We start from the raw sequence: 118,628 nt of genomic DNA, 5'->3' as shown, positions 1-118,628 counted from the left end.
CAAAATCAATTTAGTCTCTATAACAGTACAATCAGTAGTTATACCTAGCAAGAATAACTGAGGGGTAAACTTTATCCTCTTTTTAAAAATATTTTGCATAATCCACCATATTTTTATCCAAAATGCTTTAACCTTTTTGCAAGTCCACCATATATGGTAATATGTAGCATCAACACAATCATATCTCCAGCATTTAGGTTGTAAATTCGGATACATGCAAGCCAATTTTTTAGGATCTAAGTGCCATCTATAAAACATCTTGTAGAAGTTCTCTCTCAGGTTTTGGGCTTGTGTGAATTTTACATTTCTTACCCATATCTTTTCCCATGTACCCAGCATTATTGGTTCTTCAAAATTTTGTGTCCACTTTATCATACAGTCTTTAACTAATTCTGTTTCAGAATCCATTTCTATTAATACATTATATAACCTTTTTATATGCATTTGACTTTGATCCCTAATTTGTTTTAATAGATTGTCCTCATCTTGCGTAATACCAATTTTCTGATCTTTTTTCCATCTGGCCTGTAACTGTCGATACTGAAACCATGTTTGGATTACCTTTTCCTCTTTTAGTACATTCAAGGGTTTTAGCTGTAATACACCTCTTTCTATAGTAAGAAGCTGTCTATATGTGGTTATGTCCTGTTTTTGTGCTATTCTTATGTTCTCTATTGCATGTCGGGGAATTGCCCACATAGGTATCTTATCATTTAATTTATGTTGGTATTTCTTCCAGACACGCAATAAAGCATTCCTTAATATATAGCTATCTTGACCCATTCCAGTCCGGCTTCAGACCTGGCTACAGCACAGAAACCGCTTTGGTCGCATTGACCGATGACCTCTGGAGAGCCAGGGATCGAGGCCATGCCTCCATTCTGGTTCTCCTTGACCTCTCAGCGGCTTTTGATACCATCGACCATGGTATCCTTCTGCGACGACTGCGAGAGGTGGGGGTGGGAGGCACTGTTTTGCAGTGGTTCTCCTCTTACCTCTCGGACAGGTCGCAGTCGGTGTTAGTTGGGGGGCAGAGATCGAACCCTAGGCCCCTAACATATGGGGTGCCGCAGGGTTCGGTCTTGTCTCCCCTACTTTTCAACATCTACATGAAACCGCTGGGCGAGATCATTCGGCGGCACGGGATAAACTACCATCAGTATGCGGACGATACCCAGCTGTATCTGTCCGCCCCGTGCCAACTCAATGAAGCGGTAGACGTGATGAACCAGGGACTCGAAGCCGTTAGGGACTGGATGAGGGCCAACAAACTCGTGCTCAACCCGGATAAGACCGAGTGGCTGTTGTGTTTCCCTCCCACTAATTTGGCAAATATTCCATCTCTCAGGCTGGGGGGTCAAATATTATACCCCTCAGACAGGGTCCGCAACTTGGGAGTCCTCCTGGATCCACAGCTGACTTTCGAACACCATTTATCAGCTGTGACCAGGGGGGCATTTGCCCAGGTTCGCCTGGTGCACCAGTTGCGCCACTACCTGAACCGGGAGGCTCTCACAACAGTCACTCGTGCCCTTGTGACCTCTAGGCTGGAGTACTGCAATGTGCTCTACATGGGGCTGCCCTTGAGGAGTATTCGGCGACTTCAGCTAGTCCAAAATGCAGCCGCGCGAGCGATTGTGGGTGCACCTCGCTTCACCCACATAATACCTATCCTCCGCGAGCTGCACTGGCTACCTGTCGATCTCCGGATACGCTTCAAGGTGCTACTCGCCACCTATAAAGCCCTCCATGGTAGTGGGTCTGGGTACTTGAGAGACCGCCTACTGCCGATCACCTCCACACGACCCATCAGATCTCATTGTTTAGGCCTCCTCCGAGTTCCATCCGCTGGCCAATGCCAACTGGCCACCATACGGAGGAGAGCCTTCTCAGTGGTAGCCCCGACCCAATGGAACGATCTCCCCGTGGAGATTCGTACCCTCACCACCCTCCAGACCTTCCACACAGCCCTTAGAATCTGGCTATCCCGTCAGGCCTGGGGCTAAAGATTGTAACCCGCCCAAATGGTATGAATGTTGTGTTTTAATCATGTATTGTCTTATATGTAAAAGTTTGTCTTCCCCCCCTTGGATTGTGAGCCGCCCTGAGTCCCCCCAGGGAAAAGGGCAGCATGCAAATAAACAAATACCAAATACCAAATATGACTTTTTAAAGTCTTATCCACCTTCTTGTCGTATATCAAATAAGCATGCCAACCGTATATCAAATCATGCCCCTCGATATTCAGTAATCTATCCTCTGTTGAATTAATCCAATCACTAATTAGTGATAAAACTACTGCTTCATAGAATAGTTTTAAATTTGGTATTTTCAAGCCTCCTCTCTCATGTACATCTTGCATTATTTTAAGTTTTATTCTCAGTTTTTTTCCTGCCCAAACGAATTTGTTAATACCCTTCTGCCATTCAAGCAAGTTTGCATCTTTTTAAAGTATTGGTATCATTTGAAAAAGAAATAAAAACTTAGGCAAGACATTCATTTTCACTGCTGCTATCCTTCCCAACAAAGACAATTGTAGTTTTTCCCAATTTTTCATTTCTACCTGTATTCTATGCCATAATGGTTCATAACTATACTTATATAGTTTCCATTTGAAGTTGTAACATAAACTCCTAAATATTTAATTTTTTTAACTATCTCACATCCTGTTATTCTTTCTAATTCTTCCCTTTGATTAGTGTTCATATTTTTAACTAACATCTTTGTTTTCCCTAGATTTATTTTAAATCCAGATACTTGGCCATATTGATTAATTATATTTATTAAGACCTTAGTAGATTTCCCTTGGGTTAAAGTTATAACCAAGTCGTCCGCAAATGCTCGTAATCTATATTCGTGATGCCTAATCTTAATTCCCTGTAAATCATCTGACCCCCATTTTTTATTCAGCAATAACTCCAGGGTTATAATAAACAATAATGCCGATAGGGGGCAACCCTGTCTTGTACCTTTCTCGATTTTAAAAGATTCTGTTAAACTTCCATTGACTATAATTTGTGCTGTTTGTTCCTGATATATTGCATTGATTGATTGTAGAAAACATTTGCATCTTTTGCATTGTTTTCATTAAAAATTGCCAATTCACTCGATCAAATGCTTTCTCTGCATCTAGAAATATAAGTGCTGCGGGGACTTGGTTATTCTTTCCCAAATACTCCAATATATTAACAATTTGTCTTACATTACTTCTCATTTGTCTCCCTTGTATAAAACCAGTTTGATCATTGTGAATCAGTTGCTGAGTAACCAACATCAACCTATTCGCTAGTATTTTGGCAAAAATTTTATAATCTGTATTGAGTAATGATATAGGCCTATAATTTTTTGGCTGACTAAGATCTTGATCTTCTTTGGGTATCAAGGATATAAAAACTGTTCTCCGAGATGGAGGTACCTTTCCTTCCATTTGGATTCTGTTAAATAATTTCTTAAGAGGTTCTACCATTTCTAATTGTAAATTTTTATAGTAAACCGCTGTCAAGCCATCTGTGCCCAGTGCATTCCCAGCCTTTAACTGTTTAATTACCTGGAAGATTTTCCCCGAAGTTATTGGTTCATTCAATCTCTCCCTTTGCTCATCCTTAACTATAGGTATTTTTTCTTTGTCCAAGTATCTATCTATATCTAAGCCTTGTATTTTATCACCATGTACAATCCTGTAAAAAATTCAAGGAAGGCCTTTTGGATCATATCCTGTTGATAAACTTCTTTACCTTTATATTTTTTGTATATTACGAGATTTTTGTTTCTTCTTGGTCATATATGCTAACCATCTACCTGGTTTATTTGCATTGCAAAAAGTATTATGTTTAGCATATAACAAATTAGTAGCCACCTGATCTGACATCAGCATATTAAATTGCGCTCATAATAGGGTAATTGCCTCTTTTATCTTCTTCTCTCCTGGGTTTGATATTAACTACTGTTCTTTCTTCTTAATCTCTTCCTCTAGTTCCTTTCTTTTTTCCCTCTGTCTACGTCTATGTAACTTATTTAAATTTATTAGGACTCCTCTCATATACGCTTTGCTTGCATCCCAAACCATTTCCATAGATGTACCCTTGTTCATATTAAAAACAAAATATTCTCTCAACAATTTTTTACATTCATTGACATTTTTCTCATATCTAAATAAATTTTCATTTAACCCCCAACACCTTCTAGATTCCTTCCCATATTCCAATTCCATCCAAACCGGTTAAGGCTCTGGAACATATCTTCGTCTTCTTTACCTTAGAAAGCAAATCATTTGTAGTTAGTATAAAGTCAATCCTAGAAAAAGATTGATGTCTATCAGAAAAGAATGTAAAGCTCTGTTCTTTAGCATTTCTTTCTCACCAGATATCTCTTAGCTCCAAATCATCCATCATATCGAAGAAAGACAGGTAATTTCACACATGTTTGGATATTTTGCAAAAGACCCTTGTCTTTCTTGGTATCCAAAACTCCATTCCAATCACCCATTAATATGCAGGATCTACAGTTCCATTGTATTAACTTGGTATGGAGCATCTTGTAGAATTTGTCTTGTTGTTGATTGGGGGCGTATGCTCCCATTAAGAGTAGCTTTTTCCCTTCTAATAATAGTTCTATTGCAATATATCTTCCTTGAGAGTCTGCTTCAATTAGTTCAGCTTTCATATCCTTTCTTAGGTATATAACTATACCATTTTTCTTCTCTGAGACAGGGGCTACAAAATGTTGTCCAAGTCTTGCATTCATCAAATATTTCTGGTCATTTGTTCTAATATGTGTTTCTTGCAGGCAAATTATATCATTCTTGAACTGTTTCAAATAATGGTTTATTATTTTCCTTTTCTGTGGTGAATTTAAGCCATTGACGCTCCAACTTAAGAATTTAATTATCATCTTTAGCTCCCTGAAGCTTTTAAAGAGCCATCTGGAAATCCTGTAGTTTCTTTTTCGGCCTGGCTCTTCCCACCGCTTCTGAGCTAGTATCTGTGGCTTCTTGAGCTGTTGTCTGAGCTTGTTGCTTCTTTAGTTCTTGTTCCATACGTCTGGTAACCACTCGGGTTTGTCTTTGCTCCTTGGATCCTTCTAATTCCGCCAGAGGGGTCCAAACTTGGGCCACTTCCAATGATCCTTGAGTATCTTGCTGTCTGGTCTGTCCTTCTTGCTCCCTTTCTCTGGATTCTGGAGGCGGGGGGTGTCCAGCCTTTACTACATTGCTGTAAAAATCTCTGGCCTTCCAAACTGAGTTGAGACGATATCTTTGTCCCAGGTAGTTGACCACTAATCCAGTTGGAGCTTCCCATCTGAACTGTAACTGACAGTTTTTGAGTTCATCCACTAGGAATGCATAGTCTTTTCTAGATCTCAGCATTTTGGGTGGGATTTCCTTCAAAACTATCACCTCCTGGCCCGCAATCTGCAACTTGGTTTTATAAGACTCTTGTAATATCAAATTCCTCATGTCCCTTGTGGCACAATACACTACAATGTCTCTTGGGAGTTGTTTCTGTCTGGCAATCCATAAATTAACACAATATATCTTGTCTATTTGCCAGTCAAAGTCCCCTCTTGACCGGCCCAACAATTGATCAAAGGCTTCTGAAAGAATCTCCTTCAGGTTTTCTTGATTTTTCTCTTTAAGGCCCCTTATTCTCAGAGCAAATTCCATCTGTCTGTACTGCAGCATTGTGATTTCATTTTCTGCATCATAAACCTTGCCTTGGACCACGTCCATTTTAGTTACCAAATTAATATTGGACTCATTAACTTCTTCCACTTTTTCTTCCAAAACAGATACATAGCCAGATAAGCATTTAAAAGCATCTAAAATATCTTCTCTAATTTCTTGGTTGTGAATCTGAACTAACCCCCTAACCACTTCCGAGATCTCCTTAAAAGCAGCAGAAACCTTCTCCTGTATTTTAAGTTCTAACGTGGCTGCATGGTCTTTTAAAGCATCATTTAAAACTCTTTCTAGTACTTCTTGATTTAAAGGTTCTCCAGCAGGAGGAGGGGGGGGTAGCAATGACTGTAATTTACTTGTCAGGGCGGGGAAACTCCCAGCACTTTTGGAAGGCCTAGTTGTTTTGGTTTGCTTTGAAGCCATTTCTGTAGCTTGCTAATAAATCACTGCTGTTTTAAATGATTTTAAGCTCTGTGGTAGTTTGTAACATTACAGAACAACCCCGCCTTCAGGACTCTTCGGCGCCATTTTATCTTCTGTCTCATTAGTTTTAGTACATACAGTTGTAAGTTCTCCTGTATTGCTCTGCCTGTTTTGGATTCAGGTGTAAATCAAACATTGAGCAGGGGTGAACATGTGCCTTGGTTTCTGCAGAAAAGCAGAATGAATCCCGGGCGCGGAGTTCGCTGAGTTGCAGGGGGGCTCACACCTTCCACACCCCAGAATTATCTCCTTGGGGGGTTAATGGAGCTCTTCCCAAACTCAGCTACTGTCCCCCTTCTTCTTTGCCCGAAGAAGAGGTAATCAATCTGTCAGACAACTGATGAATGCTGTCCAGACAGCGTAATGCGATCTCGGGACTGGAGCTGCTAAAGAAAATAAGCTTCTTCAGGCGACATGGGCACCAGAAGCCCTGACTTAATTTTTTATTATAAGCTTTCATTCAGCAGCAGATGTGGAAATTGACCTAACCAGGAATAAATTCCGAGGAGGCAGCGACAAAGTCAAGAATCCCCCTCCCACCCACCCCAAAGGAGCTCTGAGGGGAGGAAAGGAATGGTCTGCAAACAAGCCCCGGTTTACTGCTTGTTTCCAATGCAGGAAGGAGGGGCACCGAGCGGCAAGCTGCTATGCAAAACTTGGCCTGAAGCCCGCCACTGCTGGAGAGAAGAAGCCAGACCACCTGCCAGGAAAACGCAAAGAAACCGCCTTGAAAGGGGTGGAAACTGTTGAGGATTTCCCTCCCACTCAGGAGGGAGAAGAGTCCTGCTTTCTTTCCGGAGAAAGTGAAACTGACTCTGATGACAACTATTTGGTAAGTCCCCGATCAGACCCCATGACCATTCCAGTAGAACCTAAAGTGCCCTCTATTGGAGCCCAAGGGAAAATGCTTGCCCTCTTAGACTCTGGATGCACCCGTTGCGTAAATAGCCCGGAAGTGGTGGAGAAAATGGGTTTAAGACTGAAGACTATGAAAGTGCCCATTGCCTTTTGCCAATTAGATGGCTCAGAAGCTGGGGGTGCCCCTGCCCATTTTGTAACTGAACCAATAAAAATGTGGATGGGGGATCACCAAGAAACCTTGAGTTTCATCGTGGCACCTGGGATGGATTGGCTCCTCATGCTAGGATTACCATGGCTACAGAAATAGAACCCTTACGTGAACTGGAGGAAAGGGTGATTACGCATTCTGCTAAACCCCCTGAGGGTAAGTGGAGTACTGTTGGAGCCTCAGATAGGCAGCTCCCTTCAGAAAACACCTTACTGTCGGATATTGTGACAGAGGCTGCCCCCCCCAGGTAAGTATGGTGCTGAGAGTGGCCTCCTGAGAGTGTTGAGAGACAACCCTTTCTCGAGCCCCTCCTGGAGGAATTACAGGACCTGAGGGTCAGAGGACTCACATGGAACAATGTGTTTGGGCAGGCACCAAGTGCAGAAGATTTTCCAGGTTGCATTGTAAATGCAAACCGTTGAGGCCTGGATGGTATCTATGGCTCTGGCTGAAAGGTCACCCCCCCCAAGAGTGAGCCGTTCAATCGGCAGGCAGTCAGCTGCCTGTTCACATGGGCCTTGGCCGTAATGTTATCTGTGAGAATCAGCACGTGCTGACCCTCGACAAAGCACTGGAAACTCAATAACATCAACCTGATAGCCCTTAGTTCCAACCAGTTATTGCTCATCTCCGCCTTCTCCTGGGACCACTGACCCTGTGCTACCTCTGACCCAATGTGTGCTCCCCAGCCATATAGACTAGTGTCCATGGTGATGATAACCCTATTGAATACTCTGAAATGGCACCCTCTCTCTATGGCCAGGGACTCCCACTAGCGGAGAGAATTACGGACTTCCCTGGGCAGGGACACCCTAGCCAGTGAGGTACTGGTCCTTTTCCTCTGGAATGGGAGTAGGAACCACTGTAGGTCCCTTGTGTGGAGTCAAGCCCAGGGTACAATGGCGATGACTTGAGACTATTTTCCCTAGCAGTTTTGATAAGTTGGTGAGGGAGGTAGAGGATCCTGGTGGCAGGCGTGAATTGGCTCTTGGCCTCATTAATGGCAAAACCATGGGCCTGAAATACGTGCAATGTAGTGGCGAGGTCCGCTCTGGCTGCCTCCTGGGAGCTCGACTGGTGGCCACACTCTTTTTTCACCCTCTTTTGTGCTCTCAGGCCATTTGCAATGACCAGGCCCTTGTTAGTGACCAGCTGTGAGCGCTGCGCACCCGCTGATATCCAGGGGCTAGGCGCAGCCCAGGTGCCCTGCTGTGCTCTCCTCCGCATCAAAAGGGGTGTCAGGCAACCTCGCTGAGCTGTCCTGGCTCACATTTTAGCGTGGAAAGACTCGCAGCCAGACCTGCTGAATTCACACTCCTTTCAAGTTCTGGTGTCATTGCAGTGGACAATTGCTGAGGGTGAGATGCTCGTCCGCCCCCAAGGCAAAGGTAAGGGCCTGTGGGGCAAAGGCCAGCGGCCAGTGGGTGATAGTCTTATAGCCCACTAATTCGAAGTCTCCAGCCAGTGTACTCACTCAAATAGGAGTCCCAGTTAAATACCAGGATAACATCAGAACATCGGGAAATTGGATAATATCTGCTATCAATTAATGAAGGAAGAAATGGATAACACAACCATCCCAGAGTGGACTGAGTCGAAAGCTGGGTGGGAATACTCACAAGGGCGGGTTATATAGGGCAATAACTAATTAATAATCAGACTCAGTCCAATCAGAGCACAGACCATGTTAACCCATTCATGGATGCTATCTCCACCCTTATTGAGAACCAAGAGAATCAATACTCTTCACTGCTGAAGGAAGATCAGGACAGCCAAGGAAATTTCAGTGAGAAATTCAAAATGGATTTACATGCTAAGAAAGTCTACTTAGGCATGTCTCTAATTGAGGAGATGCTAGCAATTGTTATGAACAACTAAGCTTTTCTTTAAGGCACATATCTTCAGGAGCATAGAACAAGTGAAAGAAACAGTTTCAGAAAATGTGGAGAGTGCTGGTCCTTACAATTGCCAAAAACTGAACGCAATTGAAGGCATGGCTTCTCCATCATTACCATCACCATCACTGAACTTTAGAAACTATCATTCACAAAGCATTAAAAATGTGGTTTTGCCATTAAGCTCAGGCCCTGGTAGGTCCAATTTTTCGTCATGGTTTATTAAGCATGGGATATCATGAGTGTTTTTGGCTGCTGGGTTATTTTATGTTATTTCTGTTGTTTTGATTTTGATTGTTTTAGTTGTGTTTTTATTTGGTTTTTAACTTTTAATCACCCAGAATCATGCATGCTAGATGGGCAGCTGTATAAATTATTATATAAATTAATCAACTATACTATCCCCTGTTATAAAGAAGCTAGGTCACTTTCTTTCTGAGAAGTATTGGTTATTTCCCAAATCCAGTTACACAAGTCCTCCCATTTCAATGTAACAAACCACAAAAGTTAAAAAGCATATTCCCAGATTACAATTATATAACCACCAAATCTTAACATTCAAAACGTGTCAATCAATACCAAAGTAAAAACCTCTAAAGGTTTAGAGGTGGACGCCTCCTTCCAGCACCTTCAGGACAACCGGAGGTCCCTTTGCCAGCAGCAGAAGGCGATGGGCCGGCTGCTGGCTCAGAGCAAGGCCCAGGTGCAGCAGTGGGGCCAGAAGCAGCAGGCCATGACCCGGGAGCTGGACGCGGCCCTGGACGCGGCCAACCTGGTCCGGGAGTCAGTGCAGGCTGAGGCTGCCTCCAAAATCCGGACGCTGGAGCAGACCACTGAGTCCCGGCAATGCTTGTGGGCCCTGCTGCAGGAGGCGAAGGAGCTTAAGGTGGATCTGTTGGCTGGATACGGCTGCCACGTGGCCAAAGGAGACAAGCTCGCGGCAGCCCTGAAAGCCAACTGGGCTCGGATGCGGCTGGACTACCAGGAGTACCGCAGCGTCATCAGCAAGTGCCTCGTGGCCCACCGGAAGATGGCAGAGGAGGTGGAGGCCGCCCGGACCGAAGGCGCCCAGCACCGAGAGGTGTGCCAGAAGCTGGAGGAGACGATGGTGGAACTGGTGGAAGCGCTGGGCCGGGTGAATGAGCTGGTGGAGAGCAACATGTGGCTGGATCGAGAACTGCAGGCCGCTCTGGACAAAGTGGCCTCCTTGGAAGAGCAGCTGGAGCAGCTGCAGGAGGAACAGCTGGCGCTGACCCAGAGGCTGGAGGAGAAGACAGCAGCCATCCAGAAGCTGCAGGACGAAGCTGTCAAGCTGGCCCAGGAGAAGGAGCGGGTGCAGCAGGAACGGGACAGTGTCCAGCGGGAATTCCGGGAGGCCTCGGATTGCCGCGAGTTTCTCGAGCAGGAGAACCAGGTTGCCCACCGTCAGCTGAGCGAGACGGAGGAAGAGCTGAAGGCCAGCCTCACCACTCTGCGGGAACGTGGCAGCCAGCTGGAGGACCTCAAGGAAGCCCACCAGAAGCTCCAGCAGGAGCAGGAGTCACTGCGCACTGAGCTGGATGGCGCCAGGGCCGAGATCCAGGAGACCAAAAGGGGCCTGGAGAGGCTTTCCGGGGCTGTGCTGGAGTTGGGAGGTCTTCACACCCAGTTCCTGGAGGTGACCAACATTCTGCAGATGGTCCAGCCAGGCGAGGCAGCCCAAGTGGCCCCCCAGAGCAGCACCTGCATCCTAGCCCGGCCCACCCCCCACTGCCTGAGGGTCTCCTTGGTGGACAGCGTCTTTTGAACTGCGTCCCAGGGAGCCCAAAAGACCCCCCCGGCCTCTGGAGTGAGACCACCGCATTTGTACATGCAGCCCCGGCACCCCCTCCCCAGCTCTCAGAGATTCAAGCCTCTCTGGCCAGTTGCACCCAGGACCTGCACCGGGCAATGGAGCAACTGCACCCCCTGGCCAGGCATTGCCAGGAAGACGCCGGAGGGCTGCGGGCACAGATTTTACAGCTGAAGCAACAGCTGGAAACATCCCAGACGCAGCACCAGGCCGAGATGGACGCCTGCCACTCAGCCCAGAGGAAGCTCAGCAAGGTTCTCCAGCTGAAGATCCAGAGTGAGAAGGAGCTGCAGGAGCTTTTGCGCCAGCAGGAAGAGAAGCAATGTCGGCAGAGTGACCAGAAGAGGGAAGTGGCGACCTTGCAAGAGGAGGTGGCCCAGCTGAAGCTGGAGCTCCAGAAGTCAAAGACAGAAGTCACCACTCTGTGGGATGAGATGAGCGGGGCCCATCGGCCGGATGTCCAGGAGAAGATCTGGCTGAGGCAGGAGGTTGGGAAGTTGAAGGAGCTGCTGCTGCAGAAGGACACCGAGCACACCAAGGCCCTGACCAGCCACCTCATGCAGGTGAGGTGCCTGGAGGAGTGGCTGTGCCAGGCCCAGCAGCTGCTGAGGCGCCAGGAAAAGGTGGAGGCGGACCTGAAGCAGGGATAGGAAAGGGATGGATAGATGACCTCTACAGCCCCTTCCAACTCACACCTTCCGAGAGTCACATGCTCCCTTCGACCTGCCGGCTAAGGGAACGGCTGCCATGGCATCCAGCTGCATTCGCAGCATCTGTGCCCCAAATGAGCCGAGGTGGTGCAGTGGTTAGGGTGCAGTACTACAGGCCACTTTAGCTGATTGTGATCTGCAGTTCAGCGGTTCAAATCTCATCGGCTCAAGGTTGACTCAGCCTTCCATCCTTCCGAGGTGGGTGAAATGAGGACCCAGACTGTGGGGGCAAGTTGCTGACTCAATTTGCTAAAAAAATTGTAAACCGCTTAGAGAGGGCTGAAAGCCCTATGAAGTGGTATATAAGTCTAATAAATAAATAAATAAAATAAAAAATAGACAGCAAAAAGGGTTCTAAGTTAAAATGGAGGTGAATAATTTTGTGTTTGCTAATCATGAATTTAAGCTGCTAGAGATATAGACTGATATAGAAAGCTGATGCAGCAACTGGAAAGCCTCTATTAGTTACCTACTGTAAGGATGTGAAATAGTAGAAAATGGTTTAGGTTTAGGTTTTAGGTTTTATTAGTATTTGTAGGCCGCCCTTTTCCCTGAGGGGACTCAGGGCGGCTCACACAAAAACCAGGGAGGGGGGGGGATACAACATTGAGATAACAACATATAATAAAATAATAAGCACCATACATTCATCATTCGGGCGGGGTAATAATTCTTATCCCCAGGCCTGACGGGCGAGCCAGTTCTTCAAGGCTGTGCGGAAGGCTTGGACGGTGGAGAGGGTACGAATCTCCACGGGGAGCTCGTTCCAAAGGGTCGGGGCTACTGCTGAGAAGGCCCTCCTCCTTGTAGTTGCCAGCCGACACTGGCTGGCCGATGGAATGCGGAGGAGGCCTAATCTATGTGATCTTATAGGTCGGAGGGAAGTAATTGGCAGAAGGCGGTCTCTCAAGTATCCCGATCCACTGCCATGTAGGGCTTTATGGGTGATTAATAGCACCTTGAAGCGCATCCGGAGATCGACAGGTAGCCAGCGCAGCTCGCGGAGGATAGGTGTTATGCGGGTGAATCGAGGTGCACCCGCGATCACTCGCGCGGCTGCGTTCTGCACTAGCTGAAGTCGCCGGATGACAAAATGGTGTCTTTATTGCTAAAACTATGAGAATGGTAATATTTCCCTAAGAATCAATCAGATACAGAGCAATGTTTATATTAGTCCTGTTCCAAATTCATTGTTTACAGATATCCAAGTTTCCAAAGGACAATGCTATTGGAAGAAATATCCATCTGGTTGAGTTCCAACATGGAGGAGAGGCACTGGAGACAAAATGGAGGCTGGAGGCTGATTGGAGAGAGGGTTTAATGATGAACAGAACCACCGAGCACAGGATTCTGGGCAGCTGACCACATGGAATTGAGAGTGACAGTTTTTATACCTTCTCTGAGCTTTGCACTTGACCTTCCTGTTCCTATGCAAGAATATGTATTCTATTGACTGTTGTAGGGGTTATGTAGTAGTCATAGCTGGCTATATAGGTTGTCTGAGTCCCAGGTTTGCTTGAAGTTTGGACTGCTGATGCAATGAAGGGGCATTGGGCAATTTCTATTGTGGTTGAGGGCTAATCCTACCTTTGTTGGATCTTGGGTGAGAATATTTGCTTATGAATAGAGCTATCTATCTCTTTATCTCTTAAGTGCTGAAATCTGCTGTGGGCTATTAAGGAAGGTGAGGGCTGCTTCCTTCTTCTAAAACATGTTTCCATTTCTCCGTTTGGGAAATATAACATTCTGCCTTTTTAATATTTCAAACTATTTCATTTTTCTAGGAGAGGGGTAGATGCTAACTTTCTACAAAGCTCAAAAAATGATTTATAAAATGCATAGCTAATAAATTTAAGTGCCTCATTGGATTAAACTATTAATAGGGATATTACTCCTGATAGGAACCTGAAATACCTTATGGTTCTGATAACAAGCTGGTGACACATGAAAAATAAACTCATCAAACAGGATTTAACTTTACTGTTTCCTATTAGTGTACATTCATTAAGCCAAGACTATGGCAGCAACATTTGAAGGCATTGGTTTTCCACTCCTTACTTTCACCAATTGACATGGGGAGAGCTAATTAGTTTTTTAGGCATTTCTAGGTTTTTTGACAAAATGTTCATTTTGAATTATGATCAACAATTAAAACCACACTGCAAAAAGTGGACTACCTACAAAAAGTAGCCTTGTTCTCATAATATAAAAGACATTGCAATTCTGGATCAATGGTGTCAAACACAATTTCGTTGAGGGCTGCATCAGTATTGTGTTTGACCTTGGGGGATTGAGGGGTGTTGCCAGCTTGACGCCACTTGTGTCAGGGGTGCTTGTGGTGGCCTGAGTGCTCTGCCAGAGAAAATGGGCTCCTGAGCTTCAATTTTGGCTGTGACAGTCTCCTGCAACTCTCTGCCAGCAAAAACAGAGTTCAGGAATGCCGCATGCAGCCCTCCTGAGGTCCTTTTTCATTGATAAGAGGCACCATGGGCAAGTCTTTCACTGTTACCAGAACTGCCCCCTGGACCAAATCTAGCCACCCTGCAGGCCAAATCCGACCCCCAGGCCTTGAGTTTGACCCCCTTGACCTAGATCCTGACTGGAATGTGACATAATAGACAGGGAACTTACTCAGGACTGAAGAGAGTCAGGTATTAGATCATTGTCAACCATCAAATTCATTGGGTAATTTTGATGAGTCATCCTCTCATAACTCAAGCTTTTAAATCTTATAGGTCAGAGTCAAAAATTCAATAACTAAATTAAAAATAAATCTATCAATAAAATAGCTTAATTCTGAAGCATCAATTTGGCACTATTTTGAGACAGGGATGATAAAATATTTTTCATAATTTCTAATGGAAGGTACTTTATGGTTCAAAGCAGCCTGTACTACATATTCAGCAAGAATCCTTGTAAGAATATAAAGCTGAAATACAAAACACATCCATCTCCAATCATTTTCCTAAATACAAAAGACTGTGACAGAGGGCTCCATCATAGATCCAATGGTTTTGATTGCAACAAACCAGGTAGTAAATACAATTTAGTCTGGCAGAGCAACTGCCACAAATTACAAAATTCCTTCTATGTTCTAAGCTGCTGTTCTGCTACTTTAAGTAATCAACTTTATTTACATGTTCTACAAAATCCACAGCTCTCCTTATTTATAAGCTTTTCATTCATGATCCCCCTACGGATGGCTAAATAATCCACAAAAGGGCCATCTATCTTGCTTGCAAACATTATCTTACTTTATACTTTTAGATTACCTAAAAGGCTTTGGAATATTTTCTGTTTCCAAATCAGGACAGACAGAAAGACACAGCTAGCCAGATGGTTGTAAATGGCCATGGTTCTCACTTATGTACGTGGTTTCATATAATGATGGAGAAGAATCTGGGTAGGATCACAACAGTAATAGCCAAAAGCAGACCCCAAATTTAAGCCCCAATATCTCCAGTTAAAAAGTATAAATAGATAAAAGAAAAAAATGCCTAAAACCTGGGGCCAGTCAGAGGAGATCACTTTATAATATACTATTATTGTATTTGTATTTAATTGTATTGTATTTAATAGATTTATAAGCCGCCCAATCCCGGAGGACTCCGGGCGGCTATATTTATTATATTTATTATTATAAATAATATTAGGCAACTTCTTATCCAGAGATATGTGGATAAGGCATGGAGACAGAGATCTGGATGTGATAATGTTTATACTAACAGATTTTGAAAAAAAAACGTCTTCAATACAAATACAACAACATTGGAAATTATACAGGATTGCAGTGACAAAGGTGCTGGTGGAAAAATGTTGGATATTCGGATGTAAAATTAAATAGGAATATATTTAATGTAAAAGTATTTCTATTAATGTCCCTGCTTTATAGCCAGCACAGTATTGCTTTGTAGAAATCACATGTACAGTATATTTATAAATCAGATGCATCTTAAAAGAAATTTCCAAAATGAAACCTGAGGGTGTGAAGCAATATGGTTGAAAGACAATTCCTCCAATCACTTCCCCAGGCAGGTGAATTCCAACATAGTTTGACAAAGGTTCCCTTCTACGTTTTTTTTAACGAATGAAATTATAGCTGCAAAAAAATGACATTTCTTTATATTGAGCAAGTCTGTCAAGAGGTAGGGTTGTTTTTTAAAACTCATTTTGTTACCTTCAACATCCTTTTGTGAAACAAATGTGTTCTATAGAAGTATGAGTGTATGTCAGTTAGGAAGGATTGTTTCTGTACGTTCTGTGAGGTAAACTGGCTGAGCCGTCCCACCTCCTGAGTCTATCGTCATTTACAATTGATTTTGCGTGTTTATTTGCTGGCACTATAAGGCAAACACACACTGATTTCACAGCCACAAAGACAGAAGCTGCTGGAAAGCAAAGGTGGGAAGAGGGCCAGTAGCCATTAGTGATTCTTCCACTACCTCCATGATTTTCTTTACTTCTTACAGTCTTTGTTGTATTTGTACTAATATTAATCTGATCATCTGAAGAAGGATCGAGCTCTACCTGGACTGAATGTCCATTTGTCAGAACAGAAGAGGATAGAAAACCAACCAGAAAAAGCTTCAAAGGGCTGTTTTATTGTCTCCACTCTTCTCTTCTGATGGTCCCTGCAGGTCAGAGGATTCGAATGTCCCTGAATAAGGAGTTGCTCGTCTATTCTCTACTCTTTGGGTTTTCTTTCCCCTTGTTGATCCTGATGATCTTAATCTAAAATGATTCTGGAGACGATCGTTTTCGGTTGCCGAGAGGCAGGAGGCAGAATCTCCGTTTTGCAGCCTCGGAGCTTGTTAATAAGTGCCGCAGCGGCGACACCGACAGCCTGACTGTCTCGGAGAAGGGAGGATATCCATCGGAAATGGGGGATTAGAGGATACCCTCGAGTCCCAGATGATTCCCTAATTTGCCCATCCCAGGTGTGCCGCAGGAGGGGTAGCCCTCTTATATTTTCTTCCTAAATTTGCAGGAAACTGCCCCATCGTTGGGAGTGTGGTGTGGTGTTTCTCTGGCCCTTAACCTGAGAATGGGGTGGTAACGAATAATTATTTATACATGTGCCTACACACATTGAAAGCTGGCTGGAATTAAGATCAGAATGAAGAGAAAACAACAAACAATAGTCTCACATCGGTCCTGTCATCTTGCAGATTGACTAGGACTGGCGTTAACCCTTTAATCCTTAATTGCTAAGGATTTTAGATATTCACCCCGCTTTGGTTTTCCCTCCGCGATGAGGCGTGTCGTATTTCTCAACCTTCCCTGGTAGAGATAACTTCACCACCTGCCGAACCCCCCCGCCCCTTAATTTTTGGCTGGTATGCAACAGCTGCTGTCTTCCTAGGCGCCGATCGCAGTTGCCGTTTTGCGACCTCTAAAGCGCGTTGCTGTTATTATCGCTGGCTGGGGAGTTTGTCCTGCTTGGCTCGCCGTTCGACGGTGGGAGGGCAGGGGGGCAGGCTGAGATGGGAGAGGGCATGTCCAAACGGCTGAAGGTGCAATTGGGAAGCGAAGCGGAGATGGAGGAGAGGGCGTTCAACAACCCCTATCCAGATTATCAGCCTCATGGAAGCACCGCCTCGGGCAGCAGCACTTTGCCTACCCCCAGCGACTTGGAAGGCAATCGATGCAGTTCGGCTTCGCCCCAACGAGACGACTCCTTTCCCTTCGAGAGCGACGGGCAGGTAAGCTAAATGCAGGCCCGGCCGGAGTCTCTTCTGAGGGAAAAGGGGCTCTTTTTGGTGTCTGGGCGTTCCGTTATGGACCGCAGGTTTCTATCTAAGTTCTCGCCTAGCATTTGTGTCTCCCTCTTTTAGGTCCCTCGCGTTAATACAAGGCTCCTTCGCCTCCAGGCCTTTCTCCACACCCAAAGCGTGTGGAAGAACTTGAGAGCTAATCAAAGCCCCGCCAACGTCAGGAACTGGATGGAAGGGCTGCGTCCTTGTCTGTATGACTGTTTTTAAAAAATAGTATATCAGTGATGTTTAGCTGTCTTTCACATATTACCAGGCTGGTGGAAAATATAATGGGATGATTACTGAAATTACTCATATATTGAAATTATTGTTATATCAATGGAGGAGCAGGATTCCATCCTGTGAACCTCATCTGCTTTATCAGACTTTTAGGAAGGTGTCTGGGAACTCCTATGTAAGCCTGTTGAGTGATTTTGGCCTGTCACTGCCTACTAACCTAACCCAACCTACCTTGCAGGGATGTGTGAAAATAGGAGACAGGAACGTTAGGGATGTAAGCAAGGTTGAGCTGGCAAAAAACCTAAGATAGGATAAAAATCAAATAAATAAATATGATAGAAGTATAAATTGGAGAACTTGTCATATGAAGTGATAGATAGTCGCCGTTAACATTCCAGTATCTTAACAAATAGACTTGAAGAAAATATCTGATATTTCTTTAACTATCATGAATTTTCCCAAACGAGCATAAAGTCTGCACTTTAATCAATTATTGATAATTATCCCTTGTCAATCCCAGTCTGTCCATCTTGTGCATCAGAACTACCAGAATTTCTATGAATTTTCTTTCACAGGATATATACTGATATAATATGTAATTATACTGAATCAGTATAAATTGGAAGTACAATTTGGTATGCTCTGAAAATGTGGGGAAGTGTTAAGGTTTATGGTAACAATTTCTGGCAACAATTTTCCCATGTTCTGAAATAAAATTTGCTTATTTGAGCCAGTTCAATATAATAAGTCATAGAAAGGTCACTTATGCAAAAGGAGGCTTTTGGAAAATAATTGTAGAATTGACTGACATCTTTAAGCAGATGATAGGGAAATCCATTATACCTTGTAATCTGTACTCAGAAATAAGCCTTCCTGACTTCTGTAGGATCTACTTTCAAGAAGTGTAGCTATCTGCCCATCTGAACCAGCTATTCTCTGGTTCTAAACCTGAAATAAGCAAACTACAGCTCTCTTTTGGTATTTCCCTGAGTCTTCCAGGATTATAGCAACAAAATTCAATATCCAAACAAATAATAATGCTTGGCAGGATATTAACTAATGCAATCACTCACCCACCCACCATGTGCCTTGGATGTATATTTTAAGCAAACTTGTCTAGGAGTGAACAGGAAAAAACAAATAAGCAAACAAAATTTAAAAAAAAAAACAGAAATCCAATTCCTGCTGTTTCCATGACTATAACTATAATATTAAAATATCTTGTTACCCATTTTGCTCAATAAAAGTTGGAATATGTGCTGTCCAGAGAAGCTGCTGTGCTTCACAGTTATATGGTTACCGTATATACTCGAGTATAAGCCGACCCGAATATAAGCCGAGGCACCTAATTTTACCCCAAAAAGCTGGAAAAGTTATTGACTCGAGTATAAGCCTAGGGTGGGAAATGCAGCAGCTACCGGTAAATTTCAAAAATAAAAATAGATACCAATAATGTTTTTGAATAAATAAATATTATTTATTTATAAATAAATAACTAGCTCTGTAAGTGGAAAAGAGGGTCAATAAAAACAATATGGTATCAACAATAACTTTAAATGTACAAAAACCTTAGCTCATTCAGCAACCAAGCTAAAACATAAGAGTTAAAATCCTTCAAAACTGGATTCCTCCTCATCATCTGTATGTCCAAACAGAGCTTCAGCATTAGCTAGTGTGAGGTTATCAGCATAGACATTGTCATCATCACTGAGTTCGCAGTCATCACCATCAGAGCTGTCGTTCTCCCACCCTCATACACTCCTTCTTTCTTTCTCTCTTCCCTCCTCTGGATTCAATGGGATTTTTAGAAAATCCACACTCCTGTGCACACACTTCTTCTTTCTTTCTTTCTTCCCTCCTCTGGATTCAATGGGGTTTAGGAAATCTCCCACCCTCATACACTCCTTCTTTCTTTCTCTCTTCCCTCCTCTGGATTCAATGGGATTTTTAGAAAATCCACACTCCTGTGCACACACTTCTTCTTTCTTTCTTTCTTCCCTCCTCTGGATTCAATGGGGTTTAGGAAATCTCCCACCCTCATACACTCCTTCTTTCTTTCTCTCTTCCCTCCTCTGGATTCAATGGGATTTTTAGAAAATCCACACTCCTGTGCACACACTCCCTCTTTCTTTCTCTCTTCTTTATAGCTAAATTTGATACCATTAAAAATTAAATAGGATTAAAATCTGTGGTTTATAATTTACCAGTTGTGTCCACCCCACTCCTTTCACCAGCGTTAGCCCGCTGCACCAAGGGGGACACGTAAGAGGAAGGGGAAAATACAAGAGTGCACGCGGCAACCTCGACGTCTAAGTGGGCAAGTTCACAGCATGCGCGCCTGCACGTCTGAGACAGGGCATAAAAAGGGGAAAAAAGGCTGATTGGACCCAGCTCTGTTTGGGGCGCAGGCGTGGCGCGGCAGCAGTTTTTCAGGCTGCTCCCAGATGGGATTGTAAACCCCTTCTACACCCTGGCTCCTCCTCTTTCTTTCTTTCTTTTTTTCTTTCTTTGAAAGAGAAGCCCAAATTAGCCAAAGGGGGGAAAGCGAGCGAGCAAGGGACCCCAGGAAACTAGACTCGCTTGGCTGGACTACGTACGCTCCTTGGCTTAGTTGCTTTCCACGCGCCTGTTAATATATTCAAGGAAACAAACCGCGGCAGTTTTCCCCAAGGGCAATGCCGAAGAGCAGAGCCCGGAGAAAAACCAAGGAAGTCACGGAGGGCATTTGCCACTTTCTCTAGAAGGTGATACGAGCTTCCCTTTCGAATGGGAAGGGACGGGGGGGTTGGCTGGGCTCTTCCCAGCAGGAAAGGGGGTTGTTTGAAACATTGGGACCGGGGGAGGGGTTGGTTTTGTTTTGTTTTGAAAGGAAATCTCAACCTGTTACAATCGTCCTTCCCAAATGAGCCGAGGAGGACAGCGGTGAAAAGTTTTCTCCAACATTTAGGGGAAAGTCACGAGCAGCATTGCCCTCACAACTGAGGGGAAAAAACCCGCCCTCTTCCCCTTCCAGGTTTTCTTTAAAAGCAGGCAGCGCTCCTTGGCCGCAGGGCTTCACAGGGACCCTTTCCCCCTCCCACTGCTTCGCTCGCTCGCTCGCTTTCCCCCCTTTGGCTAATACAATCCCCCTCCCTTCCCATCTGGGAGCAGCCTGAAAAAACTGCTGGCAGGTATGCGGTTCCTAGGTCAGCAGCGCGTGGGATCAAACTAGGAAGAAACTGGAGGTGGGGGGGAGCAGTTTGAGAGACTATGGAGAATATGGACTTCAGAGGTGGACCAGAAAGAGGTCCCGACAAAGATCCGAGGCTGAATTCGGCAGTGTTTATGGATCAGGGTCAGCCCCACCAGCTGGCGACAGGAGAGCAGAGAGGAGCGGACGGAGCAGAAGCAGCCCCAGGGCTCCGCTGCCGCTCCCCGCATTTTCTGGACAGGGATCCCTTGGAGAGGGGATTCCTTCCTGCGAGACCCCGTCCACAAAATGCAGGGAGCGGCAGCGGAGCCCCGGGGCTGCTTCTGCTGCGTCCGCTGGACTGTGGGGCTTGGAAGGGGGCGGGAAGAGCGGCGGGGTGGCGGTGGCCGGCGGTGGCAGGCTGGTTCGCCTCCTCCTCCTCCAACAGGCAACAGCACTGCCGGATCCAGTTGTAGACTCGAGTATAAGCCGAGCGGCTTTTTTCAGCCCAAAAAGTGGGCTGAAAAACTCGGCTTATACTCGAGTATATACGGTATTTAGGTAAGAATATAAAGCTAATGTTTATAAATTCCAATCCAGTCTTAAGCCTTATTTCAGCCTTGCAAAAAAATTAATAAATTGTAATTTCCTAGTCTGCCAATTTTCCTTCCAAAACCTTTCCACATTTTTCCTTTAACTCTCTTTTTAATATAGTGGATTTTTCTGTTTAGAGTAGAAACTTTTTGCCTTTTTTTCTTGTCCCAAAGACCAGTATATTATCTCGAAATAAGTAATGACAATTGTTAATGATAATTGTTTTTCATTTCAACCTCAGAGGAGGCTGCCATATATGGATATCTGGCTGTCACTTGGTAGTTCACAAATCTGAAATGCTTGAATCCTGAATTGTTTCCAGGATACAGAATTGACACTAATGCAGCATCACTGGGCAACTACCAAATCTGCCAAGTTGCAATATTTTTCTTTCAAGCAAAAACAATCTCCCTGGAACTACATTGGGATTTTTTGAAAAATTAAAATGGTGCTGATTGCAAAACCAGATAGGGTTCCTCCAACTTGGAGGGAATTCTGTGAGTGAACTTCACTTTGTAAGTTCTGCAAAGCAGAACTGCATTTTTTCTGCTTCCTAATTGCATCAAAATAGAACTTTCACATTTGTACCTATAAGGAGAGGCAACAAGGTTTTTTTGATACAATAGAGAAAGGCAAGGGTTTTACCTAAAGGAAATCTGAATGTTATATTTAAAATATTTTAAAATATGTATTTTATATATGAACTATAGATAATAAAAATAGAAAACTATCATGTCAGACTTCCAAATTCATTCTCTCTGAAATCTACAGCTCCTACCATTAACACTTGCCTGCAGTTCACACCTACGAGTGGGATTTTTTGCTTTTGTTCTCATATCCCATCTGTCTCATCTCCAGCTTTCTATTTCTGAATGCTTATATTTTCTCCAAACCAATGTCTATATTCAAATTAATAAGCAAATGATATGCACAATAACTGCTGCTTGTCATTTATTTTGACTTTAATGTCAAGACCATTATCACAGACTCATAATATTTTGTCAAATATAACTTGAGTACCTGAGTTATGACAGATGGTTTGCAAAGCACAATCAGAAGTTGCCTTCAGTTGTCAATTTTTTTCTAGGACTAAAATAGACTTTGTGTAGTTGAACCATGAATATTAAAAATTAATTTACTGAGTATATGTACCCTGATATTTTGAACAGCAATAACTCAGTTTAGATTCAGTTTAGACTCTAACTGGTTCTTTAGGAGTGAGTTTAAGACTAATGATAATTCATGGCAAACATTATTTAGCTGGAGGAAATAGTTAATTGGGACAACTTCAGATGATTTAGTGATGTTTAGTTATTTAGCATACACTTGAGATTGATCATACTTTTTATTTGTACTGAAGACTCAGAGTTACTGTTTTGGTAAATCACCTAACATGGTCCCAAAAAGACTATTTTTATATACTGTCAGAAACCCTTACTGTAATTGATATAGCAAGCAGAGGGGAAATGTATGCTTGAAATGTATGCACTCATTTAAATGTTTGAAGTTAAATACACCAAATACATTTTAAAATATATATGTATTTAAAAATGTACAGTTCTAAATGCCAAGGTATTGGACATCAAATAATGAAGTCCATACTCCAGCTCAGTATATGTATTTGGAATGATTCATGACTAATGGTGTGAAAGGCCACTGAAAAATCCATTGTAATCTATAGAATCACACACTATTGAAATAAGGGATTTCTTCCTAGAGAATAACTAAAAGCAGGAATTTAAATAGATTTGAAAATAAATCTGTTTCAAGTAACAAAAATTGCTAATCCACTGCTTAGAAAGAAAATATTACCCAGTGGCCCATAATTGTAATATTGTCAAGTTGTAGGCTAGTTCTTTACAAAATACTAAACTTCTTCTAAAGAAATAATACCTTCTTGGAAATCTTATGGTTGTAGATGGCTATTTTCTCTTTATTGGATGAATAAATCATCCCTTCAAAATATCGTATGACAGGTTGGCTAGTTTCAGCTCATTATTTTCTGCATATTATCAGATTCCTGTAGCTCAAATTCAGCACATTAAGTTGAAAGATTTGCTGGACATCTCTTCAAAAATATTACATTGAGCCCAAATAATGGTTGATACTTTGTAATGCAAACCTAAATCTTAATATAATGTTGTGTTTCAAATATGTTTTATTTTCATTTTCATTTCATACAGTCACATATATACTGTGCATAACCGGGGCCATATAGCATTGAGCAACAAACACAGCCATCCTTGTCAAAAATACTCCCCAAAATACAAACCCAATATACCACTTCAACCCTCCATACACCCTTTCTTTCACCCCCCTCCAACTTTCCTTTCTCCCCTCCAACATTCCCCTCTCCTACTTCCCCTCCCCCTCTATCACTCCTTTCTCCCAATACACTCCCTCACTTCCATCTCACCCTCCTTCCGATCCTCTCTCCCACCCTCTCTACCCCTCTTTCTTCTTTCCCTCTGCTCCTCCCTTCGGTGTATTTCTACTATCTATCAATATATTCAGCTTCTTATTTTTACACTAGAATTAAAAAGGCAACAGTATACAAGTGCAATCATGTTACTTTAAAATCTAGCACATACTATATTTCCCCCCTCCCCCCTATGACCCCACCTCCCTTCCCCCCCCAACTTCCCAGAGCCCGTACACGGTATAGCTTTTTATCAAACACAGTCTAAGATATATTAAAACCAAGGAAATTAAAAAAAAAGAAAGAAAAAAAAAAGTCAGTAAAATCTCTGTGTTGAACTCAGCTTCTTGCCATTACACAAACTTTAAGCAGTTTACATTGTTCCTAATCTTAGTTGTTTGATTACCTGCAGGATTTCCCCAGAAGTTATTTGTTAGTTCAACTTTTGCCTGTACTCTTCTCTAACTAGGGGTATTATCTCTTTATCTAAGTATCTGTCTATATCTAAACCCTTAATTTTGTCCCCTTTGTACCTCCTTCCCTCTATAACACAATTTGGATACATTTCAAATTTTTCTTTTGATTTCCTCTTCCAATTCTTTTCGTTTTTGCCCTTGTTTATGTCTATGTATTTTGTTTATATTCATCAGTACTCCTCTCATATATGCTTTACTTACATCCCCTACAAATTCCATGAATATACCCTTATTCGTATTCAGAACAAAGTATTCAGATGGCAATTTTTTACAATCATTAATATACTTTTCATATCTAAATTCGACCTCCAAGACCTTCTTGCCTGCACTACCCTTCCCAATTCCGTCCAGACTGGGTTATGATCCAAAAGGACCCTCGCCGCAATCTTTGTCTTCTTCACCCTAGAAAATAAATCATTAGTGATTTGTATAAAGTCAATCCTTGAAAGGGATTGATGTCCATCAGAAAAAGGGGTGAAGTCATATGCCTCTGTGTTTCTTTCTCGCCAAACATTTCTCAATTCGAAGTTGTCCATCAAGTCTTTTTCCCTTCTAGAATTAGGTCTAATGCGATATATCTTCCAAAGGGATCTGCTTCAATTAATTCAGCCTTAATGTCTTTTCTTAAGTATCCAACTATACCATTTTTCTTTTCCGTAGCAGAGGTCACAAAATATTGACCAAGTTCGGGGTTGAACAGATATTTTTGATCAGTTGATTTGATATGAATTTCTTGCAGACAAATTATATCGTTCTTGAACTGTTTGAGATAGTGAAATATTTTCTTTCTCTTCTGTAAAGAGTTCAGACCATAACTCCTTGATCAATGGCCGATGATTATTAAGGTTGTTGCAATATGCCTTGTTTTCCCATTCGTCTGGTAGTCATACGGCTAGATCTCTGTTCCCTGGTCCCTTGCCCTTCCGGAAGGAGGAAATGGTGCTTTTTGTCTGGTAGTTGTGTGATTTGCTGTTTATCTTGTCCTTCTCGTGGTCTTTCTCCAGATCCAGATAATTCAGGGTGTCCCACCTTCAGAGTCTTGTGATAAAAATCTCGGGCTTCCCATACAGAGTTGAGACGATATTTTTGCTTATCAAATGTAATTATGATACCAAATGGCACATCCCATCTATACTGTATCTGACGGTTTCTGAGTTCTTCCACTAGAAAAGCATAATCTCTCCTGGCTCTTAGCATTTGGGGTGGTATTTCTTTCAAGACAATCAAGTCCTGTCCGCCAATTTGAAGCCTGGTATTATAAGACTCTTGTAGTATCATGTTTCTAAACTCTCTTGTAGTAAAGTATATAATTACATCTCGGGGGAGTTGCCTCTGTTTTGCCACCCAAGAGTTAGCGCGATAAATTTTTTCGATCTGCCAGTCAAAGTTGGACCCCGGTCTTTCCACCATACGGTTAAAAGCCTCTGAGAAAATCTGTTTCAAGTTCTCCTGTTCGTTTTCACGCAGCCCCCTGACTCTTAATGCAAGCTCCATCTGTTTGTAGTGTATCATAACAATTTGTTTTTCAGCGTTTTCAACTTTTTGTTGCACCACTTCAATTTTGGATGTCAAGTTAGTGTTGGCTTCATCAAGAACCTCTAGCTTATCTTCCATTCCAGAAACATATTCTGTCAATACAGTTACAAGTCCCACCATATCGTCCTTTGTTTTGGCAATCCTAGTATCAAGCTTATCATATAAGTCTGCATTAAATTTCTTTATCTCCTCTCTGAATTCTCTGAAAGTTTCTAAATTCTGCTCTCTAAATTCTCTAAGAGTCTCAAAAAAAAAGTTCTTTCATTAGCAATTCTCCAGTAGGGGGCATAGAGGGTGGAAGCTGCAACTTTGTGCCAAGTGCGTGAGATGTACGCGTGAGAGGTCTCCCCGAATTTAATTTTGATGCCATTATATCTTTTCTTCAAACAATTATTCAACAATTATTCAAACTCTGCTGGCCCGTTGTGTAGCTTACGAAGGAAGAAAGTATTAAGTCCCCCCTTTATTTGTTCTTAGAGGTTTTTCAAAAGGTTTCAGAAAAGAGCATTGTAACAAAGCAGGTTTCAAAAGATTAGCATTGTAACGAAACAGTTCAGCATATTCATCTCTGTTTGGAATGTCTCTATATTAACAAGGAGTCTTTTAAAGCTTTTAAAAGTTGATAAGAAAAAAGTCTTGTAAGCTCTTCAGAGAAACAAAACTAATTAGTAAGAGAATGCTATCTGGCTGTTCCTTTGATCTTTTTCTTTGCCGGACAGTTAGGAATGTGGCACCCGCCATTTTAGGAGCTTATTTTTTAAAAAACCAAGTGCACAAAGAAAACTCTTTCTTTTAAAAAAAAAGGCAGATAAGGTTCTCGGGTACGGACTCTGCTTGTATTAATCTCAAATAAATATATCAAAAATTGTCCTAAGCGGGGGTTCCTTACTTTGCGCCGTAATGATTACAGCCAGAATTTCTGGCACGGAGATGTGATTCAGCCTTCGGTTGGCCCCCCTTCCATTCTCAGCAAAAAAAAAGCTGCAAACTTCAAAGAAAAGCTCTTACCAGCTGGATCTCTCTCTCACTCTTCTTTGCCTGAAGAATGAGGTATCTACCAGGTATTTAGGCAGATAACGCGGCCAGGAACCCGGGGGCAGCTCGTTAAGCTGCCGCCATCAGCAAGGTCCCGCCCCGGAAGTCAATCTTAATATAATGTTTATGTAGCTTACCGTGTGCATTACTTTATTGAGTTATAGTAGAGCATACATGTTTAATATGCAACATACATTTTTGCCAACTAAGAAAGAACAATCACTGAAAAAAGTGACATGACCATTTTTCACACATGACAATTGCAGCATTGCCATAGTCACATGATCAAAATTTGGATGCTTGAGAACTGGTTCATATTTACGACAGTTGCAAATGTCGTGAGACATGTGATCAGCTTTTCAATCTTCTGACAAGCAAAATCAATGGGGAACCAGATTTACTTAACAACTATGTTACTAACTTAACAACTACAATGATTCATTTAAAAACTATGGCAAGAAAGTTCGTAAAATGGGGCAAACCTCACTTAACAAATGTCTCCCTTAGTAACATAAATACCTGTAGTTGCTTCTTGTCTTCTTCTCCTCATTTATGAACAAAAAGCAATCCATTATTAATGCTAAATTACAAAATTCTTGTTCTTTCAAAGAAAAAATTGAAAAACAAAGGAAATTTGAATGAAACCTTACTGAAAGCATGCAATCATATAGCAAGAAACAATAAATGAGTGCCCTTTATTTTTATATTTGCTGCCAAAACAATACCTGTAAAGTTAAAAAAAAAAAGGTGGTTGAAGCAGGGACAGAGAAGTTGTTGAAAGTTGAAAGTTTTGTTGAAAGTTTTACTTGGCCAGAGTAATTAAATCATTATGAAACATTAAGTCTCAAAGTTGCTAGATGTTGTATTCCTTTGAGTGCTAAATAAACATGATGCCTAAGCTCATGCATAATGTTAAAACTTAATGTGGTTTTGCTGATTTGGCTTTCAATTTTGTGTGAATTAGGAAGATGTAAAACAGTTCAGGATCAAAATGATGAAATACAAAATACCGTGTTCCAAATTCAGAACTGGGCTTGGGACATGCTGGAATGTACTGTTTTTGAAGGGGGAGTGTTGTGATTTCTGTTTTGTAGTCAAAATGCTGCATTTCAAAATGGAATGTTTCCAGTAAGGTTTGAACAATTCAGGTAAAATAATTAATTCCATCCAAAATGGAAAGTTTTGAGGGTTAAAATATTTCAGTCCCCAAACTTTTTATAACCTCTCCATTGTTTACATATTACATGTGTAATGTAATTTATTGCATAAATGTTATTATTTAAATGTGATTTATTGCTTAAGATTTGTATGTTTTATTCACGAAACTTTAATTTGTTAACTGAATCAGACCTTTCTCTGCCTTATCTTCTCTGCAGATCACCTCATATTTTAATAAGAAAATTACAACTAAAATTAAAGACTTATTGCAGCAAATGGAAGAAGGCTTAAAAACAGCAGATCCTCATGACTGCTCTGCATATACTGGCTGGACAGGTGAGATACCGAAACTCTTTGATAGTCAATTTGGAAATGAAGTCCTAAGAGGTTTACTATTTATCAAGCACGAGAGTCTACATTCAGGTTGCATTCTGTTGATATGCCGGTTCACCGACAAATGCATGCTCGACAAAACCGCGCCGACAAAACCGCGGGGAGAAAAGCGCGAGTTCAAAATTGCGAATGAGCACAGAAGCGCGCCGACAAAAGAGTGCCGACAAGCGTGCTCTAAACCTAACCCTAAAGGTAACCCTAAAGGTAACCCTAACCTAAACCTAAGCCTGAACCTTACCCTAAACCTAACCCTAAACCTAAATGTAACCCTTACCCGAACCCTTACCTTAACCATAATGGCGCTTCTGTTGGCGCTCTTTTGTCAGCGCGCTTCTGTGCTCATTCGTCGGTGTGCTGTCGACGTCATGGTTTTATCGCCGTGGTTTTGTTGGCGCGCTGTTGTCAGGCACACATTTGTCGGGTCACGGATATGCCAATTGTTGATAATAATGTTTTGCCTCTCCTTCCATGAATATATCTGTAGCATATTTGATAGCATTGTAAAGAAGGTACAGAACACAGATAACATAGTTGGAAAGGACCTTGGAGGTCTAACCTTCTGCTCAAGCAGGAAATTATATCATTTCAAACAAATGGCTGTCCAATCTCTTCTTTAAAATCTCCATTGATGGAGTACCCAGAACTTCTGGAAGGCTCACAATGAAGAAATACTTGCCACAAAAGTAAAAAATAACAAAAAAAAAACCTTCCTCCAACATGTTAAAAACAAGAAAAAGGTCAAGGAAACAATTGGTCCATTGCTGGGAGAAATTGGCAAGAAGGCGACAAGCAACAGGGAGAAAGCAGAACTATTTAACTCATTTTTTGCATCTGGCTTTACACAAAGGGATAAAACAGTCCAACCAATCAAAAACAGCACCACAAAAATCAGATTAGGAACACATTGAAATAGGGAAGAAAATGGTAAGTGAGCACCTGTCTACCCTAGATGAGTTCAAATCACGAGGACCGGAGGGATTCCACCCTAGGGTTCTGAAGGAACTTGCACACGAGAACTCAGAACCACTGAACTATATCTTTCAGAGATCCTGGAGCACTGGGGAACTGCCAGAGGACTGGAAAAGAGCTGATGTGGTTCCCATCTTCAAAAAAAGGGGGAAAAAACCGATCCAGGAAACTACAGACCTATCAGCCTGACCTCAATACCAGGAAAGGTTCTGGAAAAGTTAACCAAGCAACGAATTAGTGAACACCTAGAAGTAAACAAAGTAATAGCCAAAAGCCAACATGGGTTTGTCAAAAACAGATCATGCCAGACTAATCTTATTGCATTCTTTGACAAAGTGACAAAATTAGCGGACCAGAGGAATGCTGTCAATATAGTTTACTTGAACTTCAGTAAGGCATTTGATAAGGTGGACCATAACCTAATATTAGATAAAGTAGAAGAATGTGGGCTAGACAGCATCATCACCAGATGGATTCATAACTGGCTTACCAACCGCACTCAGTGTATAGTCCTCAATGGAACTGCATCTGCATGGAGGGAAGTATGCAGTGGAGTACCCCAAGCCTCTGTTTTAGGCCCAGTACTCTTCAACATCTTCATCAATGATTTGGATGAGGGAATAAATGGGGAACTCATCAAATTTGCAGATGACACCAAGCTGGCAGGAATAGCCAACACTCCAGAAGATAGGCTTAAGATACAGAAGGATCTTCACAAACCTGAACATTGGGCACTAATTAAATGAAATTCAGTGGTGAAAAGAGTAAGGTTCTATATTTAGGCAAGAAAAACAAAATGCACAGGTACAGTATAGGTGGTACTTTCCTCAATAGTAGTAACTGTGAGAGAGATCTTGGAGTCCTAGTGGACAATCATTTAAATATGAGCCAGCAGTGTGCAGCAGCTGCCAAAAAAGCCAACACAGTTCTAGGCTGCATAAACAGAGGAATAGAATCAAGATCACATGAAGTGTTAATACCACTTTATAATGCCTTGGTGAGGCCACACTTGGAATACTGCATTCAGTATTATGGAGACTCTGGAAAGAGTGCAGAGAAGAGCAATAAAGATGATTAGGGGACTGGAGGCTAAAACATGAAGAACAGTTGCAGGAACTGGGTATGTCTAGTTTAACGGAAAGAAGGACTAGGGGGAGACATGATAGCAGTCTTCCAATATTTCAGGGGTTGCCACAAAGAAGAGGGAGTCAAACTATTCTCCAAAGCACCTGAGGGCAGAACAAGAAGCAATGGGTGGAAACTAATCAAGGAGAGAAGCAACTTGAAACTGAGGAGAAATTTCCTGACAGAACAATTAATCAGTGGAACAGCTTGCCTCCAGAAGTCTTTAAGAAGATCCTGGATAGCCATTTGTCTGAAATGGTGTAGGGTTTCCTGCCTAGGCAGTGGGTTGGACTAGAAGATTTCCAAGGTCCCCTCCAACTCTGCTATTGTATTATAGACAAATCCAATTCCTGCAATTATTCTTTGTATGTTTTAGCTTCTATCCCCTAACCTTTGTTACTGTTCTCTGAACTCTTCTTAGAATCCTCCATCTTCTCTTTAATTCAGAAGCATTTGATTCAGAAAATCAAATGCTTTTAAAAAAATGTCTGATCACATAGAGGGAAGAATTCTTCCTTCTTTTGATGCAGGGTTGAAATACATTTAATCATTGAGGCACAATTTTCTCCTGGGTTGATGAGAATATTATAAGGACCACACTGAAAAATTTAAAAAATGGAGAATATTTAAATTAATATGTAATCTGTCCAGTTTTAGTACACACATAATGATGCCCATTTTCCGACAGCCTAATAATGGATTCCCTATCTTAAAACCAATTCAGAAGTACAGGAGCAAAATTCTTCCCCAAAATGAGTGTTGAGGTATAAGGATTTTTTCTCTTATGTTCTGCTGGGTTTGCGGCCAGAGCTGATTCTTTGGCAGTTGTGCCTCCTGGATTTGAAAGGTGGCATTTAGGATTGACCAAAGATGACTTTTAGATAGCTGTGGATCCACCTGGGAGGGGGAGCCTTGCAGCTCCCTGAAAAATCAATGGGTGTTGCTATCCTCAATCAGGAGCACATTATCATAAGCATGACTGGGATTTTTAAATTCACTTTTTAAACTTTTGTTTTTGTTTATATCTTCAAAGGTTAATTGGAAGGCTGAATTCTTATTTATTTCAACCCCCTGAATTCTTTCTGGTTTTTTTTTTTTTTTTTTTTGCTTTCTTTCCTTGATTTATTTGAGTGTCTCATCAATTTTTGTTCTCCATATGGAAACATGGCATGTGACTTTAGATTTTATTAAAATGGGCCATTTTTTGCTCATTTGGGGGCCACCCCCCCCAAGAGCTCTCTACAAGCTTCCTAAAGGCTATTCATGCCCTTTAAAAAAAAAACAACGGGCCCATTTTTGCGAAAAACAGATCGTTTTGGGGAGGTCTGCAGAATGCAATTTTTTTTAAAAATTTGCCTCTTCAAAATCTTGGTGTGTCTTATACTTCGAAAAATACTGTAACCAATCAGCAATTGATAAGTGATGGTATAAAGAAGCAAACACTAATATTTGATCCAGGATCAATTAGGGTTAATATTTGGAATGACTGGGTACTCAAGCCATGGTAAATTTTCTGCGAGTTGATCAGAATAATCATTGGTTAACAGAAGGTTTTGAAATTTCAACTTTGGGGTTTTTTTTAAATTACAGTTTACAATTTTTATTCATTTCTGTTATTCTTATATTTTACATAATATGTTTATTATTATTGTGTTAATTGTTAACCATTTTGTTATTAATATAGTTTATAAATGTCAGGTCAATAATTTTTAAGTAGATTTAGTATGTTAACAGTTTGAAATTATTTTGGCCTGTTATCGGGGGGGGGGGACTAACATTGCTGTATTATACTAATCAATATTCAACTAGGGAGGATGTTAGGTGTATATGTGTTAGTTTCTTTTAAGAGACTTTTTATTAATGTCTTTTTGTTGTATTTTATTATTTTTAAAAAAATATGTTTGTGTTTTGTATTTTAATCTTTTTTGAATAAAGTAAAATTTTCTATAACAAAAAAATATGTGAACAAAATGAAAACAAACAAAAATACAGATTTATTCTCTGAGATGCATAGATGGCAAGAAAGAGTTGTTGAAATTTTTGGGAGTGAGAAGGGGGATTTGGGAGATGTGTTACCTAATCCCCTTTATATGTGTGTCTCTTAGAGGCAATGCCTAATGAATTGCAGAACCTGAAAAAAATTCACATTTATTATATATGGATGATTTGAAACTCTATGGAAAGTCAGAAATAGAAATCCAATCACTAGCAAACACAGTCCGAGTATTCAGCACCGATATTTCAATGCAGTTTGACATGGAAAAATGTCCCACTGTATCCATAAAAAGGGGCAAAATCACTACATGTGAGGGAATTGAAATGTCCAATGGACAACTAATTAAATGCAATGAAAATGAAGTGTATAAATACTTAGGCATTCTGCAGTTGGATAATATCAAACATGGAGAAGTAAAAACTACTGTCAGGAGAGAGTACACCAACAGAGTTAGGAAAATTTTGAAATCTAAATTGAATGGTGGAAATACAATCAAGGCCATAAATACCTGGGCAATACCAGTTATAAGATACACCGCTAGTATAGTTAACCGGACACAAGCTGATTTGGACCTTTTGGACCGAAAAACCAGGAAACTAATGACAATGCACTACACTTTAAATCCAGGTAGTGACACTGATAGACTGTACCTGCCCTGAAAATCAGGTGGCAGAGGATTATTACAAGTGAAGCAAATAGTTGAAAAAGAAAAACATGCACTGGCTGATTATTTAAAAGAAAGTCAAGAACATCTATTAATCGAAGTAAAGAACAAAAATCTACTAAAGGTCGAACAGACGAAACTAGAATACAGAAAAGATGTGATAAAATCAAGAATGGGGAGTTGGCAGAACAAAGCACTGCATGGCCAATTTCTGGAAAAAATAAAAGATAAAGTGGACAGTGAACAAACTTGGTTATGGTTAACAATAGGTACATTAAAGAAAGAAACAGAGTCACTAATCCTGGCTGCGCAAGAACAACTATCCGCACAAATGCCATTAAGGCCAAAATCGAAAAATCCTCTGATGATGCCAAATGCAGACTTTGCAAAAAAGTTGATGAAACTGTTGATCACATACTCAGGTGCTGTAAAAAAATCATGCAGACTTATTATAAATTGCGGCACAATTCAGTAGCACAAATGATCCATTGGAATTTGTGCAAAAATTATAATATTAAAACAACAACAAACTGGTGGGAACATAAGCCTGAAAAAGTCACCGAAAATCAGATGGTCAAAATCTTATGGGATTTTCGTACATAAACGGACAAAATACTGGCGCATAATACACCAGACATCACACTGGTTGAGAAAAATAAGGTTGCAATCATAGACATCGCAATACCAGGTGATAGCAGGGTTGACAAGAAGGAACATGAAAAAATCGTGAAATACCAGGATTTAAAAATCGAAATTCAACTATTGGCACAAACCAGCAGTGGTAATTCCAGTGGTAATCGGCATACTGGGTGCTATTCTAAAAGCACTGGAATTACATTTAAAACAGTTAAAAATTGACAAAATCACCATCAGTCAAATGCAAAAAGCCGCACTGCTTGGTTCTGCACGCATATTACGAAAATATATTACGACGTCCTAGGCCCCTGGGTGGGACTCGTCTAGTAATCTGCCAAATTCGGCGAAACAACTGGCCGCTGTGATACAATTGTATAATAATAATAATAATAATAATAATAATAATAATAATAATAATAATAGTATAATATAATGAACTAAGTTAGATATAATTAATGTTTTGATTATTAGGGGGGAAATGTTATGATATAGGATATAGTCAAATAAAGGAGGGATAAGAATAACAACGTATATATAGAGATGGGTATAACATAAGGAAACTGGATGTAAACTTTAAACAGTGATTTGGAAAGGAGGATTAGAAAACTTTGTTATTAAATATTATGTATGTTTAGCTAGAATGGGACATAAGGATTTAGTGTGAGTGGATGATTTTAGAAATAGTAATTGAAAGGCCAGTATGTGGTTATGTATTAAATTTTGGTATATTTTATGATGACGCTCAAACAATTATAGTCAAATGAAAATGGAGATACGATGATGGTGACATGTATAAATATTTGAGTTAAAATACTTAAGTTATTATGTTTGTTGACTGTGGAAGAGATGCACAAAAGTCTTTTTGTAACCAACTAATACACTTTCTATAGCATGTAAAGAAGGATGTTGTATTTGTTTTAAATTAATTTTTTTTAAAAAAAAATAAGGTAGTAAAATAAATAAGAATTGATGCTGGGAATGTAATGCAATTTGTGGGCACAGCATATGCATTGTTTGCAGGACAAAGTTTATATAGAGATACGAGATAGCATACATAGTTTTTCATACCTCTAACTTTTGGTACCTAGTTTTTCATTTGAAGTCTATTAAAGTTTACACAAATGATCCAAAATGTAACATTTTTGTCATGTTTTTAACTCCACCATATAGCTGAAAAGACACAGAATAACTTTAAAACCTAAAAAGATTCTTAACAAAGAAAAAGGGGGGAAAGGATAGATAAGAACAGAGTTGGACAGTAATTCTTGATTTGGATAAATTGTGATAATGATCATCTGGGATATAAACAATGGAGGAGCAGTCCCTAAAACTGGTTACTCAGATCGCTATTGGAGAGCTATTTCTCCCTACTCTCTGTGCTCTAGCCTTGTCCAGAGATTGCTTCCAGGGATTAGCTCAGGGAGTGATCTGAAAAGCTGGCTTTTTGGTAGAGAACATTTGCTTCTTTGGTTTTGTCCCAAACAAAAGTTAAATTTGAAAGCAGATTAGCCCACTCTCTATTATTAAAAGGGATCAGTATTTTTCAGTTTGTTCCTTCTTAATGGCTCTGGAGGATGCAAAACAGGCAGATGGCTCTGGAGGAGGAGAATTGTAGCATTTGTGATTTATTTGCTTAAAAAAATGGAAACAGCTGAATGCTCCTGAAATGTTGCTTTTTAAAAAATATTGCTGCCTCTCTCTTGCTTTTTTTTTTTTTTTTTAGAAATGTAATAGTACAAAATTCTGGTGCAGGTAGTTCACTGCTAATTCATTCTTGAGTCATTATTAAGGTGACCAGACGTCCCGATTTCAGCGGGACGGTCACGCTTTATAACAATTTGTCCCATGTCACGGGCCATTTTAAAAAAGTCCTGATTTTCTGGCTTCATGTTGAAAGCCCAGTGGATTTGCTTAAGAAATCCTAACCAGGGCATGACAAAAGACACCCTGTCTAATCCCTCTCTCTGTCTCAGTACTTTCACTGAAGATATTAAAAGGTTAAAGCAACAAAACGGACCCCCCCCGCGCCCCTTTTACCTCATTTTATAAGAACAAATGACCAAGTACCATAGAGCTTCAGGAAATGCTTGGCTAGAGGGGCCACGAGTGTTACTTCCTGGATTTTCCGGAGGGGAGGGGCACGGAGGTTGGAGATCGGCTCATGTGGAAGAAAAAATGATGGCAAAATATTTCCCTGACTAATTTCACCATTTTAATTTGATCAGTTCTTTGTATTAACATCTACATCATTCTGGATTGACTTGTGCCTGCTGGTAAGTGAGCTGGGTTTTTTTCTTTTATTTTTTTAATGTATTTTAAAATAATATTTTATTTATTGTGCATAGGATTTTTTAAAATAGCTTTATTCTGTGTAGATTCTTTTTTTAAATTGTCTTAGACTATTTAAAAAAAGATTCTATCCAAAATACAAAATACCAGCTGCAGTTATTCACTTAAGAACTGTGGCAAGAAAGGTGGTATAGTGACCAAAGTTACAATGGCATTGAAAAAAGTGACTGATGACCATTTTTCACACTTAGCGATCATTTTCATACTTAGCGACCGTTGCAGCATCCTCATGGTCACGTGATCAAAATGTTGATGTTTGGCAAGAGTTACAATTTATATTTGTAAATTGTAGTTATGTTGAAATAAAAAAAATTACTATTTTTGCGTTATATGAAAATTTTTGTTGCTCCATATAAAATTTTTAATCAAGCCCCCCTCCCCCCCAGTCAAAGGTGTCCCTCTTTACCAATCTGAAAATCTGGTCACCTTAGTCATTATGAAAGAATTCAACCTTTGACATACAGTAAGAAATAAGAAGAGTTGTATCAGTCTCCTAGGAGAAGGCTTAGTTTTGAATATGAACATTTAAATGCAACACTCTGTTAAAATATTTTTGGAGCTTTATGTAAGTTAAATGTAAATCTATTCATGTTACTTTTATTTTTGGAATTCTTTTCCTTCCCATTGTGTTTATCCTCTCCTTGGAGAAGCTTAAAGTGATTTATATATGTTGTTATCCATTGTACCGCCATAGGTCTTGTGAGACAAGCTAAGACAATTGATAGTTAGGGTTAGCATTAGTGTTAGCGTTAGTATTTTTTTCATTTTAATTGTATTTCAGTAAATAATATGATTTACCAATATGCATTATTTGGAATGGAATGGAATGGAATTTTATTATTTGTATGCCGCCCTTCTCCGGGAGGACTCAGGGCGGCGAACAATTCAAGGGGGGAAAAGGGGAACATAAAAAACAAAATAGAAATAATAAAAGTAAACAACAGTCGCACAACCATACATGTCAAGAAGGGAGGGAACTCATCACCCCCAGGCCTGCCGGCAAAGCCAGGTTTTGACGGCTTTTTGGAAGGCCTGGAGAGAGGTGAGGGTCCGAATCCCTGCCGGGAGTTCATTCCAGAGGGCTGGAGCTGCCACAGAGAAGACCCTCCCCCGGGTAATAGCCAGGTGGCATTGGCTGGTAGATGGCACCCGGAGGAGGCCAACCCTGTGAGATCTAATGGGTCTGTGGGAGGTAATTGGCAGCAGGCGGTCTCTCAAGTACCCAGATCCAATACCATGAAGGGCTTTATAAGTTACGACTAGCACCTTGAAGCGTATCCGGAGACTGATCGGTAACCAGTGCAGCTCGCGGAGGATAGGTGTAACGTGAGTGTACCGAGGTGCACCCACAATCGCTTGCGCGGCTGCGTTCTGGACGAGTTGAAGTCTCCAAATACTCTTCAAGGGCTGCCCCATGTAGAGCGCATTGCAGTAGTCCAGTCTTGAGGTCATGAGGGCGTGAGTGACTGTTGCGAGCGCCTCCCGGTCCAGGTAGGGACGCAACTGGTGCACCAGGCGAACCTGGGCAAATGCCCCCCTGGTCACAGCCGACAAATGGTGTTCTAAAGTCAGCTGTGGATCCAGGAGGACCCCCAAGTTGCGAGCCCTGTCTGAGGGACGTAGATTTTCACCCCCCAGCCTGAGTGATGGAATATTGACCAAGTTTTTGGGAGGGAAACACAACAGCCACTCGGTCTTGTCTGGATTGAGCACAAGCTTGTTAACCCCCATCCAGACCCTAACAGCCTCCAGGCACTGGCCCATCATGTCAACCGCTTCACTGAGTTGGCACAGGGCGGACAGATACAACTGTGTATCGTCCGCATATTGATGGTGTTTTATCCCGTGCCGTCGAATGATCTCACCCAGTGGCTTCATGTAGATATTAAATAGCAGGGGGGACAGGACCGAACCCTGAGGAACCCCGTATTTCAGGGGCCTAGGGGTCGACCTCTCCTCCCCAACTAACACTGACTGCGACCTGTCCGAGAGGTAGGAGGAGAACCACTGAAAAGCAGTGCCTTCCACCCCCACCTCTCGCAACCGTCGCAGAAGGATACCATGGTCGATGGTATTGAATGCCGCTGAGAGGTCAAGGAGCACTAGGATGGAGGAATGACCTCCATCCCTGGCTCTCCAGAGATCATCGGTCAGTGTGACCAAAGCGGTTTCCGTGCTGTAGCCAGGCCTGAAACCCGACTGAAAGGAGTCTAGATAATCGGCTTCATCCAAGGACCGCCGGAGTTGCGAGGCCACCACTTTCTCAACAACCTTCCCAATGAAGGGGAGGTTGGAGACTGGATGGTAGTTGTTCAAACTGGCTGGGTCCAGTGATGGCTTCTTCAGGAGGAGTCTCACCACCGCTACCTTCAATGCCGGTGGGAAGAAACCCTCCCGAAGAGAGGCATTCACCATCGCCTGGATCCAGCCCCGCGTCACCTCCCTGCTGTTCGCGACCAGCCAGGAGGGGCACGGATCCAGTACACATGTGGAAGCACTCACCGCTCCCATGGCCTTGTCCACTTCATCAGAAGCAACAGGTTGAAAATCAGTCCAGAGGTGTCGTTCAAGACTTTCCCCCGGTACCTCGGCTGGCTCTGCACAATTGGACTCCAGGTCCATCCGAAGCCGAGCAACTTTGTCCGCGAGGAACTGGACATATTCCTCTGCTCTACCTTGTAAGGGGTTCCCCGCAACCCTCATATTTAAGAGGGAGCGGGTCCCCCTAAACAAGGCGGCAGGGCAGGACTCAGCAGACGCAATCAGAGCGGCAATGTGGTTGTTCTTGGCTGTCCGTAATGCCGATAGATATGCTCCAATGCAGGCTTTTAAGAGTACTCGGTCTGACTCGGATTTACTGGCCCTCCAGCGGCGCTCTAGGTGTCTCTTTTGGCGCTTCATCTCCCGGAGGTCCTCGGTAAACCAAGGAGCCCTCCTGGATCCACTGCCGTGGATCGGCCGTAAAGGCGCAATTCGGTGGAGAGCCTCAGACGCTACCGAGTTCCAAGTAGTGACTAAGATCTCCACCGAACTGCGGGCGAGAATATCAGGCATAACGCCAAGCGCCATCTGGAAACCCTGGGGATCCATAAGACGCCTGGGGTGGAACCACCTAATCGGTTCCTCCTCCCTACAGTGGGGGATTGGTCTCCGAAAGTCAAGCCTCAATAGGAAGTGGTGCAACCATGACAGGGGCAAGATCTCACTACCCCTCACACCAAGATCACAACTCCACTGCTCCGAGAGAAATACGAGGTCGAGTGTGTGGCCCGCTGAGTGAGTCGGACCCTGGATTACTTGGGTCAAGCCCATGGCTGTCATGGAAGCCATGAACTCCTATGCTCCATCAGAGCGTTCGCCGAGCGTAGGCAAATTGAAGTCCCCCAGTACCATAAGTCTGGGGAACTCAACTGCCAGCTCGGCTATTGACTCGAGGAGCAAGGGGAGGGCTGTTGCCACGCTGTTGGGAGGCAGGTACATTAACAACAAGCCCACTTGACCCGCAAGGTCCATCTTCACCAGCAAGAACTCACACCCGACAAGCTCCGGAGCAGGGATCCTATGAGGAGCTAAGGACTGTTGGATAACAATGGCCACTCCCCCGCCCCTTCATTGAGGTCGCGGTTGATGAAGCACATGAAAATCCTCTGGGCACATTTCTGTGAGGGGGACGCCTCCCTCCGGGCCCAGCCAGGTTTCAGTAATACATGCCAGGTCTGCCCCCTCGTCTGTAATTAGGTCCTGGACGAGGGGAGTAGTAGTAGTAGTAGTATTTGCCTACATACTTCTCTTCAGTGATACAAAATATAGTGGTATCTCAATACTCACTGTTAATTGGTTCTTGGAAGCTCAATGAGTCTTAAAAATGATGAGTGCCAAATAAATCACATTATCTTTTGTGTTGGCTGGAAAGGACTTCCTATCTGTTCCTTTTCCTATGTCAGCGGCCTTCCCAGCATAGCCAACTTCCTGTCCATGCTCCACAGCAATCCCTCTTTTTCTATCTCAGAGTACCAGTACTGGGACAACATTTGGCATTTTCATGCCAAAACAACTAGACACAAATATAGTTTTCCCCCATGCCATCACTGCCAAACATCTAATTCTCACAGCACTGTCTAAAGATATTTCCCATGTATTGTTGTATTGCTATTATCCTTCTTATCTTACATCTACCATCTATTGCTATCTTATGATTTATCACTTGTTCGTATCTCATGATTTATGACTATCTTTATGATATATGACTTACCGCTTTGTTGTTTATATATACACTGAGAGCTTATACACCGGACATATTCTTTGTGTATCCAGTCACACTTGGCCAATAAAGAACCGGTTCTGTTCTGTTCCGTTCCATTCCATTATATTATATTTTGGGGTCAAAATGCATTGAGTACCAAATTCAGTGTTTTGAAGCAGTCAATACAATGATTATTATACATAACTCCATCTATTTGGTAGTAGCATTTTTGGCCTATATATTAAGCTATCTAAAATATACCTGATTCATTTTGGATGTTGGGACTATAACTCCTAAATCCTGATACTTCTGAATTACACCAATTGAAAAATGTTGATCTAGAGCAGGGGCCAGCAGGCTGCATGCATCACATGCTGGCCATGCCCACCCCATTTTAGTGAAGAGGGGAAAAGTTGTGATATGTCACGTGACCACAACGTGACGACACGAGTTTCACATTCTTGATCTAGTTTTACAGCCCTGGTATTCCCTTCAAGTATTTATGATGTACAATCCTTATTTTCTGAACAATCAAACAACTACTGCAAAGTTCAAGATTGGCTATTTCAGGAGCTTCTTTGGAGATGTTTTAGTCTGTAATACTCTGATGCTGGAGAACAGTCTAAAGATAAATTAAAACAAGTCCAAGATCTTGGTGATTACAGCAATAGCACTTAGATTATATATTGCTTCACAATGCTTTCCAGCCGTGTCTAAGTGGTTTACAGAGTCAACATAACGCCCCCAACAATCTGGGTTCTCATTTTACTAACCTCGGAAAGGTGGAAGGATGAGTTAACCTTGAGTTGCTGAGAATCAAACTGCCAAACTGCTGGCAGTCAGCAATCAGCAGAATTTGGCTGCAATACTACATTCTAACCACTACACCACCAAGGCTCTTATATGTGGTCAACTATCTTCTGGATGAAACTGAACTTTCCCATAAGAAACCTATTTTCATCTGGGAACCCTACAAGGGAGATTTTGATTAGTTTTGTCTAATAATCAATTGCATCCCTTTCTGGGGAAGATTGATATGATGTGAGTGACACATCCTGGGTAACATCAAGTATGGCTTTCTACAATTGCATCTCTACATAGGGTCGAACTTGAAAATAATGTAGAATTTGGAATTGGCCCAGAATGTGGTAATATGAGTGATGAAAGTCCACAATTTATCAGTATTGAAACAGTTATATAGATATTTTGCAAGACTGATTCAGGTAATTCTCTTAATTTTTTTAGCAAAATTCAACTTACAGTTTTCTCTTACAAGAAGAGCACTAGAGAGTTATCGAGAGAAGAGAAAAAAGGATAGAAAACTGTAAGGAATTGTTTTTATGCCATGTGATACTTTAGTGGTAGGCCTTGCTCTTAACGTGTTAAACTACTGGATTTAGATGTGTACTTGAATGATGCCTGCAGTATATCAGATATGTGATCAAAGGTGTAGAGAAAAGCACCAACTAAGTCTTCCATTTTTCTGTGTGGCAATTTCAGGCATAGCCCTCTTGTATCTTCAGCTATATCGTGTGACAAAGGAGCCAATTCACCTACAGAGATCCCTGGATTATGTGAAGAGAATCCTACGTAATCTGAATGGAAGAAGAGTTACATTTCTTTGTGGTGATGCTGGACCTTTGGCAGTGGGAGCAGTTGTGTACCACAAGATGAAAAATGATAGTGAATCCAAGGAATGTGTGACCAAGTGAGTGAGTGAAATTGACTAGGACAAAAAGACTAGATCAACTTGGTATTCCTTGGTAAAAGACTGCCTTTTGGATTGTTTCAGTCAGATGATTACTGGCAAACAGTCCCAGTAATTTCCCAGTAATTTCCCAGTAATCCCCCTGTCAATGATGATAGAACATTTTTGTCCTCATGTGTCCTTTTTTCAATGCTAAATAATGACCTATTTTAATTTTGTGTGTCACTCTTAATTTTTTTATTATAATTTTTAAAAATATTCTGGAAAGTAATATTCTAATCTTGAGGCTTTTGGAAAGTCTTCCTGTCATTCAGCTACTTTGAAATTGACAACAGTCATGATTGAAGAGTCATAAAGACCAAATGTTTGATGTTTGCATTCTTTATGTTATTTCTTGCCTCTACATTGGATAGTTGATTGGCTCATAGGGATTCCACTCTTCTATTGATGTTTATATTTAGAATTTTAATCAGTTGCCTGCTAATCCATGCCTGGTGGAAGATTAATCTCTGCCATACTTTTACAAATAATATCTCTCTGTCACATGGAACTTCTCCATGTCCCAATAATAAGGGGAGTTTTGTGTAACATAAACAAAGAGTGATAAAGATGAGATTATAAACATGCTTCATCAAAAATAAATGAGATTGGAATCTGTAGAATTGCCTTCCAAAATATCTGGCTGCCAGGGGCATTTATGACGGAGCTTTTAACAACTCCAGAAGCTCCTCCCACTTTCACATGTGCTGCATTATCTTTGACATTTTAGGAGGACATATATCCTACATAATCTGAATAGAAATCAAATGAAGATTTGCAAGAACCCACCCCATAATCACATCTGAGATTTAATGTAAGAATGAGAGTTCCATTGCATGTTTTCTCAATTCTGGTTTGCACAGACTTTTGCAGCTCCAGAGAATAGTCCTTGCTTCAGATTCTGACCTTCCAGATGAGTTGCTTTATGGAAGATCTGGTTACCTGTATGCTTTGCTTTATCTGAATACTGAAATTGATCCTGAGACAGTGCCACAATCAGTAATCAAAGAGGTAAGGGAAATACAATAAAACCTTCATTGTGTAGACTATTCAACTGTCTTTGTATGTAGGATTTGTCATCTTTGTATGTGGGATTTCATTTTCCAAAGAATAAAAAACCACTTTTCCTAAAACCTGATGTCATTTGGATAATCACACAATTGACATTTGTATTAATTTATATCATTTGCCTAATTGCATAATTCAATTTTAATATTGTAGACACTCAAATGTAAAGAATACCAATTTCCCTCAAATGGACTCTTAAATTGAATTGTATACTTTTTGTATACTTTTTCTTTCTTTCACTGATATTCCAGAGTTCAACTTGAATTATCTGCTTTGGAAAGGAGGCTATTTCTAGATGTTCATAGTGCTTAGTTCTTGCAATTGCTATCTTCTTTTTTGTATATCCCACCTCAGCCGTTTCATTGTGCTGAACTATGCCATACTCATCCAAATCTTTCTTTGCCTTTTCCCAAATGTTTTATTTTAAAACCCCAGCCCAGAAGCAATCAGGAGGGGAGTTGTTTTTCATTTTTTAGGTTTACCTAAGACACTAAATCTCTCATAGCCATCCACTTTGGATTGATATTTTTTTTTACTTTAAAGTATCTATTTTGCCTCTAAATGTTTGGAATTTCCAAACGTCTAAAGCAATGCCCACATGATATTGCTGTACATGCCTGTGTACTCCCAAAGAAGGCAGAAGAAAGAGACAGATATAGTCCCTGGGGTCACGACTTTCCTCTTGCTCTGTTCTATTTTATAACCCACTTTACCTTCTTTCTTCTTCTTTGGTACAATGGGTGTCTGGTTTTCTGTTGCAGTGTATTTTGGGCGTGCACAGTATCAAAGGACATAATGTGGTTCATGAAAACATCCACATTGCCTTTTGAAACCTGGAAATACTCCCTATTAAGTAATGGTGAAGTTAAAACAATAACTTGATATCAGCATTCAAGAGCAGGAAAGAAGAATGCTTAGTTTTCAGAAAATTATAGAATATAAACCAAAAGGTCCCGGGGTAGGGGGTGTCTTAACCAAAGATGAATAAGTCTTGTTTTCCAGCATCTAGCCTTGTTGAAAACTTATAAAAACTAGTAATAACAAGATAAATAATTCAGGGGTTCTGAAATAGTCTAGAAATGAAGGAAATTAGTGATAGCAAGAGTGCTGTCCGAATAGGTAATGTATCATTATTCCAACAAACGTAGATATTTTAGTATCCCCTCTAGCTTGCTAATAAAAGTGATTTTGTGGGTGATAAAATATTGCATTATATAGAAAAAATGACATGATAGCTTAGGAAATCTTAGGGGCTATCTCAGAGTAGAATTGATTCCTTTGTATCCAAGGAGCCTCTTAGAAAAGACAAGCACTGCAGGAATATATTTGCATTGCTTAGGGGAAATAATAATTAAATTAAAAGATGTACTATTAGATTGGTATTTTTCCTCCTCTGTCTGCATAAGGTTGTGGAATCCATCATTGAATCAGGGAAAAACTTTTCCAGAGAAGAACGAAAGACTGAGCGGTGCCCATTGCTGTACCAGTGGCACCGGAAACAGTATGTGGGTGCAGCCCATGGTGTGGCTGGGATTTACTACATGCTTATGCAGGTGATGTTCCATGTTTGAATAGAAGAGAATACCTGTAGCTCAGAACAGTTGAGTGCTTGGGGTTCTTTGAGCATGGTTGTTTGCTCCCAGTTTAGATATTTCATTACCCAACTACGTAACATCATCAATGCTTTTCTTCTTGGTTGTTCCTTGATTAGCATATTGTTTTTCTGTGTGATTTTTTTGTCTGGTGTTAATCCAAAATTGGAGGACCGTCCAGACCATCTTAAGTAAACCAAAAGTCCTAACAGTAGAAGAAAAGAAAAAACCCACAAGAATTATCTATAAAATAAATAAAATATAGAATAAGGACTGTAACAAGCACTATGTATGGCAGCCAAGCAGAAGACTAGCAGAGCACATTCATGAACACCAAGTAGCAGTTAGAAGACAAGAAAAGTACTTAATCTCACAACACATAGACAGACTCAAATCACAATTTCAACTGGGTCACTGTGAATATCAAAGACCAAACTAAATCCAAGAATAGTAGAGAATTCCTGAAGCATGGCAATTAGACAAATCAGCTATCAATGAATGTAGAGATAAGCTACATTTACACATCATTCAAAAGAGCCAATAGAATGCTAAGAAGAAAACAGAAAAATACAATATCCTTTGCAGCAATATACACAAAATAATGGCCGATTAATGCCAGACCAATAATCAAGCAGAGAACAATAGCCTATCACAAAATTACCAACACTGGCAGAATAAGCTACTGAGGGAGTAAATGTTATACTCACTAGCACAAATGATGCTTCCTAGTTGAATGAAAGTTCTTAAGCAAACCAACCTCAGCACCAAGGATTTCAGGATGTTCCAACTGTTCCATGTATTTGTTTTTTGTTCATCTAATTCTATAAAGGTCACTTTTTGTCTGCAGCTGTCTGCTTTTCAGACTATACTAAAAGGAATTCTTTAATTCCACCTTGAAATATTGCTCCACTGCAGGAACGTGCAGTCAGGTGAGGCAGGGGAAGCACAGCCTCACCACTGACATCATGAAAAGAAAAAAATGTAAAAGGAAAAAGGCGAGAGCTGAGGTTAGGCTGAGCTAGTTGCTGCTTCACTGTGAATGAGGCTGCTTAACTGTTTAAAAAAGCCTCTAAAAAGGGCCCTCTATCATGAGGCAGGAAAACTGCATGCCTCATGTAGTCTGACCTTTTAGGCATTTTATGATCGCTGGAGCAGAGTTAAGCAAGGGTTAAAAGCCTAAAAAGTCCAAAGGTAGGTGAGGCACACAGTTCTCCTGCCTCATAGTAGAGAGCGCTCGTTTGGGTGGGGCTTCTTTAGAGGACACGAGGAAAGAGCACAGTTGAAGTCCTCTGAAACAGCTGGAAAAAGTATGTGTGGGTCGGAGGGAGGGGAAGGAATTCAAACTTCATCCTCCTGATGCTATGCGGGGCTTTGGGCAAAGGCTGAAGGGAAGGACCTTGGCTCGCTTTTGCTCTCCCTCCCCAAGTGTAGTTTGATTGCAGGCAGAGCCACGTTGCCTTTTCAAACCTGTAATCAGTGAAGCTGGGCTGGATCCTTCCGGGGCTGGGGGAAAGTGTGTGTGCTCCAGCATGGCTCTTTGCCTGGTTTCCTGCCTCCTCCTGTGGTCTCCTTGCTGGTGCTCTCTCTCTCCAAGTGTAGTGACTTCCTCCTCAGGCCCCAATCCATTTATACACACATACACACACACACACACACACACACACACACACACACACACACACACATCTGGATAAAACTATATAAGCCCAGCTTCACTGATTACAAGTTTGAAAAGGCAATGTGGCTCTGCCTGCAATCAAACTACACTTGAGGACGGAGAGCACAAGTGAACACTGAGGAGACCATAGGAGGAGGCAGGAAGCCAGGCAAAGAACCATGCTGGAGCACACACACTTTCCCCCAGACTCTTTCTTTCGGAAGGTTCAGATTGGCTCCCCTCCAGCTTCTCTGCCTCTTCTCTCACCCCAGCCTGCAAGCAGGAGGTGAGTGTGTGGGTGTTATTGCGTTTCAGGCATTTCCCACCCAGACAGCAGGCTGCATTTGCAATGGTGGAGGTGTTTGGGGAAGGCAGCAGGGGAATGGGGGAGGGGGGGTGGCAGAGGAGCTGCTTTTAAGCCATTGGAAAATATATCCAATCCAACTTCTGTTTTTGTGTTTGTTTGAGAAAGAATGAGTGAGAGAGGGAAGGAGGTAGGAGAGATAGTCCAATCCAACTTCTCTTTCTGTGTGTCTGTGTGTCTGTTTGAGAGAGGGGGGGGGAGAGAGGGAGGGAGGAAGGAGGGGGAGGGAGAAGAAAAAGAAAGAAGGAAACTTCTTTCACAAAGGAGAAAAATCATGCTATCGCTTTAAATCAGAACTGAGCATGCCTGGCTGTGGAATTCTGGGAGTTGAAGTACACAAGTCTAAAAAATTTTGAAACCTACCACTATGTCAGTGCCTCACCAGCCATAAACCTCACCGCACGTCACTGCTCTACTGGGAGAGTACAGAGCTTTTATTGGGGAATCCTTGTTTGGGAAGGGAAGCTATTCAATAGTGACTGGCAGTTTCTCAACATTGTGGGAAAAGCCATTTATTCCTGTTCAGAACCATTATAAACAGTGAGCAAGATGATTACTTAATTTTGGAGGACAGCTCAGGCTTGGCCCTGAGTTCTAGAATGAACACTGCCTCTCCAATACTCTGATCCTGCACTCAATACACTTTTGCTATTTCTATTAATCTATTTCTTGATGAGGCCAAGAGTTTAAAGTAGCTCTAAAACAATACAAAGAGAAGCCCTGGCTGAAATGAAATATTTGCCATCAATTGCCTCCATAGAGCAAAGTCGTTCTTGAACTGCTGCTTTTGCATTTTGCCATTGGCCAAGTATTGATATAAGCTGGGCTGTTAAGAAAAGGGAAAAGGTGTCCACATTGGCTCCAGACAGTGGGGTGGAAACAAAAGATGAACACATTGTGGTTGGATCCCAAATGTACATCTGTGAAGGTAATCCACATTATGAGATATAAAAGCTTAAGATATTATAGAAAGAGGAGGAAGCGATGACTTGGTCGTATAAGTAGTAGCATATATGCAAACCCAGAATCCTAATTTGTGGCTTCCAAATGAAGTCCCGTTCATGCACATCTTGATTATGTATTGTGGCCCTTGAATACAGATTTCAAAGATTTATAGAGCTATTTCACAGCAAATATATATTGTTGCATATGGAATTTGTGCATAGTAACCTTGCTATCCTAGTTTAATGTGCAAGCCAAAATCATTTGTCTTCAAGTATTTTACTATTGCAAAATATGGAAACACCAAATATGTAGGAAAGCTAATATCCCTCTTGGTATATATGAACAAGTTATTATTCTACTTTTCACAGAAAGCTAAGTGAATTGTATTGTTAATATTGTTAAAATTCTTGTAATACACAAAGCAATACATAGTGAGCAAAGGGAAATTTAGATAAATTAGGGCATTTGTTTTCCAAATCTTCATCATGGATATAGGTTCATCAAATTGTGTGATCAAAAGATTTCATTTTTATGACAACGTATTCTTTACTGGGTGAAAAAAAAATCTTACTTACTTTTGCAGCCAGCAGCTAATGTTGAACGGGAGACATTGATGGAACTTTTGAAACCAAGCATTGACTATGTGCGGCATAAAAAATTCCGATCTGGGAATTATCCCTCATCCTTAAGCAATGAAACTGACAGGTTGGTGCATTGGTGTCATGGGGCACCTGGAGCCATCCATATGCTCATGCAAGCTTATAAGGTGCGTCCTTATTTGAGCCACACAATGATAGTAAAAAATATGTGCTTTGAAATGAAAAGCAATTTTTCAGACTTTTAATATTAGCCTATGTAGCACATACTATCCATTCTTCCAACACTTTGCAGTGTTTATTTTATATTTTATAAAATGTAATGCAGTTTTTATTCCTCTGTGGGTTAATCAGGTTAATCTTAAAATTGAATTAAGTTACAATGCTTGTTTCCCCATAGTTGAGACAAACTCTGTTTTAAATGAAGTTTAAGCAAAGCTGCATTCTGGCTGTTTCTTTTATTAGTTCTGTAGCTTGTAACATAAAAATGTATATTGAATATTATAAATTGAAGCTATATCTTGTTTTGAGAAGCTTTCAATTTGGATTTAGACAGTGGGGTGAGACAGAAGACAACAGATAAATTACATTAGACCTTTGAAGTCTTTAGCTAAAAATTCGCCTCATCAAAGAAGTTAGTTTTTAGAAGTTTTGTCAGCCTCAATACTTTCATGTGCTCAGGTAGCTATGGGAGTAATGGTACTGAATAGGGCTTTTGCAAGCAGTTTGAAACACCTGGATGACAGTTCATGTAGATGAGCAATTCTGCAGAGATATGTAAATGTAGATACTCTTTTCACAAAGAATACTCTTTCCTACATAAAAGAATATTCCCCTGCCCAGTTCCATGGCAAAGCATATTTCATCCCTCCACAGAAAGAGTGCAAATAGTCTCTGGAGATTTATTTGCACAAGTAGCTTGATTTACAGCTAGTAAATATTCCAAGCTAAGATAGACCCCCCCCACAAGTTGCTTGTAACCCAGAATCAAAGTTCTAGTGACCACCTCCCTCCCAGTACTTAGGTGACATTTTAGGCACTCAGCAGTGCCTCACATTTATCTCTGTTTGCAGTATCCTGTGGGCACATAATTACAATTAGTGATGTTTTTTTGCCAGAAAGCAATGTTTACTGCCAGCTTTTAGCAAAAAAAAACAAAAAGCCCCATAGAAAACAATGTGTTTTTCCTAACAACCATACACTTTATGACAATTGCAAAATCAGACATGATCATGTAGTGACTCGTTTAAAAACCTTAATGACCATAATTGCAGGCTTAATTGCAATTGTAAGTAGAGGACTACCAGTTACAAAACCATTTCCTATCTTGTACTGAGGTTTAGTAAAGAATGGCATCTGATTTTATGCTTCTTGATATCCACAGATCTTCAAGGAAGATAAATATTTGAAGGATGCTATGGAATGTAGTGATATCATTTGGCAAAGGGGGTTGTTGAGGAAAGGATACGGAATCTGTCATGGAACCGCTGGAAATGGCTACTCTTTCCTGTCTCTCTATCATCTTACTCAAGATAAAAAGTATCTTTACCGAGCTTGCAAGGTACTTTTTTCCTCTTTGTTTAGAGAAACACTAACCCTTTGTTCTTATTGATGTATCCCTGACACATTTCTTTTTTTAGTCAAATCAAACAAGAAGAATAAGCTACTCTATATTTCCATAGTCAGAAAACAATTACTGCATAAAAGTACCATTTAGTTTTCTAACAGAAAGGGCTTCATAAATCAAGATTACATTGAACACAGTAATCACAATTTTCTTTTAAGTCTTCCAGTTGTACTAAATGAAGAATTAATTTGATTGCCCTCTGCTAAAATTATTGCCACCTAAAGGGATAGTAAGGAAAACAGATGTATTGCCCAGAATCTATATTTATGACTATTGCAGAAACCAACAGACAAATCTGTATTCGGAGGTGCAATGTAGGCTGCTACCAGCCAGCCATGTTCCCTTCCAAAGTGTTCTATTTCATTTCTCAACTGTGCCCATAGTTTTCCCCATTTCCACCCTCTCCCCAGCCAAGTATTTAGTCTCTCTTTTCCACCTCAGTTGTCTGTCTACTGAAGATGATAGGCTAGGTAAGCACAGGAATCTATATTTGCAAACTTAAAAGATGCTGCTAATTTGATTGGGTTTGTTTGTTTAAATGCAAGAATCTGTCACAAAATCTATTAGCAATTGTTAATAGAGGCTAGGGAGAATCACAGCTGATTTTCTTCCCAATTAAAAAAAGTTTCAATGAGGAATTTGATTTTTACCTTATTTATTCAGTAATTTTAGTGGAGATATTTGGAATTAAGGAGCAGGAGTGTGCATGATAATGTTGATAATAATAATACAATTTATTCTTAAAATAAATTTGAATTTAACTAAATGAGGGTCCAAACTAGGGATGGCCTTTATCTTCTGACAGTTCAGCAGTTGAATTTTTGAATTAATGACCTGTAGGTAATTTCTTGCTCACTAGAGCTCATTATATAAACTGCTGATCATTTTCTCTTTAGAATAATAGAGATTAACATCACTATATGGTCTGTAATAAGTGCAGAGTTACATATTTATTTACGTATATTATTTAGCAAGAAACTTACTAATTCTCCTATTTATTGGTCATATTTTCTCAGTTTGCTGAATGGTGTCTAGACTATGGTGCACATGGATGCCGTATTCCTGATCGACCCTACTCATTGTTTGAAGGCAAGAGCTTGTTTTTTGAATTCTATATTCATAAATAATCATAAATTTGCATCCTAGGACTATAAATATAGATTTGGATGTATGTAAATTTCTGATAAACTGAGTGGGCTGCAACCAAAATACTTGTACCTGTCAAGCTCTGAAAGCCTTAAAGCATTGGTTTTATTTTGCAAAATGCATATGAAATGGGATATCAGAATGCTTAAGCCTCCCACCCACTCCTCCCTGAAGTGCTAGGGAAAGGCGGCGGGACACTCCATACACACACCACACCCTCACCCACCCCCAAACTTACTTCGCTGAGTCCCGGCGAAGCGAGAATCCCCCGAGCTTTTCCCGCAGCTCGACTGCGATAAACCGCCCAGGTCTGTTGGGGGAAAAAGTGCTAGAGCTTCAAGTCGGGACGCAGTTCCGTCTTCCTCCCAGGTATTTCCCGCCCTTCCCCCTCTCTCGGGAGCGATTGTGACGGGTGTGGAAACGAGTCCCAGCATGTTGGGGGAAAAGGGTTGCACATCAAACCCGGCCCTGACGGCTGCCGCCAAAAGAGCGGAGCAGGAACCTGTTTGAAGTTTGAACCTGGAGCACCCAGCCCTTCCTTTCCCTTCCTCGGACGAAAATAAAGGCAAGTCCTGTTGCGCGGCTGTTCAACCAAAAGCAAAAACAACCCGCTGCAGCTCCTGTTTCAGAACTCCAGTTGCTCGGGATGGACGTGGGAAATGGGAAGCCCCGGACTTCGCCTCGCCCATGGGAAAAAGTTAGAAGTGGAGAGAGCAAACTTCACTCCAGACACCACGTAGCTACTCCTCACAGGAAAGCACCCGGGGAATGATCTGGATGAACAGGGTCTTCAATGCGGTGTAAGCTTTATAAGTCATCTTGTGATTTCAGCAAAGGATTGAAAGGATCGATCTGCCCTAAGGAAGAACTTTGTACAGGAAAGCAGAACAAAAAAGAAGCGAGAAGAAAAAAGACATAAAGAAAGCAGCAAATAGATTTGCAACCATCCTACTAAAAATCCAGCCAGTGCCTGCCACGCTGACCCTGGACCCGGCCACCGCTCACCAGCGCCTCTGTCTGGATGCTCCCCCCCTCTCTTTCCCTTACGGGACATCTATTTTTTACTGTTTCTAATTATTTTAATTGCCTGTCTATTCAGGAACGGCATTTTAGCTGGTTTGCTGGGTGTATGAGTGTAAGAATGTGAGAGAAAATGTGCCCACTTTTAATTTATTCTATTGTATTTTAGTAATTAGTGTGGGGTGTGTCTGAAGAGAGTGTTTGATCGGTAAGTATGGTAGGACCGGGGATGCGACCTGGAGTCCCCTCCACTGAGTGCAAAAGCAGAAGTGGATGGGGGCCCAGACTCACCTCCCGTCCTGGTGTGAATGGAATACATGACCTGCCGGGAAGAAGGGGGGCCATTGGAGAGGGGGAGGGGTCTACGGGGATAGGGGGACGTCAGAGCATTTCGGTCACAACTGGGAGGGGCAGATATGACGGGAGCTGTAGGGCTAGCCATTACCGGGGAAGAAAGACTCGCTACATTACAGTGATTGCTTGTTCCGGCACCTCAGGCTCAACTCAAGGATCTGGTGTCAGAGGAGTACAGGGCCCTGGTCTCAGGTTGTTGTTGTTAAATGTCAGGTCGGTTGTGAACAAAGCCCTCCTCATCCGGGATCTAATATTGGACGAGGAGGCAGACCTGGCATGTATAACCGAAACCTGGCTGGGCCAAGAGGGGAGTGTCCCCCTCTCAGAAATGTGCCGAGATGGGTTTCAGGTGCTTCACCAACCACGACACCAAAGAACGGGTGGGGGAGTAGCAGTTATCGTCCGAAGGTCGTTAGTTCCTCGCAGGATCCCTGCCCCAGAGATTGTGGGGTGTGAGTCTCTCCTCTTGAAGTTGGATGGGTTCAGTTGGGCTTGCTGTTGACGTACCTGCCTCCCAGCTGCGTCACGACAGCCCTGCCTGTGCTACTAGAGGCAGTAGCTGGGTTGGCGGTGGAGTTCCCCAGACTTATAATATTGGGGGACTTTAATCTGCCGTCTCTCGGTGAACACTCAGATGGGGCACAGGAGTTCATGGCTTCCATGACAACCATGGACTTGACCCAGGTAGTTCAGGGTCCGACTCATAAGGCGGGACACACGCTTGACCTTGTATTTCTCTCGGGGCAGTGGAGACGTGATCTTGATTTAAGGGGAATAGAGACCTTGCCCTTGTCATGGTCAGATCACTCCTTGCTGAGGCTTGACTTCATGACACTACTCTCCCATTGCAGGGAGGCGGAGCTGATTAAGTGTTTCCGCCCTAGGCGCCTGATGGACCCAGGGATTTCAGAGGTAGCTTGGAGAGATACCTGACTCCCTTGTCGGCAATCCGGCCAAGTCTTTGGTCGCTGCCTGGAATAGTGCGGCGGCTGGAGCATTTGATCAGATTGCGCCTTTGAGGCCTCTCCGCGGCAGCGGACCCAGGAGGGCACCTTGGTTTACCGAGGAACTCCGGGAGATGAAGCGCGAAAAGAGACGCCTAGAGCAACGTTGGAGGGCTAGTAACTCTGAGTCTGATCGATCACTATTAAGAGCCTTTGTTAGGACTTATCTAGTGGCGATACGGGCGGCAAAATGTATGCATTTTTCTGCTCTTATTGCGTCTGCGGAATCTTGCCCAGCCGCCCTGTTTAGGCTGACCCGCTCCCTCCTGAAAGGTGAGGAGGAGGGGGAATCCTTGCAGGGAAGAGCTGAGGAGTTTGTTCAGTTTCTGTCGGATAAAATCACTCAGATTCGGACAGACCTGGATTCCGCTTGGGCAGTACCAGCCGAGATGCTGAGGGCTAGTCTTAATCAGATTTTTTGGGATGAGTTTGAATTTGTCAACCCTGAGGAAGTGGACAAGGCCATGGGAGCGATGAATGCCTCCACCTGTTTACTGGACCCATGCCCGTCCTGGCTGGTTTCGACCAGCAGAGAGGTGACACGAGGCTGGCTCCAGACGATTATCAACGCATCTTTGCAGGAGGGTTTTTTCCCGCAACCATTAAAGGAAGCAGTGGTAAGACCCCTCCTCAAGAAGCCTTCCCTGGACCCAGCTGTTTTGAAAAACTATCGTCCCGCCTCCAACCTTCCTTTTTTAGGGAAGGTTGTTGAGAAGGTGGTGGTGCTTCAACTCTGATGGACCTTGAATGAAACGGATTATCTAGACTCCTTTCAGTCTGGTTTCAGGTCCGGGTACAGCACGGAAACTGCTTTGGTCGCCCTGACCGATGATCTCTGGAAGGCCAGGGATAGAGGATATTTCTCTATCCTGGTGCTTCTTGACCTCTCAGCGGCTTTCGATACCATCGACCATGATATCCTTCTGCCTGGGGGAGGTGGGAGTGAGAGGCACCGTTTTGCAGTGGTTCTCCTCTTACCTCTCTGACAGGTCGCAATCAGTGTTGGTCGGGAGGCAAAGGTCAACCCCTAGGCCCCTCGAATGTGGTGTGCCGCAGGGTTCGGTCTTGTTCCCCCTCCTATTTAACATCTACATGAAGCCGCTGGGTGAGATCATGCGACAACATGGGGTAAAGTATCATCAGTATGCCGATGATACTCAATTATATCTTTCTGCCCCTTGCCAGCTCAGTGAAGCGGTGGATGTGATGTGCTGATGCCTGGAGGCTGTTAGGGTTTGGATGGGGTCGAACAAACTTGTGCTCAATCCCGATAAGACTGAGTGGCTTTGGATGTTGCCTCCGAAGGACTGTCTGGACAGTCCATCCTTAACCCTGGGGGGAGAAAATTTACGCCCCCTCAGAGAGGGCTCACAATTTGGGAGTCCTCCTGGATTTGCAACTGAAATTGGAGCATCATCTGTCGGCTGTGACCAGGGGGGCCTTTGCCCAAGTTCGTCTGGTGCACCAATTGCGGCCCTCTTTGGACCGGGATGTGCTTCTAACAGTCACTCATGCCCTTGTCATCTCAAGGCTGGATTATTGTAACACGCTCTACATGGGGCTACCCTTGAAAAGCGTTTGGAGACTGCAGTTAGTTCAGAATGCGGCTGCGCGGGCGATATTGGATGTGCCGAGGTACACCCACGTTACACCTATCCTCCGTGAGCTGCACTGGCTACCTGTTGGTCTCCGGACGCAATTCAAGGTGTTGGTTATTACCTTTAAAGCCCTACATGGCTTAGGGCCAGGATACCTTCGAGACCGCCTGCTGACACATACCTCCCAGCGGCCAGTAAAATCCCATAGATTGGGCCTCCTTCAGATGCCATCGGCCAAACAATGTCGGCTGGCAGGCCCTTGGAGGAGAGCCTTCTCAGTGGCTGCTCCGACTCTTTGGAACCAGCTCCCCCCGGAAATCCGGACCATACCCACTCTGATGGCCTTCAGGAAAGCCGTAAAAACTTGATTGTTCCGGCAGGCCTGGGGCTGTTGACCTCACTGTTGAGGTCCAGCCCCGACTAGAATGAATGTATGAGGGGTGTCTGTTGTTTTAAATTGTTTTGTCGTTATGTGCTTTTTATATTTCTTGTAAGCCGCCCGGAGTCATTTGGGATTGGGCGGCATATAAAAACTCCAAATAAATAAATAAATAAATAAATAAATAAATAATAAATAAATAAATAAATAAATAAATAAATAAATAAATAATAAAAAATAATAATTGCATTCCAGATGGGTTTGGTGTGTAACTCTAAAATTCCCAAGCATGTCCATGGCTGGTGGCTGGAAATTTGCCAAACTTTAATCCAAAATTTCTGGAAGGCAACAGATTGAAAAATGTCTTTGGATTTGGAGAAAAAATTTCCAACTTCATAGATCCGGATGAGTAGAAAATCATTGAAGTGGATGATAGTATATAACTGTATTCCCTTTTCTATCACACAGCAACTCATTGAAATTAACAAGGCCTAAGTGAGCCATATTATTTTCAAAGGTTTAATTTTCAGATTTATTTAGAAGTAAATTAAAATTCACAAGCACAAATCTCTGCCTTCTCAGAAATAAGTCCAGCTCAGTGGTACTAAGGTACCACTAATGTAATATATGATGGTGTTGCCCCCTAATACCAGCTAAATCTAAGCATGTCACATTTTCTTTTAGACTGCAGACTATCCTGCAGCTTGTATTTTTCCATAGAAAACACATCCCCAGGATAAAATATAGCTAATCCAAGATCCATGACTGTAGTGCTTTTTTCCTATCGGTCAATAAGCATGCTACAGCATTTTGCATCCCCCATATTTTCTAAGACTCTTCCAAGGCAGCTCCATGTATAGTGCTCTAGCTGTGTGATGATAAGAGAATAAATTACTAACATCAGAGCCTCTTGCTTTAAAACCCTTATGGCTATAGCTTCTGCTTGCCCATCTGAAGCAATACAAATCCTCAGCTTGCGGACTTGCTCTTTCAGAGAGAGTGCCATCCCATTAAATTTAAATTAAATTAAAACCAGAACTGATAGAAAGCCTTTCCAATAAATTATTCTCCTTGAGTTCAAGCTATTTTGAGTTTAAGCTATTTTTTTCCCTTCCCTAATCTAGCAATCTCTAAATTTTGCCAAGCTCTCAACAGAATCTTTGACTTGACTCAAACTGAAAATATATAACTGCATATCATCAGTTGATGATACTTCCTACCACAGACAGACTCTCTGGGTGATTGAATATTTTAAAAAAGAATGAAAATGACCAACCCTGGCCAGTATACAAGGAAATATCCATTGGGCCAATCTGCCCAATCTACTTCTCAGAATAATATAAATCCAGTATAGAAAGGATTTTTATCTCAATAGATATCCAGAAAGATACTATTGTAAATGATACTGAATTCTGTTTAGAGGACTAGGAATATTTTCTAGTGTTGGTGACCCTGGAGCACTTTCTCTCCATCCAGATCTTGGCATACATCATACACCAGAACAACAGTGCTACTCCCTTTCCAGCCTGGACCTGAATCCTGACAGAAGAGGGTTCAGAAAATCCTCTTCCTCTAGAGCAGTGGGTCTCAACCTTCCTAATGCCGTGACCCTTTAATACAGTTCCTCATGTTGTGGTGACTCCCAACCATAAAATTATTTTATGTTTTCCGAACTTTTTTTTTGAAAATATGTGTTTTCCAATGGTCTTGGGCGACCCCTGTGAAAGGGGTCCCGACCCACAGGTTGAGAACCACTGCTCTAGAGCATTTATTTATTTATTTATTTATAAATAAATAAATAAATAAATAAATAAATAAATAAATAAATAAATAAATAAATAAATAACTTATTCCAGGAAGAGCTCTTGCAGGGATTCCCATGTAATTCTTAATCAGCATAATATTGCAATGGGCAAGTTGTGAGTTGATTTTTTTAAAATGCTCCTTAGACTCTTCCAAGAACATACCACCAGTTTTCAGCACTAATTTCTTTTTCTTTAAGAGATTAAAAAAGTAAGATATTGGTAGGTGCTATTTTTCCAGGAGAGAATTTGATGACCATTGTGGTTCTTTTTTAACTCTTTCTCCAAGTTATGACCTCTGTATTAAAATTTTTAGTCTTAGGTAAACTTGCTTAACAGCTGTATATCTTAATGAGAAAGGATTGAGTTAAAGCTAGTCCAGTTTCTCCCCAAAATATCTGCCATAATGCCCCTGTTAAAGTTATGAATAAAGATGCCACATTTCTTTTGAACTTACTTTTTCAGGTATGGCAGGAACTATCCACTTCCTTTCTGACATCTTGGTTCCAGAAAAGTCTCGCTTCCCAGCATTTGAACTTAGTCCCCAAATGAAAGAAAACAAAGAGGAACGCAACAGCTAAATGGGAGCTGAAGGTGGTGCCAGAGGCAACATGACTGCTGAGTGCTTAAAGTATATTGGATCAATGTTGGAGTCCAAACAGCGAGATGCAAGACAATTTTCTTGGCTCTCCTTCAAAGGACTGTGTTTGTCATTAACGCATGAATGAGAGAATTCCATACCTTGGTGTTTCCTTATAAGAGATATCTTTAACAGTGACAAAGAGCAAATTTCAGTTTGTTGGGATGTTTCTTGTTTGGCTTTCACAATTGTATCTTAAGGTCTTTCAAGTGTTTGCATGTTCTTGGTATTGTCTGTCATTTTTCTCTTTGTTTGTTGCAAAGCTGAAAAGCATTCTGTAATATCTAGTCCTGTTGTTTTTTTCTGTGCATGGCTGTATTAACAACACAGTTTTTTCTGCAGCTGACAAGTACATGATGACAATAGGACCAGTCTGTTGGACACAATAAATGAATGAAGCAGGAAAGGCCAGATACTTAAGTCACAGAATCCTTTCGCCAGGAAATAAGTTCAAAGTTCTAGAGCATTTTGTTTACTCCTATCACAACACAGAAGTTTTAAAGTTCTATGTGCTTAAATTGCCCTGATCTCATTCTACAGAATCTAGAAATACTTGGTTTCTAGATGCATTATACCCAACATTTTTACAGTTATTGTTTCCTTCAATAGGGAACATATTTATGATTTCATCCAAAGCACAACACTGACATCCTATATTCATTTCTCTGGAATCTATGGATCCAGATTATGGGGGCAGTTTAAGTGCACTGCAATTAAATAGGATAACATAATTTTCCCCTTTTTTCTTTATTATACTTGTCCTCCACCCAGCAATTCTGGGCTGTGCAGAAATGTTTCTTTAAAATTTGTTCAACTAACACTTTTCTATTTGAAATAGACTTATGCCAAGGGATAACATTTGCTTGGTTACTACTTTGCTGTTGGATCTATATTATAAATCTTAGTTTATTAAAAAAAATATTACCCCTTTGATAGTATCTCATATCTGTATTTGATTATTGTGTTTGGCAGACAACCAAACAAACCAAAGGGGAAAAAAAGAATTTATTCTCATTTGGTTTCTCAATGGAACCCAACTGACACATTCTGATTAAAAGTCAATCATATAAATATAAAAATACATGCATTGTTTAAAAAAAACCCATATAAATAACTCATTTTTGTCATTTCATTTTTTTAAACTTCATTATCTTTGCATTCTTCCATTCAAGAGCTACGTAATTGAGTAGATCACTTAAACTTAACTTTCTCAATAAATAAATGGTTATTTTTCATCTTTCAAAACCTCTTAAAAAATCTAAATAAACAAGATTTGTATATCATTTAGAAGAAGAAGGCTACTGTTAAAATTAATTCAAAACTTTCCAGTGATTGAAAGATAAAATCCACCCTTAGAATGAATATTTAAAAGATTTATCAAACTTTTTTGGTGGTCATTGTATTGTTTCTAGTCTAACATGAAAGGGTAATTTCACAGTTAGTAACACTTTTTGAAGGAGAGATGGTGGGCCTGGGAAGGAAAAACTGCTTGCCAAATATTTTGCAGTTCAGATTTTTCTGGAAAAAAGACAGCAAGATACAGAATAGTTGAGCAATTATGTTCAACCTGCCCCATTTGTAAAAAAATTTAAAATAAAAGATTCCAAAATTTCCCCAAAAGTCTGACATGGAAAATTATTTCCACTTTCTTGATTGCATTGCTTTATACCTGTATTAGTATGCTCATTCCACAGGTGTCTTTTCCTTAAGAAATTTGCAACACAACACTTTTATATTAGAAATCCTAAACTGTACTCCAGCTTTAGACACTTCACATTTCTCATGCCAGCTGTTTTTTCTGGCAGTTTAGTTCCAACAAATCTACAATGAACTAGGCTGGAGATGATTTATTAAGTAATTTCCTTTGTAACTGGCAGCTCAAATTTTACAATTCAATCTTCTACATATGTTGCTTACAACTGAGATCTACTCTTAAGTGCTTAGAATTTTTATACCTGTTTGGAAGAACAATTCTCTGACAGAAATATATTATTGAGAATTTTTCAAATGAGGAAGATTGAGTTATCTTTGAAAATGCCATCTTTTGAGCTACCATGTCTGAATATTTCCTTGTTTTAAAATATTTGTAGTTTGCTTCTAAATGAGTTTGCAGAGAAATGGGATTTCTAGCTTCTGACTACTAAACTTAGTTATTAATCTCAGAACTAGGCAGACCATTGATTTTAAACATAGTTTTATGAAAGTTTCTAAGACGATTTGCTTTACATCTGATTCATACATCTGATTTGAAAGTACGTTGTAAATCATTTGCCAACTGAATGCTGCTGGGAATTAGCCCTGAATGTCCTTGCAGGCAAAGTATAGAGCTCACCATTTCTTTTATATGAGGACTTGAACAGACAAGTCTGAGTCAAAAAAGTGAAGTTCTGCTTGTCAACTGTCTATAAGTGAAAAGACAATGTGAGTTGAGTAAATGGACATTCATGGTACTATGAGTAGTAGGTGGCTGAGAAGTAGACAGTCCATTTCTATGATAGATAACGTTAGGGAAATTACAGCAAACCAAAAGGCTAAACTGACATTGACTAGGAGGACAGAAATTGATTTATTTATATCTGCCCTAAGTTGTTATACCTAATAATGTATTCATTATGCAAAGACTTCTTTTCCAGTTCAGATTCTATTTGGGCCATTAAATAAATGGAAATGCATTGCTGCCTTCTTTGTCTTCAAAGAATGAGTACAGGCTAATTTAATATACAATTGTATGAGAGAAAGTAGAAATACCAAACTCCAAATTTTGTCCAAAACTAACTTTATTTTGAAGGAAATAGCTTGTAAACTACAGGTTTGCACAAGTAGCTCATCAGTCAGAATTCTAGCTATTATGATTTACATTACCATTGCTACTAATTTGTACTGAAATCTTACTAGCTGGCTCTGTTGCTTACATGTTTGTTAAAAAATAATTCATTCCTGAACACAGTTGAATTCTGGAATACATAAATTGATTTTTGTGAGTAGGATTGTTACCATTGTCCAGTCCAGTGATGGCTAACCTTTTTGTTGCCGAGTGCCAAAAGCACACACGTGTGTACACATCCATAATGTAGTGTGTGCATGCCACCTCCAAGTGTGCACATGTGACATCCCACATGCCCCTTGTGCATATGCATGCAGCCCACGCATGCATCCCATGCATGCACATGACCCCTGCCTGCATCCTGTCCCCCCATGAATGCACATGCATCTTTTGCATGCGAACAGGTTCCCGCACATGTGCAGCAAAAACTCCAAAAATCAGCTGGCTGCTGGGAAGTGCATGTGCAGTGGAGCTGAGCAGGGGTGATGGCTCACGTGCCCACAGAGGGGGCTCTGCTTGCCACTTGTGGCATGGGTGCCATAGGTTCACCATCATGGGTCTAGTCTAAATGAAAAAGATGTGTGCCCATCCTCCATCCAATCTCTCCAAGAATGAATGCAGTTATTAGATGTGACAGAAACCCAGACAAAGAGCTGTGCTATAGAAATGTATCATTAGCAAGCATAGCCTCTTGCTTTGGGAGCCAGCTTGCAGGATCCTGTTAGCATGCCTGCCCTAAAGGAACATTCTTCCTCGTATTACCTAGGTGGGATCTGACAGCTAGTTCAAAGAGGCTCATTGATGTCTACAAAGTAGAATTTGGGGCAAAATGTTAATGAAGGCCCCATTTGGAACAACATTTCGCTATTCTGCCTAGCTGTAATTCCAGACATGATTAAAATTTGGCTAATAAGGTCTTGAATTATAAGGAATGATTATTCTAGGAATAACATTAGTTGAGACTGAAAGTATGTGTGTTCACTTCAGCACAAGCACTGTCACTAGAATCTCATCTAGCAATACTCTATATTCCTTTAAAATTCCCCTATGCTTTATTGGATTTATTTTATGTGCTCTCTTTGAACTTAATCCAGTTCTAACCTCTGTGTGTGTGTGTGTGTGTGCACGTGCGTGAGAGAAAGGGAGGAGAAGAGAGGGGGAGAGATACAGACAGACAGACTGTGTAAACACAGTTGATATTACTCTTCCATGGGAAAATTTCTGGTTGTACTCTTAAATACAACTCTAGCACATTGATTCTATTTAAGTTGATTATTCTTCCATGAAATTGACATCTATAAGAGTTACTTAAAGATGAGTACTGTGGGCCCACTTATTTGTGACTTTCTTGAGATTCAGAATTATGTAAAGGTTTAAAACTGTTTTAACCTTTATAGCAGAGATGGGTTGCTGCAGGTTCGGCCTGGTTCAGCTGAACTGGTAGTGGAATTCAGACCTGGGACGCAGAACTGGCAGCAACCCAGGCCTGCCACGCCCCTGAACCAGTTCCCTCGCTGCCGCTTGGCCACTGCCATTTTGGATTTTAGTGACTGCGTGTGGGCAGTTCACTGTAAATTGTTCTGCGCATGCGCACAATACAATGTACATTGAACAGTACACATGGGTTGCGAACCAGCAGTAATGCCAGAAGCAACCCACCCCTGCTTCATAAGTGTTGTATTGTGTAGGTTGTCAGAAAACCTTACAAAATTATAATTTGTGTAAGGCTGTTCACATTAGTAAGCTTGACAATGAGTGAGCAATCAGTACTGTGCATCCCTCAGTTCAATTTTACTTTTTTACAGAGGAAACATTACCTCCAAAGGTTTAACAATGCTATGAATTTTTTTTATTAAAAAACAAGAACTGAGCAAAATAGATTCTATGCAAAGCAAGAATCAAAATAGCCAATATGTTTAATTAGGATTTATTTCATTTCCAACTGTGTTCCAGAACTCACTAGAACAGCAGCTTAACTTTATTATAAGGTGTAATATAAAATGTAGTAGCCAAAGAATTGTTGGAGGAAAAAGAAACCTACTTCTCAATAAACCCCAGCCCAATACCGAAATTAGACAACTTGATCAAGCACTCTCTCAACAACCTAACCAAGAAATATAAAAGCAGGGGATTCATTAAAAGCAGTGGATTCATCCACCCAGGTTGCTGCTGATTATGTGAAGGAATCATACCCCAAATTGTTTTTTTTCAATTGGCTTGTCCATCTTATTTAAAAGAAAAGCTTCAGGTTTCATTAAGGTGTGTATCTTAAATATTTTCTGCATTGTCATCGTTATGTCTATCCAATATGTTTTCACATATTTGCAAGACCACCCCATATGATAAAATGAACCTGGATTTTGACTACATATCTAGCACTTATTAGAAATCCCTTTATACATTTTCAATAGTCTATCTGAGGTCAAATACCAATGATACATCTCTTTATAAAAAAATTCTTTCCAACTTCAATTTAATGTAAAATGTAGTCTATTCATCCATACATTCTCCCATTTATCCAGCATTACACCCCCCCCCCAAATTGCTCATTTTATTATATGACCTTTAATGTATTCATCTTCAAGATTCATATTAAGTAACATTTTATATATTTGGAAATCAAGTGGTCATCTCCAGAACATAAATTAACATCCAGTTCAGATTTAGTTCCTGTCAAAACAATTTTTTTTAATCAAGTTTAAATCTTTCAAAAATTATACAATAATTAAACCAACCACAAGCAAATTCTTCACTTACTAATTGTTCTCTTGCCTTTATCTTGAATCCCTCTTTCTCAAATATCAGTAAATTTCAATACGTCTTCCATTTGCATTCTAATATCTATGTAGTGCTATATGAGGTGATATTGAAAGTAGCACTTTATCAGCTAATATTTTGTACTTCCATACACCATACATGTGTGATCGATTGCCTAACACCATGAATCTTAAAACCAGGTTTAACTTTGTCACTGATAGGCATGACACCCAAATCTCAAATCAAACTTTTCAAGTCTAATTTATTAAAGTTATCCAAATTTTAACTATATCAGACAACAGCATTGTAATATAATCTACAATCTGGCAAGCCCAGACTTCCTCTATTTTTAGAATCTTGTAGTTTATATTTAATTCTTGGTTTTTTATTTTGCCAAATAAATTTAAATATATCCTTTGCCACTGTTTAAAAGAGGAATCTCTAACCACTATTAGTATAATCTGAAATAGAAATTACATTCTAAGTAGTACCTTCATTTTAATTACTGAAATTCTTCCCATTAATGACAAATCTATTTTTGCCATCTGTTTAAATCCAATTTTATCTCCTTCCATATTTTATCATTATTTTTGTAAAGCTTAGAATTTTTCTCAATAAGAGTTATTCCCAAATACCTTTTTCACAACTTTAAAACCAGTTTTAAATTTAAATTTATTCTGATGTTCCACATTTATGTTCTTAAATCAGTATTGTCATCTTTTATTTATTTTTAAGCTCACCATTTCTTCAAATATTTTGATATTCCGCATAGAACAGTTGTGTCAATCTGGCAGCCCATAGGCTGGATGCATCATGTGTAGGATGCATCGTGTGTAGGATGCTCCGTGAAGGGGAAAAACAATACATTACATGACAGCAACATGCCACGAGTTTGACACTCGTGTTATAACATATTCAATGTTCTCTAGTGGGTTTTGCACAATCAATTCCAAATCATCGATAAATGCATGTAATTTGTAATTATGTACTTTAATTTGTAGTCATTTTGCTCTGTTATCTTTCCTAATGTCTCGAACAGTTCCAACACTAGAATAAATAATGAAGTTGATAAAGGACCCCGCTGTCTTGTTCCCTTCTGGATTTCACCTGCTTTATAACATCTCCATTCACTATGATCCAAGCTTTCTGGAGTATATAGATAGGCTTCAGATGCTGTATAAAGCCTAATCCAATGTTCATCTTTTCCACTACTTGAAACATAAAGACCGAGTTCAAATTACCAAACACTTGACTCCATCCAATACAGTGCTCTGAACTAGCAGCACATATCTTTGTTTTGATAGACAAATGGCTGGTTTGATAGCTAGGAGCAGGTCTCTGTAGCTATTTCACTCCTGGATTAGAAAAGGAGTGGCACGGAAGGTTCTTGGATGGTGTTCCTTGTTCAGTAGGGAGTGAATATTCAGTGAAGTTTTTCTAAGTTATGCCAAGGAGGGGACTGATATATCCACCAAGCCTTTGTTTTCAAAGACACCTCTGTTTTAACTTCATAACTTTACAAAGGTTTTTCTTTTCTTATTATTATTGCATGTGAATTGCTGGCTGTGTGCCGGAATTCTGATACCTTCCCTCCTCGTGGACTCTAATTGATTTAATAACACAGGAGATGTGTGTTGAAATAATCATTCCATAGGCAAATGGCAACAAGTTTTTTTAGATTACTGAGAAAATGAGTTACCGATTTAATTATATTGAACTTTCACCAAAAAGACTATATATTATCAAGCTGAAAATATTTTATACCTTTATTTTATTTTTACCATGCACTACATATAATTTTCGGCTTTCTATGTTAAAAGCTTAGAAACATCTTTTTTTCTCTCTACTTATATCAACATTATTTCCCCTGCTAGCTGCTTAGTTTTGCTTTTGGAATTGTTTATCTGATCTTGAAAAGGGAACTATGTATTCTTGCCTGTTTTTCTTGCCAGCAACTACTGGTAGTTGTAAGAAAAAATATATACAAAAATGTCTCCTAAGAAGTTGAAATTAAAATGTGACTTGGAGGAGCCCAGTGCCAAACTCCTTAAGGAAGCATTCGAGAAAAAGGTTTCTTATGTTACATTACAAGAGATGAATGAAAAATCTGGTTAAAAGCATTATATATCAACTAAAAATCTTCCTAAACCATCAGAAAACTACAAGCCAGTTTTGAACAGTCCAATAACAACTTTTGAAATAATAGAGGCAATTAAAAGAGGTAAAACCAGATAGCCTACCAAGTGGAGTTTACAAATTTTTTGAAGATCAGCTACTTCTTCCAATGAAGAACTTAATGAATTCTATTCTAGAAGTGAATTCTATGCCAGATTTTTGGAAGGATCCTACATTTCTTTAATTCCCAAAGATGGACTGGATTTAACATCTGTGAAGAATTACAGGCCAATTTCCCTTTTTAATAATGGTTACAAACTCATAAAACATCTATTTTAGCTGACTTAGAAAGGTTTTACAGGATTATATACATTATATCCACTTATACATGAAGACCAGTGCCATTTCTTACCTAAAAGACAACTAAAATAATTTTGAATATAATTGAACTTTTACATAGTGACAAACAGGTTGCATTAATCTTTCTGGATGCATCCTCCCACGCTTCCAAATTTCACAAGTCTAACATACCTCCTCATTCAATTGTATTATTGCCAGAAACCCAACATACAACACAGGCAAAGAACTTACAAAAAAGCTTGGACATCTCACAGAATGGAGTGAATATTTTATCAACTCAACACTATGGTATGCCACAAAATAAAAGACCTACAAATAGAAGCTGAAATTCATCAACCTCTGCTTCATTACCAACTTAATGGACAAATAGAGCAACAAATCAGAACACTCATGTAATCATTACTTTCATGACTCCTAGCAGTCTCAATAGAAGAGACACTGGTCTAGAAACTACAGCCCTCCCACACATACAACCAAAATTATGGACCTGGTCAGGGGTGGGTTTCTCGCCCCGTTCCAACCGGTTCGGTTCGGTTGGAACGGGGCTGGCGGCGTCCTCGTGCACGCGCGCAGCGCACGCATGCATACTAGCGTCTGTGCGATGCTCCAGCTGCTCCTGGAGGATTGCGCAGGCGCTGTATGCGTCCTGCACATGCGTGGAAGCGCAGAACTCGTCAAAACCGGGTAAGGAACACGGGCGGGCGGCTGGGCCCTTCGCCGTTCCCGGAAGTTACTTACTTCCAGGTTCACCGACCAACCGGTTCGCGGGGACCGCCGCGAACCGGTTGAAACCCACCCCTGGACCTGGTATGCAGACGACACCTTTGTCATAATGAAAAAGTACAAGTAGAGAAAAGATGTGAAACAATCAATGTCATCCACAATATAATAATAATAACAACAACATTCCAGGACTTGCAAATTGAAGATAAGCGACTGGAAAAAGAAATTGTGTGTTGTCCTGATTGTAATTGGAGCCCTTGGAGCAATACCTAAATGTCTACCTCGCTATTTGGAAATTCTAAATTTATCATACTTGAACATTCTGATTCTACAAAAAAAAACACCCTACTTGTAACAGCTTATATCCTCTGACATTCCCTTAACAGTTCCTAGGTCCTTGGTTAGGACTCAAACTGCTGAGCTACCAACCAGCCCCAAAAGCTGTGAATCTCACCAAAGATTAACCACAACAATAATAATACTGATGATGGGAAAAGAAAGCAACATATTATTCTTCCTGGATATCTTCAGCAAAAGAAGAACTGACATAGTGAAAATCTATAAAATCTATAAAAAATCTATTTAAAAAATCTACATTAGCCAAATAACAAGCCAGTCTCTCACACGAGGAACTGTGTAAGGACATTATTCATATGAGTACATACACGCTGCAGCAACCAAGAACACCAGAAAAAGGAAACAGACTTCCTGTACAACATCTTCCAACTTTATCAAAAGGTGTCTGACCAGTCAACCTATTTCAGGACAACCAGCACAAGCTATGAAAATAATAACATTGACATATATCAAAAACATCTCAAAAACAACCAACAGACTACCACATAGCATCAGTGTACCACACAAACCAACAAAAGTCAGCATCTCAGAAACCACGAACAGATCATTACAACCAAATGGCATCACTGTAGCACACAAATTAACTAAAACCCTCCAAAATATCTTAAATAAACTAAAAGACACAGTAGCCAAGAAAAAAAAACCAGGAGTCATCTATACTCCTTACATAGTGTAAGGACTGTACAATTATTATGTAGGATAGGCGGGAAGAAAATCAGTACAGCACATGCATTAACATCAACCAGCAATCAGAAGATAGATGAAAACTCCATAATCTAAAACATGGACATATTCAACCATAGTTTCAACTATATAACACTGAGCATCTTAGATCAAACTAAATCCAATAATTCTAGGGAATTTCTGGAGTTTGGCATTTAGTCAAATCAGCCATCAATAAACACATAGAGATAAGCCATATTTACACCCCACTGTAAAGAGACAATAAAAAACTAGAAAAGAAACAACAATAACAACAAAACAGAGCATATCCTCTGCAACAGAAACACCCAGATAAATAGGGATTACTACCAGACAAACAATCAAGGACACAATATCCTAATCAAGGAACTGCTAAGGAGAAAACCACATCCACACAAAAACTGGCTGGAGAAGCCACTGTATATAAATAGGAAACAAACGATACTTGCACTAATTAGGTAACCTAATCAAATAATTAAACTTTTGAAAGCAATCAACAAATCTCAGAGAGTACCGAAGCCTTCACATGTGGTATGATCTAATAATAAAAACAAGAAAAAACTGTAATAGCCTCGTAAGTCCTCGGACTTACGAATGACAGCTCGGCAGCAGCCAGGCGCGCCTTAGCTAATCAGGCGCGCCTGCGAGTTGCCAGGCTGTCATACGCGAGGCTATTGGCTCGTCCGTCTGACAGCTCCATATAAAAAGCTGTCAGACGGAGGAGAGGTGCCGGTCTACCAACAGTTACTGTTCTTGCCTGTAATAAAGAGTTTCTTACGGTTACCTCAGATGCCTCTGCTTTTCCTTCCGCCGATTTAACACTGGCGACGAGGATAGGATCACCGGCTCTGAGCACGACCTAGAGGGCAAGCAACGATCGTGTTTAGGCGCTTAGACTGGACAAAAAAACCGCGCCTCAAATCGCCTCAGCCGCCTCAGCCGCGAACCGCTATGGCCGGCATGCCAGCCTTCGCTCTGTTCGGAGCTGCCGGAGAGTCCTGGGCTGCATTTTTAGAGAGATTCGAATGCTTTCTAATCGCCAACAACCGGCAAGGCTACTCTCAAGCCAGGAAGTGCGTTTTTTTTTTTAACTGCCTGCGGACCTGAGATGTTCGTGACGGCCCGCTCATTCGCAGCCCCTCGGCCTGTATACGATCTGACCTGGGAGGAACTAACTGAGGGGCTCCAAGCTTACTATGCCCCAACCCCATCTGAGATCGCCCGCCGTTTCGCCTACCGCCGGCGAGTGCAGAAGCCGTCCGAATCAGTGAACCAATTCTTACAGGCTCTGCGAGTCGCCACGGCACAATGTGACTTCCCTGACTTGGAAGACAACCTAGCGGAGCAATTTGTGTGCAGCCTCAAGGATATATTCCTGAGGCGCCGGCTCCTTGGGAAGCCTAAAGTCACCCTAGTCTATGCCATTGACGAAGCCAGGGCCGCTGAGCTTGCCGACCTCTCCTCAGTGGAGATCGACCGTTATCTACCACAAGCGGCTGCTTCCGCTCTTGTGCCTGCCTTGCCAGCCTTACTGGGGCCAGCCCCCGCACCACCACAGCCATCTACTTACATTACCAACCTGATCGACGAGTTGGCACCCTTGCCTGAACAATTTTACACGAATCAGGTGGATCGCCTAAGGGCCACCCCTCGCCGGCCTCCACAACAGCAGCCAGCCCTGATCCGCGCTCCTGCGGCTTCTCCTGCTTGCCTCGGCTGCGGAGGCTCCCACACCCGGTCTGCCTGCCCATTCAAGGCCGCCATCTGCCACCAATGCGGCAAGAAGGGCCACTTGGCGCAGGTCTGCCGGGCCTCCCTGCCACCTCTTCCATCGGCCGAATAGCTTCCCGTCTACGGCCCAGCTCCTCCTGCCAAGAACCAACCGGCCAGATGCCAGCAGCCACGCCGTGAAGACTGCTATGCCCTAACCAAGAATGTGCCTGCCAACCCTGAGGTGTCAATCAACCTGGCCTCAGCGGGTACGCAGAAGATCGCCATTAAAGTGACTATTGAGGGTTCCCCCTGCTTAATGGAGGTCGATTCTGGCTCCTCCCGCTCCCTCCTCTCCTGGGCTACCTTCACTAAACTATGCCCCCATGTGTCCAAGTCCCAGCTTTCTCCATCAGACGCTGTATTAAAGGACTACCAGGGGACTAATATTCCCACCCTGGGATGCTATGGGGTGCGGGTTTGTTATGGGAGCCATTGTGCAGTCCTCCCAGCCCTCATTGTCTTAAAACCCCTCCCCTCAATCCTGGGCCTAGATTGGTTCACTCCTTTAGGGTTATCCCTGACAGGAGTGCACAGTGTGGTGGACACGCCCCCTGATGTAGCAGCAGTCCTCACGGACTATGCTGACATATTTAATGGGGAACTTGGCCAATACAAGGGCACCCCTATCTCCCTTAACTTGGATCCCCAGGTTGCCCGCATCAGGCTGAAGGCCCGCAGGGTGCCTTTTGCCTTGAGGCCAAAGGTTGACGCCGAGCTCGATAAGCTCTTGGCGCAGGGCGTCCTGGAGCCCGTTGACCATTCACGCTGGGAGACCCCCATAGTCATCCCCGTGAAGGCCGATGGGTCCATCAGGATCTGCGCTGACTACAAGTCGACGATCAACCTTGGCCTCCAGGCAAACCCCTATCCAGTCCCTGTCGTGCAGCATCTGCTCCACTCCTTGGGGCAGGGCTGCATTTTCTCCAAACTGGATATGGCGCAGGCCTACCAGCAGCTCCCTGTGGATGACGATGCGGCGGCTGCCCAAACTATCGTCCCCCACCGGGGGGCTTTCCGCTGTTGCCGCCTCCAATTCGGTGTCTCCGTTGCCCCAGGGATCTTCCAGAGCCTCATGGAGCACTTGTTCCATGGGCTCCCTGGCATCGTCCCCTACTTTGATGACGTCCTGATCGCTGCAAACAGCCGCTCAGGACTCATCAAAGTCTTACGGAAGGTCCTCGACCGTTTTAGGGGCGCGGGTTTAAAATTGAAGCGCAGCAAATGCTCATTTGCTGTGCCCCAAGTGGAATTCCCTGGCTTCCTGATTGACACCCAGGGAATCCACCCCACCCCTTCCAAAATTGCTGCCATAAGGAACGCGCCCCCTCCTACCTCAAAGGCGCAACTCCAAGCGTTCCTCGGCCTTTTAAATTTTTACGCACCATTTATTCCTCACAAGGCGTCACTAGCCGAGCCGCTGCATCAGTTGCTTGACCGATCCGCGGCCTGGTGCTGGGGCAGCCGCGAAGTGCATGCGTTCGCGGCTGTCAAATCCCTGCTGATGTCAGAGGCAGTCTTAGTTCAATATAGTGACAAGCTGCCCCTGACTTTGGCCTGTGACGCCTCCCCCGTGGGTTTGGGGGCGGTTCTGAGCCATGTCCTTCCCAACGGCTCAGAAGCCCCCATAGCTTTTTACTCCCGGACACTTTCCTCCGCCGAGAGGAACTACAGCCAGATTGACAAGGAGGCTCTGGCTGCGGTGTCCGGGGTTAAAAAGTTCCACGACTATCTCTACCATCGGCACTTTACACTCTACACCGACCACAAGCCTCTCCTTGGGCTTCTGGCTGGCGATAGGCCAATCTCCCCCATCCTCTCCCCTAGGATGACCCGCTGGACGGAGTTCCTAGCTGCGTACTCCTACGCTCTATGCTACTGTCCGGGCAAGCATCTAGGACATGCCAATGCCCTTAGCTGCTGCCCCCTCCCTTTCGAGGACCCCCAGCCCATCCCCTGCCTATCGGTCCTCTCCATCGCCGAGCTGGACCTGTCCCTGACCTCCACTGACGTGGCCTCCCACTCTCAAGCTGACTCTGTCCTTTCTCAAGTCATGGCATGGGTCCTGACAGGTTGGCCTACAGAGGCTGTCCGCCCAGACTGCCGGGCCTTCAAGTCCCGCCAGTTGGAACTCTCCCTCCACTCCAGCTGCCTCCTCTGGGGCGACCACGTGGTCATCCCATCGGTCCTCCGCACCCAAGTCCTACAGCGGCTCCATGCCGATCACCCTGGGGTCGCGCGCATGAAGGCGCTGGCCCGAAGCTATATATGGTGGCCCGGCCTGGACTCCGAGATTGAGGCCTGGGTCGCCCGCTGTGTTCCATGCCAGGAATCCCGCCCATCTCCCCCCTCCTGGGAGTGGAAGATGCCCCACGGGCCCTGGTCCCACATTCACTTGGACTTTGCGGGCCCCTTTCATGGCCAGGTATTCTTGATTGCTGTAGATGCCTACTCCCGCTGGGTGGAGCTGGTGTTAATGTACTCCACCACAGCCGAGAGCATGGTGTGGGCCCTGCGACAGTTGTTCGCTACCCATGGGTTGCCGGACACAGTTGTGTCCGACAACGGCCCGCAATTTACATCTGCTGCCTTCCAAACATTCCTGGCCACCCAAGGGATCCGCCATGCACCAGTTGCCCCTTACCATCCGGCCAGCAATGGCCGGGCGGAAAGGGCGGTCCGATCGGTCAAGGAGGCTTTGGGCTGCATGAACCGAGGCGACTGGCAGGCAAGGGTGGACACTTACCTAATGGCACAACACTCCACACCTTGCCCCCTAACACGGCAAAGCCCCGCGGAGCTGCTGATGGGTCGTCTGTGGACCACCCTGGATAGACTACACCCCCTCTATTCAGGAATTCAGCCTGGCAACCTGGGGTCTCCCTCCCGTTCCTTCCTACCCGGGGACACTGTATGGGCTCGCAACTACTCCGGGGACCCTTGGTGGGTGCCTGCCACCATCACTGAGGTAACAGGACCCGTCTCCTACAGGGCCAGAATATCCGATGGCACCATGTGGCGGCGGCACCTGGATCAATTGAGAAGCCGCCACAACCCGGACGATCCAGCTCAACCCAACCCGCAGAGGCCGGCCACCGATGCCTCGCAACCGGCCCGAGTTCCGCAACAGTGGATGCAATCTGACCATCCGATGGCCTTCTCCCATTCAGGCCAGTCTACCAGGGCCTCCGGATCAAATCCACCCTTCATTGGCCCTTCTTCCGCCTCTCCAACCGAGCCCGCAATGCCCGTTGCCAACCAGTTAGGCCTCCTTCTGCCCAGCCTTCCCCAGCCCCAGGCCACCTTCCGGCCTGTTCCAAATTCACCGCCATCCTCGGCTGCGCCCCCTTCGCCCAGCCTACCTTGTCCTTGGGTTCCGCCTTCCCAGCTAGGCCGCTCCTGTGACGTCACCTGGAGCTCCACTCCCCGCAGGGAGGAGCTCTTACAGGGACATCCTCACCAGTCGACGCCTGTGGTCCAACTGAGGCATTCAGGGCGTGTCCGCCGTCCCCCTGCCTACTTACGCGACTACGCCTGCGCCATTTCTGACGCAGGCGCATCGCTGGGGGGGGAAGGAGTGTAATAGCCTCGTAAGTCCTCGGACTTACAAATGACAGCTCGGCAGCAGCCAGGCGCGCCTTAGCCAATCAGGCGCGCCTGCGAGTTGCCGGGCTGTCATACGTGAGGCTATTGCCTCGTCCGTCTGACAGCTCCATATAAAAAGCTGTCAGACGGAGGAGAGGTGCCGGTTTACCAAGTTACTGTTCTTGCCTGTAATAAAGAGTTTCTTACGGTTACCTCAGACTCCTCTGCTTTTCCTTCCGCCGATTTAACAAGGAAACAAACGATACTTGCACTAATTAGGTAACCTAATCAAATAATTAAACTTTTGAAAGCAATCAACAAATCTCAGAGAGTACCGAAGCCTTCACATATGGTATGATCTAATAATAAAAACAAGAAAAAACTTCAATGAAAAATATTTGATATTCAATTTCAATATATCGAATAAGATTTGACTATAAAGATGAATTCCAGATAATGTTACTGAGTAGCTTAAAACTTTGAAGAATAGAATTATAGAATAATATATAGAATTACAGTTATAGAATTCAGCATATTAAGATAGGTATTCCTGATTTATCAGTTAACCTATGCAGCTTTAAAGTTGTCCTATTTTTGAAAATATATACATTAAGTGCAGTGAGACAACTCAGACCATATTATAAACCAAAATGAAACCAATTTATTTTAAAACAAAGACTAACTTGTGCTATAATCAGCTCTTGAATTATGAAGCAAAGATGGGCAGCACTTAATGAACTCTTATGAACCCAACTCCTAGATTCCTCTCAAATTTTAAGTATGAACCTTTCTAGTTTTCTAAAGGTTCTGATAAAAGAAAATGGCAAAAGGTAAATAGTAGAATGAGAAAAGAAGAGGCTATAATTCAAGCAATGATAGCTCTATAATAAATCAGGCTCTCTCATACCAAAATTAATTCAACCTTTGATGATAATCTCTTTTTGCTACCAATTAACAGTAAATTATTTTAATGATGGTAGTTCTATCTGATGTGATTCACACATATTTGCAACCAAAATAAACTAATATTGTACCAGTCAACCAATTATGAAATGCAGATGAACTGATCCTCTTATATTAATGGAAGAGAAATTGCTTACATAGTATGTAGAAAGCTACGATAGATTTGATTTGTGCTTCTCAATACATTCAATCCCATACATGTCTAAGGATTGTATTATGGTAAATGTGGACTATAGGTGAAATAGACACATTACTATTATATTTCTGGCTATGTATAATTATTCTAGCTATGTGAAACATTTATAAAGGAACTCCATAAGATGTATTTGTATGAGTCAAGTAGTTCTCAAAGCATTAGAGCAGATATTTGCTCTGGAGAGATTGGCACAATCATTGCACAACTTTCCCCATATACAGTGAAGTATATTATTAACCCATATTTGACAGCCAGAAAACAACCTTTAAAGATATATTCACACTTCCAGAAGAGGCTGCTGCTTTAACACTCCAAAAAGAGGTGTAATTCTTATGTCTATTACATTTTATGAAATTTCCTTTTTAATTTTTTTGTTCAGGTTAATAGTTATGGTAAAATTCTGCAAGTCTTTACACACACTTTACTGTCTTCTGGGGAGCAACAGGGAAAGTGCTCTTTATAACAGCTAAATTCTCTCAGATTGAATCTTATCTGTATGTTTAGGTTTGGAACCAATCTCAACTATTTTGGCATTGTAAGATTTTTCAGTGTGTTAAATGCATAAACTCTTCAATGCATAAAATGAACCAAAATGGGATTAATCTTTTTCTTGACGTGTTCATTTTTAATGCATGACTTTTTTCCATGTGATCCCATCCCTACCTGCACTTAGAAAAAACACAGCCCAAAAATTTATTCATATTATACAGTTTGTGTGATAAATCAAAGTAATAGATACTATGCAGCAAAATGTTTGTAAACTTCCTCTGTAATAACTTGAGAACCAAACTGTTCTCTTAAATTACATAATAATGACCCACAATTTTTCCAAAAATGATTAATATTGGTGTATTGGAACTTTTATATAGCTAAAATATCTCTCTGGGGGTATATAGCAAGGAACTCACGTCAACATGTATAATAGAATATGAGCTGAATCATTTTCTATAAAAGGATGGCCTACATTTTATTATTTTCTACATGTTTTTAGAAAACTACAAATAGTTTTTATGGTATATTTGTATCTTAGAAACTTCTTGATAAGTATTATTTTAAAAATAAGAATCATTAAAATAGAATAGAATTTAATATACATACAGTATTGTATTGTATGATGTGTATTTTCTAGTCCTTTTTTCTAATCTTGAATTCTCAAAATAAGTCCTACAGCTATACTTTGTAAGTTATTTTTTTGAATCAGGCATGTAATTATAACTATGCTGTTTTTTTATAGATTTTGAGAGCAAAGCTAGAATGAATGATGCATATAATTGAAAATTGTACAATTGCAGATTTTGAATTTTACAACCACATTTTGTAGCTTCAATCAATTGTTGTTTCCTCATTAGAGAAATCTTATTTTACATTGAGAAAAATCTGGAGCCTATCAATAGATCATGATCTGATAAAGTGAAAAGGCTCAATATGTCATCATTTCTCTTTGATATCTTTAGGACTTAATTTTGCAAGATAATAGATAAAATTCCCATTAACTCAATTTGTACTAATGGCTTTTCACTTTATCATTTGCTACTTAGTGTTCTTAAACCAGTGAATTTCAGAAAGAATTTAACTAAAGTTTTATTCTGCAGCAAAAACCACTGCAACAATAATAGTTCCTTTCTCAAATCTATAGATCTATACATAATAAAAGTATTTTTTCAAGAACTGGGGCATCAATTGATTTTTTTCAGACTTCATTATTGTTCAGTAGTTGTTACTTTACTATATTCAATCACAATAACTTGACAAATAATATTTCATCATGAATGAAGGTTCTACAGGTTGAACATTGCAATCTTAAGATGATATTACATTGTTATTATATTATCTTTGATCCTGTCAAAGTTTCTAACCTAGCACAGCAGTTGACCCTTGTAATTAAAACTAAAAGTAATATTCAGGGAACAGCACATAAAATAGTTATTTCAGATTAAAGGCTAAAGTTGAGATGTATAGTTCAAAAAATGTTCAAAAGTTTGATTACATCTGAAACTGAAGAATGGAACTGCAGCCCAATTTAAATACTCAAGAAATGCTAATAAAGTAAACTTGAAATTCATGAAATGCAAATTATCTAGAATTTAATCATCTACACTCAACTCAGAAGCAAGACACTGAAATTGAATAGCAATAACTTCTTTCTTACTATTTTTAAGAATTATAACCTCAGGGAAGTTTCATATATTACAGAAGCTTAGGTAGAAAAAAATCTGATCCAGCAATCTTGCTTCTTGATAAAAATTGCTCATATATGTTTGCATTGATGCAAATCTTTTGTATATTGTACACAAATATTTAAAATAGTTTAGATATATGTCTAAAATGTAAATGTGCAGTTTCACTTTTTTCAAAATATATTCATTTGACCAATACACAATGAAAATGACATATATTCATTCAAAGTACTGAATTAATTAAAATCAAAGTCTCATTTGAATACTGACTCCAAAGATGGAGGTGCCTCTCAGATACTCCTTCAGATCTTACAGATTACCTTAAAAAATCATTTTTAAAGTGCAATGTTATGGATAGATGGTGGATATATTATCCATTCATATAAGCATCCATAGCATCATATCGTTTTCTTCTCCCTTCAATTGAATGTCATTCTGCTATACATCACTTATAAAGGGAAGAATTTACAATTGTCCAGCTTTCCCATTTTAGCTGCAGAAGCCTAGCTAAAAGAAAAACTATCCAGATATATCCTAATAACCTTGAGAAAGTTTCATTTATTCTTTAGTGGAAAAAAGATCTAGGAGCTGAGCTCCTAAATATTTCTAATGCTGGTAAAGGTAAAGGTTTCCCCTGTCCAGTCATGTCTGACTTTAGGGGACAGTGCTCAATTTCTTTTCTTAGCCAAGGAGACCACCGTTGTCTAAAAACATTTTCTGCGATCATATAGCCAACATGACTATACGCTGAAGCACCTGGAACACTGTTACATTCCCATCATAGTGTTATTCATTTATCTACTTGCATTTGGATGTTTTCGAACTGCTAAGTGGGCAGGAGCTGAGAAAAGTAACAGGAGCTCACCCTATCATACAGAGTTCAGGTTTTGAGCCTGGGCTGTCAACAGCCAAATGAGAAAAATCTATGGAAATTGAGACTCATACAATGAGATTTATGCCTGTGGATTTCTACATGATGCTGTTATTACACTGGAGAATATGCAATCACTTTTCAGTACCTCGCAAATCTCAATTTCAGTAAGATTTTCACTCTGAATAAATAACCATGTACCCAACCCCCAACCCAGGAAAAAGTTGTGTGGAAATAAGTCTCCAATGTCAAAGCCCACGTTTCTAATCAGACCAACTAGGATTTCTTACTGAGTTCTCTTGTTTCGGATGCACCCCTCATATCCAATTAGGAATATCTCTAAAAACAGTGTATGCCAAAACACAGTTGTAAAAAGGTCCCCTGAATCAATATAAAAACTCCAAACTTTTTCTTTACATAAGCAGTATTTTCTAGACATTAATTTTTGTATTACTCTATCTTGACAAATTACTGTTGACCCTCAATAGCATTTTTCATTCCATCCCAAATCAACAATAGGCAGTCCCAAAAGGATAATGTATTTTCTTATTTTTGGCAGCCCATCTTCAACAAACTGGTAGGATAGGAGATTTTATAATATTCTTCCCTCCAATGTTGGTACTAGTGAAACAAAGGGATTTTATTCTTACATGAAGTTTTCCACATAGTGTACTACAGTTCCTTCAAGTTTCCTTTATCAACACGTTATTTATCTAAGCTTTATTAACAAGTTCATCTGCTTCAACTAATTCAACTGTCTTCAGTCCGTCATCATCATTTTTTTCTCTTTTCATTTGTAAAATGATACAATATCTTCCTAGAGTTTTCAATTGTTTTGTGTTTGCTACCATTTGTTCCCTCAAACATGTTACTATATGCATCAAAATCATAAAGAAAATAAATTAAAAAGGCCGGCAAAGGGCATTTAAATATAAGTTTCAGAAGGGAAGCACACAAAAAACTTTTATTTTGAATATGTCAAAACTTAATTTGTCCTGTGCCATCATTATTGTCCAAAGTATTCTAGTTGGAACAATAGCAAAGGATGGTAGAGGTCTGAGAAGTCTTCAGCTCAGCCCACGATTTATCTTCTTTGTGACTAAGGTCCTGCGGGTTTCAAAAAAGAGATTATGTGGAAGATTTCACAGCCTGATCATATGATGGGGGTGGGGTGTTGCAGTAAGAAGGTGGACGGGGATAAAGCTGGTTCATTTGTGGAGACTTAGGTTGGACATGGTAACTCATGGCCATAGGATTCATCATGATTCCTTCTGGATTTGCATAATAAGCCATTCCTGGCTGCTGGACTCCTGAAAACGAGACATAATAGAAAAGATCAGAAGCTGATCAATGTGACCATGTTGAACAAGTAACTCTGGAGCTATATTAAGCTATATTCACAAGGCTTTTTATATTAGTTAACATTAACTATACATTTAATTATATATTAAATATAAAAAATATCCCATCAACAAGTTCAGATTTCTGCAATCTGAAATAAGTGGATCTTTTTTCTTGGCAGCTTAGAAATAAGACAATATTTATCTTCTTTTTGAGCTATTAATTTGATATTCATAACTGTTGCACTTGCCAAATTGTATCTACAAGCTTTGTTTCTATTCATTCCTCTTTCACCATTTTTACATCAGTCATCCAACTTAGTATTTAGTGAATTATCATACATATGCTGTGACAAAGCCTATATAACAGAATGTGAGACAGAACCAAGTTCAGTTCATAGAAAGTCTGAATAAAGCAGAAACTAGAATATTATAAAGATAAGGCAGTGTTTGTTTTGAAATTAAAATGGATTTCTCAAACTCTTCAGAAATCATTAGACAATTATCTGGCATTTAGATGGTAATATGACTCTATTCAAAAAATGTTGCTACAATGATACCCCTTGTCAGGGTTCCGACCAATGCCCTAATTAAATCATGACCCTCAAGCCAAGCTAAAAAAGAAATTCAGTTGTTTATCAGGAGCATCATGTCGGCACGGACCAAGTGAAGCCAATTCTGACCTCACTTAATTTGTGCCTTGACTCTGACCCTGTTTCCCTCCTCCCAAAGTGTGTCATCAGTCACATTCCCCAATGAATTTCGCCGGTTGTAGAAGTCACTCTCTCTGGCCATTGTGGGTGTCCATGGAGATGACCTTGACATTGCCAGCTGGAATGTGCTTTGTTTTGACTGAAATGCAAGTTCCTTGATGCAGTTGCAAGGATCGATTCATCATCCCCCTGCCTATGGCAACTAGAGAGCAGGTCAGGAATGTTTCCCAAGTTGACATCCCTCAGAAAAAGTAAGCGTTTTCAGATAAAGTTTTATTGTACAGTTTCATTGTAAGTTTTTATTTACTATAGTCTCATATTTTATTGGAACAATATAATTCTCTAATAATTTCATACTCTTTGTTCTATATATTTAAGCTCTTCTAAAAAAAAATGGAGTAAGATAGATCTGCCATACCTTTTGACTGGTAGTACTCAGAGCCCCCTCTATGAAAGTATTCACCATCCTATATGATGTGATATCATGACTCCTTTCAAATCATTAATAGTATCAATTCACCCCTTTCTCCTCATCATTTACAGAGGCTCATGTAATTCTGAATTATAATCCACAGATTTGAAATCTGCCAGTAGATAATATAATTTGGACTGGTATTTCTGGTGGCTTATTCTTCAACAGTAGAAAGATTTGTTTCACTCACAATAATGCATGGACAAAATAACAATTTATGTTTGAATTTGAAGCATATAGTACATACAGTACATGTTTAAAGATCACTTCTTATTCAAGGTATGGCCCCTTCAATTATATTTTTATTTAGTACATATTTACTATTAAACTCTATTTAAATTTATTTTCCCTTTTCTTCTATGTATTCAACAATATAAAATGACTCACTTTAATATGTGAATAACTGGAAGGAGAAAAACAGATAAATATATTTAATTCCCAGTGTGTCATTTGAATCCTATGTGTGAGAGTGTATTTACATTTTGAGTGGACTGGCTTGATAACTGAATGAAACCATTGATGCGTTTGGGTTTCTTAGACATATTCGTGTTTTATTCCATGGAAAAAGTAATTTAAAATATTTGTGCTTTTATCTTCTTTTTCACTAACAGCCATCCCTTAACTATGTTAAGTCTAAGGTGTTCTGTTTCAAATTGAAATTTCATTTTAAAAATCCCAGAACAATTTAGTTTCTTTCTTTTCTATTATTTTGCCTATTTGTGATCCCAGCAGTTCTTGCTTATAGGCAAATGGTATTTTTTGCAGATATTCCAATGCAATATTATAGCTACTTTGTCATGCTGTTGTTTATAGGCAGTCTTTGTGACTTTGCAATAACTTCAGGGGTGGGTTGCTGCCGGCATTACTGCCATTGTGTGCCAGTTCGGTGCACAAAAATATTTGCGCCCATCTCTGAATAACCTATTAGGTGGTCTACTGTTTCTTCAGTTTTATTACATTCTGGCAATATATTAGAAGAAATTGGTTAATAGATAATTTCAAATAGCAAATCTGTCTGCTTTGGATGGTCTCTCCTTTATTGGAGATATTTAAGTTGAACAACTATGGCTTTAACTTGCATTGAGATAGTCTAAATGGCCTTAACCCGGGTTTTAACTTTTTATTTGTATGATCCTTTGTAATCACACCATTCTTTCATGGCAAAAAAATTGTCTTGAAATTATACTTCTTCAATCTGCCTTTTAAGTCTTTTAAGATGTCTGGCAAATTTCATAAGGTAATGCATTAGATTACCTTACAATCAAATCAGTGAGTACCTGGCAGTAATTATTGAAATAAATAATTACTATATTATTGAGCAATAGGTGTAAACCTGATAGGGCAATTAAAATCAATGTCAGCCTCTGTTTTGCTGCTTGCTTTCGGCTGCCATTGAAACAGGGAGGGAGGGCATGGTATTTGCGTGGGGGAGTGTCAGTGCTGGAGTGACTGTGAAAAGGGAGTTGTTCTTGCCATCTACTGTGCATGCTGCTGATAGAGGAGTTGCCGCCAAGGCCAACTGTCCGGCATACCAACCTGATTATGATTTTTGAAGATGTCTCCCACATGACACTTGTGGAGTGCACGGATTGGACTACGGAATGGAGTTACCAAGGGGAGGGAGTTGGGTCATATATTGATATCTATGATTACACGCACTTTTGCCTCAGATCTTGCTTTGCTAGCTACTATCTACTCATAACCAGTAAAAGTACTCTTAATTCTGCAAAATGGAGTTGAGTGGTTTCTTTCTTGGTTACTGATGGAAGCAGCCCTGACAATCTCTAACCTGGTGTACTGGAGTTAGGTGGCCGAGTGAACGACACATTATAAGTTGTTTCATCAACCAGTGGTGGAGGATACATCCTTCTTCGGATAAAGAAACCAGCCCCACAGCAAAATAGAACTCCCATCATCAGAAGGAACCTGAACAGAAAAACAGGTTTAAAAAATCTTTAGTTATTTACTATATAGTTAATTATTGATTCCAGTACAAGTAATTAATCAATGATCCATAAATCTTAGAGAAATGCTAAACTTTTTTGACTATGCTTCAAGTACCGTTTAGGCAGGGTATATAAATTTCATCTTGCTTAGCATTAGTTTTTTGGTGCCAAATATATCCAGTTGGCCAAATATTTGAGGTTTGAGGTTTAAGGTTTATTCGATTTATAAGCCACCCTTCTCCCAAGGACTCAGGGCGGCGTACAATATTAAAAGAAACACATACTACAAAAGTTAAAAAGAAATTAAATAGGATATCCCAAACCCAATTAAAATTAACAATGACACTTTTTTTAAAAAAAGAATTAAAATTAAAATTAACAATAATCAATACTTTGATTTGTTTTGTTCAGGCCAGGCTGGCTTGCTGGAAAAGCCAACTTTTTAGGGAGCATCAGAAGGACCGAAGATCGGGGATTATACGAAACTGGGGGCAGCTCATTTTAGAGGGAGGGCGCTCCCACAGAGAAGGCTCTCCCCCTGGAGGTCACCAGTCGACACTGTCTGGCCGACGGCACCCTGAGGAGGCCAACTCTGTGGGATCACACTGGACGATGGGAGGCTACTAGTGGCAGTAGGTGGTCTCGCAGGTACCCTGGGCCTAAGCCATGGAGCGCTTTAAAGGTCGTAATTAGTACCTTGAATCGCACCCGGAAGACAACCAGCAACCAGTGCAGGCTGCCTAAAAGAGGTGTAACATGGGAGTACCTGGGTGCCCCCATGACAACCCGCGCAGCTGCATTCTGGACCAGTTGAAGCTTCCAGGTGCTCTTCAAGGGCAGCCCCATGTAGAGAGTGTTACAGTAGTCCAGGCGAGAAAGGACGAGGGCATGGGTGACTGTGCAAAGAGCATCTCGATCCAGAAAGGGGCACAACTGACATACCAGGCGAACCTGGTAAAAAGCCCCTCTGGTCACAGCCATCAGGTGTTCTTCTAAACTAAGCCGCATATCCAGGAGGCTAAAATGTATCCCCCTATTGTCAAAGATGGAACAAGATGTACGAATCAGGATGATGGAAACTACAGCCACTCCGTCTTGGAGGGATTGAGCTTGAGCCTGTTCCTCCCCATCCAGATCCGCACAGCCTCCAGGCATTGGGACATCACGTCGAGGTCATCGTTTGGGTGGTTTGGGGTAGAGAAGAAAAGTTGGGTATCATCAGCATATTGATGATACCGTACCCCAAAACCACAGATGATCTCACCCAGTGGTTTCATATATATGTTGAACAGGGTGAGAGAACCGACCCCTGGGGCACCCCACAAGTGATGCGCCTCGGGGTCAATCCCTGCCCTCCAGTCAACACAAACTGCGACTGATCCGACAGGTAGGAGGAGAACCACCGTAAAACGGTGCCCCCCACTCCCAACCCCTCGAGTCGTCACAGAAGGATACCATGGTCGATGGTATCGAAAGCTGCTGAGAGGTCTAATAGGACCAGGACAGAGGAACAGCCCCTACCCCGGGCCCGCAAGAGATCATCGACCAACATGACCAATGCCATCTCCCTGCTGTATCCGGACCTGAAACCCAACTGAAAAGGATCCAGGTAAGCTTCATCCAGGGACTGGGGAAGCTGATGTGCTACCGCATTCTCAACAACCTTTGCTACAAAGCGAACGTTGGAGACAGGACGATAGTTGGCTAAAAAAGCTGGGTCCAGGGAAGGCTTCTTAAGGAGGAGCCTCACCACTGCCTCCTTCAAGGCGGTGGGAAAGAACCCCTCTCTCAAAGAAGTGTTGGTAATCGCCTGGAGCCAGCCTTAAGTCACCTCCCAGGAAGCCGAGACTAACCAAGAGGGACACGGGTCCAGCACACAAGTGGCAGCACTGAGTCTCCCCATAATCCTGTCCATGCCCTCGGGGGTCACAGGATCAAACTCATCCCGGATGGTCTCCACAAGATTCATCCCCGTCGACTCGCCCGAATCTACCCAGTCAGAGTCCAGGCCCATCCGGATCTGAGCGATTTTATCCTGCAGATACTGAACAAATTCTTCAGCCCTACCCTGCAAGGGGTCTTTCCCAGCTCCTTGGTTAAGTAAGGAGCGGATCACCCTAAACAGGGTGGGCAGTTATCTGCGGACGCAATAAGAGCGGAAAAATGTTGCCGTTTTGCCGCTTCTATCGCCACTAAGTAGGATTTAATATGAATCCTTACTAGTGTTCAATCAGATTCGGATTGGCTGGCCCTCCAACCACTCTCTAGGCATCTTTTCCGGCATTTCATCTCCCGGAGCTCCTCGGTAAACCAGGGAGCTACCCGGGATCGACACCAGGTCAGAGGCCGCAAAGGCACAACATGATCCAAAGCCCCATTGGCCACCCTATCCCAGGCTTCCACTAGGGCTTCGGTCGAGTTGTGAGCAAGGGATTCAGGAAAAGTCCCACGCTCCATCAGGAACCTTTCAGGGTCCATCAGGCGCCTGGGGCGGAACCATCTAGTCGGTTCTGCCTCCCTGCAGTATGGAAGTCAAGCCTGATGAGGAAATGATCTGACCATGACAAGGGTTGGATAGAAATATCCCCTAAATCTAGATCATTCATCCACTGCCCAGAGACAAAAATCAGGTCAAGCACGCATTCCCCCATTATGGGTGGGGTCTTGAATTAACTGAGTTAGGTCCATAGCCGTCATGGAAGCCATGAACTCCCAAGCCAACTCAGATGTCTCGCCAATGGAAGGCAGATTGAAATCCCCCAGGATCATAAGCCTGGAGAAATCAACCGCCAATCCAGCTAACACATCTAGCAGCTCCGGCAGGGCCGATGAAATGTAGCAGGGAGACAGGTACGTAACAAAAAGGCCTACTTGAACTCCAAGGCCCCATTTCACAAAAAGGGACTCACACCTGCCTATCTGAGGCACAGTGACCTCCTGAGGTCTGAGACTTTCCCTAATAACCATCGCCACCCCCCACCCCTGCCCTGGGCTCTCGGCTGGTGAAATGCCCGGAAGCCTGGTGGGCATAATTCACTAAGGGGAACACCCCCCTCGAGGCTCAACCAAGTCTCTGTAATGCACGCCAGGTCCGCTCCACCCTCTTGTATGAGGTCGTAAATGAGGGGAGCCTTATGTACCACGGACCTGGCATTAAGCGACACCAGCCGGAGACCAGGGTCCTGTAATCCCGAGCTCCCAGGGGTGTGAGAAGGGTGATGAGGGTCAGAATGTGCAATCGCTCTTAATCAGCAGACCCGTGTCCCCTGAACATAATTTGGCCCTCGACCCCCACCATATCTGCCTCTCCCACAAATAGTAGAGATGGTGGACCCCCTAATGGAATGGCTTAACATCACCCCCGGAATCCCAACCCTTCCCAGCATTCCCGACCCGCACCCCTTAGTTAGCTCTGGCCTGTGCCCTGGCAGACTCCCGCCCCAAGCCTGTCTGAGCAATCCGTATCAACCCCCCGCCCTCTCCTTAAAATTTGATTTAAAAACCCCTGTAAAAAACCCCTAAGCAGTCTCTTCTTGGCATGCCACCTCTCGGGATCCCAAAATCCGTCATTGAGGAAGCGTCTTGATAGGCAAGAAGGCCATCCCCGGGAAAGGGGGAGTTCCCGAAGGGAATAAAGTTCTGTCGCAGTATAGCAAAGAGGAGAATGTGGCATCAACCAAATGGGATGACATCACGGAGAGATGGAATGAGGAGATAACATGTCCATGGAGGGGGAGCCGACAGTGTTCAAGGGGAGGTAGCGGGAAGCTGCTGCTGGGCACACCCACACCGGCTGCAGAGATCCCAAGCTGGGCGATCCACCACCGCTGCTGCTGAGCGCACCCAGGCTGGGCGTTCTGATGACCACATCCATGCCAGCTGTGTTCAAGGAGGGGGGGTAGTAGGAAGCTGGCACTGAGCCCATCCACGTCTGCTGCAGAAGTCCTAAGCCGGGCGACCCGCTGCTGTTGCTGAGCAAACCCACGCTGGCTTCAGAGACCTCAGGCTGGGTGTTCCCATCCACACTGGCTGCAGAGATCCCGAGCCGGGCGCCCCGCCGCAGCCGCTGACCGCACCCACATCGGCAGCCGCTGACGATCTTCATTCTCTCACCGCCAGCTGCCCCCTTTCACTCATGATGTTCCGGCTATGAAGCAGTAAATCGCAGCTCAAGGGTATCCCCGAGGTTCCTGGAAGTTCTCATAGCTAGACCTGGAACCAAAGATGGAATAGGGTACCCCAGCAAGCCCCGTAGAAGGACAATCATCTCCCCGAAGCTCTCCTCAAACACGACAGGACACCATCTTGGGCATGCACAGTAAGAAGAGAGGATTTGAACATTTTGGAGGTGAAAATTATTAAGAGTTTTTTCCACAAACTTTCCATGTCTCAAAGATTTGATTTAATTTGATTTGATTTCATTTATTTGGCTTGTATGCCACCCTATTCCCGGAAGACTCAGGGCTATCTGGGACAATGAAACTAATAATTGTTGCATGTTCACATAATAGACACCTAGTCTTTGAGGACTGCTCAATCCCAGGTTGGTTTGAGTGAGCGGAACAGCTTCTGATCTTTAGGGAGTTAGAGAATGCATCTAAAAGAAAGAAGGAATGACCAGGGAGAGACTTCATGGTGTGGAAGAGGTGCTTGCCTTGACTCATTCTAAGCTTGTATATGCCCAAAAGAAAACTCTTGTTTCAGATTTAATCTTTTATTCTTGTTATACCCATATTTATTGGATATTATGGCCCACTGAACAGAATGAAGCTTACTTACATGAAGGCAAGTATCAGGTTATATTAATTACTTAAATCCGTCTGTCAAAGGAATACAGGAATTCTTGTCTGACTGATTTAGAAAGCTGCCTTAGGCACTTAAATTAATGTTCATAGTAAATTAACCACAAAGGAACACTTCATGGATATCACATTAACCTTGCTAGTTGCTTACCAACTTACCAAAAATACCATAGTCGCTGGATCAACAGACTTCTCACGCAGCATCTTGAACCACAACAATCTTCATAGGATCGACATCTGGGGATAGCAATGGAAAAACTAAGAATTTTAAGAATTAAAAATTAGCAGGAAAGTAGAACCTCAGAATACAGTGAACATGATTGCTAGATAACAAATTCTGGAAGATTCATAGTTTTGCTTTAAAGACATTTACATTATGTTATTTGTGGGATTAGCTATCCAAAATCAAAAGACACAGAGGGGCTGTTTCCTGGAAACTAACTAGAGTGTTAATTTGGACCTATGAAGAAGTCACACCTACTCATCATCAACTACCACAGATTCAAGGACAGAAAATTATTTAGCTGCTGATACAACTGATTTTTTTCTTCATTCATATTCATGGGATTATACTTTGGATACACTAGGAAAGAAGAAAACAAAATTGTCTTCAATTTCACATGGACATAAAATAATATATTTTCACAACTGGATATTAATATTGATGAAGCCAAGCCACAAAACATGGATTAACAGATCACCTGTATCTGGCCATATTTTTTTTATTTATTTTTTTTATTGAAAATTTTAGGGAAAAAAAACTTTTATAAATGTTTACCTCCCTCCCCCCCCCAACCTCCCCCCCCCCCGACTTCCCAGAACCAATACAGGGTATAAATCTTTAACAAAGATGTTCTAAAATGAACTTTAAAAAAGTTGATATCATCTTTCATTTGAGCTTTAACTCCTCTTAGCTAGGCTAAGTCTAAACAGATTATATCATTCCTTGTTTCTTCAGTCATAAACTATCTGGAATTTCTTAGTCCCATATTTATTTTGAATATAGTCAATCCATTTTCTCCACTCCAGTTTATATCTCTCAGTTGAATGATCCTTGAGATATGCTGATATTTTAGCCATCTCTGCTAGGTTTGTTACTTTTAATGTCCGTTCTTGAATAGTAGGCAAATCTTCCTTCTTCCAGTATTGCGCCACCAACAGTCTTGCTGCCATTATTAAATGCAAAATCAGGTTATTCTCTATAACTGTACAATCAGTAATTATACCTAACAAGAATAACTGAGGGGTAAACTTTATCATTTTTTAAAGAATATTTTGCAAAATCCACCATATTTTTATCCAAAATGCTTTAACCTTTTTACAAGTCCACCATATGTGATCATACATAGCATCAGCACAATCACATCTCCAGCATTTAGATTGTAAATTTGGATACGTACAGGCTAATTTTTAAGGATCTAGATGCCATCTATAAAACATCTTATAAAAGTTTTCTCTCAAATTTTGGGCTTGTGTAAATTTTACATTTCTTACCCATATCTTTTCCCATGTATCCAACATTACTGGTTCTTCAAAATTTTGTGCCCACTTTATCATACAGTCTTTAACTAATTCTGTTTCCGAATCCATTTCTATTAATACATTATATAATCTCTCTATGCATTGGACTTTGATCCCTAATTTGTTTTAGTAAATTATCCTCATTTTGCGTAAAACCAATTTTTTTATCTTTTTTCCATCTGGCCTGTAACTGACCATACTGAAATCATGTTTGAATTACCTTTTCCTCTTTTAGTACATTCAAGGGTTTTAATTGCAATACACCTCTTTCTAAGGTAAGAAGCTGTCTGTATGTAGTCAAATCCTGTTTTTGTACTATATTTATGTTTTCTATTGCCCACATAGGTATCTTGTCATTTAGTTTGTATTGATATTTTTTCCAGACCCGCAGTAGAGCACTCCTTAAAATATGACTTTTAAAATTCTTGTCTACCTTTTTGTCATGTAGCAGGTAAGCATGCCAACCATATACCAAATCATGCCCTTCGATATTAAGTATTCTATCATCTGTTAAATTAATCCAGTCACTGATTATTGATAAAACTACTGCTTCATAATAGTTTTAAATTGGGCAATGTCAAACCTCCTCTCTCACGCAAATCTTGCATTATTTCTAATTTTATTCTCGGCTTCTTCCCTGCCCAAACAAATTTGTTAATGCCCTTCTGCCATTCTAACAAATTTGCATCTTTTTAAAGTATTGGTATCATTTGAAAGAGAAATAAAAATTTAGGTAGAACATTCATTTTCACTGCTCTATTCTTCCCAACAAAGATAATTGTAATTTTCCCCAATTTTTCATCTGTTTGTATGCTGCACCATAATGGCTCATAATTATACTTATATAATTTCCCATTTGAGGTTGAAATATGGATTCCTAAATATTTAACCTTTTTAACTATTTCACATCCTGTCGTTCCTTCTAATTCTTCCCTTTGTTTAGTGTTTATATTTTTAACTAGCATCTTTGTTTCCCCTAAATTTATTTTAAAACCAGACACTTGGCCATATTGATTAATCATATTCATTATAACCTTACTGGATTCCTGTGGTTGGGTTATTGTTATAACCAAATTGTCCGCAAAAATACGTATTCTATATTCTTGGTGCCTAATCTTGATTCCCTGTAAGTTGTCTGATTCCCATTATTTTATTCAAGAATAGTTCCAGGGTTATGATAAACAGTAATGGGGATAAGGGACAACCCTGCCTCGATTTTAAATGGGTCTGTTAACTTCCATTGACTATAATTTGTGCTGTTTGTTCCTGATATATTGATTTAATTGATTGTAAAAAATGCTCTCCTATTTGCTTTTTTTTGGTATTATTTTCATTAAAAATTGCCAGTTCACTCGATCAAAGGCTTTCTTGGCATCTAGAAATATAAGCGCTGCAGGGATTTGATTATTCTTTCCCAAGTATTCCAGTATATTAACAATTTGTCTTACATTACTTCTCATTTGTCTCCCTTGTATAAAACCGGTTTGATCATTATGAATCAATTGCTGAATAACCAACATTAACCTATTCGCTAGTATTTTAGTGAAAATTTTATAATCTATGTTAAGTAATGATATAGGTCTGTAATTTTTTGGTTGACTAAGATCTTGATCTTCTTATGGTATCATGGATATGAAGGCTGTCTTCCAAGATGGGGGTACCTTCCCTTCCCTTCGAATCTTATTAAATAGTTCCTTAAGGTGTTCTACCATTTATAATTGTAAATTTTTGTAATAAGCCGCTGTCAAACCGTCTGTACCCAGTGCTTTCCCTACCTTTAGCTGTTTAATTACTTGGAGAATTTCCCCCGAAGTTATTGGTTGATTCAATCTCTCCCTCTGCTCGTCTTTAACTATGGGTATTTTTTTCTTTATCCAGGTATCTATCTATATCTAAACCTTGTATTTTGTTATTCATGTACAATCCTGTGAAAAATTCACGAAAGACCTTTTGAATCTCATCCTGTTGATAGACTTCCTTCCCTTTATAATGTAATTTCTATATATTGTGAGATTTCTGTTTCTTCCTAATCAGATATGTTAACCATCTACCAGATTTGTTTGCATTACAAAAAGTATTATGTTTTGCATATAACAAATTAGTAGCCACCTGGTCTGACATCAGCATATTACCGTATATACTCGAGTATAGGCCGACCCGAATATAAGCCGAGGCACCTAATTTTACCACAAAAAACTGGAAAAGTTATTGACTCGAGTATAAGCCTAGGGTGGGAAATGCAGCAGCTACCGGTAAATTTCAAAAATAAAAATAGATACCAATAATGTTTTTGAATATTTATTTCAAAGAAAAACAGTAAACTAGCTCTGTAAGTGGAAAAGAGGGTCAATAAAAACAATATGGTATCAACAATAACTTTAAAAGTACAAAAACCTTAGCTCATTCAGCAACCAAGCTAAAACACACGAGTTAAAATCCTTCAAAACTCATACAAAGTGCTGTCTTCACTGCCATCCATAGCATTACTAATGCCACATTTCTTGAAGGCGCGTTGCACCATGTTCTCCGGAATCTCTTCCCATGCATCACGAACCCACTTTGCTATCAATTCTATGTCGGGCTTCATCAGATTTCCACCTTTTGTCAGTCGGGCTTGACCAGATGACATCCATTCATGCCACATCTTTCTCACACGGTCTTTAAAAGGTTTATTTAAACACACATCTAGCGGTTGCAATACAGATGTAAGCCCACCTGGAATAACGGCCAAAGTAACTTGAGAAGATTTTGCCATTTTTTTAATGTCATCAGATGTGTGGGCTCTGAACATATCCCAAACTAGCAATGATGGTTTTTTCTTTAAGGCTGCTCCTGGTCGTTCTTTCCAAATTTCTTCCAGCCATTTTTTTGTTCCGTCTTCATCCATCCAGCCTTTAATATGTGCGCGCACTGTAATTCGTGGTGGGAATTTGACCTTTTTAGGCAAGGTCTTTCTTTTAAAAATAATGACAGGCCGCAGCTTAGTTCCATTAGCCAAACATGACAGAACAACTGTGAAATGTTTTTTTTTCATTTCCTGTGGTTTTGAGAAAAATAGTTTTGTCTCCCAAACTTGCCACAGTTCTGTTGCTTGGAAGATCAAAGGTCATAGGTGTTTCATCCATATTTCCAATATCTCCCAGGTCATAGTTATGGATCCTTCTTTGTTTTATGATGAATGAATGGAATGACATCACTTTTTCATCAAGGTCTTTTGGCAACTTCTGTGAAATCTTTGTTCTTTGCCGCAAACATAGGGCAAACCTATTCATGAAGCGGGTACACCATCCTGCTGACGCAACAAATTTTTCAATGCCTGGTGCTTTTAATTTGTCATCTTGTGCCATTTGAAGGGCACGTAAGCGAATTCCCATGCGTGTTACGCAGTAACCATTTTGACGACACTCCATAACCCATTTATGCAATTCAGTCTCTAGAGCCCCATATGAAGTTGTTAAACCACGTTGAGCTTTTTTTGCCTTTGGAATCTTTTCCAAGTCAGCTTTCTTTTTCCGCCATTCCCTCACTTGTTTTTCATCAACACAAAATTCCTTACTTGCAATACTGTTATTTCTTTCTTCTGCTCTTGACACAACCTTAAGTTTGAAACCAGCTTCGAATGACCTGTGTTTTTCTTTTGGTCCAGGATTACCGGTAGAAGTATTGGGATCCATTTCTAACAGGATAAAAAAAAAAAAAGACTTGTTCGGGTACCGTATTTTTTGAGGCCTAATGCAGGCTGATATTACAGAAAGTGATGACATGACTGTTTGCATAGAGCAGCCTGTTTTAGGGCTCATAATATACATTCTACCAGTGTCCTGCCTGTGCCCATTAAATATACAGCCTGCCTGTGCCCATTGAATATACAACCTGTCCATTAATTATACAGCCTGCCTATCTGTCTATCTAGTTATGGTCTCGCTTTCTCTCTCTCCCTCTCCCTCCCTCATCTCATTATCATCTATCTCAGTGTTTCTCCACCTTGAAGACTTGAAAGTATGTGGACTTCAACTCCCAGAATTCTGGGAGTTGAAGTCCACACACTTTCAAGTCTCCAAGGTGGAGAAACACTGATCTATCTAATTAATATAATTATTTCTCCCTCTCTTTTTCACTCTCTCTCCAGCGCACACATGCAAATGCATAGGGCAGCCCACCTCACACACAGGTAACTCCGGGCGGCTTACAACATTATGATGCACGTCTCCCCATAGCAGAGGAGATGGGGAAGCCGGGGGCCCAGAGATCACCCGGGGGATGCCGAGGATGCCCCAACTCAGCCCTCTTCCCGCTCCAATCATGTGCCGCTACTTCCTCCGAGCGCGGCGCTTTACTCACTCCTCGGAGCGTTCGCAACTTCGCTCCTTCCAATTTCTCGGCCCGGGAGGCTCGCTGGGCTCCGCCTACCCCAGGCCCCCATTGGTTCAGCGGGCCGAAGAACGCAAGAGGGGTGCGGTTGGGAGGGGAAAGCGCTTGGCGCGAAGGACTTTCTTCCAACCAGCGGAACCCCCTGGCGCAATTGGGCTGCGATCGGTGGCCATCCTTGCTACAATCCGCGCCGCCTGCCGCATCAGCGGAATCTAATTCAAGAGGTCTTAATCTTGACAGCGTTGTTGGGATCTGCGGTGAAGAAATTACTTTAATCAGTGGGGTAAAGTTCTTTCTTTCGCTCGCCCGAGCTCTGATGAGGGGGAAAGAGAGGACTTTTCTTACGCCTGCATCAGAGCTGGGGGGGGGGGGAGAAAGGACTTTACCCCACTGATTAAAGTAATTTCACCCGCAGATCCCAACAACGCTGTCAAGATTAAGATCTCTTGAATTAGATTCCGGCTGATGTGGCAGGGGCTGCGCTGGCGGGGACGGGCGGAGGGGATGGGACTTGGAGTCCTACGATCTTGGCGAGTGGGGAGTCCCATCCCACCCCGCCCGTCCCCGCCAGCGCAGCCAGGCTGCAATCGGTGGTCATCCCTGCTACAATCCGCGCCGCCCGCCTCATCAGCGGAATCTAATTCAAGAGATCTTAATCTTGACAGCGTTGTTGGGATCTGTGGGTGAAATTACTTTAATCAATGGGGTAAAGTCCTTTCCCCCCCCCCCCAAGCTCTGATGCGGGCATAAGGAAAGTCCTCTCTTTCCCCCTCATCAGAGCTCGGGCGAGCGAAAGAAAGAACTTTACCCCACTGATTAAAGTAATTTCACCCGCAGATCCCAACAACGCTGTCAAGATTAAGATCTCTTGAATTAGATTCCGGCTGATGTGGCAGGGGCTGCGCTGGCGGGGACGGGCAGAGGGGATGGGACTTGGAGTCCTACGACTCGAGTATAAGCCGAGGTGGCTTTTTTCAGCCCAAAAAGTGGGCTGAAAAACTCGGCTTATACTCGAGTATATACGGTAAATTGCGCTCTTAATAAAGTAATTGCTTTTTTAATCTTCTTATCTCCTGGGTTTAATATTAACTCCTGTTCCCTCTTCCTAATTTCTTCCTTTAGTTCAGTTCTTTTTCCCCCCTGTTTACATCTATGTAACCTATTTAAATTTATTAGGACTCCTCGCATGTAAGCTTTACTTGCATCCCAGACCATTTCCATAGATGTGCCCTTACTCATATTAAAAACAAAATATTCTCTTAACAGTTTTTTACATTCATTAATATTTTTCTCATATCTAAATAAATTTTCATTTAATCTCCAATTCCTTCTTGCTTCCATCCCAAATTCCAGCTCCATCCAAACCGGATTATGATCTGATAAAGCTTTAGAACATATCTTCGTCTTCTTTACCCTAGAAAGCAAATCATTAGTTGTTAATATAAAATCAATCCTAGAAAAGGATTGATGTCTATCGGAGAAAAATGTAAAGTCATGTTCTTCTGCATTCCTTTCTCGCCAAATATCTCAGTTTGAAATCATCCATCATATCAAAGAAGGACTTGGGTAGTTTCGCTTGCCTTTGGATATTTTGCAGAAGACCCTTCTTATCTTTCTTGGTATCCATAACACCGTTCCAGTCGTCCAATAATATGCAAGATCTATAGTCCCAATGTATTAACTTAGTATGGAGCATTTTATAAAATTTGTCTTCTTGTTGATTGGGAGCATATTTTCCCATTAGAAGTATCTTTTTCCCTTCTAATACCAGTTCTATTGCAATATAACTTCCTTGAGAATCTGCTTCAATTAATTCGGCTTTCATGTCCTTTCTTAAGTAAATAACTATACCATTTTTCTTCTCAGGGGCAGAAGCTACAAAGTGTTGTCTAAGTCTTGTATTGATCAAATATTTCTGGTCAGTTGATCTAATATGAGTCTCTTGCAGGCAAATTATGTCATTCTTAAATTGTTTCAAATAATGATTTATTTTCTTCCTTTTCTGTGGGGAGTTTAAACCGTTAACGTTCCAGGTTAAGAACTTAGTTGTCATCTTTAGCTCCCTGAAGCTTTTTAAGAGCCATCTGGAAATCCTGTAGTTTGGCTTTCGGCCTGGCTTCTCCCACTGCTTCTGAGCTAAAACCTGTGAATTCTTGGATGGTAATGTTTGTTTGTTGCAAAGCTTGTTGCTTTTTAAACTCTTGTTCCATTCGCCTAGTAATCATGTGGGTTTGTCTTTGCTCCTTCGCTCCATCTAGTTCTGAGAGAAGAAGTTGATCCAACCTTGGTGATCCTTGGGTAGCTTGCTGTCTATCCTGTCCTTCTTGTTCTCTTTCTCTAAGTCCTGGGGGGGGGATGTCCAGCCTTCAGTATATTATTATAAAAATCTTGAGCCTTCCATACTGAGTTAAGACGATATCTTTGCCCCTGGTAAGTAACTGCTAACCCGTCTGGGACCTCCCATCTAAACTGTAGCTGACGATTTCTGAGCTCATCAACTAAGAAGGCATAGTCTTTCCTCAATCTCAACATTTTGGGTGGCATTTCCTTCAAAATAGTCACCTCCTGACCCCCAATTTGAAGCTTAGTTTCATAAGACTCTTGCAATATCGAATTTCTCATATCTCTTGTGGCAAAATACACCACAATGTCTCTTGGGTGTTGCTTTTGTCTGGTGAGCCAGGAATTAACACAATATATCTTGTCAATCTGCCAATCAAAAATCCCTCCTGACCGTCCCATCAATTGATTAAAAGCTTTTGAGAAAATCTGCTTCAAATTTTCTTGGTTTTTCTCTTTGAGGCCTCTTATCCTTAAGGCAAATTCCATCTGCCTATACTGCAACATTATAATTTCATTTTCTGCATCACCAACCTTTTGTTGTACCACATCCATTTTCGTTACCAGGTTAATATTGGAATCATTAAGATCTTCCAATTTATCTTCAATTCCTGATACATAGCCAGACAGGCATTTAAAAGTGTCTAAAATATCATCTCTAATTTCTTGATTACGAATCTGGACCGAATTCATAAGTTCTTCTCACAGTTCCTTATTGGCAGCAGATATCTTTTCCTATATTTTAATTTCCATTGCAGCTGCATGATTTTTTAAGGCCTCGGCTAAGGCCACACTTAGTTCTTTTTCCAGTATTTCTCGGGTCAGAAGTTCCCCTGTGGGAGTAGGAGGGGGTTGGGGGGGAGTAGTGACTGTAATTTAGTTCCAGGAGCGGGTGAATTATCAGCGCTTTTCGGAGCATTTATTTTCTGCTGCTTAGAGGCCATTTCTCATTTAATCTTCTCCACCCAATTACTAAATCCAAGCAAGCCGCTTGTCTAGCAATTACTATTTAGCTTAGTAATAAGTCACTACTGAGTTGATGATCTTTAAATGCTCTGAGCTCTGTGAAAATCTGTAACATCAGAGCCTGCTCCCGCCTACAAAGCTATTCGGCACCATCTTTGTGTTTCTAGCAAGTAGCTTATCAGAAGGAATTTTTTTTAAAAAATGGAGTTAAAGTCTGTGATACATACAATTAGAAGTTCTCCAGTATCAGTTCTGCCCGTGTTGGAATCAGTAATAAATCAATAATTGAGCTGCAAAAAAGGCAGAAAAAGTTCTTGACGCGGAGAATTCACTGGTTTACAGGCGGCTCACACCTCCCACCCCCAGATTTATGTTCTGGGGGATTAAATGGAGCACTATCCAGATGCAGCTTTCTCACCCCCCTTTCCTATGCCTGGGGAGGAGGTAATCAAACTGTCAAACAATTGATGGATACTGTTTAGACAGCTTAAGGCAGCCAAGGATCCGGAGCTGTTAAAAACAACAACCCCTGTCAGACCACGCCCAACCAGAAGCCCCATATTTATTTATTTTTAAAAGCAAAAATAAAAGTCTTCCTAGAAAAATGTGGAAAAAACAAAATAAATTAAAATAATTCATGATTTCATTACTTAATTAACAGTATTATACTTAAGCAGCCAGTCATCCAGATATTTATACTGGATTTGGCATTTTTGTTCCCTTATCAAGTCCTTACCAAGAACCTGAGATAGGCAGATGTTGCTGTTTAATAACATTAGAAATAACATATAAACTGTTCCAAGTAAAGCTGCCTTTGAAATTATTACTATTATGGTTGGTTGCACATTTTTTTTCTGTTCTCAGATTATCCCTCTATTTAATACCAATATAAATGAAAAGGAAAAGACATATTCCCAAACTGGATACGGTAAGTTGTTAGATGTTGACTTAGCATTACAGGAATTTCTCTGTAAATACTCCTAGGTGGAATCTCCTTTTTAGGCTATATGTCATCAGTGGAGAGGTCTCAAAATCACCTTTCATTGGGCTTTTTCTGCTTATGGAGAGTGAAGTCTGAGGCTGGATAGAAAGAACCACTGCAGCCCAAAGAGTTTAATTACAATAAAAACCTTTCAGAAATGCATATTTACTATGAAGCAACTATATTAAGAGCTATAAGCCATGTGATGTTTAGGTAGTTGTTTTCCCCAGATATTTAAAATTTTTACCACCACAGCTTTGATTTTCCCAACTTGCAGCTGAGAGGCTGCAACTGGCTACATAAGACCTGTGTGGGAGGAAAGGATCATCTTTATCTTTCCTCCTATAATAGGTTATGAGGATCTGGCATATCTGTAAGTGTGAGTACATGTGTATTATTCTGTTGCCTAACTTCATTGCAAATAGCAGCAAAGAGAAAGGGAAAGGAATACAAATCACTATTCAACATTATGAGCAATTTAGCCCTCAGCATCTCCCTAGATATAAGTCTGCCATTTCTAAGTTTCAAAAATCCAAATGATCTCTATATGATAGCTCTTGTGCTCATCTGCATTTCTGCAGTTTAAAGATGCATGGATAGCAATCAGTGTTGGATTCAGCTAAAAGAAATCCAGCTTTAATCACATGTTGGGCTTTTTCCCTCTCTCTTACACACACACACACACACACATCTGTGTACGCCTACACACACACACACACACACACACACACACACACACACACACACACACAAGATTTTAATTTGCCAGCAAAATGAATTGTAAAATTAAATGGCTATGCTTATGGAAAATTATGTGAAAAATGCTGAAAAATGGCAACAAGGAAAATGTGTCAAGATCAAAAGGGTGCCAATAAATTATCCTGAGCTTCAAAATAGAAATCTGTCTCTCTTTTTTTTACCCCCCTTCTCCACTCTCTCTCTCCCACATACATGCGTTGGCATAAAATGAAAAATAAATTAAGAGAAAAATAAGAGGATGATGATGTATTGGATATATTTGTCACCATGACAAATGGTAAAGATAATAAAGGGAGGATATAAACAAACAAATAAACCAATGACCGTTAGTTTTTCAATATTAAGGTCACCTTTAAACAAGAGCAAAAAGATGATCCGTGTTTTTGCCATTCCTAACTAGAATATATTTGCTTATTTAGTTATTATAATTATGATGTACTGCCCAACTCAGAAGCTTTGGGAGACAAAAACATTTTAAAATTATAATATGTAATAATCCATGATCATAAAACTCAACCAAAAACACATAATCAATTAAAATATTATTTAAAAAATAATGTTATTAAAAAAATAAGATGAGTTTAAAATTTCAGCAAAGATAAAACAATATCCTAGCTACCTTTTTTTTTTTTGAAATACGGTATTTCAATTTATAAAATGCTATGGACTATAAGACGCACAAATCTTTTGGGCTGGAAATCAAGAAAACAAATGTCTCTCTGCCTCCCAGAAATTTGCCTCCTTGGAACAAACAGCAAACAGCCTGTCAGCTTCAGCACAGCATGATGTAGCACGAGCAGCTGATTGGTGGTTGGATCTGACTCCAGGAATATAGCCTATCAGCTCTTCCAGGCTCGCTGTCACCTGTCGCCGCTGCCGCCTATCGCTGCCTCCGCATGCCCAATTTTTGGCCTGTGTACACCCCATTTTTGGCCCATTCCAGCTAGCAGGGATAGGCAACGGCAATCCTTGCCACCTGGAACAGGCCAAAAATGGGGCACGCAGAGGATGAAAACGGGGCATGCGAAGGCAGCAATAGGGGGCAGCGGCCATGGGCGACAACAGCAGCAATGGGCAGTGGCGATCCCTGAAGCCTGGAACAGCTGATCCAACCAGCTGCTTGTGCTAAATCAGGCTGTGCTGAAGATGATCAGGCTGTTTGCTGCACGGAGGCAAATTGCTGGAGACAGAGGCCGAAGGATGAGGGTCAGAGGATGGACGGGGCTTCGCCAACACTCGCTGTATAAGATGCACAGACATTTCCACCCACTTTGGTGAAAGTGCATCTTATACACCGAAAAATACGGTAAAGAGTGTGTTCAGTTCTATGCATGCCTACAAGCAACTAACATAGAAAAAGTTATTTAGAGATAGTGGGCTATTGAAAAGGCTTGTCTCATCCTACAAAGGATAAATACAAGGAGGAAGAGAAATAAACTCTATTGAAGACCATAAAAGACTGGCCATTCATATGACTTATCATCTCTTACCAGTTCCAATTGGAACTGGCCAACTGGAAGTGCTTTATCCCTCAGGCAGTCCAAAAAGGTACAAATGCCAAAGAGAAATGCACTTCCTCCATCCAGGTCATGATGAAGACATCCACTAGACCAGGGGTGTCAAACTCAATTTCATTGAGGGCCACATCAGCATTATGGTTACCCTCAAAGGGCATATAGCCATGTCACTGTGACTAGGTGGGCATGGCCTAGTGGGTGTAGCCGGCTTGATGCTCTCACTGGGCATGGCTGACTCAGGAGGGATGGGTCAGGATGGAACAAGTTGCACCAGCTAAATCGATGTGGGGACAATTTAGTGACCCACAAGCTCCTCGCATCCCAAAACTGCTGGCAGTCAAGCATGTGTGTGTGTGCGCATGCACACATGCACGCGCGCACACACACACACAAACACACACACACTGCATTCCAAGATTTGGGGACTTTTATCCACAGAGGAAAGAGAAGGCCTTCTCCGCAAGCCCAGGAATGATTGGCAGTTTGCAAGCTCAGATGTGGATAAAAGTCTCTAAGCTTGGAGTGTGCGTGTGTGTGTGTTTAGCATGCCAAAGGAAACCTTCTTTTCCCAATCCCAGACATTGTTGGCATTTCCCTGTCCAGTGCTCCAAAGGGAATCCCTGTTTCCAATTGTGTGTGGTAACAATATTGGCTTGTTGGTGCAGTCTTCCATCATGCAGCTCCCTTACCACCCCCTCCTCCTCCCCAGAGATATATCAATACCATTTCAGATAGGTGTCTATCCAGTCTTTTCTTAAAAACTGCCAGGATACTTATTCTGCTGGTGATACTTATTCAGTTACTTGTACTTACAAAAGAAAGCAAATGCTATTCTGACCAGCCTTAGCAGAACCAATACAGACTCCTTGTCCCGAAAAACAATATTTAACTACTGTGAATTAATGGTATTCACACATAGACAAGTCCAGGCAATAATCCTGCAAAGGATTAATTGCAATAACAGACCTTATCAGTTCCTTGAGATAATTGCCAAGCTGGAAGCTTCCAGCAGCAAGACTAAAATTAAGTTCTGGCAAGCAGTCTCTGAAGCACGAACCATGATGAGCAAAACTTCCAAAAGAAATTATTGGCTCCTGTAACCATCTCTCCCCTTTCCTTCTATTTATTCCCCAGCCAGGGAGGAGCCATTCAGTGTCTATGTGTGCATTTCTTCCTGAGATGGCTCCTTGCCCTCAGTTGTTCACCTCTCCTAACAGCTCTGTGCATGCACACATTTGGAACAGGTCCCAGCTGCTCTTCCTCTCCACTTATCTCCTCCTCCAAAGCCAGCTGAGAAATGTTGGACAGCCCTGGCTCTACCTCTGCTTCTGACACAGAGCATCCATCAGAGCCTTCCCCAGACTCCAGGACTGACCCACGTTCTTCCCCAACCTCCTCATTATCTGAGTACGCTGCCAGCTCTGCTGGCAGCTGGTGGGACACAACAAATGCATGGAAAGGCCCATATCTCTCAGTAATGGGGCAGGGCTGAATCCCATGGTGGAACCTTTTTCACAGCAGTAGCAGTGCTATGGAGAAGGGAAGGAGGCAGCTTGATCTCCCCAGATGACAATATTGGAAGGAGAGGACCTGGAAGCATCTCCCCTATATGGCTTGAAGAGACAGGCAGGTGCCCTCAGAGAGAGAGAGTCCTGCAAGTATCCTGACCCCATCCTGTTCCTAGCCTTCCAACTGATGGGGAACTGCTTCCTCTGCATTCGGACCCTCATAGCCTCCACGCACTGGGTGATTGCCCTAATGGTATTGCTTGACTAACTAGACATGGCAAAGAAGACAGTGTGTGGGTGTCTCAGGGATTGTTGTCTTCCTGCTCCCTGGTACTATGAAACAAGAATCAAATGATCCGATATTGCACCCTATTCAATGAAATGACATTACCCAATGATTTCATCCACAAAGGAACTGGAGGTTGTGAAGATGTGGATGAGGAGGAACATCTCCACCTCAACCCGAACAATAGAGGTTTTGGCCCACCTGGGTCTGGAGAGGGCTCATCATTTCTATTTGCCCGAAAGACAGACAAAATCTAACCTTCTCCAAAAGTTGTGGTCTTCTGTTGGGAGAGAGAAGGGCTGAGCCTTCTCCAACAATCCCCACATCTACTACTTCCAAATAAGCAGAAGATTGGGCTGGGGGAGGTAACAGCCCTGGGCATCAGCCAAACAAACAGTTGACAAAAGGCAGAGGCAGAAAGGGGCCTTGGAGGAGACAGTGCCCATTGGCTGCCCGTCCACTGACTTCTTGTGGCAAGCAGCTACAAGGCAGAAGGATCTCTACCCAGGATGTGCAGAGTCAGAAAAAGATTGGGAGAGTGATTTATGGGGGGATAAGGAAAGTCGGAGTATCCTTTGAGATTGTGGGAAGGGGAAGTTGAGAGAGTCCAAATCTGCAGCTGTATTAAAAGCTCTGCAGACAGGGGCAGAAAGGGGAGATTTAACACCTCTTCCCAAGGGGAGATGTGCTTCCTTCTACCCTCCCCCCTTCCAACTTGGCTCTGCCACTGCGCCTTGCTCTATCAGAAATGCTGGCAGCCAAGCACATTGGCTTAAACCCTATAGCAGCCTGCCTGGTGCTTCTTCCCTGGCAGATCCTGGGACAGGTTGCTCGCCCTCCCTGCCTCCTCCTCCCCCTGCCACTCTCCTCTGGTAGGACACCCACAGCCCACAGAGTCCCAATTTGGCTCTGAGGGATGGGGGGAGAAGTGCAGAACTGGGCAATCCCCACAGCCCAGTCAATGAGCAGCCAAGGGGCCAATGTGTTGCAGTTGCCCAGGGGAAGCACCTGGCCAGATTGGAGTCAATGTCACCTCACCATCTCCAGGGAGGCCCTGCAGGCCAGATCTAAGCACATCGCAGGCCGGATTTGGCCCACGGGCGTTGGGTCTGATACCTCCGCACTAAATTGACCAATGCAGTTTCCATTCCAAGTGTTGGTCTGATATCTGACTGAATGATATCAAGATAGTTTGCCATATTCATAATTCTTTATAGCAGATATATGATCTTATCCAAGATTACCCAAAGACAGAGACTGGGGATGGAGCAAATGTTGTTAAACAAAAATAACTCTTAAAAATGAAGTTGCATAATGTTCCCCATATTTTTCGGTATCAAGGTGTGAGTGCTAAGTCATCTCTCTAATATATTACAATAAGATATTCATTATTTAAAAACAAACAAAATCATTTATCTTGAGTAGTGCAACAAAGCTTTAGTGGTTGCTAATGCAGATCCTGTTAAGTATCAAACCAAATTACATAAATCTGACAAATCTTCTATTTCAGAAAAATATTCATTTGCTTGATCTAGGTACACATCCAAAATGCTTGCCTGTTTCCCCTTTTCTTAATCCTGACTGTTTATAGGAGGATCTACTGCAAGGTATTTCCTTACCTACTTGCCTTTTAGGCTTAGGAGTTGGGTTATAAACCTTTGTAACCAGAACAGGAACTTCACTGTGATGATATAGAAGACAGGATGTAATTTAATATCTTTCCTAATGTGAAGCAGAATACAAAACACTGGTTGCCTATTCATCAAAGCATATTTTTGTTCAAATAAATTTAAATTTCCTATTTGTTATTTAAATAAGCTCATCTGTTTAGGTCAACTATTTGTGAATCATTCTGTACATTAAACTGACTGCCAAGTTTAAGAGCTAGACTTATGAATAGAATTCTTAAGAAAGAAAGACAGAAAGAAAGACAGACAGAAAGAAAGAAAGAAAGAAAGAAAGAAAGAGCCTCTTCTAATAAGGTGGAGATAGCATCCATGCATGGGTTGACACTGTCCATGCTCCATGCTGATTGGATGGAGTCTGATTACTAATTAATTAACCACTATATAACCCGCCTCCATGAGTGGTACTACCCAGTTTCCAGTGAAGAGAAAAAAAGACAGACTCCACGTGTTATCCAAACAAATTTCAACTTTAGTGATCCAAAGAAAAGGAACATCACCAATATGTCAATGCAAACATTTGAAATTAGAACAAAAACAATCCTGGAAAGACAAGGAACAGTCAAAATAAGGGCCGGGCTATCTCCACCTTATTAGAAGAGGCGTATCAGGTAAGTTACCAACGCCCTTTCTCAATAAGTGTGGAGATAGCATCCATGCATAGGACATACCCAAGCCATATAACCCTCAAGTGTGGGCAATAGACTGTTCCGAAATGGACTCAACTGACCGAATGGCCTGCAGCACTCTCCTTCCAAAAGCAGCATCTGCTGATGCAAATTTATCAAGTTTGTAATTGTGTATGAAAGGGACAGGGAGGCCCAGGTAGCCGCCCTGCAAATTTCATCCAGAGAAGCCTGTGTCACCCATGCTGTTGTGGTAGCAGTGCTCCTCGTAGAATAGGCTGCTACCCCTGCTGGCCTCAGTTCCCGGCACGAGTCATATGCTGCTGTGATGCAACGCCTGACCCACCGTCCAATGGTTGCTATCGAAACCCTTTGCCCAAGGGAAGAAGACTGGAATGAAACAAAGAGGACCTCCTGAGTGTCTGTGACCCGCCGTGCGATCAATGTAAACTCTTATCGCCTGACGCACATCTAACTTGTGTCAACAAATTCGTGTCTGGGTGGGGGACAAAAATTTGACACCACCACCTCCTGCATGCGGTGAAACCAAGACCCCACCTTTGGCATAAAGGAAGGGCTCAGTCTGAGGACCACTTGGTCCTCATGGAACCTAAAGAGTTCATCCCGCACAGACAAGGCATGCAGTTTGGTTATATGTCTCGCTGACATCACGGCCACCAGGAACGCTACCTTCCAGATAAGTAATTATAAGAATACTTTCTGAAGGGGCTCAAATGGTGGATCTATCAGGGCCTCCAGGACTTTAACCACCTATCTCCTAAAAGTGTTGGGGATAACCCCTTCTCCAAACCATCCTGTAGAAATTCCAGCACCTAAGAGATGGTAGACTGAACTGGCGAGATATGCTTGGTCGTGCACCAACGAGAAATTTTTTTCCAGGTGGCATAAATGTGATCAGTCGACAGTCTCCTGGATGCTTGTATGGTGGAAATGACCCTGTCTGAGAGATCGCCTTCCCTCAGTGTAAGCTGCTCAACTGCCATACAGACAGCTGCAGCCACTGAGGGTCCGGGTGTTTCAGAGACCCCTGGGTGAGGACAACATTGTCTGGTGGAATCCTCCAAGGTCTCTCCACTGACAGTGACCACAGGTCGGCGAATCAGGGGTGACATGGCCATTGAGGTGCCAGAAGGATGATCTCCACTCCGATGCAGATAACCCTGCAGATGACCCTGGGGAGAAGAGGAATCAGGGGGAATGCATAAAGTAGGCCAGGGGCAGCGAAGGGCATCCACTGCTTCCACTCCAGGTGTTTTGAACTGTGTGAAAAACCTCAGTAGCTGGGCATTGTCCACAGTGGTGAACAGGTCAACGATCAGGAGACTGAAATGCTGCGTTATCTCCTGAAAAAGACAAGGGTGCAGACGCCATTCGGCTTGGTCAACCGTAGCCCTGCTAAGCCAATCAGCAGTGACGTTAGTGATGCCTGAGATATGCTCTGCTGAAATGAACCCAAGATTCTCCTCCGCCCAGGAAAACAGGACATTCGCTTCTGTCATAAGATCACCTGATCTAGTACCCCCCTGTCTATTAATGTGGGCTTTGGACGCCATATTATCAGTCAGAAAAAGTACATGTTGTCCGGAGATGGAATCTTGAAAACTCCAATCTCAGGGCCTATAGTTCCAACCAGTTAATGCTTCTCTCCGCCTCCTCTCATGACCATTGGCCTTGTGCCATTTGCATTCCCATATGGGCTCTCCAATCATACAGACTGGTATCCATGGTAACTGTCACTCTACTGAAAACTCTAAAATGACACCCTTTCTCTATGGCTGGTGATCTCCACCAGTGGAAAGAGTGGTGAACCTCCCTGGGTAATGGTACCTTAGTCAAGGAGACACTGCAATTAGACTCTGGTAGGGAAGAAGGAACCATTGCAACTCCCTCGTATGTAATCTAGCCCAGGGCACAATGGAAATAGTAGAAACCATCTTCCACAACAATTTGGATAGAGTGGCCAGGGACACCCGGTGACTGTGTAACACCTCTGTTACTATATGTCTAAGGCTGTTGAGGTGGTCCTCAGAAAGGAAAACTTGACCCGCCTCTGTATCAATCCAAGCTCCCAAATGTAAGATACGAGTTGTGGGTGTAAAATGGCTTTTGGCTTCATTGATGGAGAAAGCATGCTCCCTCAATACATCTAATGTGAGGCGAAGGTCGCCACCGCCCTGTCCCGAGAACTTGATTGTACTAATATATCATCTAGATAAAGTTGTACCCTGACAGGAATGGAGTGCAGATGGGCCGTCAAGATCGCCAATACTTTGGTGAAAACCCTGAGCGCGGAAGAAAGGCCAAAGGGTAATGCCCTGTATTGATAATGACATGACATGTAACAGAAACGCAAGAACTGATGATATTCCCTTCGGATGGGCACATGCAGGTACACCTCCGTGAGGTCGATTGAGGTGAGAAAATCGTTTTCTCGAATACCTTCAAGAATAGTGATTAAGCAGCTATCTAGCGGCTTGAAAATTTCCCCTTGGGAAAAGAGGGGGAGGTGAGCAGCCGGGCAAGGGTAGAGCTCTCCTAGACCCCCAGGAGCAATTCTGGGGCTTGAAGGGTGAGAGCTCCACAGCAGCCCGATAGACCTTTGCATCTGGGACGTTTCTGTTGTAGCTGCAAACAACGCTTTAATCTACATCTGAATAAGAAGCAGGCAGAGCAAAGACAGGAGTGATTATAATTGCAAGTACAAACTTTAACTGATATAGTATTACTCCCTTCTGTGAAGATTGAGGGGAACAAAAGGGAAATGAAGATGGCGCCTGAAAGTTAAAGGATGTGATGAAAGTGAAACTTATAAGGAAAGTACTTGTTAAGTGCTTGTTAATGTCGTTAACCTTGTTCTAATCAATGGATTCAATTTTAAAAGAACAAAGAGCTCAAGATTAAAGAAAACAACATCGGTTTACTAACAAATTATAAGATTTAACAAATTTGGGGATAAAGTGGACTTTTTGGACTCAATAATTTGGCTGCTGGAAAGTGTGATTTGAATATTTGGAAATGGCTTCAAAGCAAACAAAAATAGGTGCTCCTAAGAGTGCTGGAAGTTCCCCAGCTCTGCCATCGAAACTACAGTCTTTCTTACCCCCAGCGGATACACAAACACTGACACTTGAAGCCCTCTGTTTTGCAAGAGAAAATTACAACTGCTTTTAAAGATATGTCTGACGAAATTTCTGAAATTAAGGATTTAATCCAAACCCGCAATCAACAAATAAGAGAGGATATTGTGGATGGATTTAAGGGCTTGCTTAGTTATGTAACACCGTTGTAGAATAGGGTGGAAGAAATTAATCAGTCTAATGTGAACTTGGAGAACAAAGTTGATGAGGCTCAAATCAAGATTGAAAAGACAGAGGCAGAAGTTACAATGACACAATACAGAGCAATGGAATTTGCTTTGAGAATAAGAGGCCTGAAAGAAAATAACTAAGAAAATTTGAAAGAGATTTTTGCAGAAGCTTTTGCTCAGTTAATTGGTGAATCAAAGGCAGGATATGATTGGTAGATTGGCAAAATCTATCATGTTAACTCATGGATTGCTAGACAGAGACAACTACCAAGAGATATTGTAACCTATTTTGTCACCAGAAAAGAAGGAATGGAATATTACAAGCGACTTATAAAAACAAGCTACGGTGGCAGGACAGGAGGTGGCAGTACTGAAGGAAATTCCCCCTAAAATGTTGAGATCCAGAAAGGACTATGCATTCCTAGTTGATGAACTTAGAAATCGCCAGATACAGTATAGATGGGAGGTTCCAGCTGGATTGGTGGTGAATTATTTAGGAGAAAGATATCGTCTTAATTCAGTTTGGAAGGCAAGAGATTTTTATAGTAATGTACTAAAGGCTGGATACCCACCATCTCCAGGAGCCAGAAGAAGGAAAGAAGCAGGGGAGGCTAGAAAGGAAGCTACGCAGGTACAAGCCCAAGGAGGTGCCTTGAGTACAAAAGAAGATTTAATGCAACTTTCGGGTGCTGTTCAAGCCTTGGAATTATTTGAGGAGATAGAAGGAGTTATGGAACAAAGACAAACTTGAGCAATAACTAAACTTAAAGAATAAGAATTAAAGATACAACAAGCTCAGACAACAACCCAAGAAACTATAAATACAAATACAGAAGCTGTGGGGGGAGCCAGACCGAAGAAGAAATTCCAGCAGAATTTCCAGGCGGCTCTTAAAAAGCTTCAGGGGGCTAAAGATGACAATTAAATTTTTAACCTGGAACGTTAACGGCTTAAATTCACCACAAAAAAGGAAAAGAATATTTCACTATTTGAAACAATTTAAAAATGATGTAATTTGTTTGCAAGAAACACATATTAGAACAAATGACCAGAAATATTTGATAAATGCAAGATTGGGAATACACTTTGTGGCATCTGCTCCGGAGAAGAAAAATGGCATAGTTATATATTTAAGGAAAGGTTAAATTAATTGAAGCAGATCCCCAAGGAAGATATATTGCAATTGAATTATTAATAGAAGGAAAGAAAATACTCTTCATGGGAGTATATGCTCCCAATCAAAAACAAGAAAATTTTTACAAGTTGCTGCATACTAAATTAATACAATGGGATTATAGATTGTGTATATTATTGGGTGACTGGAATGGAGTATTGGATACTATGAAAAACAAGAAGGGACTTTTGCAAAATACTCAAACACGAGTAAGATTGCCTAAAACTTTTTTCGACATGATGGGTGATATGGAACTAAGAGATATTTGGCATGAAAGGAATGTTAAAGAACAAGACTTTACATTTTTTCCCAATAGGCACCAATCTTTTTCTAGAATTGACTTTATATTAATTACGAATGATTTTCTTTCCAGGGTGAAGAAGACGAAGATATGCCTGAGAACTCTAACAGATCATAATCCGGTGTGAATGGAACTGGAATATGGAGAGGGATCTAGGAGGTCTTGGAGGTTAAATGAAAATTTATTTAGATATGAGGGAAAAGTTATAGAATATAAAAAACTACTGAAAGAATATTTTGTTTTTAACATGCATAAGGGAACATCCATGGAAATGGTTTGGGATGCAAGTAAAGCATGTATGAGAGGTGTTCTAATAAATTTGAATAACCTACACAGATGTAGACAAGAAGAAAAATGGAGGGAAGTAGAAGAGGAGATAAAAAAGAAAGAGCAGGCACTAATATTTAACCCAGATGATAAGAAGACAAAAGAAGCAATTACTTTACTGAGAGGGCAATTTAACATGTTGATGTCAGACCAGGTAGCAACTAACTTGCTATATGCTAAACACAATATTTTTTGCAATGCAAATAAACCAGGTAGATGGTTAGCATACATGTTAAGGAAAAAACAAAAGTCTCGCACCATAGAGAAAATAAAGTACAAAGGTAAAGAAGTGCAAACAGAATATGATTAAAAAGGCCTTTTTAGAATTTTATATAAGACTGTATGCTGGTGATAAAATACAAGGTATAGATATAGATAGATATTTGGAGAAGAAAAATATCCCCATAGTTACAGATGAGCAAAGGGAAAGATTGAATCAACCGATAATTACGGAGGAAATTCTCCTGGTAATTAAGCAGTTAAAAGTTGGTAAGGCCCCTGGTACAGATGGATTGACAGCAGTTTACTATAAAAATTTACAACTAGAAATGGTAGAACCTCTTAAGGAACTATTTAGTAAAATCCAATACATCTTGGAGAACAGCCTTTATTTCCTTGATTCCGAAAGAAAATCAAGATCATAGTCAGCCAAAAAACTATAGGCCTATATCACTACTCAATACAGATTATAAAATCTTTGCTAAAATACTAGCAAATAGGTTAATTTCAGTTATGCAACAAATGATTCAATCTGGGAGATAAATGAAAAGTAATGTAAGACAAATTGTTAATATACTGGAGTATTTGGGGAAGAATAACCAAGTCCCTGCAGTGCTTATATTCTTGGATGCAGAGAAAGCATTTGATTGAGTGAATTGGAAATTTTAATGAAAATAATACAAAAGATGAAGTTTGGAGAGTATTTTATACAATCTATTAAGGCAACATATCAGAAACAAACAGCACAATTTATAGTTAATGGTAGTTTAACAGAATCTTTTAAAATCAAAAAAGGAACAAGACAGGGATGTCCCCTGTCTCCATTATTGTTTATTTTAACTTTGGAATTATTGCTGAACAGAATACGTGATTCAGATGATGTACAGGGAATTAAGATTGGGCATTATGAATATAGAGTATTTGCAGATGACTTGATTGTAACTTTAACCCAACCAGGGAAATCAGCTATAGGTTTAATGAACATAATTAATCAATATGGTCAAGCATCTGGGTTTAAAATAAATCTAGGGCAAGCGAAGATGATAGTTAAAAATATGACTATAAATCAAAAGGAAGAATTAGAAAGTGTAACAAGATGTGGGATAGTAAAAAAGGTTAAATATTTAGGAGTTTATATCACAACTTCAAATGGGAAATTATATATGTATAATTATGAACCATTATGGCACAAAATACATACAGAGATGAATAAATGGAAAAAATTACAATTATCTTTGCTGGGAAGGATAGCAGTAGTAAAAATGAACGTTTTGCCTAAGTTTTTATTTCTTTTTCAAATGATACCAATACTCAAAAAAGATGCAAATTTGGAAGAATGGCAGAAAAGTATTAATAACTTTGTTTGGGCAGGGAAGAGACCGAGAATAAAACTTAAAATAATGCAAGATATATGTGAAAGACGAGATTTGAAAATGCCCAACTTAAAATTATATTATGAAGCAGTAGTTTTATCAACAATTAGTGATTGGATTAACTTAACGGAGGATAGAATATTGAATATTGAGGGATATGATTTGGTATATGGTTGGCATGCTTATTTAGTTTATGATAAGAAGGTGGACAGATTTTTAAAAGCCACATATTAAGGAATGTTCTATTGCATGTCTGGAAAAAATATCAATATAAATTAAATGACAAGATACCTATGTGGGTAGTTCCCAGATACGCAATAGAGAATATAAGTATAGAACAAAAACAGGATGCAATTACATATAAAGAGCTTCTTAACATAGAAAGAGGTGTACTACAATTAAAGCCTTTGAATGTATTAAGAGAGGAAAGGGTAATTCAAACCTGGTTTCAGTAGGGACAGTTACAGGCTAGATGGAAAAAAGACCAGAAAGTTGGTATCATACAAAATGAGAAAAATTTGGTAAAACAATTAGGGACCAGAGTCAAATGCATATAAAAAGGTTGTATAATATATTGATAGAAATAGATTCTGAAACAGAGTTAGTTAAAGATTGTATGATAAAATGGGCACAAAACTTTGAAGAACCAATAATGATGGAAACAAGGGAAAAGATTTGGGTAAGAAATATAAAATTTACGCAAGCTCAAAACTTGAGAGAGAATTTTTATAAGATGTTTTATAGATGGTATCTAGATCCCCAAAAGCTAGCTTGTTTGTACCCAAGTTTACAACCCAAATGTTGGAGATGTGGTTGTGTTGACGCTACGTATTATCATGTATGGTGGACTTGTAAAAATGTTAAAGCATTTTGGATAAAAATATGATGGATTATTCAAAATATTCTTAAAAAGAAGATAAAGTTTACTCCTCAGTTGTTCTTGCTAGGTATAATCACAGACTTTACAGTTATAGAGACTAATTTGATAATGAACTTAATAACGGCAGCAAGGCTGTTGATGGCGCAGTACTGGAAGAAGGAAGAATTGCCTACTATTCAAGAATGGATGTTAAAAGTAGTAAATTTAGCAGAAATGGCCAAAATCTCAGCATATTTGAAGGACAATTCAGATGAGAAATATGTTGGAATGGAGAAGATGGATTGATTACATTCAAAATAAATATCAGACTAAGAAATTTCAATTAGCTTATGAATGAACAAGGAATGTTATAATTTATAATTTGTCTAAATTTAATTTAATAAAAGGGGAGTTAAAGTACAAGAGGGAGGTAGGATGCTATAGTTAGTTAGCTTATCTTAGTGTATTATTGTTAAATGCTTATACCCTGTATTTTGCTCTGGGAAGTTGGGGGAGGGAGGGTTGGAGGTGGGGAGGATTGGGGTGGGGGGAGGGAAGGGAAAGGGGAAATATTTGTAAAATTTATTAAAATTTCTCAATTGAAAAAAAGAATAGTGATTAAGGAATGCATTTTTAAAAAATCTGTATTTGACAAACTTGTTTAATTGTTTCAAATCAAGGATGGCCCTCCACCCTCCAGAGGCCTTAGGTATCACAAATAGAACATAGTAGAAACCACAGCCGGCTTGATCAGTCAGCACCTCCTGTATAGCCATAATCTTGAGCAAATGCTGTATAGCAGACTGCCTAAGACACCTCCTCTGGGGATTGTTAGAAACAGGGAAACAAAAAAAGAACTTTGGGGGTGTGGAAACAAACTCCAAGGCCAGACCAAACCTGACCATGGCCCTAACCCAGTCATCAGAAGTTGTGGCCTCCCATTGGTCAGTGAAAAAACGCAACCTGCCTCCAATGGGGAATTGTTCCTAAGAGCGATTAAGGTCTGCGGTAGTATCAGTTACCGCCTCCCCGAAAGAGACGCTTAGATTGGTTACTCCTCTGCTGCCGATACTGTTGTTGCCTAGATCGCTGAAAGAAGCCTCCCTGTGGGCGATAACCCGAAGGAGAATGCTCCGGCTGTCAGGTGGGACTCCCATACTCCTGATTACGAAATGGCTATCTTCTAGAGTAAGGAGCTGGGCGTGCGAACGCTTTCTTGGGATTGGAGGGGAGGATTTTGCCCTCCAATAGGGGAGTGAGTGAATCCCCAAAGAATGTGCTCCCCTATATGGCTCAGATGCCAGGCGCCATTTATGTTTTACATCTGTCTGCCACTGTCACAGCCACAAAAGTCTGCGTGAGGCCTTTGCCAACAACCTTGTTTTTATTCTGGAGGATCCTATGGCTTCTGGGACACAACTTTTACGTAAAATAGAGGAGTATGGTATGATAGCGGGATTATGTATAAATAAAGAGAAGACAAAACTGTTAATTAAGAATATGACTTTGAACCAGAAAAGGGAAGTACAAAGCCTGTTAGGGATTAACATGGCCCATAAAATACAATACTTGGGAAGAGATGTTCCTCTATCAAGGTAGATAATTATATGAAATTACTACAACAGGTATCTAAGGATATGACTAATTGGAGTGGTAAACAACTGTCTTTCATGGGCAGGATTGCGACAGTTAAGACACATGTACTACCAAAATTTTTGTTTTTGTTTCAAACGGCACCAACTAAATTGGACAAATTTTTTTTTAAATCCTTGGAGACAATACTGGCTTGATTTATATGGCAAGGCAAGAAAGCACAAATTAAAGCCCAAATGTTGCAAAAACATAAAGAACTGGGAGGCTTCGGAGTACCCATCTGGGAAGCATATTATAATGCAGCAATTATGACATGGGTGAAGGATTGTGTGACCTTGAGTAGAAGGCACATATTGGCTATAGAGGGACATGACCTCCCCCAGGGATGGCATGCCTCCCTCTGGCAACAAAGAGATACCCCCCCTAGGTACTTCATGGGACATTATATTCGGAAGATTTTGATGGGGGTGTGGGAAAAGATGAGGAAAAAATACTATCATAGGGTTCCGTGCTGGTTGGCACCGTTAGAGGCCTTAACGCATCCCAGTGTATTTAATTGGACAAGAAACATAACTTATAAAGACATTATGACAGAAGATGGCAACATGAAAACAAAGATGGAATTAGAGCAGCAGGGCAGGAATCTGGAATGGTGGGAATATTTACAGATTAGAAATAGGTTTAAAAGCGATAAGGTATGGTTTGGGATCTACCCAAACCCTCAGGGGCTAGATAAGATTTTGTTTGGCGGAGATAAGAAAATGTTATCGAAGATTTATCATTTTTGACCTGTCAAGATGCTAAAGAAGAGATGGACAAAAGCCTTCTAATAACATGGGAGAGAAACTTTGGCTATGAGATTGAAATGGGCAAATGGTGGGATCTATGGAGTAAGATTATTAAACTTACAATATCTACAGCATTTAAAGAAAACATATACAGGATGGTTTATAGATGGCACTTCCCCCCAACGAGGTTAGCCAAAATGTTTCCTGGGTTATCTCCATTGTATTGGAAATGTGGAAGAAGGGATGGCACATTCTACCATATTTGGTGGTCTTGTACTGAGGCCACGAAATACTGGAGAAGGATTCAAACATGGCTAAAAGAGGTTACTGGGGCAAGCATGGAGTGGAAACCCGAGAATTTTTTACTAAGCATAAAACCAGAAAACATGAGTAAATCTATATGGCATTTGAGTCTACATATAATTGTGGCCGCAAGAATAACATATGCACAATTTTGGAAATCTACTACCATACCATCGGAAGATGCCATAATTAAAAAGATCTATGAATGTGCCGAAATGGACAGAATGACAGGTTGGCTGAGGGACAAAGGAGAAATGGAACATTATCTTAGCTGGAACTTATGGTATATGTGGGCGACAAGGAGAACAGCAGGGACTTAAAACGGGGAAAGTTAAATAGCAGTTGTTAACAATGGGAACTAAAAGTGAAAGTGGGTATTGTAATAGATCCCTGAACTTTGTAACAAGAAGATGCTGCTTAGAGACTAAACAATGAGGAAGGGGGAAAAAAAGTTGGGGCTGTGAATGACTGTCCACCGCGGGGGGGGGGGAGGGGAGGTTGTATGTGTAAATTGTATTTGTACTTGTATTTTTATTCTTTAAAAAAAATGTATAACCAATAAAGATTATTTTAAAAAAATTCTGCGTGAGGCTACTGATGATGCCATTGCCCTGGAGGTGAACAGGTAGCGCTCAAAGTGGTGTCCAATTGTACAGCGCTACAATTTTGTTCAAGTCCTGATGGGCCCATGAATCCCCGACTAGGATCCGCCCCTGCAGCTGTTGCAACCAGCTAAGGTTTGAGCAGGAGAAGAAGGAAGCCGCTGTTGAGGCCCGCACTGCCCAGGCGGCCACCTAGTGACCCCGCTAGATGACCTGGTCAGCCCATTTATCCTTTGGCTTGAGGATGTCCTCCTGAGCCCCCGCCATTGTGGTGTTGGTGTACAGGGTTGTGACGGGTGGCTCAATTGTTGGCCACAACAGCGCCTTGTTGAGGTTGTCTGCAATATTATAGAAGCATCTATCATTAGTTGACAGAGCTGGGCAGGACATAGGAGTGGACCACTGACACTAAATAGTATCAACAAATAACTGGAATGGTGTTGATCTCCAGTTTGTGCTCAGTAAACCAAACACTGGTTGACTGGGGCTGTGATAGGGGTTTCTTCACTGCTTGAGTCCCAAGCTCAGAAGCCGTCTTGACCTTGCATAACAAGGGGGTGAACAAGTTAGATGGGAAAAGGGGGCGGGGCTAGCTGCCAGCACGAATGGCTGCTTGAAAGGAGAGCTCCATGAAGAGCAGCTGGATCTGGCGTTCGGAGGGGTTTCTGGAAAAAACTTTTGTAAACCGAAGATTTCCTGTAGGGAAGACTGAAGAGAAGGTTGGTTTGGTACGACCATAGGATGGCAGTTTATGGTCTGCCTTGAAATTTCCTTCATAGCCCCGGGCGTGGGAAGAGGGCATTCTGTAAAGGCCATCCCAGATTACTGACAGCAGTTCAAAGTAAGCGAGGATTTATTACAGAGAAACTACAGGAGTCGCGAGTGACTTAACAGATTTCTGATCTTGGTGGAAGGTATTTTTATTCCAAAACAGCTCAAGAGATTAAGGGGCTCAAGAAGAGTGGGGTGGTTGTTTTTTTAATCCCCCCCCCCCCGCTTTATAGCGGCAAGGAGCAATACGCTGAGTGAAGGCTGGAGACTTTTTTCTTTTCTTCTCTGAACTGTCTGAGGAGTTGAATCTAAACTTAATTAGTTAATACAACAAGGCCGGCTGTAAATAACTCTGATTACATGGATGCCTTCGGGGGAAATGAGTTAACTATTGAAGATTTGAAGAAGGTTTGAAGAAGAAGAAAGCTGACTCATGGCAGTACATTTTGCCAAGTCTGTTTCTTGTTAGTCTGTATCTGGTTAGCTTCTGGAAGAGTGACATCTACTGGCAAAATCTGGAATTTTCCCCACTATGGTATACCTTAAGGGAAAATAGAATTTTTGGTAACTATATCCCTTGGATAACAAGAGACCTGACTATTGGAGAACATTGATGTTAATCTTTGGACATTATTAAAAGAAACAATCGGAGAGAGAGAAAGAAGATTTACCGGACCAAGGGGACTCAGAATATGTCTATATAATGACTTAATTCAGGAGAGTCATATGTAAGGTTGAACTTAAAGAATAGGAATTGTTGTTATAATACTACTATCAAAGGAATATATTGTTATTGTCATTGGTATTGTTATTGCTATAAGATTATTAATTCCACCATTTTTGATATTATTGACATTAGTATTGATTAATTAAGGAGATGGTTTGGATTACAATATAACCAATAACTATAAGCAATTCGCTCTTAGAATTTACTCTTAGGTTAATAGAATAGATTAATAGAAATATTACAAGTGTGATACATACATACATACATACATACATTGATAAAATGATAAGTCTCTCTCATTCTCTTTCTATCCTATGATAGTTGTTTTCATATAATATACAAATCTATTGATATATAGAGTATACCACCCCCTTAATGCTACTTAAAATTGATTATTGAGTAGACGAAGAGGAAAGGGAGAGGAAAGAAGGAAGGAAGGAAGGAAGAAGGAAGAAAGAAAGAAAGAAAGAAGAAAGAAAGAAAGAAAGAAAGAAAGAAAGAAGAAAGAAAGACTGGAGAAAGTTATGAAGGAGAGAAGAAAGTGGGAGTTCTGGAAATAATTAAATTAGGAATCCAATTCTTCCAAAGACTGGATAAAGTTACGAAGGAGAGAAGAAAGTGGGAGTTCTGGAAAATAACTAAATTAGGAATCCAATTCTTCCAAAAAATGACGAGTGCTACAAATCTAAAAAAAATTGGCACAGGGAGGAAGGCCAGCATCCCAGCGGCCTCTAGCGGCTGCCAGCCCTTTAAAAACCAAAGATCTTCGGAGGATATGCTCCAGCGAGAAAGATCCAATTCAACTAAGGAGCTTCGGATGATATTACAGACTATATAAGAGGTAATGGCTAAAAATCACGAAGAACTAAAAAGGATATTAGAGAAATAAGAAATGATACTGGAGAACTAAAGGAGAGGATGCAGAAGATGGATTATAAATTTGAGAAGTTCCAGGAACAGATCAATAAACACAAGAGAAAACTTCAAAGAAACCACAAAATAGAAGTATAAAAGAAAGTATGGAATTGATTAAACATGAATTGCCTATATTGAAAAAACAAAATTGGCAAGAGTCTATAAAAAAAAAAGCAAAAACAAAGTTCTTTGAGAATGCAAATAAACTGGGGTGGTGGCTATCCTATAGGCTGAGGAAGCAGAAGCAAGAGAATTGGATCAATAAATTACAAGATGAAAAAGGCGAGATCTGCTATCAACTAGAGGAAAAGAAAAGGATTACCCAAGAGTCTATGAACAATTATATAGAGAAAATCGAGGACTATACAAAGGAAGAAATACTACAATATCTGGAAAAGTCAAATCTGCCAAAGATACCAGAGGAAATAAAGATATGCTCAATGAAGTAATTAACACATCAGAGATAATGAGGCCATACAAAGACAAAAGAATAATAAAGCTGCAGGGCCAGATGGACTGCCAGCGGAAAATATATAAAGAATTTCAGGGTATGCTTGTTCCAATGCTGTTGGAAGTTTATAATGCTGTGTTGAAAGAAGCGAAGACACTGTTATCATTGACAGAGGCTAATATTGTATTATTACCTAAGGTGGACACAGACCAATGTTTACACAAATTACGACCAATCTCACTGCTAAATGCAGACTACAAAATGTTTGCTCTAATAATAGCAGAATGGTGAAAAATTCCTTACATCGTTCATCCACACAGATCAAAATGGATTCTTCCCCAGAAGACAAATTAAAAACAATGAGAATTATGCTGAACATCTTGAATATTATGAAGTGCATAATGAAAACAGGTTGCACTATTTTTTCTTGATGCCCAAAAGAATTTGATATGTGAACTGGGAATTTTTGCATCAACGATTGGAACATATAGAATTTGGGGATAAATTTATAAACACGATTAGAGCATATATACAAATCAAAAGCCAAAGTAATAATTATGTGAATTAACGCAAAGTATAGCATCCAGAAAGGTACACAACAAGGTTATCCCCTATCCTCACTGCTGTTATATTAACCTTAGACGTTTTAGCCAGGAATGTATGTAAAGAGGAACAGATAAGGGACTAGAAATTAAAAAAGAACAATTTAAGTTACAGGCTTTTGTGGATGATCGTGTTTTGTGTTAGAGGTCCTATAGTCTGGTATGAAACTTATTGAGAATTGACAGAGTATGGGGAAAGTAGCAGGTTTAAAGATAAATATGACAAGACTAAAATCTGGTTAAAAATATGAAATCAAAATCGAAAGAGGAGTTAACGAAGAACTTGGGTATCCAAACTGTCAAAAAAGACTAATATCTAGGTATCATTTATCTGTGAATGTGTGACCATCAAAGAAGATAACTATACTAATTTGGTCAATAAAACTAAGAAAGACTTAGGAAGGTGGAAAAACCTACAATTGTCCCTGGTAGAAATTTGCAGTTATAAAAAATGAATGTATCACCAAAATTTCTTTTCCTATTTCAGAATATTCCCATTAAATTAGAAAAATGTTTTTTTTAAGGATTTGAATCAACTGTTTTGAAAAAAAAATTGGCAGGGCAGAAACCAAGAATAACTCAAGGTATACAAGACACTAAGGAAAAAGAGGATTTGGTGTACCAGATTGGGAATTTATTATACTGCAGCCACTCAAACATGGTTAAAAGAATTGATAATGTTGAGAATAAAAGATTACTCAAATTGGAAGGTCATGACCTCCGTAGGATGGCATGCCTTCCTTTGTATGAAAAAGGATCTGCACACAAATATTTCAAGGCCTTACTTAGACAGTCCTGTTATTAATCTGGAACCAAATTAAACACGAACCACTATAACCAAATACCCATTTGGCTATCTACGATGGAAGCATACATACATCCAAATTTAATTAATATGGAAAATAGTTCATATAAAGAGTTATTGAACAGACAGGGGAGATCAAAACTAGATTAAATTGATCACAAGGGTACAAGTCGAATGGTGTCTTACTTACAGATATAATAAGGTTTGCACAGGAAGAAGAAGAAGATATTGCCAAAGATACCGCTAAACTTTTGATACAGACAGAAAACAGGCTGATTAAGTGTTGTTAGATTTTTG

At 41.1% G+C, this 118,628-nt stretch overlaps 2 protein-coding genes across 4 annotated transcripts in view; one reads left to right on the top strand and one right to left on the bottom strand.

Moving 5' to 3' along the window:
* The first annotated feature begins 16,038 nt into the window (after positions 1-16,038).
* LANCL2 (LanC like 2) lies at positions 16,039-60,699 on the top strand. Of its 3 annotated transcripts, none has more exons than XM_032235566.1 (9): positions 16,039-16,302; positions 28,264-28,381; positions 41,921-42,128; positions 43,031-43,178; positions 44,642-44,788; positions 48,377-48,559; positions 49,774-49,950; positions 51,033-51,105; positions 57,785-60,699. In XM_032235566.1, exons 2-9 carry the CDS (start codon positions 28,321-28,323, stop codon positions 57,898-57,900), a joined length of 1,113 nt encoding a protein of 370 aa, XP_032091457.1. In that variant the 5' UTR covers positions 16,039-16,302; positions 28,264-28,320; the 3' UTR covers positions 57,901-60,699. The 3 variants fall into 3 exon arrangements, with proteins under 3 accessions (XP_032091457.1, XP_032091455.1, XP_032091456.1); XM_032235564.1 differs by lacking the exon at positions 16,039-16,302 and adding an exon at positions 16,309-17,367; XM_032235565.1 differs by lacking the exons at positions 16,039-16,302; positions 44,642-44,788 and adding an exon at positions 16,309-17,367.
* Positions 60,700-74,866: 14,167 nt separating this feature from the next.
* VOPP1 (VOPP1 WW domain binding protein) overlaps positions 74,867-118,628 on the bottom strand; it is a 75,884-nt gene continuing 32,122 nt past the window's right edge. Inside the window, exons 3-5 of the mRNA XM_032235607.1 lie at positions 86,792-86,869; positions 81,674-81,810; positions 74,867-78,669 (exon numbers count right to left, since the gene is read on the bottom strand). Coding sequence (XP_032091498.1) covers positions 78,488-78,669; positions 81,674-81,810; positions 86,792-86,869 — 397 coding nt within the window. The 3' untranslated portion in view covers positions 74,867-78,487. The remainder of the gene's footprint in view (positions 78,670-81,673; positions 81,811-86,791; positions 86,870-118,628) is intronic.

Source organism: Thamnophis elegans, chromosome Z (genome assembly GCF_009769535.1).
Source record: "Thamnophis elegans isolate rThaEle1 chromosome Z, rThaEle1.pri, whole genome shotgun sequence".
In the NCBI taxonomy this organism is placed as follows: domain Eukaryota; kingdom Metazoa; phylum Chordata; class Lepidosauria; order Squamata; family Colubridae; genus Thamnophis; species Thamnophis elegans.
Note: the sequence above shows the minus strand (reverse complement) of the source record. Positions and strands in the feature narration are given on the sequence as shown.

Coding starts and splice junctions, on each gene's coding strand:
- LANCL2 (XM_032235564.1), top strand. CDS start 17,149: ATGGGAGAGGGCATGTCCAAACGGCTGAAGGTGCAATTGGGAAGCGAA. Junction 28,382..41,920: donor TGCATATACTGGCTGGACAG/GTGAGATACCGA, acceptor TGGCAATTTCAG/GCATAGCCCTCTTGTATCTT. Junction 49,951..51,032: donor ATCTTTACCGAGCTTGCAAG/GTACTTTTTTCC, acceptor ATATTTTCTCAG/TTTGCTGAATGGTGTCTAGA.